The following is a 115,413-nucleotide window of genomic DNA, read 5'->3' as shown; positions in this document are numbered from 1 at the left end:
CGAGGAATTTGCGACACAATTGGTTTCGTTTAGCATAATTAGAGCCGCTTCTTTGATTTTTCTCTTTTTACTATCTGTTTCTTTCAGGACTATACTTGAATCTCTCCACTGAACTCTATGTTCATTATCCCATGCGTGTTGACATATTTGAGATCTATCAAATTCTCTATTTTTAATATAAGATTGATGTTCACTTATTCTAACGTTTAATGGTCTTGATGTTTCACCTATATAAAACTGTTCGCATTCACAAGGTATTTTATAAATACAATTCTTTGTCCTTTCTTGTTCATTGTTAGGTTTAGTTTTAGATAGAATAGATCTCAATGTGTTGGTTGTTTTGAATGTTGTTGAAATGTTGAATTTATTTCCTATTGTTTTAAGTTTCTCGGATAGTCCTTTTATGTATGGTATTGCTATTTTCCTCGTATTATTTCTTGTGAATGTTGTAGGATCCCGTTCTATGTTGTTCTGTTCCATTCGATCCAATCTTGACAATTCCTTATTTATAAACGATAAAGGATAATCATTTTTTAATAAAACAGATGTTAAGAATTGTTTTTCTTCTAAAAAGGAATTTTCGTTAGAACAAGTAATTTTGGCTTTATTATATAAGGATTTTATGATTCCCTTTTTAACGTTGATGTTGTGATTTGATTTGTAATTGAGATATCTGTTGGTATGTGTTGGTTTTCTATACACTTGAGTCTCATATCCAGTATCCTTCTTTAAGACTAAAACATCGAGGAAAGGCAGGGTGTTATTATATTCCTTTTCCATTGTAAATTTTATTGTCTCTTCTTGATCGTTTATAATATTCAGGAATGTATCCAACAATTCTGATCTATGAGGCCATATTGAAAACACATCATCTACATATCTCCACCATACAGTGGGTTTTAAATTTTGTTTAGAAATGATATTAGTTTCGAAATCCTCCATAAATATATTAGCCAATAATGGAGATAAAGAGGAGCCCATTGCTAGACCAAAATTTTGTTTATAAAATTCATTATTTAGTTGAAAATAGGTATTATTAGTACATAATGTCAATAACTCCATTATAGCTGATACATTTAGTTTTGTCCTAGTTGTCAATGTATCATCATTCTCTAATTTCGTTTTGATTATGTTTAAAGTTTTATCTAATGGCACATTTGTAAATAAACTGTTTATGTCAAAACTTACTAAAATATTATTTGGATTAAACTCAATAGTTGATAATTTGTTTACAAAATGTTTTGTATTTTTTATAAATGTGTCATCATTATTAGCAAATGGTTTTATAATGTTTAATAAAAATTTTGATAGTTCACTACAAGGAGAACTGATGGTACTACAAATGGGTCTAAGTGGTATGTTCGCTTTATGAATTTTCGGTACTCCATAAAAATGTGGTGACTTACTGTAATGAGGTGTAATTAATTTTCTTTGATAGTATGTTAGATCATTTTTAAATTTGAATAAAGTTCTATAGATTTTGTTTTCCAGTGTTTTCGTTGGATCCTTCGTTAATTTGGTATAAGGTCCATTTGTAATTAGATCTGTAATTTTGTCCTCGTATTGTATTTTATCCATTATTACAGTTGCATTTCCTTTATCCACTGGTAGGATCGTTATGGAGTCATCATTTTTTAAAGTTTTTAAAGCTTTAATTTCCTCTTTACTGATGTTCTGTTCAATTTGATTTGTCTTTTCCAATTCAAGTTTACATAGTACCCTATACTGTTCTTTTTCATGAGTTGGTAAACACTGTGATATTTTTTCACTGAACTAATTATGTCTAATTTTGGAATAGATGGATGAGTAACAGCATAGTTTAAACCCTTTGACAATACCAAATTCTCCGTTGCATTTAACTGTCTATTTGATAGATTGACAACTGTCGCTAATATGTCATTATTTCTATTTAGGTTATCAAAAGTATGTATACTATTTTGTTCTAAAAGAATATTAAATTTATTTAAATGTATATTTCTTTGTTTCTGATATGAATTTTGATAAATTATGTGTAAACTAAAAATAATTCGATCAAAATCAGAATTTGATATCATTCCGAAAAGCAAATCTTTAATACTTACGATGTCTTGTTCAATAAAAAATAAATTTGACCTGTGAAATTGTAACCTTTCCCGGATCATTGACAAACTGGCTCTATGTAGAATATTTTGAAGTCTTCTGCTTGAATATGCTGGCCGTAACCTCAAGCCCTTCGGTATTAAGTTGTTATCTCTACATCGTTTTAAGAATTTGATAGAATTTTGACAGTGTGCCAGTTTCTCGTAGAAGGTTTCCAATTTCCTAAAATTTTGACACACGCTAGGCCCATACCGGTTTCTTAATGTTGTTCTGAAGCTATTTTCTTGTGGCATTTTTACAATTTTAACTATTTAGAATGGGAAATAAGCCACAATATTATTAAAAAATGATTTTTATTAACGTTTCGACGCCCAAATCGGGTGCCGTTGTCAAAATACAAAATACTATTAATATAAACAAAAATGTTGTTGCTTAGTAAAAAAATTCTTCTAATAATTTATTTAATTTGACTCATTTATATCGGCAATTCAGATACATATGATACATTTTAAAGTAGAATTGCCGATATAAATGAGTCAAATTAAATAAATTATTAGAAGAATTTTTTTACTAAGCAACAACATTTTTGTTTATATTAATAGTATTTTGTATTTTGACAACGGCACCCGATTTGGGCGTCGAAACGTTAATAAAAATCATTTTTTAATAATATTGTGGCTTATTTCCCATTCTAAATAGTTAAAATTATTTGATTACTATGATTACTTTTGTTACTTTTGCATTTGAGTACCGGTAATCATATCGAGAATCGTATTTCTCAGTAGGTAGGTATTTTGTATAGGTATTCCGATATAATAACGACCTTCACGAAGTACGAAGTAATCAAAGTAAACAAAGTAGATATAATAGTCGTTACTCGCTCTGATACGATTGGTATGAAGTAACGAAGTAATCAGAGTAATCGCAGTAATCAAAGTAGATACAACGGCCGTTACTAGCTCTGATCTGATTGGTACAAAGTAACGAAGTAATCAGAGTAATCAAAGTAACGATTTGCCTCTGTGGATAGTAATCAATACTTTCGGTATTCGTAAGTAACGAGTACTTTCTAACGAATAGTTACTTTTTCAACATCACTAACGATAAGATACCTTATCTGTTCCACGAGCTTGACTAATCGAATAATTATGATCGTTTGACGGAACATTTTTGATAAAAAATTGAACACTTGTTCATTTTTAGAAAAAAATAATAGGAAATAGATCCAATAATCATATAACTACAGATAAATTTTCTTTTAACACTACCATTATCTTTTACTACTACTTATCTTTTTTATAAACCAACCACAAGGACAAGGACTAAGATTTTAATAAAATTTCATTGATTAGCCATCTGATATTTATGTACAATTAGGAAAAGATAGTACAGATATTTTTAAAACCTCTTGATATGAATAAAATAGCCTTATTTTTTAATAATCTGATAAAAAACACTTTCACAACATTTACCATTGATAACTGAAGATAAAATGTTTATGTAAAAATGTTTTTGTTACAATACGAAATACTGTATTGGCACATATCGGTACCCACTTAAAGTACTTACCTAATTAGTTATATTATGTTAGTTAATATGTGAAAAGGTGCTCCATCATTTTTTTAATTAATGTTTTGTTACTGGTTAAAATTATTTTTTTAATGAGTAGGTAAGTTAATGAAATATTATTTCTTTTTAAAGCAAGAAAGAAGAAAAAATTAAAAATAACAGACTAATTCTAAATAGTACTGGTACAACACCCACTGCTTGCTTGCCAGAAGTGTTCATTACATTGAATAAAACCAAAAGACAATAGAGTATGAGTATGATCGTTCATTATGATCTCACGGCTTTAACAACGTATCTAAAAGCCTGTTACTATCTGTGCATACAACACATTGAACTGGCCTGATTTTTATTTAACCAAATAATCCTGTTTTAAAAAACTCTAACATCGAAGTTAAAAAACTCTTTAGTCTTCGTCTTCAAGTGCCATCTCTGCGACGGAGGTCGGCAATCATTATAGCTATTCGGACTTTGGAGACGGCTGCCCTGAAAAGTTTATTTGATGTATAACCTTACCATTCTCTCAGGTTGCGCAGCCACGATATTCTGCGTCTCCCTATGCTCCTTTTTCCTTGAATCTTTCCCTGCATAATGAGTTTGAGCAAGTTGTATCTCTCTCCTCGTGTAATATGTCCGAGATATTCCAATTTTCTGGTTTTGATTGTATTTAAGACTTCCATTTCTGTATTCATCTTTCTCAGAACCTCTTTGTTTGTGACGTGTTCTGTCCATGATATTTTCAGAATTGTTCTATATATTCACAACTCGAATGATTCCAGTTTTTTCATTGATGCCGCATTCAAGGTCCAAGCTTCCATTCCGTAAAAGAGAGTCGAGAAAACGTAGCACCTAGCCAACCCTACTCTTAGCTCTAACTTTAGATCTCTTGTGCAGAGCACTTTTCGAATTTTGTTAAAATTCGCTCTAGCCTTTTCTATTCTAATTCTAATCTCCTGGAAGTGATCATTTGTGGAGTTAATCATTGTTCCAAGATATGCATATGCATATTGGTCTACTCGCTCGACATTGGTTCCGTTTATGAGGAGATTCTCGCTATTTCTTTGAGTTTTAGATATTCTCATAAATTTTGTCTTCTTTATGTTCATGGTTAGACCGTATTCTTGGCTATATATCGCTATTCTGTTAACCAGTATCTGAATATCTTCAATATTTTCGGCTAAGACGACAGTGTCATCCGCATATCTAATATTGTTAATGGGAACTCCGTTCACCTTTATTTCACCTGTTTCACCTTCAAGAGCTTTTTTAGAATCTCTTCCGAGTAGGCATTAAAGAGAACTGGAGACAATACGCATCCCTGTCTCACCCCACGTCTAATTTCAATTTCCTCTGACAGCTGTACGTTAACACGTACTTTTGCTCGCTGCTTATAGTATAAATTAGATAATATCTAATTTATACTGATGATCCTGAGGTCATTGTAGTCGATCTTTTTTAATTTCAGGACATTCATTAATTGTTCATGTCGTACTTTATCATATACCTTAGTAGTAGGTATAATTTAATTAAAAATCTTAAAAATCCAAATTGATTACAGAAATTTGTTCAAAACGAACGGTTTCGGACTTATCAATCCATCATCAGTGAACTCAGCTACTTGCAAAATAGCCCCAAAACGAAACAGTAGTTATATGTATTATTCAATTTGCATTCTTAAATTGTAAAATTGTAAAGGGTTAACGCCGATGTTAGTGGATACCTTCCAGGAACATAAAGAAACCCTACCCGAAATCTTAAACAACCATCTTGGTCAACTGACGTCTGCCAAGTATGGACTTGGCAGCCGCTACCAGAAAAATTGGAGAAAACATCTGAAGAATCCTGAAACAGGCGAAGACACAAAAAAGGTTATCAAGCCAGTGATGATGACCTCACAGAACAACCAAACCAAAATAAAGAGATTAATAATCTCAGAATCGGAAAAGGTTGCAGAACCTTTTTAATTCTGCTTAAACCTAAAATCACTCTAAAGGGAGATACAATCAATCGTAACTATAGAAGCGTTTGATATGGGGGGGGGCAGAATAGTGGTCCAAATATAATATCCCAGACAGTTATGCACACCAAAGTAGTGTTAATATAAATAGGGCAAATACAGTTCTCAATTATGTAAAACTATTAAGATAAGAAAATTGTTTTACGTAGAACTATTAAGATAAAAAAACTATTTGGACTAGCTGAAAACAACAAATAACTCGTTAGTATAATTCCCCATGTTATACGAGTAGAGTCCTAATATGGCCAAGAAAAGAAGAAAAAAACATAATGTTTCGTATTACACCCGATCGAAACCCTTTTTATGGTGTATTATACTAAAAAGTTTAATATTTTCCATGTGTTATGTATGTAAGTGATGGATTCCCGATGTTACACTTTTAAGAAACTATAGATTGTACAAGGGCGATTACATGACTCTTCTATTATAAATTCATGTATTGTTTTTTTATTATTGTTTTATTATAATTCGCTTATTTAATATTTGTAACTAAATCACGAATAATTGGAATACTCCACAAATATAAAAATATAAAAATTATTACGGTTCTAGTGATTATTCCGGCAAATATTACAGATATAATATGTGGGTATATACATACGTAGTTTAAAGGTAACATTGATTTTTTTCTTTTAGATATGAGAACGAAAAAGAATGATATTATGGAAAAAAACACAAATGCTCTAGATGCGTAAGTATATACATATAAAATCATCATCCAGCCTCAAAAGTCCACTGCTGAACATAGGCCTCCTCCCCTCGTTTCCAACCCCATCTATCCTGTGCCGCTCTCATCCAGTTTTTATTTACCTTTCTTAAGTCGTCAGTCCATCTTGTAAGCGGTCGACCGACGCTTCTCTTGTCTTATACATATAAAAGCATTGAAATGAAATTTGAATTATATATTTCAACTCAACACGCCTCAAATAACTAAGGCTGCTTGATTCAAGGCTTCCTCAAATAAGCTTGAATCAATTTCCCTCTATCCCTTCTTGTTCATAGCTTTGGTTTGCTATTCTTTCACATTTAGATTTTTTTAGGTGTTCTTGTACGGTGTCTAACTATTTTCTTCGAGGTCTTCTTTTAATTCTTCTCACTACTAGCCTTCTCTTCAATACGTTCGGCTTCACCAAAGTCAAAATACTGTCCAAACAACAAAATTTTTAAAAAATATCCTTCCTTGAAATGTGCCATATTCTTAAACATCCATCTGCTCTAAATAAAAAAACTGACATCGATAATTTGAGCCAGATTTACCACTGTCTCATCTTACATAATAAATAGATAATATTATACACCCTATTCTGAGGTAAACAAACCTTTAAATGGTTCTCCCATGTAGTTCCTCCCTTCGAACACAATTTTTCAACTAACCCCGTATAATTAAATAATCAAACATTTAGATGCCAACACCTGGGATCTGGGTTGTAAATCATTCAAACATGTGTCCAGCTCGTTGGCATAGGCAAATTCTCAGTTTCTATCTCGTCTTAGTGTGTGTAGGGACAAAGTAAATGAAGCCTTTTGTGTAATTTACGGTTTTCTGTTTTTTGTACGGTTTACTTTTTATTGTTTTTCGGTAGGATAGTTGCTCAGTATGTTGGGTAGCTGTACAGTTTTTCTATAAGTATAATCCACACAATTGTAGATGTTATACTTACATGCAGACTTTATCTTATTTTGTAGTATATAGTATATCTGTCTGTCTGTGTATATGTATAATATATCATCATAAAGGTAAAACTCTACAATTATCTCTCACCTCTTTTTCCTTCCAGAAAATTTGTAAAAAAGAAAGAAAATGAGACAAAAATTAAACCTATATCTTTTTTTGGAATGGTAAGTTTTTATGAATGTGCAAAATTTACTCTTAATAAACTCTTTTAAACAATATAAATAAACTTAAGCCCATACAAACATAATACTTACTTTAGTCATTAATTACTACTGACGTGTATGTTTTAGGACATAGGCGGTATGTCATACCGTTGCCTATCCTCCTTTATTTTTTAATAGGAATTTGTCTTATATTACTGTATTTGTTTTTCACATCCACTACAGAATCATCCTTTACACTGTTGTAGAATAAAATACTGTTCCAAATAAATTAAACTTTATTTTTTCAAAAAAATTATGAACACATGCATAACATTTAAAAAAAATGGTGGAGGTTCTTACAAAATCTTTATAGGTAAACTGAATTGTAAAAAAACGAATATTGGTAACTAAAAAATAGTAAAATAATGTTAAAAGTAGAACAACTGGATGAACTGTCTACCATAGTAATAGGGAAAGAATAATGAATGGACTGCTTTTAACTATAGAAACGTAAAAACTTACCTGCGGTACGTGATACCGCAAGAAAATTTTACGTCTACGTAGCTTAAAGATTAAAGCATACTAAAGCTGCAGCAGTTGGGAGCAGGTAAGTACAGTTACACACCAATTGAAGGTGCACAGTTGGTGTTCCAGAATTCTTTTATAAAACAATTTCTACAACAAAATATATTTTCGGCGCGGTATGTCATACCGCATGTCAGTGGTTGAGGGTTACACATGCTACAAGAAAACAGTTTCAGAATCTTGTTATCAAAAGTGAATAACCATTTTCAATTTCGTTGCAACACGAAACTACAGTTGCATCATATTCTAGTTCAATCAGAGAGTGCAGCAAGCACCTCTACCGGTTTCGAAACGTATTAGTCTCTCATCAGGAGGCACATATGCTGCTCTCTCTGACCCAACCAGGACAGACAGGGATGACCTAGCGGCAACTGCTAGCAAAAGCCTAAGTTTTCAATCTAATAGCACATAAAATAATACAAAATTTAGTTTCCATTGTAGTCCAAGTAATGAAGCTTAAAATAGGACAAAACTTGGCAATTTTTACAGAATGGATCGTTTTTCTTTAAAATTTGAGAATAAATAGTGGAGAGTCCAAGGATCAATATCTATTTTATGCCAAAAGGCGCTTTCACCATGGGGGTGGTTGCCATCCCATCTCGGGGGTGGAAATTTTTATTATATTTTGACTGCAAGAGTTAGTAAAAACATTCATTATAAGCAAAAAACGACCTATACATTTTTTTGATAAAATTAATAGTTTTCGATTTATTCGCTATTGAAAGTGTTAGTTTTATATCGAAAAAATCAATGTTTTTTAATCAGCTTTCTGCTAATAACTCAAAAAGTTTTCGTTTTATCAAAACAACTTTACTTAACAAAAAAGTACCTTTTGAAAAAATAAACAAAACCGTTTATTTTCATTTTCTTTGAGACCAATAGTAATCGAGCTATACTTTATTTTGGCTCTTCTTCGTCAAATGCTAAATATTGTAGTTTTAAAGTCAAAGGATGGGAAAACTATGGATTTTCCAGGATAACTTGTTGAAACTAATTTAAATTATTTAAAAATATGTATCTCCAGAAATAAAAAAAATCTCTAGCTAAAAAATTAAGTAACTTATAATGAAAAGAATGTCAGTACCTATTGTTTTCAGCAAAAAGTAATCTATAAACAACCCCCTAATCACCACCCTCATTACAATTTATCATTGACCTGATTTCGTTTTCTTGATTTATGTATTGTTAATAGGTTCTAGAAGTTTGATCGGCTCAGAATGATTAGTTTTTAAAAAAATGGAGTTAAAAGCGATTAACGAGTTTTTGTAGTTTGGTAAAAAATGCCATTTTCTTAAGAATAGAAAGATTAGCATCAGAGATATAAAAAAATTTTAAATAAGAAATTGTAGCTTATTTAATTCTCAGGAACAAGGTTTGCAAAAATTTTTACGGCAAAAATTGAGTGAGCTATTGACAATTAAAACTTGTAATATCATGCAAAAACCACCTTTATTAACCCTTTCAATGCCACCTCTTTTTGTGACTGAGAGTTTTAAAAGGATTTAATATTAATGGGCTTATTGGTCTTGTAAAAACCTACAAAATTCTTTTTTAACGAACTTTCTAAGATAAAAAATAAAGAAGTTACGGTTAAAAAATCAATATATTTTTTTGAAAAAAAAAAGGAGAAATCCAATTGAAAGCATAATAATGTAAGTTCGCGGTGTTTTTAGTTATTGGTCTTATTTATTCTTCTTTATTTATGTATTGTGAATAGATTCTAAAAGCTTGACTGGCTTAGATTAATTAGTTTTTAAAAAACTGAAGTTTAAAGCGAATAACAAATGTTTGCAATTTGGTAAAAAATGCCATTTTCTCAGAATAGAAAGATTAGCATAAGAGGTACAAAAAAATGTTTACATATGATATTGTAGGTAATTTAATTCCCAAGAACTTGGTTTGATCAAATTTGTTCTACAGCAAAAATTGAGTGAATCGTAAATGAGTATACCATCGAAAAACATTGATTTTTAAACGCTTTTATTTAGTTCAATAGTTTGCGTCAAATCTTTAGACGTTAATTTGACTGCCTTTTCTTCAATGCAAATGAATGAAAATTTGTAGACATATGCATTCGCGGGAACAATACACAAATAGTCAATAAAAAAAATTTTTCATGTTTATTAATTGTTTAAATAAAAAACGATTTTAATGGAAAATGCTTAAATTCTCTTGTTTTTTACAATGTAAAAACTTGAAACTTTTACGGATTGTAGCTAATGATATGAACAATACATAATTTCACTTTTTACGTTAATTGTTTACATTATGCTTCATAAATAAACAATAAAGTTTCAAACTTTTTGCCGATTCAGACTACTTTTCATGTTAGTACATCATATGTTTTATACATATTTTAATAAACATGACGATATATTTTAATGTTTGAAAAGTGTAAGACTAAAAAGTAAAAAATAAAAAAATATGAAAAAATTTTTTTTAAGAAACGCTTTTCTTTAGTTACGAGTGACTAATATTAATATTATAAAAAAATCAACTAAAAAGCACAAAATAAACAAAAATTGAAAAAATCTAACACATTCGTTAAAGAAAAGCGTGGGGCAAAAACCGTTTATTAGATGAATACGCACCACGCTTTTCTTTGACGAATGTGTTAGATTTTTTCAATTTTTGTTTATTTTTTGCTTTTTAGTTGATTTTTTAATAATATTAACATTAGTCACTCGTAACTAAAGAAAAGCGTTTCTTAAATTTTTTTTCATATTTTTTTATTTAGATATAAAACTAACACTTTCGATAGCGAATAAATCAAAAACTATTAATTTTATCAAAAAAATGTATAGAAAATTTTTTGCTTAGAATGGATATTTTTATTAATTTTTGCGGTCAAATTATAATAAAAAATTTCCACCCCGAGATGGGGTGGCAACCACAACCCATGGTAAAAGCGTCTGTCAGCATGATCTAGATTTTGATTCATGGACTATCCACTACTTATTCTCAAATTTTCAAGCAAATTTATCTATTCTGTAAAAACTGCGAGGTGAAAAGCTTTGGTTCCTGGGCTATTTTGTTTCGATCTAGTGGGATGTAAAGTAATATTTTTTGATATTATTTTATGTGCTATTAGATTGAAAATGTATCTTTTTTTTTAATCTTGTTAATATTTTTAGTTTAAATACGCCAGTAAAGGGGACAAACTCCTGATGTTTATTGGAAGTCTATCGGCAGTAATCACTGGTTGTTTACCACCAATAAATACAATTTTATTTGGAGAACTTGCAGGAAATGCTGTGGAATATGCTGAATCTTTATATAACGCTACTTTATCACAAAAAGACCAAGATGAGGCACAGGAAAAATTCTTTGATGGTATTAAATTTTTCGCTTTGGCAAATAGTATGGTTGGAGTTGCGATGCTGTGTTTTAGTTATCTTTCTACCATAACTTTTAATTATTCATCAACGAAACAAGTAAGTAAACAGTTAATAATTAATTAATTATTGGTACATGCTATGTAAATATTCACCAACTGCTTATTCTACTCTGGTTTTATAGTTAAACTATGAATCTTCTTTTAGGGCTTTTATTCTAGAATAATATCTATAAAATATCTTGCTAACATAAAATACCTCTGTATAAAAACATTTAATGTAAACACAACTTCTCATAATATACTTCTATACCTAAGTCTCTACCCAAATCCAAACTATGTTTCTTCTGTATCCTTTTTAAGTTTTTGGGATGATGTATTACAGTCGAACCCGCTTATTAGAATACCTCTTAAAGGAATATCCCGGTTTAAGGAATAGAAATTTGAGGTCACGAAACATTTATCGTAGCAACCAATGATCGGTTATTAGAATATCCCGGTTATAGCAATACTTTTGCTTGGCACAAAGGCTATTCCAATAAGAAGGTTCAACTGTATCACTATATTATGTTTCCTAATTGATCATAAACAGCTTTCCTTTTATTCTCACCCAGATTGAACGGCATACAGACATACAACATTTATGCATGGTTGCACCAACAGATCTTAAGCTTAAGACGATAATAAGATAAAAACAATATAATATATTATGATAAGAATAATATAATATAATAATGGATCTAATTGATAATCAGATAAGAATCGAAAATTATGGTTGTACGTAAGTGAGACTCAAAGCGGCCCTATCTATGAGCTTAGCTGGGATAAGCTGGAACTTAAGATCTTTTGGTGCAACCAGGCATTAACACTTCTTTATTATGTACAAATTGAACAAATTTCACTATTCTATCACTCGTTCTGACAACTTATACTGCATTATCTTTAATTTCTCAATCTACAATTTATATCAACTCTATTCCTATTATTACTTCTATTATAGTCCAGGGCGCATCTGTTTTGAGATGGATGTTGAGAGGTGACTCATATTTTTTTGCAGAAATTGCTTGGAATTAACTCATATAATAATAATTGAGTTATCTTCCCACTCAAAAAGGTCCGGAACATTGTTTAAATAATCAAAATGTCAAAAAATGAAGGAAAAATTCGATTTTTTTCTTGGTTTTTTGATTATAACTTTAAAAGTATTCACTTTCGAGAAAAGTTGCACTGATATAAAAGTTGCACAATTAAATTTCCTACAATACAGAAAGGGTTAAAAAATTTAAAAATTATCACCCTTGTTCCAAAATAGCAATAATTGCGAAAAAATCATAAAAAAACAAGTATTCGCATTTTACGTTTTTCAACCATTTCTGCTAAACGTAGGATCTTCATATTTTACTGAGAAAAACAACATAATATGATAAAAAAATACAGCAAATTTGATTAAGATCGGTTTAATAGATTTTGCAAAATAAATTTTGCAATCCAGTTTTAGCAAAAAAGATTCATTTTTTCAAAATGTTCCAGCACTGAAAATAAAGCAGATAGCAAGTTGAAGTTTTTTTTAAATATAGAAGAATACTGTAAATTTCATTTTCAATTTGTAAAATTAAAATCGGTTAACTAACACGGCGTCAGGAGTTTTTTTAAATAAACATTAATTTTTGGTGCTACGCGCAGGACAGTGGTATTCGATTCACACAAGTTGATTTCCACCAAAATTTCTTCCAATTTTTATCTAATATATTATTTTCTTACTCTATACTTTGTTGTATTTTAATATTTTAATTTCACAAAAATCAAACTAATTTGACTATTGTTTGTGATATATTGTTTAAACAATTGCATATGTTTAAAAATAATAAACTTTTATTCTCAAGTTAAAATATATGAACAAAGAAAGTTTTTGCAAAAAAAAGTGTTATTTCAAAGGACAGAGTACCTATATATTTTTATGTTGCAAAAACAAATTTATTTATTTAGATCGAAATGTACTAAAAATTAAAATTTATCAATCATTATCAAAGGTCATTGGAATGCCCAATCAGAGCAAACGTATCCGCTGTCCTGCGCGTAGCACCAAAAATTAATGTTTATTTAAAAAAATTCCTGACGTCGTGGTAGTTAACCGATTTTAATTTTGCAAATTGCAAATGAAAGGTACATTATTCTTCTATACGTAAAAAAAATTTAACTTGTTATCTGGTTTAATTTCAGTCCTGCAACATTTTGAAAAAATGAATTTTTTTGCGAAAGCTGGATATATTTTCAAGCAATTTCTGCAAAAAAATATTAGTCACCTCTGAACATCCAAAAGTACTAATATTTTTACAGATGCACCCTGGTCTATTACTTCTCCCTTCGTACCACAGTTTGTATCCTTCACCTCGTATCTTAAAGCAAGAACTTTGCTGTTACTATCAGTGCCGCATCTCCTTCAATAATATCTGCCGCAGTTCCACATAGATGAAATGTCATAATACACGATTCTTTGAAAATAATTAAACAAATGGTACAAATTTAAATATGTTTCAGATATTTAAAATTAGATCTGATTATTTAAAATCCATTCTTAACCAAGATATATCATGGTACGATCAAAATCAAACAGGGGATTTTGCAAGTCGAATGTCTGAGTAAGTATACCTACATTTTTTTCTAATTTATTTTTAAAGATATAAAAACTATATAGAAGCAAATTTATAAAAAGATGGGTGTAGTTGCAATATTATATAGGCGTCCACCAAAGGTAATTAACAAAAGGAATCATACCAAAGGTGTATTATAAGTTCTTCACCCTTAATCATTGACCAGAAAACCCTGTATAATGTAGTGAAATTAAATACAGTTTATTATAATTCATTTATAGACCAGGACTAATCTGTAAAAAAACGTCTTATTTTTGGATGTAAGAGGTGGCATTCGGATTTTGGAGGTAAAGTTAGGTGACACCTTCAGTAATAATAATTGACTTATGCTCCTTCTCAAATATGCCCGAAACGTTAATAAAAAAAATTAAAATATTTAAAAATTTTGAAAAATATCGATTTTTTTCTGCTTTCTTTGCTTATAACTTTAAAACGATTCGTTTTGGAACAAAGTCGTAGAGAAATAAAATAAAAATAATTGAATTTTGCATGATATACGACTGGTCCAAAATATCTTAAGGTATTACCTTTTCTGAAATATAGCAATAAATACAGAATAAGGGGGCAAAATCCGCCTGTTGTTATTCAATGTTTCTTAACCACTTTGGTGGCACTTAGAACCTTAGTAATTCGCTTAGAAAATTCTTATAATTTACTTAAATGGTCTACCAAATTTTATTAAAATCGACCTAATAGATTTTGCATAATAAATTTGCAATCTAAATGTTTTTTAAAAAGTTCACATTTTTTAAAATATTTCTGAACAAAAAGTAGACCAGTTAGAAGTTGGCTAATTTTTTTACATATAAAGAGGTGCTCTACTTATCTAATACACTCTACAGAATTAAAATCGGATTATTTAAGTGGCCTCAGCAATGTTTTAAAATTATAAACAATTTTTTGGCTTATAAACAAATAGCTTTGTTTAATAATAAAAAAAATTAATTTTTAGCTATGCAAATAATTAAAACCGGTATAATTTGACTTAAACTTTCAAATGCTGTCAGCAGAATTGCTAGTTTATTTTTTAATCAAAAGTTATTCGCGTTCAAAAATTGCAATTTTTCGATTTTTTGAAAGTTCCATCGCGTTTATCTCGAAAACTATACATCCTACGAAAAAATTTGTAATAACATTTTTTGCTTAGAATTGCCCAAGAAATACAAAAAAGTATTTTGCGAAAAATCGATGTTATGTAATTCCTCAAGTGCTTTGTTTATAACAATCTTATCGACATCCGGATCAACTGTTACCCAAAAAATTCGTGTTCTACGGGTCAAAATACATAAAAAAACCTGGAAGTCCATCTAAATAAAGGAGTCCGTAGCACCCCTCCTGTCCACAGCACTAATTTGTTTATAAGTCAAAGAAATTTTTATAACTTTAAAACATTGCTGAGGCTGCTTAAATAATCCGATTTCAATTCTGTAAAGTGCATTAGATAGGTGGAGTGCTTCTTTATATGTAAAAAAATTGACAAATCTTTGTATGTTCTAGTTTTTGTTGTGCAAAATTTTAAAAAACTTTAATTTTTTAAAAAAAGTTTAGATTGCAAAATTATTATGCAAAATCTAGTAAGTCAATTTTAATGAAATTTGGTGGACGGTTTTAGCACAGTAAGCGAATTAGGAAGGTTTCAAGTGTAACCTAAGTGATGGAAAAACATTGAATAAGGACAGGCTTGTTTTGTCCCCTTATTTTATATTTATTGCTATTTTGCAGCAAGGGTGATAAATTAAGACATTTTTAACCAATCGTAGCTGATAGAAAATGTATTTATCTTTGTTTTATTCCTATACAACTTTGTTCCAAAATGAATAGTTTTAAAGTTATAAGAAAAGAAAATAGAAAAAAACATTTTTTGAAATTTTTAAATATTTTATTTTTTTTTTATTAATGTTCCGGGCATATTTGAGAAGGAGCATAAGTCAATTATTATTAACGAAGTTATCACCTAACTTTATCCGCAAAAATCCGAATGCCACCTCTCACATCCACCTAAAAACAGATCCTTCCTGGTCTATTAATATTGACCAAACGGCAGATTAAATACCAACCCTCTGCTTTTATCAGCATAAAGGTCATTAGAGCACTGGAATCTTTACCAGCACAATTAATTTTTAAACGAAAAATAAAAAGAAGCAGATGTTTGTAACAACTCCGGGCTTTAGACTATAATATTATGACAACTTGCAAAAGGGTGGACACCAACGTGTTAACCCTCACGCGAACAAATCAAGAGATATTTAAGCCATGAAGCGGTATTAACAGATCGAAAGCTCTTAAAATAAAAATAAAACTAACAAGGTACTACATATTATATGTATTTCAAATTACGTATACCTACATGACCAATCTGATATAAGTTATAACAATATTAAACCTTACGTTGTCTATTTTTTAGCGATTTGTCCAAATTTGAAGATGGAATAGGTGAAAAGGTACCAATGTTTATACATTTTCAAGTACTATTTGTAGTAGCAGTAGGAACTGCATTGCTCAAAGGATGGGAGCTAGCCTTAATATCACTAGTAGCAATACCAGCATCGTTGATATCTTTTGGAGTGATAAATTTGGTAAATATATTCTTAAGAACTGTTGAAAAGAGTTTTATATTTTTTATCGATACAGTGGTTAACATTTTCGTACTTCTTGATTTTATAATATATTATAATCTAACCAATTATTTCAGAGTCCTACCTTTCAATTCGTTATTAATTTTTTAGATTTTCTTCTATTATTTATATTTTTGTTCAACCTTATAGTAATGCACTTTTCCATAATATAATCCTATTTTTACTACTTAACGGTTTTTTCCGGAATAGGAGAAGGTATTGTTGGTATGAATGTGTGTTTTTTTAAACGCCATAATAATATGTTCTACTAATAAACCAGGCAGAAGCCTTTGTAGGATGGCTTGTATATTTCAAATGGATACATCCCGAGAATAGGTAGGTGCTGGAGTGATTTTTGAGAGTAGGTAGAAATTCGAAAATTTACTGGGATATCTAAAAGTGGTCCTGATTACTTATTTACTAATATTCTTGCAGGGGATGGCAGGAGACAAATTTAAATCAAAGCGAATCCGTAGATTTCCTTATTTTACTAATGCCATACTCTGTATTAGAGTAGAAAGACTCGATTCATACAGGTTCTGTGAACAGTAAATTGGAATATTTCCTAACGGTGCCTTTTGGTATTGTCATACCTGGGTTAAACAGAGAACTTGAATCGAGTCGTCATTCATTTCACTTATTCCCCGTTAGAGGGTGTTCTAACCATACTGCGGTATAAATAGTTTATTTGATACCGAGAGACTACGGACGTGTTGGTCTGACAACGGGTAGACCTAGAAATAGTACTATCGGGGGATGGCAGGAGACAAATTTAAATCAAAACGAAACCATAGATTTTTTATTTTACATATATCTTAATCTAGTTAAACTCTAGGATGCCAATACTTCTGATGAAGTGGATTAGCTTCCTAGCTGCTGGCTTATTTCCTATATTAGGGCGCTAAGCTGACCTCTTCTAGGAATTTTAGTGCAGAACAGTGCTATGCGGTCACATAGTATGTGTTCTGCTGTTTCTTGTTTGTTGTCAGAGAACGGACAATTTTCACTATCTGATTTGCCCATTTTTTTTAAATGATATCTCAGAAGGAAGTCGTCTTCTTCTTCTTCTTCTTCTTTTTATATAGACATTACTCTGTCTGTTTTTAAATGTGCCTCCAGTAAGTTGTCATTCCATCTTTTTCGTGGTCTTCCCACATCGTCTTCCTATTGGGAACCGTCTCTCGCCGTCCTTACTACTCTATTTGTTGTCATTCGGCTTATGTGGTCATTCCATTCTACTCTTCTGCTTTTCACCCAGTTAGAAATGTTGTCCACCTTGCCTCTCCTTCGTATATCTGCACTTCTAGCTCTATCCCACAGCGTCTTAGCGTTTCTAGCATTCTTTTGGTCCTTTCTGTATCAGGTCGTGTTTCTGCGGCGTATGTCATTATTGGTCTGACGACTGTTTTGTAAATTCTGCCTTTCACTTCTTTTCCGATGTTTTTATTTCTACATATTGTTTCATTCAGGCAACCTGCGGCTCTGTTTGCTTTATTCACCTGATCTTCCACTTCTGTTTCGAGCTTTCCGTAGCTGCATAGTGTGATGCCTAGATATTTAAACTCCATGACTTGTTCTATTATTTGACCCTCCAGCTCTAATTTACACCTTATTAGATCTGCTGTTATAACCATGCATTTAGTCTTTTTTGGGGAAATTAACATGTTAAATTTTCTAGCGGTTATATTAAATTCGTGCAGCATACGTTGTAAATCATCTTCACTTTGAGAGATTAGTATTGCGTCGTCCATAACAGATTATTTTTAGCTGTTTTTCTCCCATTTGGTATTCTTTTTTAGTTCTTACTTTTTTTATTATTTCGTCCATGATCAGGTTGAATAACAGAGGACTCAGGGAATCTCCCTGTCTTATCCCATTGCCAGCTTCAATTGGGTCAGTTAGTTCTTCATCTACTTTTACTTTTATTGTGTTGTTCTGCGTACCTCTCTTGCGTACAATAAATGGATAACGTCCTTTAATTTGACCCTGTCAAATGCCTTCTTAAGGTCCACGAAACATAAGTATGCCGGTTTGTTGTATTCTAACGATTTTTCCTGAATCTGCCACATTATAAATATAGCGTCGGTGCATGATCTTCCCAATCTAAAACCTTGTTGTTCTTCTGCTAATGTTATAATTTTATTCAGTTTGTTTGTTATCACTTTTGTCGTTAATTTTAGTGTTGTGTTTAATAAATTAATTCCTCTGTAATTCTCCGGGTCCGATTTTTCTCCCTTTTTGAAAGAGGTGTTAGGATGCTTGATCTCCATTCCTGTGGTATTCTGTTTTGTTCTATTATTTTTTGGATTAGTTTTAATAATTGTTTGGTCAGGTCTTGTCCTCCATACTTTAGGAGTTCATTCGATATTCTGTCCTCTCCTGGTAATGTTCTATTTTTTAATTTCCTTAATGCTTCCATTACCTCTGCTTCTTCAATATTTATTTCTTCGTTTGTTGTCACTTCAGGTGTTGGTGGTTCGTTATCGTTATCTTTAGCAAACAGGGATCGAAAATAATCTGCCCAAGTTTCCTTCTGAATGTGTTTCGTTTTTATTAGTTCGTTCATCTCTTTTGTTTGTCCTCTGATCATTCTCCATATTTCCTTTTGTGTTCCGTAGAAGTCGTGTTCCATCTGTTTTGAGAAACTCTCCCAGTGTTCTCTTTTTATTTGTCTCACTAAAGTGTTTGTTTAGTTTCTTTCGTTTTCTTTTATAGTGATTGTATGCCTGTTGTGTTTGTTGTGTTTTGTATTGTAAAAAGGGTTTATTCTTTTCTTCACATTTTATCTTCACTTCCTCTCGAAACCATGGGGTTTTCTTTTTTGATATATTGGTATTCGTTACTTTCCTCTCTCCAAGTGATTCTGTTGCTGCGTTAATTATGTTACTTTTGGGTTTTTCCCAGCTTTCCTCGATGTTATCGGTTTCTAGTATTTCATTATCAGCAATCTTCTCTGATATTCTTTTTCTATATAAGTACTCCGTGGATTCCGCACTTAGTCCTTCGACTTTGATTTTTGTTTGTGTTTTTTGTTTTTGTGAAGCATTTCATGGTGATTCTAATTTTACATAATACTAGGCTGTGGTCACTACCTACATCTGCTGAGTTGAGGCATCTTACGTCAATTATTTTTGATGGATATATATCTCTGTTAGTTACAACATAATCTATTATAGATCTTTGTCCACGGGTATTATTGAATGTATATTTGTGTTGGTCTTTGTGGTCAAAAAAGGTGTTGTTTATTCGAAGTTCGTCATTCGTGCAGAAGTTTATTATCAGTTCTCCATTTTCGTTTTTGACATTCTCATTATGTTTTTGTTTAATTCCAGGTATTACTTTGTTGCCTATTCGAGCGTTAAAATCCCCCAGTATTATCAACTTTCCTCTAACTTGATCTACTACTTGTTGCAATTGATCATAGAATATTTCCCTTGTTGTTTGGGGCTTACTATTTTCTGGGCCGTATACTCCGATGATGTTCAGGTCTTCCTTCTCCATTCTAATTTTTGCTGCGACAATCCTTTCTGATACATATTGACACTCTTTGATGTTATTTTGGTATCTTTGGTGTATTAGTAAGGCTACACCCTCTTTGGCCCTGTTGGACTAGTCAGAAGGAAGTGACTAGTGAAAAGGCCAGTGACCATTTAATATCTTTTTTACTCATTTCGAAAAGGCGCTTTGTTGCAGTAGGCGACACTTTTATGAACCTTTTTGCTTGCCTTTGTCCTGGTGTTTTAGACCAATATAATCGTAGTTGATTGAGTGCCCAGGTTTAGAATTCCTTTCTGATGTGGCTTTTCGATAGACCAAAGAAGGGTTGTGGACCCTGGAATGGCTGGAATGGGGTACTAGTCACTTTTTTTCGAGGCAATCAGGTTCCTCATTTAATGCAATCCCCTTGTGACCTGGCACCCACATCTAAGTTACTTGATTCCAAACCAATCGACGTTTCTAATCTATATGTAAATCTATTAGTGCCGTTCAAGTACGTTTTACATTTTTTTTTTTTGCTTTTTTAGTTAACAACAAAATTAGCCAAAAACGAAATGGAAGCCTACGCAGCTTCAGGTTCAATTGCCGAGGAAGTATTTTCATTAATCAGAACCGTAACAGCTTTTGGCGGACAGCAAAAAGAGATTGACAGATATAAAGAGCACCTGGTGTCTGCAAAAAAGAATAATATTAAGCGAACGATGATCGTCGGTATTGGATTCGGTTTGGTGTACCTTTTATTATATAGTAGTTATGCACTGTCGTTATGGTATGGGGTAAAGTTGGTGTTAAAAGACAGGTTTAATCCTAATGCTAGTTATACTCCAGCGAATATGGTAACGGTAAGTTGATTAATTAACATAAATAATTAGATAACATCTGTTCTTCTTCTTCTTCTCTTCTTATACTTGTAGATATGTCGATCTATTAATTAGTGTAGGAAACAGAGGTTAAACCTCGCAAAATGGACACAAGTCCAGTTTTATTCTTTTTCTGGTATATCAAGGGGTGTTTATTATGAGACTAAATTTTTCTTAAAAAATTTCGGCCCGGAACCCCCTTTTCCTCCCTTCGAAGGGGGTAATTTGTGGTTTTTGCGAAACGTAGCCCTTCCTGTACGTTTTGCAAAAAATTTACTTAATAGTAAAATGAATAGGACTATATTTTCCACTATTTATTTCCCGACAGCATATGTCTATCACACACCGTTTGGCGGGGTGGCGCCCCAAAGTTAACAAGATTTTAAAAAAGATGTTTTTAAAAAAAATATTTTTCCCTGACTGTAATGAAAATCAAAAAGAATCCCTGCGGCAGTTAATCACAAATAAGTGGCTGATTTTTTTGGATAGCTTTCATTTAAAGGCAATTGCCCATTTTTTAATTACAGGGTGTTACATTTTAAAAAACCCCTTTTTATACCATCTGAACCGCCTATGCTACAGTAAAAAAACATTCAGCGATTACCCATATTAGTAGTATTATTTACAAATTTGTATAATGCACCCCATATTTTCCCCGGAACCACCCCAAAAAAAGGAGAAATAATAAAGAAAATAATCAAAAATTGACTTTGGTCCACCAGTGTGGCTTTACTGTGCAAAGTATGTACTGCAGACAGTGTGTTCTTTTATTTTCCATAAGTACGTTATCAATAAAATGAATAGATGACGAAAAAAAACAAAATCTGGAGCCCGCCAAAGCATTTCTGAGGTTTACGGCGCCATCGTGCCGTAACGGTTGTTTATACGAAAAAAATGCATAGGTCCTTATTTGTAGAGAAAATAGTGGTCTTTAATTATGTATAAGTTTTGTTTCAAAAAAATGCATAAGTAATGAGAACATCATAAAAACATGTTCGCCAAGGAATAGGGGTAGTTTCTGCAGTTTATTTTCAAGGATAGGGGTAGTTTCCGCAGGGATGTTGCAATAACCATATATATTTTTGAAAAACCCTATTGATGGAGCATATGCCCATATGAGCCAAACAGCAAAAATAAAACATTTTTTCAACCCCTCATTTTATTTATTTTTCTTTGGCTACAGGGTTTGCATCAAGAAATTGCTTTTGGTGTCTATGCATGGGTAATAAGAACGTGCACAAAATGATATTTGAAGCATTTTAATAAAGAGCATGATGTGTGAAGGATTATAAGAAAATCACTTTCTTTATGAATTCTTCTTTTTTTTTTGGTGGTTCCGGGGAAAAAATGGGGCTGCATTATACAAATTTCTAAATTACACCATTACGTGGATAATCGCTGAAAGTTTTTTACTCCAGCAGAAGCGGTTCAGATGGTATAAAAAGGGGTTTTTTAAAATATAACACCTTGTAATTAAAAAATGGGCAATTGCTCTTAAACGAAACCTATACCAAAAAATCAGCCACTTATTTGTTATTAATTGCTGCAGGGTTTCTTCTTGATTTCCCTTACGGTTAGGGAAAAATATTTTTTTAAACATCTTTTTTAAAAACTTGTCAACTTTGGGGCGCCACCCCGGTAAACGGTGGGTGATAGATATATACTGTCCGGAAATAAATAGTAGGAAATATAGTCCTCTTCATTTTGCTATTGAGTAAATTTTTTGGGAAACGTACAGGAAGGGCTACGTTTCGCAAAAACCACAAATTATCCCTTTTAAAGGGATGAAAATGGGGGTTCCGGGGCAAAATTTTTTAAGAAAAAGTTAGTCTCATAATAAACACCCTTTGATAAATCAGAAAAAAATAAAACCGGACTTGTCTCCATTTTGCGAGATTCAACCTCTGTTTCCTACACTAAATTCCGACGTTGAAGCATTTCTTGAGAGGTAGACTGCTAGCTATATCTCCACCTTTTTGGTGGTCTCCCCGGTGGACGCTTGCCAGCTGGTTTTCCGTCTAGCACAATTCTTGTTAGTCTGTGCTCCTCCATTCTTTTTACATGACTGAACCATTCTCTTCGTCTTTGCCTACATCTTACTACATCTTGCACGCCACATTGTTCCCTGATGATGTTGTCTCTTATTCTATCCCTTCTTGTCTTCCCTGCTATTGCTCTTATTGTTCGTAGCATGCTTTTGGTTTTATTGGTGTCTTCTCTTGATTCAATACCATAGGTCATAACAGGTCTGATGCAAGTTTTATAAATTCTAACTTTGCTGTCCATGTCCATTCTCATATATGAGTTATTCCAGACCACATCTCTCAACATCCGGACATGCCTGCGGGCTAGTTTATTTGTCCTCTTAGGTCTCTGGCTGGGTCATCATAACTTGATAAATCTACACCTAGATATCTTAACTTGTTTTAGCTGTTCTATGGGTTTCCCCTCCACCACGAGCTTAAATCTAATTGAATCTTTCCAATGGTAATGCATTTTGTTTTCTGCGTGGATATGTTCATGTTGAGTCGTCGACATGCTTGTAGGGGAGTGCATATAGATTTTCACTTCGGAAAAAATCAAACAAGTTAAAACTTTTTGTAATTTCATTAAGAAGTGTTTAATAAACAACATATCAAAAAGTTCTACTCAAGAAGTGGGTGCTTCATTTTTTATTAAACAAATGAACTACGAAGTTTGATGTTTTTTTAAATAACTCCGAAAATATCAATTTTAGAACAAAGCTGACTTGACCATTGAAAAATTCAGAAAATTTTACAAAAAAACCTTATATAAAGAATTTTCTAAAATTAAATCTGTATCTTCTATAATTTTTTATTTATAACGCTAAAGTCACCCTTCTCACAAACATTGGCGCACTGTAAACTAGCGTACGGCGAAGTGCACGGTTGAGTTTTTTTAATGTAATTCTTTAGCTAATGGATCAAATGAAATTTTAGAAATTGAACTTAAAAGAAGAATAATTAAGCTATCTTATGGTTATAATAAAAAGAAATAAAATATATGGGCATAAGTACGGTGGGGGCGGAAAGTGAGCCTTACATGAATTGTGTTTAAAAATGATTTAAAAATGTGTAACTAATACAATTTTTCTTATAATACCCCTTAATTTTGCACAACTTACCTTTCAAGCATCGTACTAAATGATGTTTTATTCAAAAAAAAATCTCAAAAATTTAATTCAAATAACATGACTTCTTAAAAAATGTAATTTTTGAAATCTTCGTAGTTTTATAGAATTACCACCACTTTAAGACGGTATTACTTAAGTTTGAGCAGATCTATTTCAGTTTTATAAGTTCTCTTTTAAAGGTTAGGATGTAATCTTTAAAATGCACTGAATTACTTTACTTTAGAAATGAAATAGACTATCTCTTTTTGAGAAAATTAAGAAAGATAACAAAAATGTAATACAAAAACCGAAAATTACCAGCTAAAAAAATGTTTATATAAAGTGATCAAAACTTTTTGCTGTAAAACTTACCTAAAACACATTTAATAATAAACTTCAACAATAATAAATGTTCAGCAAAAAAAAATTTTTTAGCTCTTATACAGTATGTCTGCGTAACTTGGAACCTATTGATAACTTTTTTATTATCAGTTTTACAAAAAAAAAGTTATTCTTTATAAAATACTCTGCATCGTATATAATCTAAGATGCAATCATCAAATATCAAATTTAATGAATTTTATACGAGGTATGTCAAAAAATATGAATTTCACTCAAGAGTAAAGTATCGTTAAATTTCACAATATCGAAAATTGTTATTAAGAAAAGTTGTTTGAAATTAAAGAAATTGTTTTAGTGTTCAATTACATCCTTCTAATTAAAATATTGTGAATAATAAAGGCACTTAACTCTTAAGAAAAATTCATATTTTTTACATACCTCGTATAAAATTAAAAAAAGTTTAATATCTGATGGTTGTATCTTAGATTTTAGACCAGGGAGAGCATTTTATGAAGAATAACTTTTTTTGTAAAAGTGATAATAAAATAGTTATCATAATTTTAATAAAATGATGATGAGTATCCGTAATTTGAGAAAAAGTTTTAAAAAAATTTTTGATTAGAATAATGTAATTGTATATTTAAACATAGTTTTTAATTTCAAACAACTTTTCATAATAGCATTTTTTGATATTCCGAAATATAAAGGTACTTTACTCTTTAACGAAATTCATATTTTTGACATAGCTCGTATAAAATTGATAAAATTTGATATCTGATGGTTGAGTTTTAGATTTTTGACTATCCAGAGGATTTTATGAAGAATAACTTTTTTTCGTAAAATGATAATAGAAAAGTTTTCCATTTGGTTCCTAGCTACGCAGACATACTGTAATAAGAGCTTCTGTATAAGAATTTTCAAATTTCAATACCATATTCGAATTCAGTATAATCAAAAACAAAATAGAAACATATTTGATCAAAGTAAAATGATGAATTTAACGATACAGTAGACGCCTTTTTAACCGACCATGACGGGGCCTGCCCATAGGTCGGATAATCAAAAAGTTGGTTAAACCGAAAATCTTTAAAACCACCCTCAGAAAAATATTACATATATAACTCTATTAAAAATATATATATTTTATGATCTATAAACAAAAAACTAGTATGTACATATAGCCCGTCCGCTATAACTTTTCCCATGGGTCACGATTCATTTTCAAACAAATTAAGTCAAAACATAAAGTGAAACGAACGTCGATGTGTATATACTAATGTGATATTCAAAGATCGGTGTGCTCAAAGCAATTGATTAGATAATTAATTAATTAATTAAATTTAATTTTAATGATGCACTTATGATTTAATCACACTATTTAATGCTCTAATCTCAGGGTTTTATATTCTCGTGCTTCAATATCTCCTTTGCTTTACATATGATAAATAAGGTCAAAGACTAACGGAATAAAACACATATATGGTACAAAAACATCTATTGAAATAAATTCACCCTCAAAATATCCTCTAAAAATAATATCTCCTATTCTGATTATTGAAATACTCCTACCACTATCTAAAGTACTTATTGAAATTTGCGTTATGAATAATTCTACAAAAAAAAAATAAAACTGTCTCTCGGATGATGAGTTGTCCAAATTCTTGTCTCTGGTCGCCTACAATTTACTCTTAGCAGCCCCCTATGTAGTCAGCAATCTCGCAACAAACTATTACAAGCCTATTGTCATCAATGACCCCCTACAGATGCACGTATCTTTCAAAAAACAATGCTAGCCTTTTCTCCTCTCAATAAACTGAATCTATTTCTCGTTCCGGCATGCAACGGTGACTCTTGGAATATAAGTAGAACAATATAACTTACAATGCTTTACGTGATGAGCCTCCGTCAGGACACTTATTTCAACAAACTCACAGCTATTCATTTATCTGCCTTACTACTTCAGGAGACTCTCAGAGATCACCACTATTCGACTTGACGATCATTTAACAACTATCGTCTAGAATCACATTCGTTTAAAGGCCAGCACTAAACAGTAACGTTGAAAAAATTATTCTACCGTAAAATTAAATTATGTAAAAAATTATGAAAGTCCACTGACAACGATTCCAAAGAATTAAATTCCAAATTGTCAATGTCAGATTCAACACCAACTTTTCCTACCATTAGAAATTTCCTAAAACTAATTACATGCCAATCGGTTTTTAAGGAGATTACATTCATTTAAATTTCTAAATACAATTGTTCCCTAACCCGGTCTCATTGTCCAAACACATAACCACTTCCTTATCATACTAACTGTACAAAGAAAATACTTAATCCCTATTCAAATTTTGTTTACCTACGGCCATCCAAAGATAATTGACTTTCATTTCTTCGAAATGAATTTTGGTATATTTTTATTATATGTTTTAACTTTTCTAAAATATTAAGATCGAAACCATATTAATTCAAATTTTACATATCTTAACAACTCCCCGCCATTTGATTTGCCGAAAAACTCTGTTATTTATTTAAATGACACAAGTTTTTTTTAGGATCAAATTATTCCATTATGTTACCAAACTCTACTCATGATACTTATAAATGTCGTGAATGTTAAAAATACCCCGTATCTTGCCTGTCTCTATATGCGCTAATTCATAACTATTTACCCCATTTTCCGTATTGACCCTATATGGACCTTCAAATATCGGCATCAATTTAGCACAAATACCATTTTGTAAATTGGACACCCTTAGTGCCCTCACTAAAACTTTATCCCCTTTCTGGAATGTAACCGGCCTTCTTCTTCGGGTCCTCTCTTGCCTTTGGAGATATTTCTCTCCACTTCGTCTCAATCTTCGTTGAACCACCTCGATCACTTCTTCGTATTGTCTGGGGGCGGTGTCTTCCCACGGTCTCGTAGGCATTGTTCCTTTCATTACATATAAAGGCGTCTCCTTGGTAACCGTATTTGGTGCACAGTTCAAATACGTCTCTATTTCAAACACTTTTCTGTCCCAATGTCGATGATGTTCTTCCGCAGCAATTCTTAGAAATTTTGTGACTTCTTGTATAAAACGCTCTGATGGGTTGCTCTGTGGATGTCGGATGCTTACAAATTTTGTATTTATGCCTCTCTCTCTTAATTCCCCTTTAAAACGGTCGTTCCTAAAGTATGTTGCATTGTCCAACAAAATATTGTCTGGTCTTCCCACTGTTTCGATAAAATCGTCTATCTTCCGAAGTATTTCAGCTCCTTTCGTGGTTCTACATGGGTACAGTTTTAAATACTTTGAAAAAACATCCACCATAACTAATATGTGTTTATTCCTCTGTGTTGTTGTTATTAAATCGCTCAACATATCAATGGCGACAATATCCAGTTTCTTCCGAGCTATGACGTTTTTTGTGATGTTTTCGTTTTTGAAATTCTTACTTTTACACTTTTGGCATGTCTCGCAATTTCGAGTCATCTCTTTGGCTATTGTATAGTCCTTTCGACAAATGTAGTTCTCCCTGAACATAAGCCACACCTTCCTGCTTCCAATGTGTCCGTTGTCACAGTGTAATTTTGCTAAAACTTCTTTTGCCATCTGTTCCTTGATTACATATAGTTCTCTACCATCGACCCTCTTAAAATATAAGTTATCCTCTTGTTCGACCCTTTGCTTTTCTCTTTCATCCAGTTGTTCCTGATTTTCCCTGATCTGAGCCAAAGAAAATAAGCCTGCTTTCATTTCTCTTATGAGAACTTCCTTTTCTTCCTGCTTCCTTTCTGTTTTATCGTCGATTGCCGACAATTCTTCCGTACCTTCGATTTCCTGTCTTTCTCTTGTATCCACCTTGTTTTCCTTCTTTCTTTTTGAACTCTTCTTCTTTTTCTTCCTTCTTTTTTTTCTGGTTGATTTTTTTCTTGTACTTTCTGTTTTTCCTCTACAGTCATATTGATTTCTTTATGTTTTTCCTGTTCATTTATCTTTTCAACAATTATTTTCCTATCTATTTCCATTTCTTCTTCTATGTTGTCTGGTTCTGCTCTGATTTCCAGTTTATTCTCCGAAAAATTTATGGTGATATGTTTTTCACTCAATTCATCAATTCCCGCTATCATATCATGGTTTAAATCTTCGATCACCACACATTGCTTAATATAGTATTTGTCTCCCACTCTGATCCGCACTCCCAAACCTTCATTTACTGTCGTCAATTTTTTGTTGTTTGCACCCACTAAAGCAACCCTAGGAATTTTATACACAAATCTGTCCAAATTTAATTCTTTTACTAGTTTCTTATTGATTAACGATATCTCCGATCCAGAATCAATCAAAATTTTAATCGCTTTATGTTTTATAAATGCATCTAAGAATATTAAATTTGAATTAGAACTTTGTCTTTCATTTCCCGCCAACTGTATAAACTCTCTCGGATGACAAAATATACCGGAGAGTTGTTTATGTTTGTTCAGTGGATGCTTTATTGAAAATCCTGTCTGGATTCATTGCATACATCTTCTTCCTCGTTTTCTATTGTTACATGATTCATCTCCCTTCTATTTTATCGTTGGAAATTCTGATTGTTTCTACCGTCCCTTTGTTCGTTCGTATTCCTAGTCGGAGGATTTTGTGCATCTCTGTTTCTGTTGTGATTTTCATATGTTCTATTTTTTGCGTGATTCCTGTTATCATAATTTTGTTGTCTATTGTAATTTTGGTATTCTCTCGGCCTATCTTCGTTTGTTGATTGGGCATGTCGGTTTCTCTGGTCATAATTTGATTGATACCTTCTTGCCGGTCCATTATATTGTTCATGTTGTCTTCTGTTTCGCATTTCTCTTCTTTTTGCTTCCCTTACTTGAAGGAATTGGCACAAACTATCAATATCTTGATAGTTTCTCAAAATCACGTGGTCCTCCAGCGTTTCTTCGAAATGTCTGCTTATCATTTCTACCAGTTGTTCGGTAGAGTATTTGTAGTCTAGATATTTGGAATTGTTATATATCTGCAACGCATATCTTTCTTCCGATATTCCCATTTTCTCGTGATATCTTCCATTCTGTAGCTCTTGGTTGATTTCCCTCTGTTTAACTTTCCCCCAGAAATAGTTGAGAAATTTATTTTCGAAATCTGTCCAATTTTCAAACTCATCTTCTTTACTTTCATACCATAACGCTGCTCCTTCTTTCAGATGGTTTCTAACTGTTTCTTTGCAGTCGTCAAAATATCTAATATTTTGCAATTTGGTTTTCAAATTTTTAACAAATGGTACTGGGTGTGTTTTTCTAATATCCCCTCCAAATTTTATTTTCGCGTCGCTTGTACCAAGGATAATCATTTCCCTTCTTTCTCCACAATTCTGTTGATTCTTGAGTTCCGCAATTTGTTTTTCGTTTTGCTTAAATTTTTCTTCTATTTCTCGCCTGTCTTCTTGTATTGCATTTTCAAATTTGCTTTCTAACTGTTCTAATTCCATCTTCTGCACAGTCTTAATATCCTTCATTTTAGTTTCTATTTCTTCTCGTTGCATCTTCAGTTTCCTTTCTGTTTCTTCTCTAACTTTTTCTAAACAGGCTTTCACTTCATTTTCCTATTTTTCCAAACGCTTTTCCAATTTGCCATCATTCTCTTCCAATTTCTGTTCTATTCTCTGTGATATTTCTCTTTGTGTTTCTTCCATTTTTTGTTGTGTTATTTCCATGGCTCGTTTTGCTTCCTGTTGATTTTTCTCTATTTTTTGTTGTGTTTCTTCCATGGCTCGTTTTGATTCCTGTTGATTTTCTTGCATTGTCCTTTTTGTTTCCTGTTGATTTCTATCCATTTGTTGTGATTGGAGTTGCATCAGTTGCAATAGTTTCTCTATTCCTGTTAATTCCTGTTCTTTTCTCTCCATAATCGTTGTATCTCCTTCATTACCCAATCCTTCTTCAACAATTTTTTCCTCTTCTCTGTTATTCTCTCTGCTTTCTTGCATTTTGCTTTGCCTCCTTGTGGTCGACATGTTGTTTCTTTTTGTTACTGTTTTCTTTGTCCCCGCCAAATGTGAAATTTTACAACACTCTATAAGTTGCAGAACACGACAAATATTTCTCCCCAAATTTAATAAATTTTCGCCACAAATATCAAATATGCAATCAGTAAATTTCAAAATAAATATCAAATGTACGATTGGTAAAAATATTAAATAATTCAATAGCAGTAAATATCAACTACCTACGATCAATCCATAAATCAAAAATATTTTTACACCTGGAAAAATTGTCAAATTATCTCTGGATCACCTGTAGTTATTCCTTATCTCTTTCCCTACCATCAAATGCAAAGCTGCGATATTTTTTAAGCCACCACGTTCTGGGCTCCAGTTAATGTGATATTCAAAGATCGGTGTGCTCAAAGCAATTGATTAGATAATTAATTAATTAATTAAATTTAATTTTAATGATGCACTTATGATTTAATCACACTATTTAATGCTCTAATCTCAGGGTTTTATATTCTCGTGCTTCAATATCTCCTTTGCTTTACATATGATAAATAAGGTCAAAGACTAACGGAATAAAACACATATATGGTACAAAAACATCTATTGAAATAAATTCACCCTCAAAATATCCTCTAAAAATAATATCTCCTATTCTGATTATTGAAATACTCCTACCACTATCTAAAGTACTTATTGAAATTTGCGTTATGAATAATTCTACAAAAAAAAAATAAAACTGTCTCTCGGATGATGAGTTGTCCAAATTCTTGTCTCTGGTCGCCTACAATTTACTCTTAGCAGCCCCCTATGTAGTCAGCAATCTCGCAACAAACTATTGCAAGCCTATTGTCATCAATGACCCCCTACAGATGCACGTATCTTTCAAAAAACAATGCTAGCCTTTTCTCCTCTCAATAAACTGAATCTATTTCTCGTTCCGGCATGCAACGGTGACTCTTGGAATATAAGTAGAACAATATAACTTACAATGCTTTACGTGATGAGCCTCCGTCAGGAAACTTATTTCAACAAACTCACAGCTATTCATTTATCTGCCTTACTACTTCAGGAGACTCTCAGAGATCACCACTATTCGACTTGACGATCATTTAACAACTATCGTCTAGAATCACATTCGTTTAAAGGCCAGCACTAAACAGTAACGTTGAAAAAATTATTCTACCGTAAAATTAAATTATGTAAAAAATTATGAAAGTCCACTGACAACGATTCCAAAGAATTAAATTCCAAATTGTCAATGTCAGATTCAACACCAACTTTTCCTACCATTAGAAATTTCCTAAAACTAATTACATGCCAATCGGTTTTTAAGGAGATTACATTCATTTAAATTTCTAAATACAATTGTTCCCTAACCCGGTCTCATTGTCCAAACACATAACCACTTCCTTATCATACTAACTGTACAAAGAAAATACTTAATCCCTATTTAAATTTTGTTTACCTACGGCCATCCAAAGATAATTGACTTTCATTTCTTCGAAATTAATTTTGGTATATTTTTATTATATGTTTTAACTTTTCTAAAATATTAAGATCGAAACCATATTAATTCAAATTTTACATATCTTAACAATACATATGTAATTAACGATATCACTCACAAGACAAATTTTGAAACTTGTATGACCTCTAATCTAAAAATGGTATCATCCAAAAAGGAGTAGGGTCGGTCGGTTAAGCCGACGGTCGGTTAAAGGGAGGACGGTTAAGAGGGCGTCTACTGTATTTTTAAAATTATTAATACAAAACAATTGTTATTGTTTAAACAATTAATAAACAATTAGCGGCCAAATCCGCGAGTAGAAATTTTTACTATAACATGTATATAAACTAACAAAAAAAGTTTTAGAAAAATATAAGCTTGTTTGAATTTTTCCGAAACAATGCATATTTTCGTTCTAATTGCACTCCCCTATGGTAGAATCGATAAAGTTGTCATGTTATATTACAATATTTATAAAAATTTACTTCGTTTTCTTGTTTTTCTCGAAGTATATAACCAGAAGTTTTTTGGCATTTGGGAGTCGGTCTAATCGATTTGTCACCAGTTGTTACTTGTACCAATATATTTCTACGTTTCTTTTGATATAGCCATACCAGACATGATAATTTCACCTAAGGATCCTACCCTCTTTAAATGCTTCTGGTTCGGTTTTAAGGGCTTCTCTTCTTCTTCTTCAGCTTTTTGCCATTATGAGTTCGCCATCATATTTTCGTCCTCTACTGCCCTCTATTCTCCCAGTCGCTATCTCTGAGGTCTCTATCTATCATAGTATTTCCTGTGTACGTTTTTCATCTTGTAGCAGCTCTTCCTCTCCGTCTTTTTCCCAAAGGATCTAAGTCCAATATTCTTTTCGGTCAGCTGTGCTTTGGTATTCTTTGTACATTTTCGTACCCCTGAAAGGTAGTAAAAGAGCTATAACAGTTCTAGCTATTTTCCCATGTAAAATCCCATAAGAAATCGTTAAGGTCCATTCTGTTCATTTTTGACGCTTTTTGTGGTGGAGGCGCGACGGCTCGTCAGGTATTGAGCAGGTCTTGAACAGACCTGTTCAAGACCTGATTCAAAGCTGTTTAAGACCTGTTTAGACCTGTTCAGACCTGTTCAAGACCTGTTCAATACCTGACGAGCCGTCGCGCCTCCACCACAAAAAGCGTCAAAAATGAACAGAATGGACCTTAGCGATTTCTTATGGGATTTTACATGGGAAAATAGCTAGAACTGTTATAGCTTTCTATTTTCCGGTTCTATTTTCCGGTTTTATAATTGAGCATTCTCAATTCCATATTGCAAATGAAGAAATTTAAAGAATGGCCGTAAAAGTTAGCAAAAATCGTGAAAAGTAGAAAACTTTGAAGACCATATCTTACTTAAAATTAGTCCTAGACCATTTTAAGGTAATTGATTTTTTCTCTTAAATATACCATTGCCTGTATGCGTAGAAATTTATGCATTAAAACTGCGTAGAAAAAATATATAGAACAATGTTGGCGAAAAAATAGGGAAAATGGCCCAAAAAAGGTTTGAGTGGCGAACTTTGAAAAATTCGTATTCCGGATACTATAAATCCTAAAGACTTCTTCCATACGTCATTTTGAAAAGGAAGGACAGAAGATTTTTTTCTATGAAGCAATGCCTACATAGCACCGTGGAAAAAGTTATGGAGCAAAAAAGAAAATCGCGTTCTTTCGTATTTCATTTTGCTTAGTTTTTTAATTAGTCCTGTCGCCAGGGTGGATACAACGGCCTCCTTTATTCAGATGGACTTACCCAAGTTTTTTTATGTATTTTGACCCGTAGAACATGAATTTTTGGGTAATAGTTGATCCGGATGTCGATTAGACTGTTATAAACAAAGAACTTGAGGAATTACATAACAGCGATTTCTCGCAAATCAAAACTTTTTTTGTATTTTTTGGATCATTGTAAGCAAAAAATGTTCTTACAAGTTTTTTCGTAGGATGCATAGTTTTCGAAATAAATGCGGTTGAACTTTCAAAAAATCGAAAAATTGCAATATTTGAACCAGAATAACTTTTAATTAAAAAACAAAATAGCAATTCTGTTTACCGCATTTGAAAGTTCAAGTCAAATTTTATCGGTTTTGATTATTTGCATTGCTAAAAAATTATTTTTTTATTGTTAAACAAAACTATAAACACATAGTGTTTCCCGTGCCCAATACATGCGTTTTAAGACATTCTACGTAGAAATAGCTTCGCTTACACGTGTACCTACTTTACATACCTACTCGTTCGATTTTAAATGGGAGATCATTGAAAACATCACTCAAGCACTATGTGTTTATAGGTTTGTTTAACAATAAAAAAATAATTCTTTATGAATGCAAATAATCAAAACCGATATAATTTGACTAGAACTTTCAAATGCGGTAAGCAGAATTGCTATTTTATTTTTTAATCAAAAGTTATTTGGGTTCAAAAATTGCAATTTTTCGATTATTTGAAAGTTCCACCGCGTTTATCTCGAAAACTATGCATCCTACGAAAAAACTTGTAAAAACATTTTATGCCTATAATGACCCAAAAAATACAAAAAAATGTTTTGTTTTGCGAGAAATCGCTCTTATGTAATTCCTCAAGTTCTTTGTTTATAACAATCTTATCGACATCCGGATCAACTGTTACCCAAATAATTCGTGTTCTACGGGTCAAAATCATCAAAATACATCGAATACAAAAAAACTTGGGTAACTCCAGAGGCCGCTGTAACCCCCCCCCCCCCCCCCCCGGCGATATAGGACTAAATATATTTTTGTCAAAAGCAATATTTTTGAAGTGGCATTTCCATAGAAAATTTAATTCTCAACAACTTTCCTGAAGACATATATGTGCGAAAAGTACATAGAAGTCATCCTAATGCACTCTAGAGCATAGGGACTAACTCACCCCTTTCTCAAAAACGTACCCCTTTGAATGGTAGCATTCAACGGTTTTCTCATATTTGGGGGTTCATTGAACATATATGCAACAATGAACATATGCAACCTATTTAACGTTGTAGTTCTTTTAACCCTCTTTTTTGGACATTATCAAAGTCTACAGTTTGTTTGATATTAAGAGAGAACGCTTTACATTCTATAAGTTTGGTTACCTATTGCGTACATGAGCTTATAATCATTAGCAAGAAAACGATAACAGAAGGTCAACTCCACATCAACCAAACCCCTTTAGAAAGAGTGAGGCACTACAACTACCTCGGCACCATAATAAATAAAGAATGGTGACTGGACCAACAACCAAGAGATAAGAGCACACATCGGACAAGCTAGATCAACTTTCAACCGTATGGGGGCCTTTTTCAAGAGCTGCAACCTTTCTCTTGGTATAAAAGTAAGAATGCTAAGATGCTACGTCTTCTCTGTCCTTTTTTATGGTGTTGAATCATGAACCTTGAACGAAGATATGTGCCGAAAATTGGAAGCATTTAAGATGTGACTGAACGGATCACAAATGAGGAGGTCCTTAGAAGAATGAAGAAGAACCGAGAAGTGCTAACCACGATCAAATCTCGAAAGTTGGAACACTTTGGACACATTATGCGAAATGAATCGAGATATGCCCTCCTACAAGCCATCCTGCAAGGAAAAATATTTGGAAAGCGAGGTCCAGGAAGAAGAACATCCTGGTTAAATAACCTCAGAACCTGGTTCAACACAACATCTGTGCAGCTTTCCGCGTTGCTGCAGATAAAGTGAAGATTGCCATGATGATCGCCAACATTCGTCACGGATAGGCAAATCAAGAAGAAGACATGAGCTTCGCAAGTTTTTTTACTTTGCTGATTAATGGAACTTACGAATTAATTAGCAGAATTGATTTATTTGATGATGATCCTTTAATCATTATTGTTCCGTAAAATTTTAATTACGTATTTTTTATGGGAAATAAGCCACAATTTTACTAAAAAATGAATTTATTTTGAATTTTGACAACGAAACCCGATTTGGGCTTCGAAACGTTAATAAATTCATTTTTTAGTAAAATTGTGGCTTATTTCCCATAAAAAATACGTAATTATAAAAATGCCACAAGGAAATAGCTTCAGAACAAAATTTTAATGGTCTACAAAACGGCAAAAAATTGAATATTCAGACTTTAATAGAAACGATGACACACTAACATCCTGAATACTAGGTTCATATTTTATACCCTAAACTAGGGCCTATTTTACCACTAGGCCAGTGAGGCACCTACCTCGGGTCCCGTATTTTAATGGGCCAGGAGAGATCACCAAAAAAAATATTATTACAATAACAAAATAAATTTTCAAAAATTTTTCATTTTACGAACAGGAAATGTTAAATGACTACAATAAGAGTTATTAAATAATGTTGAATTGTTTAAATATAAATTTTATTTATTGTTTATAAAAATTTAAATTTCTGGTGCAAGTATATTTCTATTAAATAATTATTAATACATTTAAAAAAGTTATTATTATTATTATTAAATTATATTTAGGAGCCCGCAAATTGTGTAGTGCCTCGGGCCTGATTTGAAGTAAAATGGGCTCTGTCCTAAACCTGTACTTTACACCCTTTTTACAAACTTTAAATTTTTACAGATATTTTTCGCCGTATTGTCAGCTTCCCTAAACTTTGGTGCAGCTTCCACATATTTAGAAATGTTTGCCATATCAAAAGCAGCTGCTGCGAAGATTTTTAATGTGATTGAAAGCAAACCTGCTATAAATTTATCAAAATCAAATGGGGCAAAATTGGATCAATTTAAAGGGAATATTCAATTTAAAAATGTCAAATTTCACTATCCATCTAGACCAGATATACCGGTGAGTATATAAGACTATTTTATTTTTATTGTTTTATTTTATTTTGTAAATGTTCCTTTGATTAGGATATGTCTTTTTAACCTATCCAATTGATCGTAAAAAATAAATCAGCAAAGTTATTAGAAATAAAATTAGAGAATAAAATGTCTCAAACATTAAGTGAAATCTGCTAGGCCGATGCCGCACTGCAGGAAGTTTGGTAGGATGGTTGATGGTAGATACCTGCCTGGCGACCATCCAGCTACTTATACCACCGAACAACCCGAAGGTGCACTTCAATAAATTTCATTTTTTAGCTGTCAGACAGATTCTGTGACCTTGCGCCATTTTATCGGTCCAAGTGGTCAGATCCGGCTTTGCTTAAATAGATGTTGCAGCACCGGTGTTGATTTTTCAAATAAGTGTATCAAATAAAATTTATTTATTTTAAACTTATTTAACGTATAATTTTAATTAAAAAATATATCGAGACCTAATAGCGATCTAATAAGAGCTTCTCTGTATTCTATGTATTTTATCTCTATTTCTGTAATTTTCTTGTACAAAAAATAGGAGTTCCAAGCTCTACAATAACAAAGTATCTACAAGTACGTTTTCAACAATATTTTATATACAGGGTGTCCAGAAACTCTACAAACAACCGAAGACAGGAGATTCCTCAGATAAATTTAAGACATTTTAACCTAATTCTTCTAGTCCGAAAATGCTTCCTAAGGGAGCTAGAGCTCTTTAAATATGGCGTCTTGTAATTAGCTTTTCTTAAATAACTCCAGAACGCTCTCATTTAGAAACATGAGAATTGGTACGCATATTTATCTTTCAGAGATAAATCGATTACATTTATTGTGAACTTTTAGTACCGGTCATAGGCGTCCGTTTTGGGTAGGGCAACGGTTATTTTATCGGATAACTTTTATGTCTTTAACTTTTAAGCATTTTTGACACTGGATTATTAAATTATGAGGTATCCTAGTACTAAAAGGTACTCTTCCTTTAAGTCGGTAGAACACACGGTTTTCTAAAAAAATCGATTTCAAAATTTTTTGTTTCTTGAATTTCCAAAAAAATTAAAAAAAAAAACAGTTAGAAAAACGAAAATTGGTACGTTTATTTATATTCCAGAGATGAATCGATTTCATTAATGGCGAATTTGTAGTACCGGTCATATGCGTCCGTTTTGGGTAGGTCAAGAGTTATTTTATCGCATAACTTTTTTGCCTTTAATTTTTAAGAATTTGTGACTTTAGATTATTAAATTATGAGCTATTCTAGTACTAAAAGTTACTCTTGGTATAAGTTAGTAAAATACACTGTTTCTTTTTGAAAACTTTTTTGCAGTTTTTTTTTTCAAATTTAAAAGACGAAAAATTTTCAAATCGATTTTTCTAGAAAACGGCGTGTCCTACGGACTTAAATCAAGAGCACCTTTTAGTGCTAGAATATCTCACAGTATAATAATCCAATATCAAAAATGCTTAAAGTTAAAGATCAAAAGGTTATGCGATAAAATAACCGTTGCCCTACCCATAACCGACGCCTATGACCGGTACTAGAAATCCACGATGAATGAAATCGATGCATCTTTGGAAGATAAATGTGTGTACCAATTGTTGTTTTTTTAAATACAAGTGTTCTGGAGGTATCTAAGAAAAACTAATTACAAGACGCTATCTTCACTAGCTCCCTTAGGAAGCATTTTCGGACTAGATGATTTGGGTTTAAATGTCTTAAAATTATATGAGGAGTCTCCTGTCTTCTTTTGTCGGTAGAGTTTCTGGACACCGTATATACATAATATAGGTAAAGTTTTGTTCTGAAGCTATTTCCTTGTGGCATTTTTATAATAAACTATTTTCAATGATTGAATACAAGAATTATTTTGTATTTTGACAACACCTGACTTGGGCGTCGAAACGTTAATAAAATCATTTTTTTGGTAAAATTGTGGCTTATTTCCCATTGAAAATAGTTGATTAGGTAAAGTTTCATAGTACCTACCCATTTAAGTACATACACATTTATAAAAACATTGTGAATTTAAAAATGCTTACCTTGATTCGTTTTTTGGAAAACGGAAAAAACTATAGCTGAAATTTGATACCGTGTTTTTACAGTTGATCGCTGCACAGATTGAATTCGAACTGCCTTTCTTTTTGTCCATATCCATAATTATTATTGCACAATGCACAAAAACAAAATCACCGAACAGAACAACACAAAATCAAAGTAACCCCGAAACAATCGTGATCTGACAACAACAATCACAAATTGATCGTGTCAGCAGCGGACCTGTGGACCGAAAAAATGGCCGCCAGCCGTGCGCAAACCAGATGCGCGAACTCTTCCCGCCGAGTCGACTGTGCCTTCGGTTTGTTCGGTGCTTATACCACGAATAATACAACGACGGTAGCCGCAGTGGCCTCCCACTACTATATAACCATACGGTGGTCCGCCAGGCGTCTATCCACCCATATCAGTTTATCAGTCGTGTTTGATAATCCATCCGGGTAGCCTCGCTATGGAGGAAAGCGTAATAAGTGATGTGCATAAAAGAAGGGCAATTTGGGACCCAGCAGACCCACTATGTAACGAGACATGGCTTAAAATATCTGATTTATTTATTCTTTTCAGTTGCATTAAAAAAAATCCAATATTCAAGTCAGGTGAATTTAAAAAACCTTTTTTTGCCTTTAAGTCGATTTTTCTCCACTTTCTGAAAAGCTTAGTGAGTGAGTCTTACCTCTAATATGACTATATGCTAAAAAACAATCCAAATGTAACGTAACAAATGAAACAAACGATTCCTCAGCAGTCAGTTGGATACTGACTTCTGACTTCATTTCACTCTTTCACTGCGTCCAGGATGCAGCGACCCTCCACCATTTACCTTTAAAATGCACCCTCCAAGCCACCATCTAGCATCCTGCAGTGCGGCATCGGCTTAAGAGCATACAGTAGCGCGTCATCAATATAACTTCGGGAGATAGCATCATACCTTTTTTCGTAAGGTCTGCTAAACTTTGGCAACAGCGGTAATCTTTGACATTATCTAAAATCAATATTTGACAATTTTACTCATAGGCGCGCAAAATGGAAGTAATAGAAAACAATTTTATTATTAGTAAATAAATATTTACAAAAATAAACCAAAATGGTTAAAAATTTTAAGTTAACATAGGTATTTGCACGAAATAATAATAAAACAATAATAAATAGTCATTTCGTTGTGAAGCGAAACAAGAGCCGTCTTATTTTATTTAGTTCATAGAGCGCCAAATGCCAGGCGCGGATCCAAGGGGGGTCAATGGGGTCAATTGCCCCCTCCTTGAGACTTCGCCTGGTGTCGCCTTTAAAAAAAAAGAGATAATTACGATTGAAAATAAATAGTGAGTTTTGTGTCCTGTTGACAACTGAACACCGGAATGAAACATAAAACAGAATTCCTTCTCCAAAGTACGTGTTCTTTGTCTTACTGTATGGTGTCGAGTCTTGGACTGTGAATAAAATCGATCTACTTACCTAAATCGCCTTGAGGCTTTCGAAATGTGGTTCTATAGAAGAATTTTAAAAGTATCTTGGGTGAAGAAGATTCGAAACTCCACAATACTAGAACGTCTCAGCAAGACTACTGAGATTATAGAAGGCATCAAGAAGAGAAAAGTGGAGTATTTTGGACATGTAATGAGAAGTTTCAAATATAGGTTGCTACAAAATATTATGCAAGTGAAAATAAAAGGCAAACGAAGTCCAGGACGAAAAAGCACTTCGTGGTTGATTTAGGGTAGCAGTAAATAAAATTAAGGTAGCTATGATAGTAACCAACGTTCTGAAAGGACATGGTACATGAAGAAAAATAAAGTAACAGCCCATACCGAAAAAGAATCCTGCGTACGCGAGTGACGAGAAAATTTTTATTGCATTGCCCCCTCCTTGCAAGGTTGCTGGATCCGCCGTTGCCAAATGCACGCTAACTAGTTTCAACTCCTTTTTTTAAATATAACTTTAAATGAACTTTTCCCATTTTTTAAACTACTGATAATATTTTTAGAATAAAAAATCCTCCTAAAACTTTATATACTCGCATTAGAATTCGAAATATTTTTACGTAAAATATACTTACCTACATATAACTAAAACTCACAATTAACAATAATCTATTTTTAAAAATAGGCCAACAACTTAGTTCTATTACACAAAAATATAATAAATTAACTATAAATAAACACTACTTTCCTACGAAACAACAATAACGAATTCTTAAAATAATACGCTACTGCTCTGAACAGATATCGATAACGATAACAGAACAGATAACAGAAAATCTGACGCAGGATTGTCAAAATGACAGTGACAATTTCTCTATGTTGCCTAATTAGTTATTAGTTACAATATGTTCGATTTCTTGTAAGAAATAAAAAATTTTAGTAGGTCCAAAATGACACAAAATCTAGGAATGGGATAAAAAAGTTTATTTGAAGAAAGTGTATTTTATTGTTCTTCTTAATGGCGGTACAGGCTTGTTTTTTCAATATTTTATTTAGTTATAAAGTAATTTCCACATTCTAACATATTTCTCAAATTGGGCTGTGTACCGCCATTCTTTATTATATTACGAATATGTGTGCCAAATATCTCGACAAAATATTCAAAATTACAGCTGCAATCTTGGACCGCGTTTGTTGCTACCTGTTGATCGCTACTGTTTCCTCTTAAATATAGAAATCAGTCCCAATATCAGTCTGACAAAAAGTGCGAATTGCATATTCTGTCAGGTTTGTGACACATCTTAAGGTCCAATCAATTATTAAAAAAAATTGAAGAGGCCCAACTGAGATGATTTGGACACATGGTTAGAATGAATCAAGAAAACCAGTTTAAAAAATATGGGAAGGCATGGGTTGATAATGTAACCTCAATCCTAGAGACATAGAGACAAGAGGAACCAGCAAAGAATAAGCAAAAAACCATGCAAAGAATAAGAAACAATGGAGAAAAATTGTGCATGCAACTAACTATTGGGTACAGGTAGACATTACACCCGACACCTTAGGGTAAATGGGTTTAGAATTATAATTTATAAAAAAAATGTATTCCCTAATAATGTTTAACCTATGTTATAGATATTACAAGGGGTGGATATTGAAATTCATCCTGGGGAGACCATTGCTCTTGTTGGAAGTTCGGGTTGTGGCAAATCTACAGTTGTTCAACTTATACAAAGATTTTACAATGCCGTATCTGGTGAGGTAAGTAAACTATAATTTAATAGAATCCAAGTCAAGTACAACCTTTTTTAAAAGTGTGAGAACCTGTATAAAAAGTTAACAAAACATCCTAACATACAGTTCTGTCGAAAGGAGAACCAAAGCACAGAAAAACTAACCACACAGAAACGAATCTGCCTGTCGTTTCCATTGATTTTGTTGAGACCGAAATATTTGACCTTGTGCACCACTTACAGAATAGAACTTGATGTTCTAAGGAATAGGCCATTCCAAATGATGTAATATTTTTGACAAGTAGTTATTAATTAAATATGAAATATAAAATTTAACTATAAAATATAAATAAAATATAAAATAAAACATTATATAAATATAAAATTTAACTATAAACAACTGTCACTGTCAATCGCAAAAGTTAGGTTGCACCACTTACGTGACGCATGAGCATGAAAATTATGTTACCGTTTTCGGCCTGAGTTTGGCTTCTGTGTGGTTAGTTATTCTGTGACCAAAGTTATCTTCTCCTTGATGTGCCTATCCGTGATGAATGTTGGCGATCATGATGGCAATATTTATCCTATCTGCAGAAGCGCGGAAAAGCTGCACAGATGTTGTGTTGAACCAGGTTCTGAGGTTCTTTAACTAGGATGTTCTTCTTCTTCGTTGATCTCGCTTTTCAAATATTTTTCCTTGGCTTGTAGGAGAACATATCTAGATTAATTTCGCATATTGTGTCCGAAGTATTCCCACTTTCAAGATTTGATGGTGGTCAGTACCTCCCGGTGCTTCTTAAGTCTTCTGGGGACCTCCTTATTTGTGACTCGGTCAGTCCCGGAGTTTTGCAAATTTTCTGCACATACATTTGTTCTTAAGGTCCACGATTCAACACCCTAAAAAAGGACAGAGAAGACTTAATATCGCAGCATTCTTACTTTCATGTCAAGAGAGAGGTTGTGGCTCTTGAAGAAGGCACCCATCCGGTTGAAGATGGATCTAGCTTTTCAGATGAGCGCTCTTATCTCTTGGTTATATGTCCATTCTTCATTTATTATGGTGCCGAGATAGTTGTAGGGTTGGGTTGACGTAGAGTTAACTTTCTGTTATCTTTTTCTTGCTAATGATCGTCTTGATTTGATCTTGCTTTGTCTTCTTTACGTTTATACAGTGATGAGCGCGCTAATAACCGGCAAAATAGCTCAAAAGATGAAAACATAATATATTGCGAAACAAAAAGAGATGAAACTGGTGGAGGTAGAAACTATCGTTATAAACGTCTAAAATAACATTAAATGACATAGTTTCCCACCTTTAGACGTATCAGAGGAGTATGACAACTGTCACTGTGACACTAGAATTTTATAAAATACTCCTGTCACAGGCGTCTAAAGGTGGGAAACTATGGAATGTAATGTTAATTAATACGTTTATAACGATAATTTCCATCTCCACTAGTTTCATCTCTTTTTGTTTCGCAATGTATTACGTTTTCCATCTTTTGAGCTATTTTGCCGGTTATTAGCGTGCTCATCACTGTATAAGTATAGTTTGTATAAGTCCGTATTGTTGACTGTAATACGTGACTTTGTCATAAGGACTTGTAGGTCTTCTAGGTTATCAGCAAATACTATGGTGTCATCTGCATATCTCATCATTCTCTTTGCCTTATCCCTATGCGGGGTCGGCTTCCCTAATTTCATTTCTTCACACAATTCTATCTTAGGTCATATCAATGTCAATCCCCTTTACTAACATGCCCTGCCTTATCGTCTCCCCCTACGTCTTCTTTGGTCTTCCTCTCCTACTCCTTCCAGGAATCTGCGCTTCAGCTATTCTTCGTATTGGGTGATTAACGTCTCGACTTTTCCATTTTGGCATCAATTGGTGCTACACCTAGACTTCCCCTAATATACTCATTTCTAATTTTATCCTTCTTTGTCACTCCACTCATCCATCTAAGCATTCTTATTTCCGCCACATGCGTTCGTTGTTCCTCTTTCTTCTTTACTGCCCAACATTCAGTTCCGTACATTACAGCCGGTCTTATGACTAATTTATAGAATTTTCACTTTAGCTTCATTGCAATTTTTCTGTCACACAACACACCACTCGCTTCTTTCCACTTCATCCATCCAGCCCTAATTCTACTGCATGCATCTCCATCTATTTCTCCATTACTCTGTAATACCGATCCCAGGTACTTAAAACTATTGCTTTTTACAATCAGTTCACCATCCAAAGTTACCATTTTATTTGTAGTAATTCCATCTTTAAATGAACATTCCAAATACTCTGTTTTTGTCCTTCTAAGTTTTAAACCTTTTTCCTCCAGAGCTTGCCTCCACTGTTCCAGTTTTTGTTCTAAGTCTCTTTCACTATTTTCTACTAACACGACATCATCAGCATACATTAAGCCCCATGGAATGTTACCCTGTAGTTTCGCTGTGATCTGGTCCAAAATTAATGAGAATAAATACGGACTAAGCACAGAGCATTGGTGCAATCCTACTTTCACATGAAATTTATCAGTCTCTCCCACACCTGTCCTAACACTAGTCGTTACTCCCTCATACATATCCCTCACAATATTTACATATTCACCAGGGACTCCTTTCTTATTGAGTGCCCACCACAGAATCTCTCGAGGAACTCTATCATATGCTTTCTCGAAATCAACGAATACCAGATGAGCGTTTGTTTCTTTACTCTTGTATTTTTCCATCAACTGCCTTATAATGAAAATTGCATCTGTTGTTGATCTGCCCTGCATAAATCCAAATTGAGTCTCGGATATTTCGATCTCTTCACGTATCCGTCTATCAATTACTCTTTCCCATATTCTTTACTGCCCAACATTCAGTTCCGTACATCACAGCCGGTCTTATGGCTGATGTATAGAATTTTCCCTTCAGCTTCATTGCAATTTTTCTGTCACACAACACACCACTGGCTTCTTTCCACTTCATCCATCCAGCCCTAATTCTACTGCATGCATCTCCATCTATTTCTCCATTACTCTGTAATACCGATCCCAGGTACTTAAAACTATTGCTTTTTACAATCAGTTCACCATCCAAAGTTACCATTTTATTTGTAGTAACTCCATCTTTAAATGAACGTTCCAAATACACTGTTTTTGTCCTTCTAAGTTTTAAACCTTTTTCCTCCAGAGCTTGTCTCCACTGTTCCAGTTTTTGTTCTAAGTCTCTTTACTAACACGACATCATCAGCATACATTAAGCACCATGGAATGTTACACTGTAGTTTCGCTGTTATCTGGTCCAAAATTAATGAGAATAAATACGAACTAAGCACAGAGCCTTGGTGCAATCCTACTTTTACATGAAATTTATCAGTCTCTCCCACACCTGTCCTAACACTAGTCGTTACTCCCTCATACATATCCCTCTCAATATTTACATATTCACCAGAGACTCCTTTCTTATTGAGTGCCCACCACAGAATCTCTTGAGGAACTCTATCATATGCTTTCTCGAGATCAATGAATGCCATATGAGCGTTTGTTTCTTTACTCCTGTATTTTTGCATCAACTGCCTTATAATGAAAATGGTATCTGTTGTTGATCTGCCCTGCATAAAGCCAAATTGATTCTCGGATATTTCGGTCTCTTCACGTATCCATCTATCAATTACTCTTTCTCATATTTTCATGGTGTGGCTAAGCAGTTCTATAGCCCTGTAGCTTGTACATTGTTGTATATCTCCCTTGTTTTTGTAAACAGGTACCAGTATACTGCTTCTCCATTCGTCTGGCATTTGTCCAACTTCCATAATTCTATTAAATAGACCTGCTAGCCACCTTGTTCCTGCCTCTCTCAATGATCCCAATACTTCCCCAGGAATATCATCTGGTCCTACCGCTTTTCCTTTCTTTATTTTTTGAAGCACTTGAGCCACTTCCTCGTTTGTTATTTTGGTGACCATTGCTGCTACTGTCTCCGTTGACTCTACAGGCTGTCTGTCAAATACTTCATTTAATAAGCTGTTAAAGTACTTCCTCCATCTCTTTTTGATATCCTTTTCGTGAACTAGTATTTTATTATTTTCATCTCGGATACATCTAATCTGATTAAAATCTTTTGCTTTCTTTGCTCTCTGTTTGGCTATTTTATATATCTTCGTTTAGCCTTCCCTGGTATCAAGTTGATCGTATAGGTTTGAATACGCTTCTGCTTTGGCTTTTGCTACTGCTACTTTCGCTTCCTTTTTCGCCACCATATAGTTTTGAAGATCTGTGTCGGATCTGGTTTCTTGCCACTTTTTATATAATTTTCTCTTCTCTTTTATTTTTCCTTGTACTTCGTTTGACCACCACCAAGTCTCTTTATCTTCCCATGTATTTCAATAGCAGTCTCTCTAATACTACTGGCCATTTTTCTCCAAATTGTATTAGGGCTTCCTTTCATGTTCCAACATCTGTCATCTGCATATCTGATGTTATTTATTCGGCACCTGTTTAGTAAAATACCTGTATAAGTTTCGTGCAACACTTCGATAAATATTCTTTAAATGCAGAAATTGAAGATTAGAGGAGACAAAATAGAGCCTTGCCTCACTCTACGCATAATATTCTCATGTTCGATGTGTTCACGTTCAACTCTAAGATTTGTCGCCTGATTCTAGTATAGGTTTCTAAATATTTTCAGATCTTGGTTGTTAATCCCTGCTTCTTGTAGTAATTGCATCATCTTAATTGCATGCGTGCTGTAATTAACCAGCACATATCCTGTCCGTCTTAGTCTATTGGCCTTTAGATCTCACTACGAGTAGATTCACCTTTCCGAAGAAAGATTCTAACTTGTTGTTGTGTCTGCACCTCGATTCGTTTGTCACGCTATCTTAGCCAGAGGCTATCATATTACTCGAAGGATTTAACGTTTCCACACCAGCAATTTATTTACCTATTTTTTTGTTATCGTCCATGTTTCGACTCCATACACGACTGCTCATTAGATCTTGACCTCATTACTCGTATATGTTGCATTTCAAAGAAAGATCTGTTTCCCGACATTATTCGCGGTTCAACTTCTCTTTCGACTTTGTTGTCATTGGTGATTTTTGCTCCTAGATATTTAAATGCTTTAACCGCTTAAATATAAATAAGGTTAAATTAACAAATTGAAATACTACTGGTATAAGTTTATCCCAAACATTGACACTGTTGGCATCAATACAGCCCAGCCATATCGAAGCTAACATGTATTATCTAACACATACCATAGGTTTCGTTTTCGATTAGATATAGGTCACTAAAGGAAACGCGAAAATCGGCAACACTGCCGTTGAGAATGAGCTGCATTTCCACTGTAGAATCGAGGAATGACTGAATAAAAAAATCCGCGCGACTCGGGTGCGGGGAGCGAGAAAGCAGTGTTGCCATGTATTAGATGTACTCACATATCTAATTTACAAGTAAACACACGGTATTAGCTTTATCTTATTTTAACTTTTATGAATTTCAGATCTTAGTCGATGGAACAAATATTCAAAATTTGAATTTAACATGGTACCGAAACAATATAGGTGTAGTAGGACAAGAACCTGTTTTGTTTGGTACAACCATCCTAGAAAACATTCGATACGGAAAAGAAGAAGCTACAGAAGAGGAAATTATAGAAGCCGCAAAAAAAGCGAACGCTCATCCTTTTATTAAGTTGTTACCAAAAGGTTATAATACACTGGTAGGAGAACGGGGAACCCAATTGTCTGGAGGACAAAAACAAAGAATAGCTATTGCTAGAGCCTTGGTTCGAAAACCGACTCTATTGTTGTTGGATGAAGCGACATCTGCATTAGATAATGCTAGTGAAGCTAAAGTACAAGAGGCGCTAGATTTGGTAAGTACCTTTTCTTACTTACTTACTCCGTGGCGTTACAACCCTTCATGGATTTTAGCCGACTCGACAACATGCCTTTATTCTTCCCTGTCTTGATCAGTCTCCATTCAGTTCTCCACGTCCATGGCTTTCAGATCTCCTATCATATAATTTCGCCATCGGAGTCGAGGGCGTCCACGTGGTCTTCTTCCATTTGTCACTTCTTCCCATACTAGCCTTACTGTTCTTTCGTCAGAATGTCTTCTAAGGTATCCTGTCTTTTTTTACTTTTCTTATCCTATACAGTCGGACCCGCTTATTAGAATACATGTTAAAAGAATATCCCGCTTTAAGGAATCGAAATTTGAGGTCCCCAAACGTTTCTGTTAGCCACCAATGATCGTTTATTAGAATATTCCGGTTATAGGAATACTTTTGCTTGGCACGAAGGCTATTCTAATAAGCGGGTTCGACTGTATTGTCCTGTTGATTCATCAAGCACAGGCCCAAAGACCTTCCTTAGGCTACGGCTCCACGGGCGCCCTATTTACACTAGCAGTAGCCTTAAAACGAACTTAAGGTTCCGCGGAACGGAATAGGAATAGCCGAACTGAACCGACTACAGGACTTGTGCGTAGGATTTTTCTTTCCCAAGCACTTAGGCCGTCCGCACATGAAGCGACGCTCGAAGTAATCGACTCGATTCCAATCGCGTAGATCTCTCCCCGTCTCTTAAGTTCCTTCGTTGTGGCATTGAGTTCCGTACACGGAACATTTAGGATGGCAAATCTCCTCGTCTTGTACGACTCTCGTTCCGTGCGATCTGAAGCGAACGAGAAAGTTCGAGTGAGACGCACGTTTACAGTCATTATTTTATTTGTTTGCTTCGTTTTAGTTGATTTTTGCCCTAAATTAAATTTTAGTCTTTTTAAAGATCTGTGAATGTTATGTTCGTTCATTGTAGTACTATTAGCTTTGTGGAAATATATTGTTTGTAATGTAAAATTCTGAAAACATTGAACTTCTGTTTCTAGATGTTTATTATAAAATTCGTTGAGGAAGTAGAAAAATATCCTCAACTGTATAATGCAACTGTATAATAATGTAATAATACCGTACTCTTCACAGATCGAAATAGCTGTTTTGGTTACTATATAAAAAATGCGTTAATTTATAAAAACAGAATCGACTAGTGTGCGGAGGGCAATCGCTTATGACGCAGGGTTAGTACAAGACGAGCAAGACGAGCGAACTTCGAGACGTGTCTTCAATCGACCCATGTGCGGACAGTCTTAGTCTCTCTTCGTTTGCCTTTGTTGCCACATATCACTACGGCTCGTATGACTGTTTTATATAAAGTTGTACGTCTTGTTAGTTGCTTCGATTTTATATGGTTTTGAAGGGCATGATGACATCTGTTGCGGGCTTGGATCCTATTGTTTATTTCTTATGATCCGTTATAGTCTTCAGTTATTGTTGTTCCAAGATTTCTAACGCGCTCAAAGTTAAAGTCATCGATGGTGATGTTCTGGCAGATCCTGTCTCTGTTTTGGTTATTGCGGCTCATATAAATATATCTCGTTTTACTTTCATTGATTGAAAGCCCCATCTTCTCGGCTTCCTTCTCGAACCTGAAAGGTCTTCTTCTTTCTTAATCTGGTGTTTCCTCTTAGATCCATATCGTCTGCAAATGCCAACAAAGGCCGTCCGCACATGGGTCGATCGAAGACACGTCTCTAAGTTCGCGCGTCTTGCTCGTCTTGTACGAACCCTGCGGCACAAGCGATTGCTCTCCGCACACTTGTCGATTCAGTTTGCTCATATCTTCCAACTAGGAAGAACGCATTTTTTATATATTAACCAAAACGACTATTTCGATCTGTAAAAAGTACGGTATTGTTACATTTTTAGTACAATTTGTATACAATAAGCATTATACAATTGAGGGTATTTTTAACACCGATCTTTAAATAAATGTAAAATTTCATTCAGCGCAAAAAACAACAAAAACGAAGGAAACAAATAAAATAAACTACCTATTATGACTAAAAACGTGCGTCTCACTCGAACTTTCTCGTGCACTACGGATCGCAAGAGACGAAAGCCGTACAAGACGAGGAGATTTGCAATTCTAAACGCTCCGTATATGGAGCTCAATGCCACAACGGAGGAACTTTACTGGCGGGGAGAAACCTACGTGACTGGAATCTAGTCGAGTAGTTCGAGCGTCGCCCCATGTGCGGACGGTCTAAATTTGGTCCTTCTCGATGAAATACTGTAGTCGGTTTTTCGATTCTTGCACTTCTGATTATGTGTTTTTAGAGCTAAGTTGAAGAGTCGTGGTGAAAGTGCATCTCCCTGTTTTAGTCCATTGTTTATTTCAAATGTCTTCGAGTATTGTTCTCCAACTCTCACCTTACATCGTAAGCCTTCCCTACATATCCGTATCAAATTGACTAGTTTTTTGAAAGCCAAGTCCCTGAATCGCTGTCCACAGTGTAGCTACAAATGGCTGTTTAAAATATATGAACATCTGATGAAACTCACGAATAAACTAATAGTATTTTCCATTATTTGTTTTATTGTGAATATTCTGGACAATAGTAGAACGGCCCGATCTAAATCCGCATTATAAAACCCAACGATTTCTTCTGTGTATTTTTTAGTTCTTTCTAGCAGGATGTTTACAAGTTAACTTTGTAGGTGGTATTTAGGAGCGTTATTTCCCGGTAGGTAATACGAGTACATTGCTTTTTGTTTCCTTTTTTGTAGATTGGTATGAAACAAAAAAAAAAGAAGAACTTCTGTTGGAGTGAAAGTAAAGAATGATATACTCCAACAGAAGTAAGGAAAAAAGAAAAAAACTCAATGTCAGCTAAAGGGACAATAATGAATGGCTTCTACGTTGAAGAAGCCGAAGTAGGAAAAATACTACTTTGCAGTAGTACTGAAGAAAGGGGGATTAAAAGGGACAGACGTAGAAGTGGGAAGAGACAGAGGCAAACTGAATAGAGCTGGCTAGCAAGAGATGCAAGAGAACAACTTGACACTCAAGGATGGATACGGCTCGTTTGCATGCCTGTCGAAGAACAGTAGCTAAGAGTAGATAATGATGGCTAAAAAAGGTAAATATTAAGATAAGAATAATGTACTGAAAATGTATAAAGATGAATAAGTACTAAAGAAGAACCAATTAAATAAAACTAACAAATCATGGGCGCTAAATGAAAATGATCTTCGATCACTTTCCCAGGTTTCTTACACTGCTGTCAAATATTAAATATATTAAATCAGTAATAATGAACATAAAGGATAATAAAAATAAAAAATGATATACAAAATAAGTAAATATTTATTAAAAATAAGTACCAGATTCTTAACAATCTCTGAGTTAGATCAAATTGAATATAATGTGACTCTAAAATGACAAAGTTATACAAAAGTTATATCTATCTAAGATAACAACAATAATGTTACCTGTTACAAAATTATATAAATACCTCTCACTTACATATAGGGTACAACTCACATGAGTCCTCTTTACCAAATGGTTATAGTACGCTTGCTACGTACAACTAAATAAAACCCGAAAAATATGACTAATATAAATAAATAGGCAAAAGCCTGACGAAGAGAAAATACAATAATGAATAAGCAAAGTAATGAATAAAAGTTATAGAAATTAAGTTAAGATAAATACCGAAACGACGAATTAACCGAACAAATGAAGTAAAGCGAATAAATAATAAAATATTTGGGAACAAGCAATTAATATTACACAATAAATATCAAACCAATAATAAAGTAGAAAAACCTAATTTCTCTAGGCTTATTCCTGTGCACAAGAAATTACCGTAGATCGTAAATAAGTTTGGGAACCTAATACAATAGTATACAAATATGTCATATAAAAAAAACCAAAGGTAAACTAAATCTAAAAAATTAATAACATGCATTAAACCAAATGTCTGAGATATGAAATACAATAGTTACTCAAGTCACTACACTTAAATGTTCCCAAACCAATCCCTTCATCGAACGACTTCAAGGTAAAGTCCGATGCTGCAATCCATAAAATTAGCACCAGAGGAGAGGTGCTAAACCATGTTTCCTGTAGGTGCAGGTAGAAAGATTACGAAAATGGGAATGGAATGTCCCATAGCTTGGTCCCAAATCGACATACTCCCAATGGTGACTTGACTGTGGCCGTGGGTGGAATCGACGCCTTCCAGGTGGTTGAAGGATCTATATGGTAGGTTTTAATATTTCTCCTAAATGGCTAAAAAGACTGGCATTTCCCAGTCTTAGTTTCAATTTCCAATCGAACATGTGTGAGAAAAACAAGAGAAGAAGTAATGAGGAAGAGGTTTTTAGGATGAACAGCAAATAAAAACATCCATTAGCAAGGCTTATCAGATGTAAAAAAGGCATGACTTTGACCTTGAGGTAGAATTTGGATACAGAATATGATATTTAGAATAAAATATTATAGGATAATTATATTGCCACTGTGATATGAGCATAGTATTAGATATTTTTTTCACAATTTATCAGATATTGGGTGTGGACAGACTTCAAACTTTATTAACTAAAAATTAAGACTATTAGAACTTTCTCCAAACAAATATTGTACACGGTGGAATGAATAAAAAAACTAAATTCAATAATTAACAAATTTACTGGGAAAATTGAACTGGAAAGAATATTTTAAATGAAAAATGAAATCTAAGATCCAACCTAACCTTTATATGTAAAAAATATTTACCGGAATCTCCTTTATTGGTTATTGTTTTCCTCACGAACACGCTGGATGGATTTAGCAAACCCATGGACACCATTTACACTTACAATTAAAATGTATTTCCCAATAAATTACTTAAAAAATGAAACCTTCCGCCATTATGGAACCAAAAGTTCGTCGACCTACTTCCAGCGCACTTTCACAGTCAAGTCAAGCACGACCGCCTTCTTGTCAAATTTTCAGAACCCCCAAAGGATATCTCTCACTAGGTGACGTATATAGTACGTTCCATCAGTGATACCAATATACTTAGGTGTGGCATCGTTGCACGAAATTTTAAATATGAATGATAATAATTAGAAATGGTTAATTACGCGAAAATTAGAGAAATTAATTAAGAGATCAAGAGAAAATAATTATAAAAATAATTAAAGATCTAATTTCGTAACGTGAACCGTTACAGGTACCCCTTCTCTCCATTCATCTGGCATTGTCTATTCTCGCCAAATGTCTTGAATTAGCTTGTATAAAGATCTGTACAACGCTTCTTCTGCGTGTTTTAAGCACCCTGCGGGTATACCATCCCCAGCTGGTGCCTTATTATTTTTAAGCTTTTTAATTGCCTGGGTTACTTCGTATGTCAGGTATTGGTCTACTATTTCAGCTGTATCTACTTCTATGTTTGATGTATTTCCTGCTAGATTGGTCATTTAACAGTTGAGAGAAGTATTCCTTCCAGGTTTTCAGGATTTCCTTTTCATCAGTAATAAGCTACCCGCTGTCATTTTGAAGGAAGTTTCCTGTTCTTGCTTGTTCTTCTTGTTCTGTTTTCTTGCTTAGTACCTCGTTAAAATATAAGTAGGTATATTTTATACGTTTATTTTAGGCGAGTGCTGAATGTACAACAATAATTGTTGCCCATAGACTGTCTACAATAAGAGGAGCTAACAAAATTATAGTACTCCTTGAAGGAACTGTAGTTGAACAAGGAACACATGATGAATTAATGTCATTAAAATGTGAGTATTTTAAGCTTGTAACAGCCCAAGTTGCAAGTTCCAATCAGATCGAATTATCAAATGATGAAACAGAAACAAAAGGCAATAATGAAGCATATGAAGAATATAACGACGATGATGATGACATATCTGACGTAAGTAAAAAAAGTTTTTATTTAGTCCATTATTTAGTCCATTTTTGCAGAAATTCATTCGCAGAGTACCGACGGGAGCCAAGAATAGAATCTCCGATTTCCAAAAATGCATCCGGTACAAATTAGACTTCGTATTTTGAAAAATTTGTTGCTGACAACTAGTTCTGAGACTCCTTTTTTATGTTGTTTATTTAATGCTACAATTTAGTCGAAGACAATCAGTAACTTTTTTTATAGATCCTAACTTACTATTTAATTTAATCTAATAATCACCCCGGGGGTGTATTCTTAGCTTGTTCTACACAATTTTTAAAGCTTTTTTTTCTTGTGCACCAATCACAATAATAGCGTTTTCACTGAACTTGCACTATGATGCATAGTCTATGCACTACACTAACTCATATGGCTTTGTCCTCTTGAGTCTTCTTTTTTGGCTAGAGTTGTCCAGAAGCTGAATAGCCTCGGCGTTTTGGTACTGTGAAAGCCTTTCTTCGTGTCTGCAGGCGATTTTTTGTATTTCTTCATCAACATGCGCCACCTCTAGGTCTCTGGGAATATCTTGGTTGCGGATGTATTAACAATGCACCTCAATACTTTATTATGGAAGGTCTGGATTATTTTAATACAGTATTTCTCATGATCATCTTTCAGTGCGTCACAGTTTTTCGATTTCTTTCTAACGCATTAAATTGTATGTGACAGAAAAAAAGGCACGTCGGTGATTACATTTCGTCGGTGACATTTTTATAACATGTATTCTAGTTATTCTAGTTGTCGATAGATGGCGCCATAATAAAAAAATATTTTTTTTTAATTAGATAATAATATTACAAATATAATCTGTATAATTTATAAGACTATACCAGTCAAAGAAAATACCATTTTATAAATGCAAGAAACACTTTTGATTTGTTTTTATTCCAAAGTGAAAATAAAATGTGACAACTGTCAGATTTAACTAAAATGTCATGTTAGAATAAATCTCATAAATGTGTATTATCACGGACTTACCCTTTTTCCTATCATTTGTTACGCACTGAAAAATGATCATGAGAAATACTGTATTAGTTTTTTTGGTCCAACCCCACAGTTGGATGCCATACGTCCATTTAGGATTTAGAATCTGGTTGTAGAGTAAAAGCTTGTTGTGAATTGACAAGGCTGAGTGTCTTTTCAGAAGCCAATATTTTGACTCTGATACTCAATTCTTCCCGTTTTTTCTTTACGTGTGGTTTCCAGTTCAGCTTTGCATCTAGGGTTCTTCTTCTTCTTGTAGTGCCTATCCGTTTCGGATGTTGGCGACCATCATGGCAATCTGTACTTTGCACACTGCTGCTCTGAAAAGATTTGTAGTGGTTGTGTTGAACCACGTACGTAGATTTTTCAGCCACGAAATCCTTCGCCTTCCTGGTCCTCGCTTTCACTCTACTTTTCCCTGTAAGACCAGTTGCAGCAGTTCATATCTTTCACTGTTTCTAATGATGTGACCGAGGTATTCGATATTGGCTGTTTTTATTTTTAACAGCTCTTTTTCTTTTTGCATTCTCAGCAAAACACCCTCATTAGTAATGTGGTCGGTATAAGATATCTTCAGGATTCGACGATAAAGCCACATCTCAAAAGCCGCAATTTTCTTGCAGGTTGCGTCTGTGAGAGTCCACGTCTCAACTCCGTACAACAGTACAGGAAAGATATAACATCGTAGTAATCTGACTTTTATGGGTATCGACAAATCATGGCATTTGAACAACTTTGACATTTTTTGAAATGCAGATCTTGCTTTCTCTATCCTACATTTGATTTCTATAGAATGGTCCCAATTTTCATTGACGTTCGTACCAAGGTAGGTATATGTTTTTACTCTTTCTATTTGTTGACCATTTATACTGATTCGTCCAAATTGCTGTTTGTTCTTAAAGATAATCATACATTTTATTTTCTTAGTGTTTAGTGAAAGTCCGTATCTCTGACTGACTTCCGCGATTCTGTTCATTAACTCCTGCAGGGCTTCAGAACTGTCAGCGAATACCACAGTGTCGTCTGCGTGTCGTATGTTATTGATACATTCTCCGTTAATTCGAATTCCGGCCTCAACATCATCCACTGATTCTTGAAAGATTTTCTCAGAGTAGATGTTAAACAACAGTGGGGATAGTATACATCCCTGACGGACCCCACGTTTGATTTTGATATCGTCGGATACTCCTGCCTCTGTCCGGATAGAGGATGTTTGATTCCAGTACAGATTGGTGATAATCCTTAAAACACAGGTGTTAATTCCAATATTGATTAATATCTCCATCAGCTTGTCGTGCTTTGCTGTACCGAACGCTTTATGGTAATCAATGAAACATGCATAAATATCGCAATTTACGTCTCTACATCGTTGAAATAGCACTTGTATACTAATAGAGCCTCTCTTGTACCCACTGCATTTCGAAAACCAAACTGTGTTCGGCTGATTTTTGTTCGCACAGTCTATATATCCTCTGATGTATAATTTTTAGAAATAGTTTTAAAATATGGCTCATTAAGCTGATGGTTCGGAAATCACTGCAGGATACAGACTTTGTTTTCTTTGGTAAAGCAACAAACGTCGACTTCAACCATGTTTTTGGTATTACTCCGCTCAAATATATGTCGTTAAATATTTTGGTTAGGCGGTGAGTACCGTCGGTGTTAAATAGTTTTATGAGTTCACCATATGCATTGTCAGGTCCAGGAGTTTTGCCATCTTTTAGTTGTGATATTTCTCTTTCCACTTCATCTGATGTGATTGGTAAGTGGTCATCACATATGTAGGATGGGGGTTGTTCGGATTTAGCATCATCAAAAAGTTCCTGCATGTATTTTGTCCATATGCAGATTTCTTGATTTCTGTCTGTGATGATATTCCCCTGTTGGTCTCGCAATTTGCTAGCTGTGTTGGATTTCTGAAGACCAGCTGCTTGTTTCACCTTTTTATGCATGTTAAACGTATCATGTTTTTGCTCTAACGACTCTATCTCTTCACACTGTGATTTTAACCAATTTTCTTTGGCCTTTCTAATTTCAGTTCTTATTTGTCTCTGAATCGTGTTGTACATTATTTTGTTGTTTTTTGATTTTCTTCTTTCTTCCATAAGTTGTAGTATATTGTCGTTCATCCAACTTTTTCTCATTTCTTTCTTTTCTATTAGATGTTCTTCTCTGATGCTGTTAAAGATTTCACATATATTTTGGAGTGATTCTTCGACATTATGTGTTTGCTCCATATTAATTAGCTTCTCTGAAAGAATCTGTGCGACTGTCTCTTTTGTTTTCTTATCTTTTAGTATTCTCATGTAGCACTTTTTGTTGCTGTTCTTTTTTGCAACCTTCTTGAATCTATACCTAAATTTACCAACAACAGGAACATGATCTGATGATACGTCAGCACCAGGGTAACCCTTAACCGATAGGCATCCATTACGGAATCTCTTGTTCACCATTATGTAGTCAATTTGATTCCGTATTACGTTTCCTGGTTGATCTTGCAGTGACACCCAGGTGTACAAGCGTCTTGGTGGTAGTTTGAAGGATGTGTTTAGTATTGCAAATTCTTCTTCTTCTACAAATAGTTTTAATCTGTCTCCCCTTTCTTTTCTCTGGCCTAGACCAAAATCACTTATGAATTCACCGCTTCTCCCTTCACCAATTTTCGCATTGAAGTCACCCATAATAATAGTTATATCTTCTTTTTTAAGTCGTTTAAGTGACTTTATCAACAACTCATAGAATTGCTCTAGATCTTCTTCTGGTTTATCGCTCGTGGGGGCATAAACTTGTAATATATTTAATTTGACGGGGCTAGTATTCAGTTGGGTTATTATTAATCTTTCAGAAATAGGTATAACATTTGTAACATATTGACGTAATTGGGGAGACACGATTATTCCAACCCCATATATATGTTGACCATCGTCATTTCCTGAGTGGTATACCATATGGTTGTCAATAATACAAGCACCACTATTTGGCCACCACCTCATTTCGCTTATGCCCATTATACCGATTCCGAGTCTGGTCATTTCTTGAATGGTATTATGAATTTTTCCAGCCTAATACATTGTCTTCACATTCCAGGTACATATTTTAATAATCAACTCTGCTGTTCTTAGAGATACTTTTCCAGTTCTGTCACAGGGGTTTTGCTGGGTTACGACCTGGGAGGCCCTGTGGTCTAAAGGTGGATCACCTCCCCTGCCGAATCTTGGCTTCCGTATTCCATGATTAGTAACTATTTCCACTTTAGTTGGATTTGCCATGATAGCTTTACTAGAGATGTCATCAGGGACCTTTAATGCAGTGGTTTCTCGTTGCCTTCTGCATTCTGATGCCGTTGACCACTTTCTTGGTTCTTCCGCCTTTGAGACCAGTTTCCCAGTCTCAGGACAACAGAGTGCCCTTCCATTTACCAGCTCGTCCGCCCGAAGCCGTTGGCCAGTAAATAGTGGATTGCTTATCCCGGAAAACACTCGGACGTCAGAGCCTCGTTAGTTGTCTAGCAGGATGTACCAGATGACCATGATCTAGATTACCATACAAGCAGGTGAGGTTGACATTTGAACAGGAGAGGCTATATCTTACTCATCACTGCTCCCTAACATCCCATCTATCTAGGGTTAAACCTAGATATTTGGCTGTATTAGCATATGGAATTTCATGTCTGTTTATACTTATGTGCATATTTGTGTTCTTCACGTTTGTTACTAAATGCTATAGGAACCGATTTACCTTCATTTAGGGAGATTTTGTACTTTTTGTTCTAGTAATGGAATTTATTGACTGCATTTTGTAGACTAATAGTTGAGTCTGTAATATATTTACTAACTGCCAGAATGGCAGTGTCATCTGCGAAAGTGTCTATAATGTTGTCTTCTAACTCTGGTATGTAACTCATTACTAACTTTTTAACCGCTTTGTTTTTTTTACTTTCCACAAAGAGTAATCTGTTGTTCTATCATTAGTTAGCTCTCTGAGGAAGGAATTTATAGATTCATCTTTGAATTCTTTTATCTACCTTTTAAGCTGCTGTGTGAGATTATTCAAAATTGTCTTGTCATGACGGGATCTACTTTGAAACCAATTTCTTCTGGCCTTTATTTTTTCTTTTACTCATTCTCTGAGACACCTGTGAATTTTTTCTAATGCCAAGTTTGGTGTTGGAAATAAAACACATGGACGACTTGGAGATAGAAACGAGAGAGGAGACATCCTAGAAAAATTCTGAGACTTCAGTGAATTTTTCTAGGTCTCCTCTCCAGTTTCTGTCTCCAATCCATGTACTCCAATGTGTCTCATCTCTAACTCTAAACATTCTGTCGTGAAATTTTATGTATAATTCTCTTAATTTTCTAATAAAACTCAAAATTATTTTTCCTCCTCTTTTTCTGCAGTGGGACAGTGGATGATGTTTATATTGGTGGAGATTGCTTATGCTTATAGCAACATTTCTCTCTCTGTTATTACTGTGAAGTTAGTAACGCATTTGGCAACCTTGGATCATACGATTACTCAAACTTCATATTCATATAATCCATCACTTTTTCCAAAGTAGTATACCTTGTGATCTTCCACTTTTAATCCTCCAGAATCTGGCTATTCTGCTCTCATTTCTGCTACTTCCATAATTTCAATATCCATTCTCTTCAACTCATATGCATTGTGGATTGCAGATTGACAATGGATTATGGATCATTGAGGAGTTTCCATGCATTTACTCCGGAACTTACTCCGGAATTGAATTTAGTATTCAGCATTGTCATGACTAATTGACTAGGGCATCTCGCTGAGGATCTTTACTGGGCTTTTGCCCTACTTGTGCTTCCCCACCCTTATGCCATTGACCAAATCTTTATTTTTTTTCAACTTTGAGGCCAATTTCTCAATTATTATCAGTCCACCCTAAGCCGTTGGTCAGTAAGTGCGAGAGAGAAAGAAAGATTTTTTTTTATAAAATGTACTCATTTGTTTTAGGATGAAAAAAATGAAATAGATGACTTTAAAAATGGCAAAAAAATCACTCTTTTTAGCATCATGAAGTTAAATGCACCAGAATGGCCATATATTTTAATTGCTGGAGTAGGATCTATAGTAGTTGGTTGGGGATGGCCAATATTTGCTGTGTTCTTTGGTAGTGTTCTTGGAGTAAGTACTTATTTACAGTAAAAACGAGAAAGATATATTTGTGACTTATTACTTTTAATTTCTCCAATATCTAAAGAAAATGAACGCAAATGAAATGATGCGCAAACCTGGACATTTGGTCCAGAGAAAGGAAATCATGGAAAATGTGGACAAAGAGTGACTTCAGGTGGTTATAGACCAAGAGGCCGCGCTGAAAAATCTCTTTGAATTCACTAAAGCTAGATTTTTCACAGTTGATTACTGTGATTGTGTATAGAAACATACTGCGGTCGGTCAAGCGAAACGTAGAACAGGGATTACTGAGAGGATATCAAAGTTGCTTTCCTACGAAAGTAATTAAATCCATTTACTAAGGCTGAAAATCAGTACACACATTCTAAATTAAATATAAATAAAAGTTATTATAGTCGGTCAGCTGTATGACGGGACAGAGCCGGTCGATCGGCCCCAATAGTCGATTGAGGAAATGAAGCATTTTGGCTCGCAATTTTTTCGTTCAGCATGGATTTACTTGAAATTTTTTACAGAAGGTAGGGAATAGGCCAATGATCATTTTCTATATCATGCCGCTATCTTAAGCTAAAACCTTGGGGTGGTTGCCACCCCATCTCGCGGGTGGGAATGTTTTATTACATTTTAACCATGTAATTCGATGGAAAATGTGACCCTAAGAAAAAAATGGTCTTTACATTTTCTTCGTAAAACTAATACTTTTCGAATTATTCACGCTTGAAAATAACAGTTTTTCGACGAAAAGATCAACTTTTTAGAGGTTTTTTTGAAAATACCTCGAAAAATATTCTATATATTTTTGGCGATAAAAAGTTTCTTCGAAAATGATTTTGTAGGATTTTTAAAGAGCTATAAGACTGTGTAAATTAAATTCGGTAAGATCTCTTAGTTTTTAATTGGGGCGGGTATAAAGGGCTCGAATAAGGGGGTGTTTGCTGGTAAATAGAGGTTTTAAACAGCTATATCTGGCTAACTATTCACTGCAATGAAAATCTATGCACAGAGTAATTTTAGTCATTAAAAATCTACAATTCAGTAGTTTATAACTTTTTTGTAGTTTCAGTATTTTCGGAGATATTTTGAAGTAAAAGGTGAAAAATACCAAATTGCAAAAAATCAATTTTTCTTTAAACTCCAATTTTTCCAAAATTAGGCATTTTAAATAGGTCAAACTCCTTAAGTGTATTAATAATATAAATGTTAAAGGAACTACAGAAAGGTCAAGACCAATTTTGAATTAGGAAGGTAGTTAGGGGGTTATTTTCACTGATTTTTTCGTAGAGAAAAGCAGGTATTGACATTTTTTTGATTATAAGTGGCCTAATTTTCACGCTAGAAACTTTTTATTATTTTTTGTAAAGGTGTAATTGTATACTTGAAAAAATATTATTTAAGTTTTCCTCGAAAAATGCAATTTTTTTCCATTATGTGGCTTTGAATATTTCAAATTATGCATTTGACGAAAAAAGCTAACATTTAACATGCCGTATCTCGGTTTGTATTGGTCTTAAAGATATCATTGGAAAAGAATTTGATTTGTGTTACTAAAAAATATAATTTTGATATCTACAGTTTTTTTATTAAATGCATATCTTTCGAGGTATTCTCAAAAAACCCTCTAAAAAAAGTCGATTTTTTCGTCGAAAAACTGTTATTTTTAAGCGCAAATAACTCGAAAAATATTAGTTTTACGAAGAAAATGTAAAGAATTAAAGAACATTTTTTTCTTAGAACCACTTTTTCCATCGAATTACATAGCTAAAATGTAATTAAAAATGCCCACCCCTGAGATGGGGTAGCAACCACCCCCAAGGTTTTAGCGTATGATAGCAGCATGATATAGAAAATGATCCTTGGACTATTCCCTACCTTCTGTGAAAATTTCAAGTAAATCCATGCTGGACGAAACAATTGCGAGCCAAAATGCTTCATTTTCTCAATCGACTATTGGGGCCGACCGACCGGCTCTGCCCCGTCATACACCTGACCGACTATAATAATAATTTATAATAATAATAATAATTTATTTATATTTAATTTAGAATGTGTGTACTGATTTTCAGCCTTAGTAAATGGATTTAATTACCTTCGTAGGAAAGCAACTTTGATACCCTCTCAGTAACCCCTGTTCTACGTTTCGCTTGACCGACCGCAGTATGTTTCTCTACACACTTACAGTAATCAACTGTGAAAAATCTATTTTTAGTAAATTCAAAGAGATTCTTCAGCGCTGCCTCTCCGTCTATTATAATCCGATCGTATAGAACAGCGTTTCCCAACCGGTGGGTCGCGACCCACTAGTGGGTCGCTGGCGGATTTCAAGTGGGTCGCGGAGTGGCTCTTACAGTAGCTGAATAACGCACATATATATCATTATGGATGAGGGATGAGTCGCGAATAGGAAAAAACATCAGAAGGTGGGTCGCCAGACATAAAAGGTTGGGAACCACTGGTATAGAAGAACAAAGTTAAACATAACATTCTCATAGAATGTCTAAAGCTAAAAGGACTCGACACAAATGATATTAACATAGTAAGAAATCCTTATTGGAACCAACAAGCTGTTGTAACATTAGATGGAAATAGCATGGATACGCAATAGATAAGTAGAGGAGTGAGACAGGGCTGTGTACTTTCACCACTACTATTTAATGTATACTCCGAAGAGTTATTTACACAAGCACTTGAAAATAGCACAGAAGGGATCAAGATAAATGGTGAAAATGTAAATAACATTCGTTATGCTAACGATACAGTCATTATGCTTCTTTTCATGAGCATTTTTCAGTGCGTCACAAATGATAGAAAAAAAGGTAAGTCCGTGATAATATACATTTAATGACAGGACATTTTAGTTAAATCTGACAGTTGTCAAATTTTATTTGCAATTTGGCATAAAAACAAATCAATTGTGTTTATTGCATGTATAAAATAGTATTTTCTTTGATTTGTATAGTCTTTTAAATGGTTCAGATTATATTCGTAGATATATTATATAATTCGCAAATTAATATATTTTCGATTATAGCGCCATCTATTGACAACTAGAATAAATGTTATAAATGTCACCGACGTGTGTTTTTTTCTGTCACATACAATTTAATGCGTTAGAAAGAAATCGAAAAACTGTGACGTACTGAATGATCCTCATGAGAAAAAGCATATCACTGAAAGTGAGAAAGACGCTTCTAATCACAATTCGTGATACTGGAGAACAGTTTGTTTTAACAACAAACAAAAAGAAAACAAAAACCATGGTGATCAGCAAGAGCGGTAGAGTCATAACAAGGATCCAGATAAAAATAAAGATATCGAACAAGTGAACAAAATGAAATACTTAGGAGTCTGGATTACAGAAGATCTGAATCCGAAATCAGAAATTCAAGAGCAGCCTTTTTGAAAATGAGGAAATGTATGAGTAACCAAATACTCAATCTACAAATCCGATATCGGATATGATGTTAACTTCTGTTACTGTTACTTCTGATCTGTTAATGTTAACTTAATGAGAAGAGAGAAGAGAAGCTAGAAGCTGTTGAGATGTAGCTTTTCAGGAAAATTTTGAAAATGCAGTAGACCGATCATATTACGAACGAAATGGTGTTGCGCAGAGTGGAAAGAAACAGAGAATTTTTTATCCCCATTAAAAAGAGAAAAACAGCATATTTGGGCACATACTTAGAAATAATAAGTATAAGTTATTAGAGATGATTATGAAGAGAAAAAATGGAAGGAAAAAAGGTTTCCTGACAGGAAACACAGACGCTTTTCAGAAAATCACAAGATAGAGACGAATTTGCAATGGTTATAGCCAACCTCTATTATAGACGGAGAGCTAGAGCCGAAAAATCATCGTCATAAGTAATACGGAGTTCTTCCTGTGAAATGGCCTGGAAAAAATCCAGGCTGACACCTCAGTGGATGCAGGAAGTAGCAATAAGGGACGAAAGGGGAAAGTTAGTGCAGTCATTAAAGGTTTTCACCTCCTACTTTGTTAAACCTCCATCGATTTGCATTAAAATTGGTGACTAGTCAGAGCATACCTCAAGAAACAAAACTGATTTGGTGCCAACTTGCACTTTTACCCTGGTGGTGGAGACCACCCCTTTTCGGGGGTGAAAACTATTTTATTAAAAATAACCCCACAAACCGATACAGTGACAAATTTTGAGCAAAATTTGTTATATTAAGTTATTAAAATAAATCAATACTTTTTGAGTTATTAAAGATCAAAGATTTGAATTTTTCGTGAAACAAATACATGGTGTAAAGCGGTTTTTCATAAATAATTCAAAAACTGTAACTTTTAACAAAATAGTTATGATTACCAAAATTGAAGATAAAAAAAATCAAATAGATTCTTTACGTGAAAGACATTTTAGAATTAATTAAAAGTGAGTTATAGTTTATTGAATATATATTGTTTTCGGTTAGTACTCAAATCTAAGTACGAGTATTCAAGCTTAAATAACGGGAAAACGATGCATTTTCTAAAATATACATACTTACTAAACACTTGTCAAAATACTCAAGAATACCTATCAAGTGAATGAGCTCCAGATGAAGTTGATAACATTAAAGCTAGACAAGTGATGATGAAAATAAGAGAACCCTTTCGAATTTTTTAGGAAAAAGTGAAAATTAAAACATACGCTATTTATACTGAGAGAGTCTGTAATTTGGAATAAATTCAATATCTCAAATACTAATTGTTTTTTTTGAAAAATGCTCAGACCCGTCGATTAGTATTTCAAATTGTCCTTTTTGACATACAATAATAATGTATACAGGGTGTCCCAATTTAGAGATATGACGTCATCGTTGATTTTATTAAATGGCAACACTGTTATTTTGATAGCTATTTTGATAGGGTGTGTAAAGTTATACACAACTGCCAAATATCAAATTTTTATTCTCTACCATTTACATGATAATAGAAAATAACAAAGTTATGTCTGTAATTTGGAATAAATTCAATAATTAAAATTCTGATTGTTTTTTTGAAAAATGCTCAGACTCTTCGATAAGTATTTCAAATTGTCATTTTTGACATACAACAATAATGTATACAGGGTGTCCCAATTTAGAGATATGACGTCACCGTTGATTTTCTTAAATGGCAATACTGTCATTTTGATAGCTATTTTGATAGAGTGTGTAAAGTTATACACAAATGCAAAATTTTAATTTTTTATTCGATACCATTTACAAGATAATAAAAAATAACAAAGGTAAATAAACAAGTAAACAAATAATAATTGAGTTTCCTTATTTCAATTAAGAGGATCGGTACGTATTTTCGGCTGCAATGCTATTCAAATGGGGATTCATTTTTTTCGAATCCTGAGAAAACTAATAAGTATTTTTGAAAAATTTAAACGCAGAATAAAAGATTGCGTTATTAGCGAGGGCCGAAAGTCCCTGAGAACTTCTATAATGTTTATTTTAATAAGTTACAGGGGTGAAAAACTAAGAGAAAATTTAGTGTGATTTTTAATTTCAAATATATCATTCAAAATAAACTTTTTATTTATTCTAAGGGACTTTCGGCCCTCGGTAATAATTTAGTCTTTCATTCTGCGTTTAAATTTTTCAAAAATATGTATTGATTTTTTCAGGATTTGAAAAAATGAACACAATGCGTGGCAATATTTTCCAAATGTATCTTTGTCTTACAACGCACTCAGCCGAATATAATATTGTCAGCATATATTGTCAGTCAAACACTGACAATCAGTGACAATTTTAAAAATTTGACATTGCATCGGAAATATGTTAAGTTATTGATTAAATATTATTGATATTATATAGTGTATTTGATAAATAATTGATTTAAGACGTGAACTTAATAAAAAGTTATTTATTGTGTATTATTTGTGAAAGATCCAAGCAGAGAATACATCAGAATAATATATTCTGTGATCCAAGTATTTTGTTGTTAAAGATGTTCAAAATTGTAAGCGGTCCATAACAATATATTATTAAAAAATCACTTTAACACTTTTCCTCTTTTCTCGATTGAGTATTAGTCTTTGTTGTACAAATAAATTATTACAATCACTGAATACATAGTTAGTGAAAAACTTATCACTTTTATTAACTGAATTAATAATTTGCAATTATAAAAATAACAGTTATCCAAGAACATTCAAAACCCATCTCTTTAAATTAATGATGACATTTTCAAGTAGAATGACATTCTAGTAATGTTTACATATCCATACCAGTGTGAATTTTACTACACGTAATTTGCCGTGTAAAGACAGAAAAAGTAGGGATACACGTAAAATATTTGCGAATTATGTACCCATAGCCTTAAGCAAATGCTCATAACGTTGCCAATTGGCAATTTGACAATAATTGAGGGCAACATTATAAGCATTTTCGTAATTGAAATAATTAAATTCAATTATTACTTGTTTTTCATACCTTTGTTATTTTTTATTATTTTGTAAATGATAGGGAATAAAAATTTGAAATTTTGCAGTTATGTATAACTTAACACACCCTATCAAAATTACAATGTTGCCATTTAAGAAAATCAACGATGACGTCATATCTCTAAATTGGGACACCCTGTATACATTATTATTTTATGCCAAAAATGACAATTTGAAATAATTATCGACGGGTCTGAGCATTTTTCAAAAAAACAATTAGTATTTGAGATATTGAATTTATTCCAAATTACAGACTCTCTCTGTATATTTATTTTGAAATTAGTTAACAGAATAATTTTCAAACGAATTTCGGGAATGAAGTTAGGATTATAATTTAATAATTAAATTTTAATTTGAATTTTTAATAATATTACATTTTTCTTTGGCAGTTATCAATGTTTTTTCACTAATTAATTTCACTGCTGTATCTGTATCAATTGTACAATTTATTTTAAGCGCCCAAGTGTACTCTGTTGCCATGTTGAAAACAGTTATATTTTTTGGAGTATATAATATATTCAATACAAACGCCGACTCCGAAATAACAGTAGCAAGTACCTATACAATAGCGTCTACTTAAGAGCACATATTATGCGTGTGAAGTTACGGATGAAAAAAAGAACATATTAATTAATTGTATGTTAGTAAAATATTATTTTTATATTATTTTGATATTTCATTGAACTTTTTCTATCAATATAAACTGAATGTGTCCAGAAACTGGGGGTGTCCAATAATGGGGACATTTGACATATTCGAATACATTTTTGCTAAATTTTACATAAATGTCTTAAAACAATTTAAAACACTTATATAAATAATATAATAATTAAGCTCAAAATTTTTGGAGCCTAAACTTTGAAAAACGTTTGTAGCATAATGTTTAATGGTATCAACTTCTCCGTGAGCTCATTTAATCCATATTTCTGAATACTTTGACAAGTGTTAAGTAAATATATTTTATAAAATGTATCGTTTTCCCGTTATTTAAGCTTGAATACTTAGAGTTGGGTACTAGCCGAAAAAAATATACATTCAATCACCTATAACTCACTTTTAATTAATTCTCAAAGGTTCTTCGAATAAGAAATCTATTTTGTTTTTTATTATCTTCAATTTTGATAATTATAACTTTTTTCATAAAACTTATAGTTTTTGAGTTATTTATGAAAAAGCGCTTTACACCATGCATTTTTTACGAAAAATTCAAATCTTTGATCTTTAATAACTCAAAAAGTGTTGATTTATTTTAATAACTTGATATACCAAATGTTACTTAAAATTTGTCACTCTATCGATTTGTGGGGTTATTTTTAATAAAATAGTTTTCATCCCCGAGAAAGGGTGGTATCCACCCTCAGAGCAAAAGTGAAAGTTGGCACCAAATCAGTTTTGTTTCTTGATGTATGCTCTAACTATTCACTCATTTTCATGCAAATCGATGGAGGTTTAACAAAATAGGAGGTGAAAACCTTTAATGACTGCACTAACTTTCCCCTTTCGTCACTTATTGCTACTTCCTGTATCCACTGAGGTGTCAGCCTGAAAGGGGTCATAATAATTACCAGAGATTCTCGCCAGTGGTGCACACCTACACCCCCTACACGCGACACTATACAGGGTGTAACAAAAATACAGGTCATAAATTTAATCACATATTTTGGGACCAAAAACAGTTCGATTGAACCTAACTTACCTTAGTACAAATGTGCACATAAAAAAAGTTACAGCCCTTTTAAGTTACAAAATGAAAATCGATTTTTTCCAATATATCGAAAACTATTAGAGATCTTTTATTGAAAATAGACATGTGGCATTCTTATAGTAGTAGTATCTTAAGAAAAAATTATAGTGAAATTCGGACACCCTATAAAAATTTTATGGGGGTTTTGTTCCTTTAAACCCCTCCCCCCCCCCCCCCCAAAACTTTTGTGTACGTTCCAATTAAATTATTATTGTAGTACCATTAGTTAAACACAATATTTCAAAAACTTTTTTGCCTCTTAGTACTTTTTCGAAAAATCAGTTTTTATCGAGATATTTTGAATATTTGTCAAATCCACCACATATTTGTATATGGCTAAGTACGATTATGGAGACTTGGTAATAATATGAAAATTTATTTATGATTTACATTTTTAGGTATATTTTGAACCATATTAAAAAAGAAGTAATATCTCGATAAAAAGTGCCTTCTCTAAAAAATACAAACAGGCAAAAAAGTTTTAAATACACTGTGTTTAACTAATGGTACCGCAGTAAAAGTTTAATTGGAACACACACAAACATTTGGGGGGTTTAAAGGAACAAAACCCCCATAAAATTTTTATGTAAACATATTAAAAAAGAAGCCGCAACTCGATAAAAACTGCCTTATCAAAAAAATACTAAGAGGCAAAAAAGTTTTAGAAATATTGAGTTTAACTAATGGTACCACAATAATAATTTAATTGGAACGTACACAAAGGTTTGGGGGGGTTTAAGGGAACAAAACCCCCATAAAATTTTTATGGGGTGCACAAATTTCACTATAATTCTTTTTTAAGATGTTCCTGCCAAGAATGCCACATGTCCATTTTCAATAAAAAATCTCTAATAGTTTTCGATATATTCGAAAAAATCGATTTTTATTTTGTAACTTCAAAGGGCTGTAACTTTTTTTATGTGCTATTTGTACTAAGGTAAATTAGGTTCATTCGAACTATTTTTGGTCTCAGAATATGCGATTTAATTTATGACGTGTATTTTCGTTACACCCTGTATATACACGAAATGTTCGATTTTCTAAATCTGACTGAATTGAAAATTGGACCAACACCCATCTTAAAGTTCAGGAAAAGACTCACCCATGCATATGTCAACCATCCATTTTGGTCCAAGGGTGTGGATTTTACGGTCCTTCCTATTTAGGGTCTGTTTTTCGTTCTCGTCCCCAAAACTCCCAAAAACTTAACTCCGACCTTTGCGGCTTTTATTAGAAGCGATCATTACCTTTCCAACGCATGTCTAATTTTGAAAATCGGTTATACAGTTCAAAAGTTACCGAGCTCAGAAATATGAGTCAATTTTTATTTAAAAAAGGGAAAATGTTTGTGGATATGTATGTATGTATGTATGTGCGCGGAAAAGTTAAACCGATCTGAATTTTTTTTCTGTGTTTGAAGAGGGGGTGAGGGCCGATTCAGAACCGGTGTAGTTTGTGAGTTTTGACTACCCATAAGCCAGCTATAGGACTTGGTAGGTACAAAACGGCATATTTTTGGCGGTATATATCTGCGGTTCAAGAAGAGACAGGAGAACAGTAAATACACCAAATCAATAGCGTTGAGTTAAGCTTTCATGGTGTCTAATCTGTCAGGATCAGACATACACACGGCTCAGTATAGCCGAAAAACTGAAAAACTAAACTTTGAAAATTTTGGTTTTTCGACAATTACTCAAAATTTCAACCTACGAATTATACCTTATATCCGGGAAAATTCGAATTTTTAAGTTATAGGCTTCATAAGTATGATCAAATCTATTTCTTAAGGGAAAACCGGTTTCTCAAGCTCAATAATTCCTGTGATAGCTTCAGTTATCATACTTGACCTTAAATGCATAAGATACTACTTGTCGATACATTTCAAACTCGTGTTTAGTGAACAAAATCGGTTAAGCCGTTTAGAAGTTATTAAGCTACAAAAGTATAATCCAATTAACGATTATTCCCTAAATGGTTTATGTAGTTGTAGTGGTTACGACGCTAATTGAATCTGGCAACGGGCAATCCGAGTTTATTTACCGGCCATCCCAATATTTTTTTCAATCTATTTCGAATAGAAAAAAATCTATTATTCATTCGATGGACACTAGATCATTTGGGAGATAATGCGACAAAGGCGACCATTTATAAAGCTTAACGTGTAATCGAGAAACATTGCATTCAACTGTATACATTTAATTTATAAATAACTTTAAAAAACTCCTGATACAAGAATAAAAAACCGCTAAACGCCGTAAAAATGAGTGGCGCATACAATATTCCAGCTACAAAAGATCTGATATGAATATTACGTGGCGGGAAAATGTATTTTTATTTTGATGCAAAACAAAATTCTAGTTTTATTTTAAAATATTTTTTCATAATATTTGCTAAATTTGAAGTAAACGCGCCACAAAAGAGTTTCAAAATTCAAACTGTATCAAAGTTACTCTTTTGTGGCTCGTTTTACTTCAAATTGGGCAAATATTATGAAAAAATCTTTTAAAATAAAACTAGAATTTTGTTTTGCATCAAAATGAAAATACATTTTCGCGCCACGTAATATTCATATCAGATCTTTTGTAGCTCGAATATTGTATGCGCCACTCATTTTTACGGCATTTAGCGGTTTTTTATTCTTGTTATCAATATACAATACACACATTTCACATGCCAAACTCCATATTACTTATGACGATGATTTTTCGGCTCTAGGTTTTAGACTGTTAGTGGCGTCGCCACTAGAAGAACAATACACAGGCCTCGTTGCTCATTCTCGGGAGCTTTAGTAGGGCTGGGTATGAATACAAATAATATATAGAGGACAGATATATAACATTTTGATAAAAAGAAAACAAGAAATGCTGAATTCAAGGAATCTTCAAAAAGGGCGGCAATAACTCTTCTCCTAAATCTAAAAAAGGACATCAAAACTAACATGCATACAAACATAAGGATTCACAAACTACTCTAGGGCAAAAAAGGAAACAAACAAAGAAAATTAGGGCCACAGAGTAAAATCTAGACACGATGGGAGAAAGAAGAAATGAAAAAAATGAAGAAGAATACACAATTATTAATAGAATAATTAAGTGGAAAATGAAAGCCAAAAAATTTATGGATATGTGCAAACTGGGAGGAATCAGAAAAGCTTATTTTAAAACATAACTTCTTCAACTTCGATAAAAATCTTAAAAAAATAACAAACTCTAAAATCATACTGTTACTTATGCAGACTACATATGTATAAAGATTTATTTTTGATCAGATTGTAGTAAGTGTAAAAAAGATAAACTTGAAATTTTTTGCAAATACATAATTGCAATTATTATTTTAATTTGTTCTAATTGTTTTCAGACACTGGCAAAATACGATACAGAGTATATAGAAACAGAAACTACAAGATATTGTATATTTTTCGTGATTGCGGGTGTCATATGTATGATCTCAGTATTTCTTCAAGTAAGCCATATTATTTATAAGTAATAATTAATTTCATAATATTTATATATATTTATCTTCTTCTTCACGTGCCATATCAGCACCATTGCGAAGGCTTCTCGATTTTCTGCAATATGGAATATTTGTCCTGCATTTGATATCTGAGTCCATTCAAGAATGTTTTTTACTTAAACGCCCAAAGGGTGGGTAAAAAATGTCCACCTCGAAAATAGCTAATATATTTATTCAGAGTTGTTGAAAATGTATTAAACTTAAGAATCTTGTGCTTAATAAACACAGCATCTTCTTAAATATTAATATAAACAATTTACAAACCTTACAACAAAATTACAATGTACATCAAAATTAACATACCAGTAAAAGCCAGTAATTCAGATTTGTCGATTTTCTCCATATTCTTCCTTTCAGCCTCCTCACTGGCGGATAATTATGTAGATTATGTAATTATACGTCGATGGATGGATTATCTTTCTACCAACGAGAAATTATATAGAAACCTTTAGTAACAAGTTTTACCAAGGGTGTACTTTTTATGCATACCCATATTTAACTCAAGATACTACTTTTTTTTCAATAATATCGGTAGAACCAAATTAACATTCGATAAAGGGCTGTCTTTTTAACAATAAATAATTTTAAAAAAAATTTAAACACGTAATAAATATGTTACAAGGGAATACGCATTAGGTGGACATTTTTTACCCACCCTTGGGCGTTTAAGGGTTACCAAGAAACCTGTTTTCTTCCTACACTTCTACGGCCCTCTATTTTGCCTTCAAGGATCAGTTGTAATATTTTATATCGACTTCCCCTGGCTATATGTCCCAGATAAGACACTTTTCGATGTTTAAAAGTCTTTAGCAGTTTATCAGCAGTTTATCAGCAATTTAGCAGTTTAGCTTTGTTGGCCCTCCTTAGTACTTTTTCATTAGTTTTTCTTGTTGTCCAGGGTATCTTCAGCATCCGCCTATGAATCCACATTTCCAATGCTTCAATTTTGTTTATGAATTCATGATCGATACTTTTAGCGTCCACACTTTTGCACTATACAAAAGTAAGAACCAAACATAGCACTTAACCATTATACCCCAGGCTGTGGGTGAAAAAACGTGATATAATTCAGGAATTTTTGAAACCTATCAGGTGTTTTAAAGGACGATGCCAGGAATAACTTATACTAAAATGTAACCAAAAATTTTGTGCTGTTTTTTATTTATGACGATTTTCATTTGTTAAATTTACAATTTTTTTAGATTTTTAATTTTGCAGCTTAGGATATTCATTTTAGAGAAAAACGTTTAAATAGAAAATTGTTGAAAATTAAAAAACCTACAATTTGAGCTATGGCAAGTTTAATTTCGTTAATACGTTATTGCAAAACAGCCTGCGAAAGGTCCAAAATGGCCGTTTTTTGCAATTGCCTTATTTATTGTAAAAATAACTTCTATGTACTTTTTAAGCCTTTAGAATGAAGATCTTTCACTACAAAACATAAAAAAAATTTGTAGTGCCCGATTGGTGAATTTGTTGTTTAGATATTATAATTTGTTTATCCCAAGAGGTCAAATGTCCAAGGCTATAACTTTTTGAAAAAAAATCGTACAGAGTTAATCCAAGATTCACTCTCCTTCTAAAGACTTATATTTTCATGTTCTGATGTAAATAAATGCCTGTAACATTTTTCAACCTATTATTTCGGGTTTGAAAATGAGGGGGCATATTTCGTTATAAACATTTAGAACTGAAGCCGCCCCTGTAAATCCTATGAGTTTTTAACTGGCAGGTTATTATTACTGCAGACAAAATAAAGATTCAAAACTAAATAAAAATTTTCTACGACTAACTGAAGCCGAGATAATTGTTTTTGTTTTCTTAAATCGTAGTGACTTTATTTATAACAATTAAGAAATTATTTCACAGTCATTGACTAGGGAAAGACTTATGTTATCTTAAAATAAAAAAATTTTTAACCGAAAATTATATTTAATTATTAAAAATGATTTTTATAATGTAATGGAGATTTATTTTTCGTTACGACTATGATTTATTGTGTCGGTTGCCCTTAGCAACGGCTAGCAACTTATAATACATTCTATCACGGTTTTTGCTTTAAATTTTAAAGCACCGGTTGGATTTACGCAAACACATAGATGTTACGTTACAGAATAAAAATGATATTGGGCCTCTGTGTGCTTTTGTCCTGGGGGTGAGTTTCACCCCTTATGAGAGGTGAAAAAATATATGTTCAAAATAAGTTCGGAAATGGATAAAACGTCTAATTCTAAGCACTTTTCGTTCTATAGCATTTTTTCACCAAGTTAATACCTTTCGAGTTATTTTCGAGTAAATACCTCAAGTTTTCAACAACAAAAAAAACACTTTTTTATGCGGTTTTTGACAAATAACTCAAAAAATAAGTGTTATATTGAAAAAATGGATTTTAACAAAAATATAGCAAATTAAAAATTGAAAAAAATGATGTATGCATTAAATCTCTAGACCCAGTATAAACAAAGTTCTAGCTAATGAAAAATAGGTTCATATCCGTCAAATTTCAAAGTGAATTATTTCAACGTGAAATAATCAAAAAATCGTGCACTTTTTGGAAAAAAATCATTTTTTAAAATATTTAAAAAATATGTATATCTGTTTTTAAAAAATGTTTATAGCATCAAAAGTAAGCAAGTTACTCTGAAAATAAAGTTGATCTGTTTTTTTTTTTGGTCAAAAAACTCGAAAGTCAACCCCCAATTAGATTTTCTGCTTTTTTTTTGGAAGGCAAAAATTTGTTAAGATATGGCTGTTCTAAATTTACATACACTCGTGATTATTGACTAGTTCAAGTCCTTTTAACTACTGCCCCTTCAAAAATAAGCACTTTGAACCGATGAAACTTACAGACATAAACGAGACATACACGAGTAAAACAACATTGAAGTAAAATTGATTAATTTAATTTTTGATATCAATTAGAGTTTTTTTTTACCAAAAAAAAAGATATCAACTTTATTTTCAGCGTAACTTGCTTACTTTTGATGGTATAAACTTTTTTTTTAAACAGATATACATATTTTTTTAAACACTTTAAAAAAGTTGTAATGATTTTTCTCCAAAAAGAAAAATAATTCACTTTGAAATTTGACGGATATGAACGTCTTTTTCATTAGCTAGAACTTTGTTTCTACTGGGTTTACAGATTTCACGCGTACACCATTTTTTAAAATTTTTAATTTACTATATTTTTTTAAAACTCTTTTTTTCAATAAAATACTTACTTTTTGAGTTATTTGTCAAAAACCTCCTAAAAACGTGTTTTTTTTGTTGTTGAAAAATGAAGGTATTTACTCGAAAATAATTCGAAAGGTATTAACTTGGTGAAAAAATGCTATAGAACAAAAGGTGCTTAGAATTAGACGTTTTATCAATTTCCGAACTTATTTTGAACATATATTTTTTCACCCCTTATAAGGGGTGAAACTCACCTCTAGGACAAAAGCACACAGAGGCCCAATATCATTTTTATTCTTTAACATATTATTTATGTGTTTGCCAAATTTCATGTGAATCCAAGCGTTGCTTTAAAATTTAAAGCAAAAACCGTGATTCAATGTATTATAAGTTCAATAAGTCGCTAACCGTTGCTAAGGGCAACCGACACAATAAATCACAGTCGAAACGAAAAATAAATCTCCACTACACTTTAAAAATAATTTTTAATAATTAAATGTAACTTTCGGTCAAAATAATTTTAATTTTAAGATAACATCAGTCTTTGTTTAGTCAATAACTGTGAAATAATTTCTTAATTGTTATAAATAAGGTCACTACGATTTAAGAAAACAAAAACAATTATCTCGGCTTCAGTTGGTCGTAGAATATTCTTATTCGGGTTTGAATCTTTATTTTGGCTTCAGCAACAATAATCTGCAAGTTAGAAACTTATAGGATGTACAGGGGCGGCTTCAGTTCTAAATGTTTATAACGAAATTTGCCCCCTTATTTTCGAACCCGAAATAAGAGGTTGAAAGTGTTATATGCATTTATTTACATCAGAATATGAAAATACATGTCTTTAGAAGGAGAGTGGATCTTGGATTAACACTGTACAAAAAGTACTCAAAAAGTTATTTTTACAATAAATACCGCAATTGCAAAAAACGGCCATTTTGGACCTTTCACAGGCTGTTTTGCAATAACGTATTAACGAAATTAAACTTGCAATAGCTCAAATTGTGGGTTTTTTAATTTACTACAATTTTCTATTTAAAACTTTTTCTCTAAAGTGAATATCCTAAGCTGGAAAATTAAAAATCTTTAAAAATTGCAAATTTAACAAATGAAAATCGTCATAAATAAAAAACCGCACAAAATTTTTGGTTACATTTTAGTATAAGTTATTCCTGGCATCGTCCTTTACAACACCTGATAGGTTTCAAAAATTCCTGAATTATATCCTGAAATCGATCTATTTTTCATCCACAGCTTGGACTATTATTTGTCTCAGTTCTAAACTGAGATTATTATTGCAAAGAAATGACTTCATTTTCATAAAAGTAATTTTAGTCATTGCTATTCTACGTTTTATTTCTATGTCTTGATCTAGTTGGTCTGTTATCACAGTTCCGAAATATGTCATTTTGTGAACTTCCTCAATTGGACTCCGTTTAATTGAAGCTTTGCATCGGGATGTGGGTCACGACTAAACACAAAAATTTGGTTTTGTTTGAGTTTATTTTAATGCCCATTTCCTCTCCTACCTCGTGAATATGATCAAGCAGAATTTGGAGACCTTCAATATTATCTGACAGAATTACTGTATCGTCTGCATATCTAATCACATTAAGTAGTTCCCCGTTGATTTTTATTCCATATGGCTGTCTCTTAAGTGCCTTTTTAAATAACTGGTCCGAGTGAACATTGAACAATGTTGGCGACAAAATGCACCCTTGTCTGACTCCTCGTTGTATGGAGATTTCATCGGTGTAGTTATCTCCAATTTTTACGATAGCAGTTTGATTCCAGTACAAATTTTTAATGACATGAATATCCTTGTCATCTATTCTGATATTTTTCAGTATTTGCATTAATTTTACATGCTGTACTTTATCGAATGCCTTTTCGAAGTCCACGAAACATGCAAATACATCTTTTCTTTGGTCACGGCATTTTTGTAATAGGATGTTAAGCGCAAAATGTGCCTCCCTGGTTCCCATAGCATTTCTAAAACCAAATTGGGTATGTTCGAGATCTTCTTCGCATTTGCGTCTAATTCTGTTGTGAAGTATTTTTAGGAAAATCTTAAGAGTGTGGCTCATTAGGCTAATTAATCGATATTCTGAGCATTTTCTCGCATTGTGTTTTTTAGGTATTGCGACAAAGATGGATTTGAGCCAATCTGTGGGAATCGCTCCGGTGTTATATATTGAATTAAAAAGTCTTACTACTACTTTTATGTTATCACCCTCTATTAGTTCCAGCAACTCAGTTGGTGTATCATCTGGACCACAAGCTTTTCTAATTTTGGCATTATTTATAGCTTGTTCTACCTCGCATTTCGCATATATATTTATATAAATCCCTTTTGATTATGATGGCTATCCGTTACGGATGAATATTGGATACTAACATGGCCATTTTGACTTTAATGGTTACTGCCTTAAAAAGCCTAAAAGCGCAACTTTTAATTTAAAAGAAAACCAGATTTCATTTTTTTATATTCTTAGGGTAAAATTGCGATTTTGACAATGTTCCTCCACCTAGAATTCAAAGAATTCAAAATTAACTTCATTTTCGTTTTTGGCACCATCAAAAAAATAAATTAAGACCAAAATTAGCCATTCACCACCCACGGTCAGTATCTCGAGAAATAAGCGTTATTTTGGGGATTTATAAGGTCGACATTAAAAGTTGCACCATTTTATTTGTATAAAACATTTTTGTCTAAAACATTCCAAAAAACTTCTTTGTCCTCTACGTTTTAACAAAAATGTGATTAAAAAGCTAAATTTCAAACTCGTCACTCAACTTTTGCGATTAAACTTTGCAATTCAGGAATCTGCACCTTTAACTTTAAAAAATTCATAACTTTTATTAGAATATGACCGTAAGCTTAAAACAGATCCCATTGTCTTCAAAAATGTATTAAATATTGTTATGATCTGCTTTATATTACTTTTATTTTAATTGAGTATTTATTTAACTAATTATTGAATTTACGCAAATCATACATAAACAATTAATAAAATTTCTCAGGGTGCCTTTTTTGTCATAAAAATTAACTAAAATTATCTTAGGTTATACTTATCCTTTCTCGTGGCTTCAGTATCTCTTAGTTGATCCTTATCGGGATAAAATAGGAAAAGGAAATCAATAGAAAAATCATAAATAAGCACATACCAATACCTTTATTATCAAAAGCAATGCTCTGAAAATCTATCAATTAAATCCTGTGGGCGTAATTGTCCAAATGAAACTTTTACCATATAATTAATCTAATTTAAACAAATATTTATCGCTTTGTTCCTGATACCATTTATAAAATAAACTAAACAAAACAAATTTAGGTATTTGCAAAACTACTTATACTTCCTATTAAATTATTGAAATGTTGGAACCTAAATTCATATGCTTTTACGCAAATATTTTAACTTCTGATTATAAAGAACATCTATCACATAAGTTATTGACTGACCTTTTTGATTCACACACAATGATGTCTCCTCTTGACCCAAACAGCTCTTCCTTGTTGATTATGTTAGGCTACCAATCAAAGCGCTCTCCGTTCTCAGCATCAATCCAGCAGCATACCAGCAACTATTTCTCCAAAACACAAGCCAGGCCGCTTTTGACCAGTACTCGTTCAATAAACTCCAAAACTCTCTCCTCTCTTTCTCTCAATAATAATCTCCTGAGACCCAACTATCTTTTTTACTTGGTGTCACAAATAATTTTAATAACTATAGTTCTTGTAACTTACTCTCTTGGACTTTACAGAATCAAAAAGGTTTTTCTTCTCAATTTGATTTGTCTCTCGTTCCACTTTTCAGCTACTCTCCACTATCAAACAACCACTAGTACTTGCTTCTGAACTATACGCGAAAACTTTCGACTGCCTTTCTCGGATACCGACCACAAAATAATCTTTCTTTTCCAAACTGTCTGAACATTGAAAACCTCTCTTTCCCCCTTCCAAATTGCCAAGCCAATCAGAAGCATTTCTCTTTTCCATTCGAAAAACCCAGGCATTCTTTCAAACAATACTTCTACTCAAACTAATCACTTTTCGGAAATTATACAAAAATTCTTGTGTTTAAACAGACTTAAAATTCCAAATCTCTCTACCTTTATTTTTAAACTAATAATTAAAATTACCTGTGGATTTTACCTTTCCCGTAACAAACAATCTTTTTAAAATTATAATCCGAAATAAATTGTCTTTCACTTCACTGTATTTACAAATGTCTTTAAGTATTCAGGGAAAAACTCATTAAGGAGAAACCCACTGCGTAAAAGCTACCTTCTACTAAATAGTTATAAATCAATATACAGGGTGTATCAAATTTATGTGCCCGCGTTATATTTAAAAATTAAAATTTTTACTCTATCTTTGATTGATAAAGTGATACATAATAATATATACTATAATAATTTCAGAAAAAACATTGAAATGGAACAGAGTTGTATTGGGTTAAACGTAAAAAAAACGTGATTTAATTTTTTTTTTTTATTTTTAGGGTAAAATTGCAATTTTGACAATGTTTCCCCACATCAAATTCAAAAATTTTATGTGAGGTAAACCTCATTTTCGTTTTCAGCACCATCAGAAACTATGAATAAAATTAGCCATTCACCTCACCGTGGTCACTATCTCGAGAAATAAGCGTTTTTGGGGGGTGTGCCACTCTTCTTATAATGCGTTCTACATTTATCATGTATCTATACCTATTTAATTTTTTTTTAATTTTCAATTCTAGAATTATCTGTTAGGAATAGCGGGAGAGAAAATGACAGAACGGATTCGAACCCAGATGTTTACAGCAATAATATCCCAAGAAATGGGTTTCTTTGACAAAAAATCTAACGGTGTTGGGGCATTATGCGCAAAATTAGCTGGAGATTCATCCAGCATTCAAGGAGTAAGTGTTTTTAATAATATTTGATTAATTTTTGGAAATGAAGTTATTGATAAATAATATTTATGCAAATAATGAAAATATATCAAATAACATTTTGATATACTTTCTTCTTTATATACCAAGTTTTTCTTTCTGGCTTTCTGACGTTCGGCTTGTTTGGAAGATTTTTAGGTTCGAACAATTTACTTTTAACATAAAAAACATGTATTGAAAAATTTGTCACATAGACCCTTCATGCACTTGTGTCTTCAATTATAGAAGACATCGAAAATCAACAACTAATATGGTACGGACATGTTAGACGTCTGGGGGAAGAGAGACTTTAAAAAAAATGTATAGAATGGGTACCACCAGAGAAAAGAAAACGAGGACGACCACCAACAACATGGATCCAAGGAATCTCAAAAGCGATGTCAGCAAGAAATCTATCTGAAGAAGACTGGCAGAATAGACAGGCTTGGCGAACGGGAACCCAAAGGCGTATTACGCTGTGAGCGGGATAGGTATAATAATATATATAAAAGCTTAGCTGAAATACATGTCAACCAAGATACAAGAGGCATACGATAATTACAAGGCAATAATAAAAAAACACATGCACTTGTAAGAAGAATAAAAATTATCACTGGGAACGTTTTTCGAAAGAAATTGAATATGATTTTTATGATCTGCATAACGAAAAACGGCGCTTTATAAGAGGTCAAAGAACGGAGGTAAAGGAAATAATAGAACCAAAACGCATAGAAAAGGATACATGGATTGACTATCTAAAAAAGCTCTATGCAAAGAAAGAACAAATGAGCTTTGTCAATTTGTCAAGAAATAATTTCGAGATAGAATTAAACATCATTTAACAAATACCAGTAAACACTGGGTACTACGAACAAACAACTAAGAAAATTTTAAACCAAAAACTACATAAGAAAGCACTGAAATTAGTCTTCCCACCACCACAGAAAAAGACAAAACGTAACAATTAATGAATGCAACTTTGAAGTAGTCAAAGAATTTAAGTACCTGGAAGCGATCATAACATCTGAAAATAAATATGAAAAGGACGTGGCAGCCAGGATCATTGCAGGAAATGGGGCATATTACTCATTAATGGCCGTACTTAAATCAAAAATACTCTCAATACCAGCAAAAATAAGGGTATATAAGACCTATCTATTGTGCTATCTTTATTAGAATCTATGAAAATCAATCAAATAAAAAATACAGATATAATTCTGAATAACCAACTTGAGACAAAAAGCTCCCCACTTCGCCACTTATTCAGTTAGACACTTTAAAATGCAGCATCACTTAGTAAAATATATGACTGGAGAAAGGCACTCTGCCGAAATAGCTATATCGTGACATTAACGTATGATAAATATTGTGGGAATATTAAAAACAAAAGTTTTCAGTGTTTTATTGTTAGATATTTTACTTATGATATTTTTTAGGCTACTGGACAACGAGTGGGTGCAATACTGCAATCTCTTTCAACGTTCGGTATAGCAATAGCTCTGTCAATGTATTACCAATGGAAACTAGGTCTGCTAATGGCATCCTTTACACCATTAATGTTGGTTGCAATATTTATAGAAAAACGTAACACTACAGGTCTAAGTGAGGCCAGAGAAAAGTCCTTACAAAAATCTACAAAGGTATGTCATCATAACCATCATCATCAATGGAGTGACAACTCTTCGTGAGTCTTTGCTGCGTTTACTATTGCCTTAAAAGTTTGTCAGTCCTGTGCCACCATTTCCCATTGTTTCACTCCCATTTTCTTCAGATCTCTGACTGCATTTTTCCACCATTTATAAGGCCGTCCTACAGACCTTCTCCGATCTGGCCTTTCCCAAAACACATTGTTTATAAGGCGATTGTTATTACTGCGTGTCACATGCCCTGCCCATTTGAGTCTATTGGCCTGTATATATCTGACTAGGTTTTCCTTTCCGAAAAGAAACTCTAACTCGTTATTGTATCTGCTATTGTATAATACACCAGCAGTTTATTTACTTCTCTTTTTGTTAGCCTTCATGTTTTGCTTCCATACGCGACTGATGGTCAGTGAGAGAACTGTTGACTTCATTAGATGCTGCATTGCAAAGAAAGATATGTTTAATGCCATTATTCGCGTTTCAATGATCTATTTTGTTGTCATTGGTGATTGTTGCTCCTAGATATTTAAATGTCATCCCCATCATGTTTTTTTACTGAAAGACAATTAGAACGAACTAATGCGTGAATAGTGGTCAAGGTTCTCTAAGAAAAACGTTTAAAACAGTAGCTCAAACACAAAAAATCTAGAACCTTCATTTAAGAGTTCCCTTGCTAATATAATTAAGACAAGGAAATAATTTAAATGATAAGAAAGCCTAGATTAAAAATATCAATTTTACTTTAAATCTATTTTATATTAAATAGTGATAAACAGTACCATAATTAATATTTGGTGGAAGCCCCATTATTGCCACAATTGCCAGGTATGATCGTCCAAGTTCTGCTCATGGAGGCACCCTAATTCTCTCTAGAAATAATGATTTTTCTCCGGTAACAAAATACGACTTTTTGTTAAGTGAATCTGTCTTTGAGTTTTCCTTAGTTTATAATAAAAATCTTAATCTTTACATTATTTGCATTTATAGATCACCTGACTCTACCGTGGAACTATTTTTTCAGAACCTGCTAAATTTGTTAGATGACCTGCCTCATAAAAGCAGAAAAATTCTATGCGGTGACTTTAACATTAATTATGCTGCTGCTTGTGCTCCCCAAGTGTCCCTGGTCAACATATTTGAATCGTATGGTCTCTCAATGCACGTTAATTCTCCTACAAGGATTACAAAAACTACATCTACCATAATCGATTATATTGTCTCAGATTTCTCACCCCTTGATGTCTGCTCTACAGTTATTAATGCGGGACTATCTGATCATGAAGCAGTGTATACGAAGTTTAACATCTTCAGCAAACCCTCCTCAAAACCCAGACGTTTAGGTAGGATTTTTTCCGCCCAGAATTTTCGTAAATTCCAAAATTTATGCTTAACTTCTGAGTGGCAGTTTCCTTCTATGGACGTGGACTATAATTTCAGTGTTTTTCTAGATAAGCTTATCCGCATCTTCAATAAGGCATTTCCTTTAATTCCTATTAAGCCAAAACATCGAAAACCTTGGGTTACGAAAGGTATCCGCATATCAGCCAAGAATATGCGTTCACTTCTATACATCAAGAAATTTACTATCAATGTTTCTGTCACTAAATATATCACGAAGTACAGGACAACATATCTAAAACTTGTCAAATCAGCTAAAAAAACCTATTATCAAAATCGTCTGAGAAGCTCTAAGAGTGTTGCAAAAGAAACCTGGTCTATAATAAACGATCTTCGAAATAAAACTCACACAGCTCAATCATTTTCCCTTCCAAATCCTGAGAGTCTAAACGATTACTTCGTTAATGTGAGTAAAAATATAACATAAACTATTTTGACGCAAAAAGATCCCATTTCCTATCTCCCTAATTCAAGAAAAGGTCTCGAATTCATTCTTTTTAAAACCAGTCGATAACTCTGAACTGACCCAATATCAAAAGCAAATCATCCTGTAGTACTGATGGACTATCTATAAAAATTTTCTCCAATCTCACAGAAAATGTGTTGGAAATCCTCGTCTCACTAATTAATGATTCGTTCGAAAAAGGTAAATTTCCAGAGTGCCTAAAGACAGCCATTATTATTCCTCTTCATAAGGGTAGCGAAAAATCTAATGCCTGCAACTATAGACCTATTGTCTTACTACCGGTACTCTCCAAAATTATTGAGAGACTTATTAAAACTCGACTTATGTCCTTTATCGTTGATAACAACATTTTATCTCAAAATCAATTCGGCTTTTTAACTAATAAATGTACCACTGATGCCATGTTTTCTGTACTACATGAGTTTTATCAAGCACTAAACAATAATCTTTATACTGCCACTGTTTTCTGTGACTATGCCAAAGCTTTTGATGGTGTAAATCACGACATTTTGATTAACAAAGTAAATTTCTATGGAATTAGAGGTATTTCTTTGAATTGGTTCCAATCCTACTTAAATAATAGGAAACAACTAGTTAGAGCAAATAATACTGACTCTAGTCTCAAAAACATTGTATGTGGAGTACCGCAAGGTTCAGTATTGGGTCCTGTTCTGTTCCTTATCTTTATAAATGACATCACTAATTTAAAAATCGATGGGAAAATTTTTCTTTTTGCTGATGATACCAGTATCACTTGGAGCAACTCAACTATAGCATCTCTTCATGAAACTATAACTTCGGATCTACTGACGATAAAGACCTGGTCCGATTCTAATTTACTCTCTTTTTAATGTAGATAACTTCGGATCTACTGACGATAAAGACCTGGTCTGATTCTAATTAACTCTCTATTTAATGTAGATAAAACAGTAGCACTATCCTATAAAGGAGTTCTTCAACCTTTGACTCTTAATAACAGCCAGATCAGTACCGTTGATTCTGTAAAATTTCTTGGTTGCTAACAGCAACCTCAAATGGTCACTTCATATCGATTCGTTAAGTAAGAAACTCGCCTCAGCTTGCTATGCAATAAGATCTGTCTCAAGAGAACTCAATTTAGCATCTTCTAAAATAACATATTGTTCGTTAGTCGAGTCTCATCTTCGATATGGTCTTCCTTTTTGGGGTTCTAGTACAGCTGCTCAATTTGATGTTATTTTTAAATTGCAAAAAAGAGCAATAAGGTATCTGTTTGGCCTCAGAAGATCTACACATTGCAGAAGTTACTTCAGTATTCACGGAATTTTAACACTTCCATCTTTATATATTCTAGAAACGGTTTGTTTAATTCGTAAACACCTTCATGCCTTTCCAGCAAGGCCCAATCATCTTTACTCCACCAGAAATTCAATCTTTGATATTTATTTACCGATCCCATGCACTGAGTTAGTAAAGAAATCTATATTATATTCCGCAAAAAAACTTTACAAGCATCTGCCTTTACAACTTAAATCTGCAACATCTTTCCCAAAATTCCGTAAACTGACAAAAGCCTATCTATCTAAAAGACCATATTATTCAATAGAAGAATTTCTTAATGAATAACTAAGAAAATTGGGTTTCATACGCAGTAGCTTAAACTGTCAATTCCTAATGTTGTATTTTATTTGTTGTAAGTATGTTCAATTTTCAATTTGCAATGTATATAAATTTTCCAATTAATTGTTTTTGTCTTTGGTTTTATATCTTATTTACTTTATATTGACGATTTATCTAATTTTATTAAATTGTAGTTGTTATTTGTTGTTGATATTATTTTTCTTTGGACTGTATATAAGCTTTGTCCATAAAATTGTAAAAATTTTCACTGACAATAAAGCATATTTCTATTCTATTGTCAAAACAAAAATTTTGCAATCTTCTGTTCATAGATAGCACCAATCTCCTTATGTTATATTCAACAAGCTCCTCCTATGCCTGCTCAATTGCTAGTCACTGGTATCTTTCACTAATTTCTTTGTCAACTGTCCCTACATATTTTCGATGGGGTTAAGATCTGGATTTCGGAGAGGCCACGGAAGAACATTAACATGAGTTTTTTCCAAATATTCTCGAACAATTCTATTCGTACGAACCGCGAAATTGTTATGTTCAAAGATGAAGTTGTTATTGGAGAATTTCTGAATCACTGATGGCAACATTATGTTCTCAAGAATATATATGGACCGTTCACTCTTTTTAGAGTATAGGTCGCTCAAATACTATGAGCTCTTTTAATCCATTTCACGCGGTGGATTGGCCGCAGTTTCCTTTAGGTCGTTGTTCATAGGTTGTGATGGTTTTTGCCTTCCCTACTATCTTCTTCCACTCACTCCGGTCCTGAATCTTTTCTCTCCAGTTTGCAATTTCCATCTTTGATATATCGTCTAGCAGTTGATCTTCCCATCTTATTTTTGGTCTTCCTTTTGGTCTATTTGTTACTGGTCTCCAGTTCATTATCTTCCTGATCAGTTCTGCTACCCCTCTTCTTTGTTTTTGCCGAAACCATCTGAGCCTTTGTGCTTTAATGAATTTTACTATATCTTCTCCTTCAGTTATATTTATTATTTCATGGTTCATCAGCTTTCTATATTCCTCTGTTTCTGTCTTCACTGGGCCATGTATCGTGTTCTCAAGAATATGTTTGTAATATAATCCTAGTAATGTTTCTTCTATATAAGAACAATTGACCAGGCCTTCAGCACTTATACTCCATACGTTGACCGAGGATCCTCCACTATTTTTTAAATGATGTGTAGGTACACCGTTCATCAAACCTATGACTTCTCAACATATAAACTCTTACTTGATCATTGCTATGTGATTGAAACACTTCTTATCGGAAAATGCAACGTTAAACCAAAAGTTGTCTTTACGGTTTATGAATTCATTACAAAATGCAACTAATTTCCTCTTGTGATCTTTGGTCAAAAATGTTTTCCTTACAGTTGCACAATTTATCAATTCACTTGCTCTAATCCTTCTACGTGCAGTGCGAATGCTGCCCGAAAACGCTGTCTGTTCGCTAGCTTTTCGAGCTGTGGCAAAAGGAGCTTCTCTCAGATAATTTACTATCATCTCACCTTGTTTCTCTATGGAGATCTTATGCTCTCTTGAACCAACAAACTGTGCTATAGAGTGCAAATCTGACAGGATCACCATGTGGTAAATAAAGATAGGGGTTGGTATTTAAACTGCCTTTTGGTACTCAGTTAAATAAATTTACAGTCAACGACTTCAGTTTAATAACATTAACACTATTTCGACATATTCACATCTAATAACAAATACGAATGCCTTACACCTGATTCTGGTCAATTTTGTATGCACATGAAAACATTGCAACAGCGCAAGCATTTCACGGCCGAGTAATGTTTTATGTTTACTGATGGTCAGTGGCTTTGGATACGATTAATGATATTTTTATTCAGAATTAGGCGTAAAATATATTTTATATTAATTGTATTAAGGGTGGTTAATTGTATACCACACCATCCCATCATGATCCCATTTTTGTTTGATTTTCCATATGCACATATGGCTTACGTTAAATCTGCAGCAACTTGCCTTAGTGACCAATCTTCTTCGAGTTTGGTAATTGCCCTTGTTTTTTGTGGATCATTCAAATGCATTCTAGGCATTTTAGATGCGTTTAATAGCTTTTTATTTTATTTTTCAATGCGCGCAATTTTTGACAAGCACTTTGATATTTAGCTAATCCGTACGACACTGCGCTTTTACCGTATTACAATGTAAAAATGAAGGTGTAAACTATTCAGTGACCACAGCTGTACTTTGTACCTTGCTGTACTTAGACAACCGGTTTCGAACACTAAGCTTTGCTGTTCAGTTCTCCGGACAGGTTACTTTAAATGATGCCGATTCAAGGAATATACACAGGTACATACATGCAAGGAACATATTATGTAGGTGTATACTAAAGCGTTCAATTATGCTAGGCTGTTTGTTCTTAAATTATACATCGGCATCATTTAAGTATGGCAGAATACTGAAAACCATTATTTGCGAAGAATATCAACCCTTTGAATCCGAAGAACAGTGTGGTTTCAGGGCCGGTCGATCTATGATCGATAATATATTCTGTCTAACACAGGTTATGGAAAAAAGACCAGAACGTGGACAAGACACACATATACTTTTTGTCGACCTAACGAAGGCATATGACACAGTGTCCGTGGAAAAACTGTGGGAGGATTTGGACAATACACACATTTCTGCAACTGTCATCAAAGCCATACAATGCCTCTATAAAAATTCTATATCTAAAGGGTAAAGAGAGGTAACCATCTGTCAACTAGATTCCAAGTAACAAAATGCCTTAAACAAGGGTGCTTATTATCTCCCATTCTTTTCAATATATATACCGACGGTGTTCTCAGACTTTGCAAATGGAAATGCAGTGGTATGGGTATACCAATCGGAGACATCACACTATACACTTTGAACTACGCAGACGACCAGGTGGTAGTTGCCCAAGGTAAGGAAGACTTGGAATATATGACGGAAAAATTGATGGAAGAATACATGAAATGGGGTATATAGGGTTACCATAATTTATTAAGGCCAAATCCGGACAGGGGTAGTCCAAGGAAAAAAACATATCCTTGCCCTTGCCTTTTGACACCCCCAAAGTTAGTATTAGTATTATTAGCACAAAGGCAAACTACTTTTGAATCAATAGAGTACTTTTTAATACATTTTAAAACATGCTCTACTAAAAAATCAGATGTTTCACCCGTAAGTTCAGAAAAAAATAAAAGTTTCGCTTTGACACCTTCATTTTGCTTAAAGTAACGAACACATACCGGAGTCAGTTTGACTTCGTTTCTGTTTGAACTATCAATTGTAATCTTAATAAAATTTGCATCTTTGAGATCTTCTCGTTAAATATGTTTTTTGAAATATTTTTTTTAGTAAAGAAAAAATCCGGACATTTCTCATATCCGGACGCCAATCCGGACATGTCTTTCAAATCCGGACTGTCCGGACGAAATCCGGACGTATGGTAACCCTAGGTATAGAGGTAAACATAAAGAAAACACAATATCTACACATCGGTAACCAAATACAACAGGAAGACCTAGATCTTGGCGGAAGTGGCTACTTCAGGGGATGCACAGAGTATATATATATATATATATATATATATATATATATATATATATATATATATATATATATATATATATATATATATATATATATATATATATATACAGTATATGTATATCTAGGGATTAAATTAACAAATAGTGGAAGAACGGAACCCAGTATAGATGATAGAGTAACGAAGGCTAGAAAGGTTACTAGAGCCCTAAACCCTGTCTTGTGGCAACATAACATAACCTTAAATACAAAAATGAGGATGTACGACGCTATTCTGAAACAAAATTTTACCGTATGGCTCCAAAGTGTGGCAAATGACAAAAAAATCCGAAAATAAGCTGCTTACTACCGAAATGGATTTTTTTAAAAGAACATCGAAATTTGACCATGTACGAAATGAAAATATCAGAGAAAAAGTAGGTAAGCAGAAAACAATGGTGGAAGAGGTACAACGGAACCAACTCACTTGTATGGACACGTTCAACGAATGGGAGATGAAAGACTTCCAAAAATAACAGTGAGATGGATACCGCCAGAAAAGAGGAAGGCCACCGACCTCCTGAAAACAAGGAATTACAAAAGTCATGTCAGAAAGAAATCTACAAGAAAGAGACTGGCAGATCGACAGGCTTGGCGATTGGGTACCGGAAGGCGTAGAACGCTATAGAACCGGTTATATATATTTTATCATTTAAGTATCGCCCGGATAGCTCAGGCGATAGTATGTCTGACTTCCACGCAGGTAGGCCAAGGTTCGAAACCCAGCGCGGGGAGAACATCTAGACATTTTTAAATATCTATAGGCCCCCAGGTCGACTCAGCCTGAATAAAATGGATACCGTCCCTAGATATAGCAGACTTCCCTGTTATAATCCCAAAGCCGCGTTAGCGGTTTAAAACGGGAGATTATTATTATCATTTAAGTAACCTTTCCAGAGACCTAACGATGAGCAGCAAAGTTTAGTGTTCAAAACCGGTCGTCCTGTTACAGAAAATATTAAACTGGCAACATTTGCAGACGACACTGCAATACTAGCAGCCGGTGAAACATTCGAAGAAACAACTAGACACCTGCAAAATGCAGTAAACAAAATAAACACCTGGAATAATAAATGGCGCATAAAAATCAATGAAGGGAAATCTGCCAATATCGATTTCACCTACAAAAAAATAAATAGTCACCCAGTTAGAATAAACAATAAAATCGTTCCGTACAAGAAAACAGTTAAATATCTAGGGCTACATTTGGATAGCAAATTAAAGTGGCAGGAACATATCAGAAAGAAAACCGAAGAACTAAAACTGAAGTACAAGAAGTTATATTGGTTATTAGGTAGAAGCTCACAACTTACAATCAAAAACAAAGTATTAGTTTACAAACAAATGCTCCAACCAGTATGGTCCTATGGTCTACAGTTATGGGGCTGTACTAGTGAGAGTAACTATGCTTGCCTTCAAAGAGTCCAAAACCGAAGAACTAAAACTGAAGTACAAGAAGTTATATTGGTTATTAGGTAGAAGCTCACAACTTACAATCAAAAACAAAGTATTAGTTTACAAACAAATGCTCCAACCAGTATGGTCCTATGGTCTACAGTTATGGGGCTGTACTAATGAGAGTAACTATGCTTGCCTTCAAAGAGTCCAAAACCGAATACTAAGAAACATAGTCAACGCTCCATGGTATATCCGCAACAAAGACCTACATCGGGAACTTCGTATAGCAACAATCAAAGAAGAAATAAAGAAGATTGCCAAGGGTCACGAAAAACGACTCCACAACCATACAAACAGGGAAGTGTTAGAACTTTTAGATAATCAAAACCTAGTCCGCAGGCTCAAACGCACCAAACCTTTTGAACTTGTGTGATAGTGATAAATCTATAAAAATGTCAGTGTCAGTTTAAATTCGGACAGTGAACCTAGCCACAATAGTGATGTGTGCAACAATAATTTTTAAATTCTAAGGTGAACCGTTGGGAATACCTAGGACAGTACAGTAGTAGATTAAGTTAAATGTAAAATGCTGGTTAGTCTTAAGATTAGGTGCATTGTTAATTTAATAAATAATAAAAAAAAAAACCGGTGGTCCAAGGTACAATAAACTGTAGTGTAGGAAACAAAGGTTGAACCTTGCAAAATGGACACAAGTCCGGTTTTATTTTTTTTCTGGTATATCAAGGGGTGCCTATTATAAGACTAACTTTTTCTGAAAAAATTTCGCCCCGGAACCTCCCTTTTCACCCCTTTAAAGGGGACAATTTGTGGTTTTTGCGGAACGTAGCCCTTCCTGTAACTTTTACAAAAAATTTCTTTTATAGAAATATGAAGAGGACTATATTTTCTACGATTTATTTCCAACACCATCTCTCTATCATCCACCGTTTAGCGGGGGTGGTGCCCTAAAGTTGACAAGTTTTTAAAAAAGATGTTTTTAAAAAATATATATTTTTCCCTAACTGTAACGGAAATTAAGAAGAAATCCTGCGGCAATTATTCACAAATAATTGACTGATTTTTTGGTATAGGTTTTACTTAAGGGTAATTGCCCTTTTTTTAATTACAGGGTGTTACATTTTAAAAAAACCTCTTTTTATACCATCTGAACCGTTTATGCTAGAGTAAAAAGACTTTCAGAGATTACCCATGTACTGGTGCTATTTACAAATTTGTATAATGCACCCCCATTTTTCCCCGGAACCACCCCAAAATAAAGAAGAATTAATAAATAAATTGATTTTCTTGGAATCCTTCACACACAATGCCCTTTATTAATATGCTTCATACATCATTTTGTGGACGTTATTATTACCCATGCATGGACACCAAAAGCAATTTCCTAGTGCAACCCCTGAAGCAAAAAAAAATAAATAAAATGGGGGGTTGAAAATTTTTTTTTGTTTTTTGCTTTTTGATCCATATGGGCATATGCTTCATCAATAGTGCTTTTCAAAAATATATATGGTTATTGCAACATCTCTGCGAAAACCACCCCTATCCTTGAAAATATACTGCAGAAACTACCCCTATCCCTTGGCGAGCATGTTTTTACGATTTTCTCATTACCTATGTATTCTTTTTAAACAAAACTTATACAAGGTTAAAGACCACTATTTACTCTAAAAATTATGTCGTATTCATTTTTTCGTATAAGCAACCGTTACGGCACAGTGGCGCCGTAAACCTCATATATGCTTTGGCGGGCTCCAGTTTTTATTTTTTTTTCGTCATCTGTTCGTTTTATTGATAAAGTACTTATGCAAAATAAAACAACACAGTGTAACCTACAAATTATGACTTATGCACATTTTACATTCTTTGCTCCCCAAAGCCACAGTGGTGGCCCAAAATAAATTTTTGCATATTTTCGCCACCTACATGCATTTTATTGCATTAATGCTACCTTAACAGCACAATATTTACCCTTAGGTGGTCGCTACGCAGTGGCGGATCCAGGGAGGGGTGATGAGGGTGATCACCTCCCCCCCTCTCAAACCAAGTGATATTATATTCAAAGATTATAAAAATATTCATTTATTTTTATAAAAATTTAACCAATTGGCACCCCCCTCTTAACGATGCTGGATCCGCCACTGTCGCTAAAGCGTAAAAAGTCATTCTTATAAAAATAATATTAATATAATATAAGTATTTCTATAAAAATAAATGAATATTTTTATAATCTGCAAATATAATATCACTTGGTTTGAGAGGGGTGGGAGTGATCGCCCCCATCACCCCTCCCTGGATCCGCCACTGCTTAGCGACCACTTAGGGGTAAATATTGTGCTATTAAGGTAGCATTAACGCAATAAAATGCGTGTAGGTGGCGAAAATATGAAAAAATTTATTTTGGGCCACCACTGTAGCCTTGGGGAGCAAAGAATGTAAAATGTGCATAGGTCATGATTTGTAGGTTACACTGTGTTGTTTTATTTTACATAAGTACTTTATCAATAAAACAAACAGATGACGAAAAAATAAACAAAAACTGGAGCCCGTCAAAGCATATATGAGGTTTACGGCGCCACTGTGCCGTAACGGTTGCTTAAACGAAAAAAATGAATAGGACCTAATTTTTAGAGTAAATAGTGGTCTTTAACCTTGTATAAGTTTTGTTTAAAAAGAAATGAATAGGTAATGAGAAAATCGTAAAAACATGCTGGATAAGGTATAGGGGTAGTTTCTGCACTATATTTTCAAGTATAGGGGTAGTTTGCGCAGGGATGTTGCAATAACCATATATATTTTTGAAAAGCACTATTAATGAAGCATATGCCCATATGGATCAAAAAGCAAAAAACAAAAAAAAATTTTCAACCCCCCATTTTATTTATTGTTTTTGGCTACAGGGGTTGCACTAGGAAATCGCTTTTAGTGTCCATGCATGGGCAATAATAACTTGCATAAAATGATATATGAAGCATATTAATGAAGGGCATTGTGTGTGAAGGATTTCAAGAAAATCACTTTATTTATTAATTCTTCTTTTTTTTGGGGGGTTCCGGGGAAAAAGTGGGGGTGCATTATACAAATTTGTAAATAACACCAGTACATGGGTAATCGCTGAAAGTCTTTTTACTCTAGCATAAACGGTTCAGATGGTATAAAAAGGGGTTTTTTAAAATGTAACACCCTGTAATTAAAAAAAGGGCAATTACCCTTAAGTAAAACCTATACCAAAAAATCAATCATCTATTTGTGAATAATCTCCGCAGCATTTCTTTTTAATTTCCGTTACAGTTAGGGAAAAATATATATTTTTTAAAAACATCTTTTTTAAAAACTTGTCAACTTTGGGGCGCCACCCTTGCTAAACGGTGGATGATAGAGAGATGCTGTTGGAAATAAATCGTAGAAAATATAGTTCTCTTCATGTTTCTATAAAAGAAATTTTTTGTAAAAGGTACAGGAAGGGCTACGTTCTGCAAAAACCATAAATTACCCCCTTTAAAGGGGTGAAAAGGGGGGTTCCGGGGCGAAATTTTTTCAGAAAAAGTTAGTCTTATAATAAGCACCCCTTGATATGCCAGAAAAAAAATAAAACCGGACTTGTGTCCATTTTGCAAGGTTCAACCTCTGTTTCCTACACTACTGATCATGAATAAGTCTAATAATTTTTATGTCTTTAGCCTTGTTAAATATTATTGAGTTTATGATGAAAAGAAATAGTTTATACTATTTACAGATTGCAGTTGAAGCTGTGGGAAATATAAGAACTGTGGCAGGTCTTGTCGCGGAGGATAAGTTTCAAAAAAGTTATATTACTGAATTGAAACCCCACTACAAAGCAGCGTTAGCAGCAGTGCATTGGAGAGGACTAGTTTTTGGACTGTCACGGAGTCTTGGATATTTTGCTTATGCTGCTGCCATGTACTATGGCGGTTTTCTTATACGAGATGGACTATATTATGATAAAGTATTTAAGTAAGTTTTAAACTTTTAATAAAATGTTATCTTTGTTATCTGTTTGGGTAATAAAATGTTATGAAAATTTTTTCTCTTCAGTCCTTCCCCTCCGGGGGCAGTATAGTGGTCATCGTGATGTCGTCTATTGTCCGTCTCCAGCTAGCTAGGAAGGCAGCAGGCCTAAGAATATTAGGACCTGGTGATCTTTTTGGCTGGTCAACTGCAACAATCGTGGAAATTGTCAAATGTCACTCCCACACGTAAACCGTGAAAAGATGGGAAGAAGGGTCAGGATGTAGACTTACCAAGGTAACACTAAGGAACCTTGGGAAGTCAGCATCAGAAAAGTACTTGAGAATGACCAGGAAAACCCTACGCTTGACAGTTGGTTTTTTAACTGGCCATTGTCAACTAAGAAAACATCTTCACACACTGGGGCTAGTAGACACACCTCTATGCAGGAGGTATGAACGAGATGACGAAACTGTCGAGCATGTCCTATGTGAATGTCCGGAGTTATCGTCAATACGAGAGTATGCGTTCGGCGAGCCTTAGCCTACATCTGCCGACATAGGGGAGATGTCACCTGGTGATTTATCCGCCTTCCTGGAAATGGCAGGATGGATAATGAACTTTTTTTTGGGAGGTGAGAATCTTCAAAAGACCCTCTGGGAAGGTGTCCCAGGTGTGTCGGATTCAGTCCGGCACGCTTCACCGCGGGCCGAGGCGGCCTACCGACTAAACTCACTCCCTCTTTCTCCAGCCGATGGGTCTGGAACCGCACTTAGCGTGCATATCTGACCCGCCGACCTTACTCTTAACTCCCCTCCGGCACTCTTCGCGTGCATTCCATGAGTTTGGCGGCCTCCTAGCCTCCTCCCCGCAAGAGCCTCACGCCAGACCGGCCGGTGAAGCGACCGTCCAGCGCAACCCTCCCGCGGGTAGGGCGACCATGGATAATGAACTAAGGATGACAACCCCCTGGGAGGATGCACAATGGGTCAATTGTGGCCTAAGTGCTGTGGGACTTAACTCACCCTCCCTACTTTACAGATACGGATGTCCGTCTCCAAAGATTTCTGTCTTTGGTCATTTTTTTATAATTCATGATGGGTTTTTGCATATTCCTGTAATTTCATCGATCCATCTTGTTGAGGTTCTTCCTCGTGATCTTCGGTATTCTACTTTTCCTTGGATATTTCCATGTTTACTGTGTCAGCTCTCAAAGTATTCTAATTGTTGGAGATGGACTTGAAGATGCTGTAGAGCCGTTTGCTGATCTTTAGCTCATTTAACATTGAATTATCTGTCTGCAGGTGGTCGTGGTGCCAAACTTAGATCGAAATCCAGTCTGCCCCTTGGATTGGTACATGTCTAGTTTTTTTATTCAATCTCGTTGTTATAATTCTTGTAAAGAGTTTGTACATATGGCTTAATAAGCTAATGGGTCTATAATTTTCTAGGTCAGTTTAAACTGCTATTTTATGTAGCAGAATCTTTACAGTCTTATTCCATTTAGATGTTATCGACTTTTATCGTAAGGATAAATTAAAAAGTTCTAGTATTTTGAGGATCAGAGTCTCGCCCCCGTTCTTGACAGATTCGATAACTAATCCATCATCTCCCTGTGATTTATTGTCTATCATCTTATGCACTGCTTGTCTGATTTCCGTAAGTGTTATGTTATTGTCTGGTCCTAGTTCAGAACCTTGATTTAATAAATATGATTATTTCAATTGCCTTTTTCATTTTTTTTTCCGAGTTGCATCTACTACTATGAAATCTTCCTCAGTTTGAAATCTTCCTAGTTCTTGATAGAAATCTTCCTCAGTTTCTCCATAGAAAACAGCTCAGTCCTGTTGGTTATTATTTCTCCATGTTTGTTTTTTACCTTGATTTTGAGTCCTTCTAATTTTTAATTTTCTTTAAAATACCTTCAAGTTTTATTTGCCTGTACCGTTTGTTGGATTTTCTCGTTAGTAAACTTCTCCAAGAAAGCATTTAAATCGGACAACAGGTTTAGGTAATCTGAGACATCAAAATGGGTCATTTTGATGTTTCGAATTTCCTAAACCTGTTGTCCGATTTAAGTGATTTTTTTAAATCTGTTATAGCATTATTCTTTAACAAAATCGCTGTAATAATATTTTTGCTTGACAGGTAAATTTTCATTGTATACCGGATGTATCAATCAAACTGTGGTTTTTTCTCAAAGTTGGCGTCACCCTATGGAATATTCTAGCATTTAAAAAATATGTACTGAAATTAAAACCCAACCTCGCAAATGCTTCGTTTTCGAGATAGGGTGTGTTGAGTTTTTTTTTACAAACTGACGATTTATTTATTTTTCTAAAACCGGGTGAGATATGCAAATGCCATTTGGTGGGTTTTAAGAGATAGTTATTGTTCGTTTTTTGACATAGAATTAAGAATTTTATGTTTACCATTGGCGCACATAAGGGTCATATTACCCGTATGTGCACCAATGGTGAATTTGAAGTTCCTAATTGTATATCAAAAATGCGCAATCACTACTTCTTAAAACTCACTAAATTTCATTTGCATATCTTAACCTGTTTTAGAGCAATAAATAGCTCGTCAGTTTGTAAGAAAAATTTCAACACCCCCTATCTCGGAAACGAAGCATTTGCGTGACATACGTTTAAAAAGCAAACTGTCTTTATTTTTTCATGCAGAATTACCCCTTCTTAAAGTTTGTCATACTTATTTAAAAACACTCTGTATTGACGAAAAACAAGGCTGGTTGTTAAAGCACCTAACTTTTTTATTATCCAACATACATGAATGAATCAAAAAACAGAATGTTAAGAAAATCTGAAACTATAGTTGGATTTTAATTTCAGTATTTTTTAAATGCTAGAATATTCCACAGGATGACGCGAACTTTGAGAAAAAATCACAGTTTGATAGGTACACCCGGTACACAATGACAATTTATCTGTCTAGCAAAAATATTATTACAGCTATGAGCTATATTTTTAAAGAATAATACTATAAGATGTTAAAAATATCGATCAAATCGGACAATAAGTTTATGAAATTCGAGACATCAAAGATGACCAATTTTTAAGGTGGTTCGTTAATTTCTTAGCGAAGTGTATATTTTCTAACATCCTTTCTAATTGCTTTGTGTACTACTTCTTGATTAATTTACCTCATTTCTTCTTTACTTGTGTTTATATTCTCTTTTATATTTTTCCTCTGTTTCCTTAGGGTATGTTTCACTGTTGAGTTTCTTTTCATTCTATATTTTTAGAAATTTTTTCTTTTGGATTTTTCAGATGGCTTGAGTAATGCATTCATTGATAACATTTATATGTAAATCTTCAGTAGGAAGTATCCTTGTATTAGATTTTAATTTCGTCTCAACATCTTGATAGCGGAAAATTGGGCCGCATATGATATGCCTCCCGAAAAATGTTTTCTTACCTGTCGCTAAAATGGTCACATACGAATTGCCTCCCAAGCTTTAAATATCTTTATGTGAACGTGCGACGTTGCCACATCTTCGTCTCTTTGTAAATTTTTGGCAAAATTGGTATTTTGTTATTTATTTTATTTTCATCCTTTAAGGCGGGTTGACATTACTAGTGAATAACGAACGTGGCTCACGCTTACGTATTTTGCCCGTGCTATTGTTAGATATTTTATTATCTATTTTCAAACTCGAGCAGTACATTTGTATCTATGCATTGCATTTATGCAAATGTACTGCTCGAGTTTGAAAATAGATAATTAAATATCTAACAATAGCACGGGCAAAATACGTAAGCGTGAGCCACGTTCGTTATTCACTAGTAATGTCAACCCGCCTTTATGTATTAAACATTATTGACACTTGGCGGTATTTACAAATTTCATCTAACTTATACATATGTAATTAGTTTTATAACCATTATAAATTTTATAATAACCATTATTTTTTGTTATTAATAATTTAACAAAAAATACAAAAACATAATAAGTATTTTATAGATTTATTAATAACATCACAAAAAACTTATTTGGAAAATATAACAAAATGTGTATAGAAATATAAAATTACAAAATATTTTTTCTAAATTTATATGATACTACTTTGACAAATTCTAATCTATTTATGTATTTTACATTCTCTTAATTCTAAAATTTTTTCATTTAGAAAATTTTTTTTTGCTGTACTTTCCGCAACAATTTTTTTGGTGTCGAAATATAATTCATTTTAATGTAGGTATTTATTTGAAATTCTAAAATTATATCAATAAAATTATTAATGTTAGGATGAGGGCAGTAGAAAGAAGAATTAGACGTGGAATGAAAACTTTCGCATGTTTGTGATTCTTTGTAAGGATGAAGAGTGTTCAGCCCAAACTTTATCCCTTTTTCACATCCCTGGGTTTTCACAAATGCTTTGGAGGTTTTTTTAGTTCATGTCCACCGTTTTACTGTATCGTTGGCCAACATTTTTTGAAAACCGAATGTAAAACCATCAATTGATAGTAAAGGTTTGCCCTTTTGACTGACACTTATCGTTGATTCCATTATTTCGGATGTTATGACTTAAACACAATTTGGTCTTCAAATCGACGAACTGACAAGCTTGAAATAGACAAACTGACTGATGAAGGAACAAATAAACTTTCACGTATTTATTCAACATTTAGCCCATTAACACATTTTACAAAAGATAATATAAACAAACAAAAAGATTAAGGTAAAAGTGCCTATCCATGGAATCGTTAAGAAGAGATTAGAATCGGAATTGGAATTACCCAGAGAATATGAACAAACAGAAAGATTAAGGTAAAAGTATGTTTGTTCAACAGTAAATGGTTGAATTCAATTAGTGCGGTCGTAAATATTATTAAATTTATCTGACCTGGCCCATTGTTAAGACCCACCCGGAGCGATAAGCCACCGAGGTAGACAGAGTTGGTCTTTTGCAATTAACACTGACTAGACGGTACTCCCATAATAAAGCCTGAAATAAATTTTACCTGAAACCGGGCCTTTTATACTATTATCGGTTAATTAAGGATGTTTATAGTGGTAACTAATTGAACTCAACCATTTACTGTTAAAAATACCTATTTATGGAATATGTATGTAATTTATGGAATACCTATTTATACCTATTTAGGGAATTATAAAATGGAATTATAAATATGGAAGAGCTTAGAATCGGAATTGGAATTACCCAGAAAAGCTAGATATTAGATTGTCGGGTAACAACTTTATTTTCTAAAAAGGAATATGTCGTACTGTGAAATATTTATGTGAAACAAATTTTATGTACACTGCATGAAGAATTAGAAAAATCAAAATAGATAGATCATCATCATCATTATTGGCTCGACAGCCCTTTCTGGGTCTTGGCCTGTCCCAGGATTCTTCTGCACTCTGATCTGTTTCGTGCTTTTTTTCTCCAGTTTTTTATTTTTAAGGTTTTTATATAATTTTCTATTTGTTCTAAATATCTCAGCTTCGGTCTTCCTCTTGTTCTTTTTCCTACTGGCATCTGTTTGAATATTTTGTTTGGTATTTCGCCTTCTTCCATTCTTTCTACATGTCCCATCCAACGCAGCCGTCCTATTTTAATGAATGTTATGATATCCGCATCCTGGTATATTTCGTATAATTCAAAGCTGTACCTACTTCGCCAAATTCCATTTTCTTTTGTGCCCTTATATATTATGTGTCGCAAGATTTTTCTTTCAAAGGTGGCTAGCAATGTTTCCTCTCTTTTAGTGAGTGTCCAGGTTTCGGAGCCGTATGTGAGTACCGGTCTTATTAAGGTTTTGTATATTTGGCATTTTGTTTTCCTTGCGACGTTGTCTGATCTTAGTTGCCGAATTAAGCCATGGTAACTTTTATTGGCAATAAATATTCGCCTCTTCACTTCCTCTGCTACGTTATTATCAGATGTGACTAGGGATCCCAAGTATGTAAAGTTTTTTACCCCCTCAATGTTTTATTCTCCTATTGTTATATTTTGTGGCTGCCTTATTTCTGTGTTTTACTTACCTGCATATATTTTGTTTTGTTCTGGTTGATTTTAAGGCCACTATTTTGTGCAGCTCGTTCTATTTGATAGATACTACCTATTTAAATTATGATTTGACAACATTTTGTCATTAAAAAGAGATAAATAGACAAAATATAAGCCTAAATGATTAACGAAACGGAGGCATTTCGATTGGACATAGGAGGCATTTCATGTATGAAAATATTTACCTGAAAAAGTGGGAGGCATTTCGATAACGCCGGAAAATTGAAGTACCTACCTAAATGAAAAATGTTAAAAACATAAGTTAATTATTTTTAGGGTTGCTCAAGCACAATTGATGGGAACCATTTCAATTGCTAATTCTCTAGCATTTACGCCTAATTTAAACAGAGGTATAAGTGCTGCGAAGAGGATAAAGAGTTTCCTATCCAGAATCCCCCTTATCAGAGATGGTCCAAGTTCAAAACCAATGAACCAGGTGAGTAATTAGTAACAATTTAATTTATTTATAAAAGTACTACCGAAAATATCCTCTTCGGAATAGAAATATTGTATTTACTGATTAGTTTTTATAACAAAGCTATCACAATTAGCACGTGTTGCAATTGTTGCACATGTTGTAGGTTATTGAACATATGCATAAATGCATAGTAAGTCATGCAAATTTCGAGAAAGATATATACATTGATCACAAAATTCACAGGTTTTAATATACTTATATCTAGAAAAATTTAGAGAACATTGAGGAAGAAGCCAAGAAACTAAGAAACAATCCAATTATAAAACTTTCTAAGACAACACCAAACCTACTCTATAATAGAAGGAACTATGTATGTGCAAGAAGAAGAAGAAATATGTTTCTGGTTGCTGTTGCGGGAAATTTGAGACCCGTACTCCGTGAGGAGATTAAAGACGAGATATATTTATTATATGATACAGAAATACCACTATATTCAGTAAAAACGATTGAGAATAACATAGTGCTGAGAAAGGTCTGAAGAAAAACTCGCAACCTATAAAATATAAAATAGACATTAGACAAGGAGGTTCGCTAAACCCATTACTATTTAATCTAATAATGTATGAAATTATAAAAAAGTCCTAAAGATGACCTAAAAAGGTTAATGAAACTATGAAAATGTACTTACAAAAACCTATGAAAATCGTGCAAGCCATTTCTGCGTTCCATATATAAAACTGTAACGGGTAGTTCTTTCAGTAGTCAATGTGGTGAGACCGCTCCCGTCTGAAAAAATTTCTGATTCGGTTTCTTTGTGGATTCCTATTCAAAAATGTCCCCTTTAACAAATCTGAAGGGTGCCGGGCGGAATTTTTGGGCAGAAATTGTTTAAACAATTTTTTTAAACAAATACAAAAGATCACGTTTTTTTGCTCCGGAACATATATTTTTAATTTTTTTGGATCATTCTAAACAGGAAAGGTATCGTGTAAATTTTCTCAAAAATTGATAGTTTTTGAGTTATAGGCGATTTAAAATCTGAAAAATGTGAAAATACGCATTTTCGAGGCTTAAAAACTCATATTTAAGTTAGTATTTTTGAGGTTGCCACATACTTAAATTGAAGTTTAAACATTCAGCTTCAAGATTCTGAAGAGTCATCGCGTCTATGTAACCTTAATTTAAACCGTTGGTTTTTTAATAGTTAAATATGAATGTCCATCTAATTTTTCTGCCGGGCGGCGCGCTCTATTTCAAAAACCTCCTATTATCCCCCGAAAATATTTTTCCTAGATTCATTGGGACATTCTAAATAAAATAAGTTTCTTGACATTTTTCTCGTTTGTTAATAGTTTTAAAGTTATAAGCGATTTAATATCCGAAAATGCGCTTTTTTGGTATTTTTCGGATTTTAAATCGCTTTTCGCGGATTTTTAGATCGCTAACTTTAAAACAACTATTATTTTTTGAGAAAAACGTCAAGAAACTTATTTTATTTAGAATATCCCAAAGAATCTAGAAAAAATATTTTTCGCAGGAAAATAGGAGATTTTTTAATAAAGCGCGCCGCACCGGCAAAAAAATCGGATAAACACGCATATTTAACAATTTAAAAGCAACAGTATAAATTTAGGTTAGACGCGATCACTCATCGGAATCTTGAAGCTGAATGTTTAGTCTTCGATTTAAGTATTGGCAACCTTAAAAATACTAATTTAAATATGAGATTTTAAGCTTCGAAAATGCGTATTCTCGCATTTTTCAGATTTTAAATCGCCTATAACGCGTAAACTACCCGTTTTTGAGAAAAATTACAAGATACCTTTCTTGTTTAGAATGACCCAAAAAACCTAAAAATAAACCTAAAAATTGTTTAAACAATTTCTGCCCAAAAATTCCGCCCGGAACCCTTCAGATTTGTTTAAAGGGGACATTTTTGAATAGGAATCCACAAAGAAACCGAATCAGAAATTTTTTCAGATGGGAGCGGTCTCACCACATGGACTACAGGGCAACAGATTCAGTAAAACACAGGTTAAAAAAAAAATAAATGTATCCTTATTATTAATATAAAAAGTAAAATTCAAATGATAAAATAAAACAATATCCCAGCTTCTCTCAAAATTGTATTTACTACTATAAAAAAAAATGCAATTAATGTAATACAAGAAGCAATTCCGCACAGACTCACACTTCATTATACTTCAATTCAGTGTAACCACGTATACTCTCACAATAAAAATATCAATAACTATACAGATATTCATACAACTCCGGATCGGAGATGGCAGCAACCGTTCACTACACGGTTACACGGATTTTGTTTAATTGCGAGCGAAGCATCTCTTCACTACAGGGCTCCTTCGCCCAGATTGGCTTACCAGTTCAGTACACTAGTTAGCCAGGGAGCCTAGAGCTTAACGCCGCAAGACTGACTGTTCTTCCTCGGCTCTCTTTTTAAATACCGTTTCGGCGGCCCCTCACCTGGTAGTGGAGGGAATCTAGTGTGAGTGCATTGGAATTTATGCCCACTCGGTACCTTGCCGGTGATCCGTGGAGAGGACCATCGTTACAAAACACACTCTGTATTATTGATTACATTACAAATTTTGTTTATTTTCAGGTAGACGGTAATATAGGTTATTCAAACGTAGAGTTTTTCTATCCCACAAGAAAAAATATTCAAGTACTCCGTGGTCTGACTATCAATATTCCAAAAGGAAGTACTGTAGCACTTGTTGGTGAAAGTGGATGTGGAAAATCCACTATTATACAACTGATAGAACGATTCTACGATCCATCTTCTGGAGATATTAATTTAGATGAACAAAATATTAAACATATAACTTTAAGTTCGTTAAGATCTCATTTAGGAATAGTGCCACAAGAACCAAATCTTTTTAATAAGTCTATTGCTGAGAACATTGCCTACGGAGACAACTCTAGAAATGTTCCCATTGATGAAATTATTCAGGCTGCAAAGAACGCAAACATTCATAATTTTATAGTTGGATTACCCAATGTAAGTAAATCCTCTCACCACTGAATTCATTTTTACATGTAAGAGATTGAAACTGTTTACTTTTTGCTAGTTTTGTTTCCCCTCGTCTAGTTAACCAATATTTCGTTTACCAAAATCTACTACTATCGAACAATAGACTGTCTGTCGTCTGTTGATACAATGTTGTCGAACAATGAACAATAGTATAACAAGTGTTTTTAGTTGACATAGTTATACACACAAGCTATGCGTCATACTCGAAAACAGTTCTTAAAGTACGTAAGTACTGACTAGGCAGTGTTTTTCAATCTTACTCGGGGGGTCGTCGACTGAAAGAAAAAGTTGAGGTTCTTAAAACACAATTTTAGTGGGAAGGATGTGCTTGTTTGTTTTTCAAAAGTTTATCAAATTGTGGTGCTATTTTTGAAAGGTTACTAATCAAATAATTTTCTAATTGCAGTCTATTTTTCTTTTTGTCAGTCATCAACAAAATGTCAGTTCACACAGGTATGAAGTGGCGAATTGCACTAATAATTTAAGAGCTTCCCTTGTAGCCCAGTCGGGATACCATTTGACCTTGCATTAGGAGCTGCAAATCTTTAGGGGGGTCAATAGTAGTATAAATTTAAAATCTCGACTGAATTTGACCGTTGCGTTAGCCGCCATCTTGATTTTAAACGAGAACCGTTTTTGCTCAATATCTCCGCCATTTTCAACTTTTCGAAAAAAAATATATAAACTGAAATTGTTGAAAATGAGATTTTCTATAATTTCGTTTATTATAATTTTTTTCGTGCGGTCCATATTTTCCGAGTTATGGGGACAGTTAAAGCATAATTATTGATTTATTGAATTATCTCGTTTATTATTACTTTTACAACAAATTTTAACCTATACAAAAATGAAGAGAATTAAATTTTGTACAATTTTGATCTCTTTCCTTTTTTTGATAAAATCAATATTTAAGGTAGTACGTATGCGGTAAAGGCGCGAGCGTAAGACCCGATTGATTTTAAAGCAATGGTTTTTGTTCAATATCTTCCCCATTTTCAACTTTTCGACAAAAAGTGTAAGGACTGAAATTGTTGTTCTGAAGCTATTTTCTTGTGGCATTTTTATAATCAAGTATATTCAAATGGGAAATAAGCCACAATTTTACCTAAAAATGATTTTATTAACGTTTCGACGTCCAAGTCGGGTGTCGTTGTCAAAATACAAAATAATTCTAAATAAATAAAAATGTTGTTGCTTAGTAAAAAATTCTTCTAATAATTTATTTAATCTGACTCATTTATATCGGCAATTCAGACACGTATTATACATTTTAAAGTAGACGACTTAAAAATGATATTGCCAGTATTGATGAGTTGCGTTCCTGGGACGACTTTACTAAAAGATAGTTCATTCGATTACATGAAATCAATCCCAACTCAAGAATATCCGCCACAAAAAATTATAGCATGTGATCCGTCTTTAAAAAGACAACCAAATGCAACGGTGGCACTGAAATTCTCGCGTTAGAGATTCCATAGTAAATCACGAGGGAAAACCAGGAAAAACCTCGTGATACTATCCCGACATCGTAAGTATTTGGGTTTACATTTAGTTTACTCTCAAAACTAATACCAAATTCTGACTTGATATTTTAAATTTTAAATATGTACTAACTCGATATGTTACTGATTTACTAATTGTGGTATTTTCTTTCTATTGACTTCCTCCTTTAATATGGGTAACCACATCCTACTGCATTCTACCGAGGAATTTGCGACACAATTGGTTTCATTTAGCATAATTAGAGCCGCTTCTTTGATTTTTCTCTTTTTACTATCTGCTTCTTTTAGGACTATACTTGAATCTCTCCACTGAACTCTATGTTCATTATCCCATGCGTGTTGACATATTTGAGATCTATCAAATTCTCTATTTTTTATATAAAACTGATGTTCATTTACTCTAACGTCTAATGGTCTTGACGTTTCACCTATATAAAATTGTTCGCATTCACAAGGTATTTTATAAATACAATTCTTTGTTCTTTCTTGTTCACTGTTGTAAACTTTATTGTCTCTTCTTGATCGTTTATAATAAATTATGAAATTATGCTAAATGAAACCAATTGTGTCGCAAATTCCTCGGTAGAATGCAGTAGGATGTGGTTACCCATATTAAAGGAGGAAGTCAATAGAAAGAAAATACCACAATTAGTAAATCAGTAACATATCGAGTTAGTACATATTTAAAATTTAAAATATCAAGTCAGAATTTGGTATTAGTTTTGAGAGTAAACTAAATGTAAACCCAAATACTTACGATGTCGGGATAGTATCACGAGGTTTTTCCTGGTTTTCCCTCGTGATTTACTATGGAATCTCTAACGCGAGAATTTCAGTGCCACCGTTGCATTTGGTTGTCTTTTTAAAGACGGATCACATGCTATAATTTTTTGTGGCGGATATTCTTGAGTTGGGATTGATTTCATGTAATCGAATGAACTATCTTTTAGTAAAGTCGTCCCAGGAACGCAACTCATCCATATTGGCAATATCATTTTTAAGTCGTCTACTTTAAAATGTATAATACGTGTCTGAATTGCCGATATAAATGAGTCAGATTAAATAAATTATTAGAAGAATTTTTTACTAAACAACATTTTTATTTATTTAGTATTATTTTGTATTTTGACAACGACACCCGACTTGGGCGTCGAAACGTTAATAAAATCATTTTTAGGTAAAATTGTGGCTTATTTCCCATTTGAATATACTTGACTGAAATTGTTGCAATTACGATTTACTACAATTTTTCGAGAGAACCAGTGGCGGGTCTAAGAGGGGGGAATGGGAAAATTCCCCCCAACAGGGTCCAAAATTTAAAAAAAAATTGTTGGAACATCACGATATATTAGCTGACATAAAACTTAAAATATCGAGAGACAAATTCAACCAATAAAACCCGCTAGTTAATAAAATTAAGTGAACTTAATGTATATAATGTCTTTTTATGCCTTTTATATACTTAGTTTGGTTGATGTTTCACTGGAAGTTTCAAAAATTGTATAAAATATAATTCTCTTTATTTTTGTTTATGTACAATTATGTCGTAAAGTTAATAATAAATGAGACAATTCAATAATTATGCTTCCCCTCCGCTTCCACTATTATCCTATTTAACTCGGAGGATATTGATCGCATAAAAAATTGTGGAAAAAAATTGTAGGAAATTGCGTTTCCAACAATTTTAGTTCCTACCGTTTTTGTCGAAAAGTTGAAAATGGCGGAGATATTAAGCAACAACGGTTCTCCTTTAAAATCAATATGGCGGCTAATGCAAGCGCGGAATTCAGTCAAGATTTTAAATTTACACTACTATTGATCTTCCCTAAAGGATAGAATTATAACATTTAAAAAAGATTCAATTCAGTAATTATGCTCCCACCACCACTTTTTACTATTTTCCCACTTAACTCGGAAGATATCAACCGCATGAAAAAAATTTTTAAAAAGAAATTGTAGGAAATCATATTTGGAACCATTTAAGTTGAAAATGGCGTAGATATTGAACAAAAACAATTGCTACAAAATCAATTAGGTTTTACGCTCGGGCCATTATCGCATACATACTACCTTAAATATTAACTTTAACAAAAAAATGAAAGAAACTGTGTAGAATTCAATTCTCTCTATTTTTGTATAGGAACATTTTTGTCGTAAAACTAACAATAAACGAGATAATTCAATAATTATGCTCTATTTATATATAACTGTCACTATTTTCCGCTATAAATCGGAAAATATCGATGGCACGAAAAAATTGTACAAATAGAAATGATAGAAAATTACATTTTCAACAATTTTGGTTGTTATACTTTTTGTCGAAAAGTTGAAAATGGCGGAGATATTAAGCAAAAAGGTTCTCGTTTAAAATCAAGATGGCGGCCACCGCAATGGCGGAATTCAGTCGAGATTTTAAATTGACCCCCCCTAAAGATTAAAAAAATAAAATAAAAATGTATACCATTTTTATTCAGTTGCAATGCGAAGGCAAAACAATCTTACTTTTCAATCAGAATACGGAGTGCAATCCAGTCCCTTGAATCGCGATTTTCGGCTCTTATTGGAGCCTCATCGGAAAGAACGTAGGCACTGTTCTCCATATTTTAGCTGATTCGCATCGAGAGCTTTTCCCACCCATAGCAACCGAAGTGATGATAGTAGGTGGCTAGCGCCATCTGGCATTGAAAGACGAAGTAGTTTTCAATCCTAATAGTAAATTATTAATATTGAAAATTTTAAAAATATTACTAAAAGATTTTTAAATTGAAAACTTATTGGTACACTTTCCTGGTGACACCTCCAAGACTTCTACAATTTGCAAGTCAAATGGATGCTGCAGTGAAGACGAGAGGGAAGGAATTCTACACTATGCAATTCACATCCCCCGTCTGCAGCTGGTAAAGATCCAACGGAAAAATGCACCTAGTTGCTCTACGGAGTAATACGACTATAAAATAAAAATGTATACCATTTTTATTCAGTTGCAATGCGAAGGCAAAACAATCTTACTTTTCAATCAGAATACGGAGTGCAGTCCAGTCCATTGAATCGCGATTTTCGGCTCTTATTGGAGCCTCATCGGAAAGAACGTAGGCACTGTTCTCCATATTTTAACTGATTCGCATCGAGAGCTTTTCCCACCCATCGCAACCGAAGTGATGATAGTAGGTGGCTAGCGCCATCTGGCATATTTTAACTGATTCGCATCGAGAGCTTTTCCCACCCATCGCAACCGAAGTTATGATAGTAGGTGGCTAGCGCCATCTGGCATTTAAAGACGAAGTAGTTTTCAATCCTTCGTCTTTCAATGCCAGATGGCGCTAGCCACCTACTATCATCACTTCGGTTGCGATGGGTGGGAAAAGCTCTCGATGCGAATCAGTTAAAATATGGAGAACAGTGCCTACGTTCTTTCCGATGAGGCTCCAATAAGAGCCGAAAATCGCGATTCAAGGGACTGGACTGCACTCCGTATTCTGATTGAAAAGTAAGATTGTTTTGCCTTCGCATTGCAACTGAATAAAAATGGTATACATTTTTATTTTATAGTCGTATTACTCCGTAGAGTAACTAGGTGCATTTTTCCGTTGGAACTTTACCAGCTGCAGACGGGGGATGTGAATTGCATAGTGTAGAATTCCTTCCCTCTCGTCTTCACTGCAGCATCCATTTGACTTGCAAATTGTAGAAGTCTTGAAGGTGTCACCAGGAAAGTGTACCAATAAGTTTTCAATTTAAAAATCTTTTAGTAATATTTTTAATATTTTCAATATTAATAATTGACTATTAGGATTGAAAACTACTTCGTCTCTAAAAAAATAAAATTTGGGGCAGCTCCTAATGCAAGGTTAGGCCTGCTATTCGTCTAACCCGACTGGACTATTGTCAGTTCTGGATATTGGTGTTTTATTTTTATCCAAAATAAAATTCCATTTTAACCATGCCATCAGTAGCTAAATCTAGAAGATCAACATTATTTCATTTTTTTTGTTGACATCAGTCAGATCTATTGATGTATCCAACAAAGGGTTTAGAATCTATCTACGCCTATTGTCAGCTTCAGAATGCAACTCTGGAAAGTATGTCAAAAGTTGCTCTTGTAAAGTATGCAAGCTCTGTATAATGCAAGGAATGTGAGCCTATACTGCAAAACTTTGGTCTGTTGCATTATCTTCATCAATCTTCTGAACACATGGAAAAGACTCAAACATTTTGTTTTGCAGAGAGGTTGGGGAAAAACGAAGTTTTACGTGAAATCCTTTTACTTTACCTTTAGCTGTTAAAATATTCCCTTCTCTTCCTTGAAGGTTGTTGTTCAAATTGTTAAGGTGCAGTGGCGTGCTGGCCATATAAATGAATCGGTGCAATCACCGAGAGGCCGCGGCCTCTTGAGGCCGGTCAAAAAGTCTTGATTATAAATAATGAATAAAAAATTCGGACGATAGAAGGTAACATGAGGATGGGAGGCCGCTTTCCTATAAAATCACCAGGCCGTTTGAAAAGTTCCAGCACGCCACTGTTAAGGTGGCTAAAAAGATCTGCCAAAATGCTAATTTCAAGAGCTAATAGGGTCAGAAAAACCATAAGCATATTTAGATTTTGCATCTTGTGAGAACATTAACAATTCAGTTCTCAGTTCCAGAACTCTTGTCGACAACTTTCTTTTGGATAGCCAACTGACCTCTGTGTGATAAAGGAGATTTTGATGAAGCGAGTCCATATCTTCACAAACGATTCTGAATAGCCGGGTTTGCAAAGCTTTACCTTTTAGCATTTACAATTTTTATTACCTCCTTGAGCACGTTATTTATATCAGAAGGACCTTAGAGCCTGTCGATGAAGAAAACAGTGTGTCCAGGATATGTTTGGCATTATCAATTTTATTTTGCAATGAGTCCGCTATTTTTGTCATTCATAGCTTTAACGCTATCGCTACAAATACCGATATATTTTTCCCAATCAATATTCTAGTTGCAAGTGCTTTCTAAAAACATATCGTACAAACACTGGTCAGTAGTGTTTGTAGGAAGTGCTTTGCAAAATAAGATTAAAGCAAGAATCATATTATCATCCTCTCACCGTTCCGGCAAGTATAGTTTCGTTTCCGAAAAATATTGACTTTAATGGTTTTAAATATGAACAATTCATACTGTCCAGAGCGTATGGTATCAGACAACTCTTTGTAAAATCAGGTTTTTTGGAGACTACGCTACGTGCCGGAACGGTGAGGGCATGATAATATGATTCTTGCTTTATTCCATGATATTGTCATCTGCTTAAAAGCGCACAAATACTGTAAACTGTGCAGTCGGAAACACCTAGAGATTCGTCAAACTGCAAAGCAAAATATTGGCTGTTCTTTAATTTTCGGCCCGCGTGAATAAAAGATAAATGTACCAAAATACCAATTTTTAATTAAATTATTTAATAAAATAAAAATGTATACCATTTTTTAATTAAATTATTTCTTTGGCTTTCTATGACACCGGGGGGTCGCCAGAATATTTCAACCTGTAAAGGGGTCGCAAAATCAAAAAGATTGAAAAACACTGGACTATAGCATTCTCTTCCGAACGAACCAAACGAACCGAACGAGCCCAGCGCGCACAGACAAGCAAATGCTCAGGGTATTCAAATTATTCATTCTATTCGTCGCGTTTCCAAGTTCTGCTCATTTTATTTCAGTGTTTGTCCGACCATAGAAGCAGAGAATCTGGTTATAGCTGCTGGAACTGCTTTTCCTATTCAATTTATTACAAATAGAAAGAGATTAAAAAAAAAACAAAAAAAAAAGAGATTGGATAAGGGGGTTGTTTTTAAGTCGTAACAAAACAACTTTGTTGGGAGATATAGACTGTTTTCTATTTTAAAAACTTCACTTGAATGTCTGACAAGACTTTGAAAAATTAATATGTCTAGTAGGTCTTACAGTTGCAAGAAAAGATACAATGTTTCGAAAAGCTACTCTTCAAAATCGCTTACTTTGCGGTTTTTTAGCGACAGGAGACTCATACCTATACGAGTTTACAACATTTATTTAAAAGTTCTAAAAAACGTATTGGTGTCATCGTTATAGGCAACATGTTAAGCAATTCAAGAACTGAGGGATGAAATAAGGGTAAAGCTATTGTCTTGTATCCGTCGATATCGAATCCGTCGAAGTATTCGGCAATCTATCAATCGTTTTCTTTGCTTCTTCGGGGACATCCTACTTCTTAAGCTATCAATATCCGTGTATCATTTTTTTTTATTTTATTATACTGTCCATGCTTTGAATTCAACACAGGAGACCGTTCAGATAAATCAATCAGATCTAAATATTTTTCTCTGTCCCATTCCATTCTTTAAAGTCCAGAACGAATCAAAGTTCTTTTTTAATTAAATTACTTTCTAAAAACTTTCTAAAATGGAATGAAATTGAAAAAAAGATTTAAAAAAGCTACTATTGGTTGTCATGGGCGAATTATAGTGGATATGGAGAGAAATAAGTGTTTTAACAACTCACTCTAGATATCTACTTGTTGCACGGAACTTAAGACCACACAAGACCACAAGACTTCTTGGATAAATTTAATAATAAAAATAGTGGGTTTCGTGCAAAGTACTTAACGATTAATTACCAGTTACAAGGAATGCCTCTTCTGATTTCAGTAGAAGGACGTGAGCTGTGTAGTAAGAGTTTTATGGTCGAATATTATGACAACTTCTGCTTCCACAATGTATCATTGAATATAAGCGAACTTATATGGAATTATTTGATATTTTTTTAAGCGAATTAAAACTAAATTAAATTTTCTTCCATTGCACTTATCCAGAGCCTAACTACAGGTTATAGAACCAAATAAACATACCTGCGAGCTATTAAAGTTCGTAAATTATAGTAAAGACTTTTTTTCGATCATAAAGCCTTCCCAGAACTTGCCACTTCCTCTTTTATACTTGTGAACAGATCTGGCAGTTTCCGTTCCTGCTTGTCTTCCTCGCCCTCTAAGTACACGAATTCGTTGATCATCTATTTTTACATAAATGCTGCTTTCGTTTGAAAATAGCACACTTTGCCAATTTCCAATGTTCCAGTTTTGCTATTGAAGACACCAATTTACGTGATCAATCTTGTGCTGTCTGGATAATTCGGGATCCTGTAACTGCCTCCTGCTATATAGCCTCTGGGCACACGAACTCTTCTTTTAATCGTTTCAACTGAAATACTTACACCTATAGCTTCCAAAAGCTGCAGGTTCCAAATACATTGTGATTCCATAAAAGTTGGGTTGTGTATATCATCATAAGTGAGTTTATTGTGATGTTTTAAGATTGTTTAATTGATTTACGCATTAAAAGGAAACTTAATTGGTATAAAATATAATAATAAAATATTTTTTAGGGGTACGATACAGAATTAGGAGAAAAAGCAACTCAATTATCGGGTGGACAAAAGCAAAGGATTGCGATTGCTCGTGCTTTGGTACAAAATCCGAAGATTTTACTCTTAGATGAAGCTACATCTGCTTTAGACACAGAAAGTGAAAAGGTTTGTAAATTAAACATTTTTTTCACGTTTTATATTTGTCTTTGATGATTAGTCGTTTGCTTTATGGTGTGTAGAGGGGTCAGGCCCGGCCCTAGGGATTTTGCCGCCCTGGGCAAGATCGGCGACTGCCGCCCTGGGCAAGATCGGCGACTGCCGCCCTCCCCCTCCCCCCACCCCCTTGGTAGACCCATGACTGATCACCTTCCTTCAGCGATCGCCAACTTAAACCGCGATTGTCTTTTTATTGATGTGTGCTTTGTGCAAAATTATTTAATACACCATTTTCCACTTTATTTGAACGATACACATTTAAAAACACATTTAAATTTTCAATTATTTCATGAAATTTTACTACATTACTCATTACTATATTTGCACATTCATTGCTCATGACTCAGATCCGAGTCGAGGTTGTAGGTACCTAATCTAAAATTTTATTTTTGATTTGGTCATGGAATAGCTGAATAATTTCGTTTTGAATACGTTATTCCAACTAGTGATGCTGCTTGTTACTACCATTCGTTGTTCTCCTAATGCTCTCTTGTAAAACAGAATCACATTTTCCACAGAGCTCAACAAACTTTAAAAAATTACCATTGTTGTGATGAAAAAGTTTATCAGAATCGCCCCTCAATGGAAGACACACATGTGCTAACAACTGTATTATTGATGTAAGTCCTTCTATTACATTTTTCCAATGACGAGCTTCTGAATTTAGAACTTCCTGGATTTCTTCGTCTATGGTTTTGCCCGATTCTAGACTAATTGCTAGTTCTACCCACTGTCGCTGTGACTGTAGATGAGCAGAAGACTTAGCATGGCTGGACAAAGCTTCAGCTATACGTTTCCAATTATTATTATATCCATTTTCAGTAAATTTAATTTTGACATTGAAAAATATTTTACACAAAAAACAATACACAGAATTGTTTGTGTTAGAATAAATTAACCACTTTCAAGAGTTTCACCATTGCACATTTTGTAATTGTAGTATTTAGTTGTAAATCTACGATCTAAAAAATTATCTTTCGGGTACAACCAAACCTCTGCCATGGATAATTTTGGCTGGGGGCCTATTGTTACCAAAGTTGTTCTAACAAAATCATTAATTTTATTTTGCCCTTTTACTGGATCATAATCAATAACAACATTGTTACCTGTGACAGTAGTAGTGTCATCAGTAGCTGACGTAGATGCTCATGATTGTCCTAGGTGACTGTCGTTGGGTTGAGTTGGACTGGGAGGGGGCGGCAGTAGACTTAAATGCAGATGATAGGCCTAGGTCAGTGTGTAACGGTTATAAAAATTTACCTAGGGAAATTTTAAGCCTTTTTGTTTCCATGTCATTATCTGCTCTCTTTTCCTGTACTGACTACCAGAAAGACGTTTTTTATCATCCATTATTGCAACTTACACAATTATTTTTAATAACACCAAATACTTAAGAGTATCTTGGCACACACCGGTACGGAAACTACCATATATACAACAATTGATATAAATTGATTTAAAAACTAAACACAGTAAAATACCTACAAGCCTATACAATTAAACGAAATAAAAGCACACAATAAAATTGTTAACGGTAAAAACATCTATAATCTATGGAGACTTGTTAACAGATATCAGTTATCAGTCGGTGCTACTGCACCTGAACCATAAAAACAATCCTGGGAGGAAAGGGTGGGGACCGGTAGTTCTGATCCCTCTATTCTTATGCGATGAAGAAGAAGGCGGTGTTGTGGATTTCCCGTCGAATGAGTCTTGGAATTGTTATTGTTTCACTTATTTAATTCTCGTTTTTACAGTTATATTTTTGCCGCTCGTGTTCATAATATTGATTTTTTATAATATTAAAAACCTAATTTATTATTTCTTCAATTTCAAAAATTTGCTGTCCTCTAAAATTTGCCGCCCCTAAATTTGCCGCCCTAGGCAGCTGCCCAGTTCGCCCACCCCTGGGGCCGGGCCTGAGAGGGGTAGTGAAACGCTATATCTATATAATGCCGAATGCCGCATTGTCATGCCATGTTGTTTATTTATTAAACAAACTATTGTAGAAGAGACAATTTTCTACAAAACGTATTAAACAGAAAGACAACGTAAATACTAATTTCTGATTTTTTAACAAATATACTAATAGAGTTGTACAATTGATCCACATGACTTCTTAACTTCTTTCAGGTAGTACAAGCAGCTCTCGATGAAGCTAAGAAGGGAAGAACATGCATCACAATAGCACACAGACTGACGACCATTCAAGATGCAGATATAATATACGTTATCGATAAAGGAATCGTTGTTGAATCGGGAACCCACAGAGAGTTATTAAATAAAAATGGTTTTTATTATAAATTGTATACTCAAAAACATTAGGATATTAAATGAGATAAAGTTCATTAGCGATACTAGGATTATTTTAAAGATAGAAATCACAAAGCAGAGAGCTACATCAGGTTACTTTAAAGCAGATATCGATAGCAGCCCTCGAACCATTTATGAAACTGAATTTCGTTTGTGGTTCCCTTTGTACAGACTCATGATTTTTGTATTTTAATAAAATACATTTAGTTGTTGTCAAATATTTTTATTTATAATTGTAGCATATACTTTTCATATTGCTATGGCAATAATAATAAACATACTGATACTCAATGAGATATAACTCTGCAGAAATGCCGACAGAATGACCGAAGCTGAGTTTATTGCACATCCATTAAAACCAGGAGCCAAGACATGCGAAGGATACCGCACTATAAGCATCATAAGTCATCTCCTAAAATTGTTCCTAAAGATAATTCATAAGAGAATTTACACGCTTTGTTCTCAGTACAATCTTATTCCAGTTATCCCGAGACGTCAATTGTGACGTATACGCATATCTGGTTGATAACGAAATAACGTTTGATCGAGTACAGCACGCCAAGATAATGGAACCACTAAAAAAAGCAGGAATCAACAACCAAGATCTGAAAATATTATTAGAATCCTTTTTTCCTTCTGGAAGCCGTCCGTGCATGCACCCCGATCGCACTG

General features: G+C 33.6%; 1 protein-coding gene across 4 annotated transcripts; it reads left to right on the top strand.

Annotated features, from left to right (window-relative positions):
* Positions 1 to 3,569: 3,569 nt before the first annotated feature.
* On the top strand, positions 3,570 to 114,953 carry LOC126889940 (ATP-dependent translocase ABCB1-like). Of its 4 annotated transcripts, XM_050658687.1 has the most exons (20): positions 3,570 to 3,748; positions 6,299 to 6,353; positions 7,441 to 7,501; positions 11,200 to 11,499; positions 13,938 to 14,038; positions 16,455 to 16,626; positions 20,691 to 21,005; positions 36,590 to 36,814; positions 41,935 to 42,060; positions 47,520 to 47,894; positions 53,501 to 53,767; positions 59,765 to 59,935; positions 71,489 to 71,593; positions 79,567 to 79,728; positions 81,177 to 81,380; positions 93,602 to 93,840; positions 100,148 to 100,307; positions 102,913 to 103,311; positions 112,231 to 112,377; positions 114,562 to 114,953. In XM_050658687.1, the coding sequence occupies exons 2-20, from the start codon at positions 6,301 to 6,303 to the stop codon at positions 114,751 to 114,753; spliced, it is 3,774 nt and encodes a 1,257-aa protein (XP_050514644.1). In that variant the 5' UTR covers positions 3,570 to 3,748; positions 6,299 to 6,300; the 3' UTR covers positions 114,754 to 114,953. The 4 variants fall into 4 exon arrangements, with proteins under 4 accessions (XP_050514644.1, XP_050514645.1, XP_050514647.1 ...); XM_050658688.1 differs by lacking the exon at positions 71,489 to 71,593; XM_050658690.1 differs by lacking the exon at positions 102,913 to 103,311.
* The last annotated feature ends 460 nt before the right edge of the window (positions 114,954 to 115,413 follow it).

This window comes from Diabrotica virgifera, chromosome 8 (genome assembly GCF_917563875.1).
Source record: "Diabrotica virgifera virgifera chromosome 8, PGI_DIABVI_V3a".
NCBI classification, from domain to species: domain Eukaryota; kingdom Metazoa; phylum Arthropoda; class Insecta; order Coleoptera; family Chrysomelidae; genus Diabrotica; species Diabrotica virgifera.
The sequence above is the reverse complement of the archived record's forward strand: the minus strand, read 5'-3'. Positions and strand labels throughout refer to the sequence as shown.

Excerpts from the sequence above, each read along its gene's own strand:
- LOC126889940 (XM_050658687.1), top strand. The coding sequence starts at position 6,301 with ATGAGAACGAAAAAGAATGATATTATGGAAAAAAACACAAATGCTCTA. Across the intron at positions 71,594-79,566 it reads TGATCTCAGTATTTCTTCAA|AATTATCTGTTAGGAATAGC; the intron begins GTAAGCCATATT and ends TTTCAATTCTAG. Across the intron at positions 100,308-102,912 it reads GTTCAAAACCAATGAACCAG|GTAGACGGTAATATAGGTTA; the intron begins GTGAGTAATTAG and ends GTTTATTTTCAG.